This window comes from Pezoporus flaviventris, unplaced genomic scaffold (assembly GCF_033815535.1).
Source record: "Pezoporus flaviventris isolate CSIRO_AGI_PZ_B2104156 unplaced genomic scaffold, CSIRO_AGI_Pfla_v1 ptg000131l, whole genome shotgun sequence".
NCBI classification, from domain to species: domain Eukaryota; kingdom Metazoa; phylum Chordata; class Aves; order Psittaciformes; family Psittacidae; genus Pezoporus; species Pezoporus flaviventris.
Window position 1 is genome coordinate 2,643,046 of NW_026892679.1, and position 144,179 is coordinate 2,787,224.

Genomic DNA, 144,179 nt, shown 5'->3' on the forward strand with positions numbered 1-144,179 from the left:
CCATTTTCAGCATCAATAAAGTGAAAGTTGAAACAGAATACAAAGTCTGAATACCAAATTTCACTTCAAAACACATTGTCTCTTCCCATGCAGACTGGCTTTTCCTTGGGTTTGACTTCTTGTTTCACTCATAGTTGAGAAATTGGAAAAATAATGTTCTAAATACTTTTTTTTTCATTAAAAATGAACTGAACTACATCTTCAGTCAAGCAGTTGTTCCTTGCCATGGTCTAAACCTCTCATAGCACAGCTGAAATGTTCACCATGAAAGTTTTAAAGATGTCTTTTTCTGACTTGAAGTGCTCTCAGCTGCTGCAACTTGAGCTTGCCAAATACACTGCTACATCTGGCCCTCCAGTGTAAAAAATAGGGTTTGGGAGGAAAGCAAACCTGATGTGAAAATACGGTTCCCATCCTGTAGCACTAGCAGAACTCTACTTCCCTCTCAATACTGAAGGCTCAAGAAAGCATAGATGTTTGATAGAAAAACTCTGCAGAGGGATCTGGACAGACTGGATCTATGAGCCAAGGCCAATGTTATGAAGTTCAACAAGAGAAAGTGCCAGATCCTGCACTTGGGCCATAACAGATCCATGCAATGCTCCAGGCTTGGGGAAGAGTGTCTGGGAAACTGCTCAGCAGAAAAGAACCTAGGGGTGCTGATTGATGGAGCTGAACATGAGCCAGATTGTGCCCAGGCAGCCAAGATGGCCAGTGGCATCTTGGCCTGTATCAGCAACAGTGTGGCCAGCAGGACCAGGGCAGTGAGCATCCTCCTGTACTGGGCACTGGTGAGGTCACACATCAAATCCTGTGTTCAGTTCTGGGTCCCTCGCTACAAGAGAGACATTGAGGTGCTGGAGCGGGTCCAGAGAAGAGCAACAGAGCTGATGAAGAGCCTGGAGCAGAACTCTGATGGGGAACTGCTGAGGGACCTGGGGTTGGTTAGTCTGGAGAGAGAAGGCTCAGGGGGGACCTTATCGCTCTCTACAACTGCCTGAAATGAGAATGGAGCGAGGAGGTGGCTGGTCTCTTCTCCCAACAAGCAATAGTACAAGAGGAAACAGCCTCAAGCTGTGCCAGGGGAGGTTTATACTGCATATTAGGAAAAATTTCTTCTCCAAAAGGGTGGTCAGGCATTGGAACAGGCTGCTCAGGCCAGTGGTGGAATCACCGTCCCTGGAAGTGTTCACAAACTGTGTAGATGAGGACCTTAGTAACATGGTTTAGTGGTGGCCTTGGCAGTGCTGGAGCAATGGTTGGACTTGATGATCTTATAGGTCTTTTCCAACCTGGTCAATTCTATGATGCTATTATATGCTCCAGCCATTTCTCTTTCTCAGTTTTGCTTTCAGTACCTATCTCAGATCACCTCTAAAACCAGCAGAGACAGGCTTTAGCAGAGCTATCTGCAACAAGAAATATCCCAATGCAGTTTTAACCTTGCTTTTCCTGAAGAGAGGAGGAACAGCTGGAGAGGGAGAATTAAATATCTTGGTTGAGATTTTTTTAACTAGGTCTATTGATGCCTGCCACAAACCTCCTGGGGTCCAGCACACAGGACAATATTGTGCCAGCATTGTTCAGTAACCTTCATTCAAGCCCCATTTTCAAAGAAAGATTTATGCAGCCTCTATCATCCATGGTACTTCAGAAAGAAAACTAAATGAAGCCATTAAAATGAACTTAGTTGGGACAAAAAGTGGTGTAGTTTTGCACAGCTTTTCATTTAGAAGTTTTGCATCTGCCGAAGCATGTAGTCTGTGCCTCCACTGCTCTCAATGAAGGGTGAAAGCTTGCAGTAGAGCTAATCATTGTATCCCAGGATCAATGTATGAGAATTAGGTTGCTAACACACCTCCGTAACTTGAGTGATTTTTACCAGAACCATTCATGAGTGCTTGCTGATTTCTCTGTAACAGTCCTTTGTCTGCTTCTGTTAGTAAAAAAGCCAACACATCACCATGCAATGGTTGTAAAAAAAAGCTTTCACAGGGAAAACACTGTCAACATTTCCTATGAGTTGTATGGTTACTTCTCTTTCTTTTTCTTACATGTTGCTGGACATAGCAACTGCTGATTTGACCCTGAACAAATAAAACAAAGCTCAACTGTGTGCAACTTGCCACCAAAAGAGTTTCGTATGCCTCACAAAATCTGGATCCAAAGATATATTTGATATCATTGCAAATCAACTTTTTACACTTTTTAAGATCCGGACATATTCTCACGAAACCATAGTTAGAGGCCTGTGTTTCTTTCAAAGGAATGTTGTTGTGCTAATCCTAAGGAACACTAATTCCTAACAGCAAAACTTACTGAAAATTTAATAATCACCTGTAAATGTCAAGCCTCATCAAGTAACACCCATGTTTCTCCTTGATTCTTTTACCATTCTATTTGTATATCAGCATCCATACTTTGATTTTCAAGTGTAGCCTGGCAGAATTTCACAGGAATGCATTGCAAAAAAGGCGTATGAAATCACTAGTATTTTTATTGGCTGTGATTCCATTTTAGAAGAACATCATACTGTTTACCCCCATCATGCAGGAAAATGTAGCAGGCAAGTAACAAATGAAGTTTACATTCACAAAGCCACTAAATCATCTTGTAGTTGCTTGGAGAATACTGCATGCATCTGAAAGGAAGCTGGGGAGCGTTTCTACTAGAAAATGCATGGCTAAGTTGAATTTTGCTCTGTGTGTGTGAGAGAAAACAAGCAATTTTTTAATTACAGTAATGAAATCTTTTACTAACTCTGTACATGAAACAGTTATCTTGACAATATATATTCGGAATAGTTACAGACAGCTTTCAGATACATACAACATTATGCTGAGGTCACAACAGCTAACTTTTAACAATTCTTGTTCTAGCACAGTAAGCTTGCCAAAAGATGTATTCAGCAGCATTGGTATGGTCTTTCTTGACAGAGGACAGGGTCTGGGAGGAACCTAAGCCAACGTATAGTACTAGAAACATAGAGGAACTCCAAAGTGATTTAGCACATGATCTTATATTTTGTTTTATTTATTTTAAACACAAGATTAGCATTGATAATTAATATTGCAGTCTGATTTTGTATGGCTTTCTCTAAATACAAATGTGAGTTCACAAGGTCAAGGGTAAACTAAACCCTCCAAATGTGGAGGCCCTTTGAATTGTTTTCCCTTTAATAAGTAAGGTCTTGGAACTGTGAAGGAAATGGCTGCAGTGTCTAGCCACCAACCTTTCTGTGTAAATAAAAACTAGTTAAAAAAAATGAAAGACCTCTTTTACCTGAGATTGAACAGACCAGTGATGCAAATAAAGCAATGGCATGGAAATACAAAGAGATATTCAGAATCCAGACAATGAACCATTCTTGTCTTTGGTCTCATTTAAGTACTTCAACACCTGCTTGAGTGCTGAGGGGGAAAGGGTCTGAGACAATGCTTCTCACATTCATACATGAGCCAAAGGTGTCTGTGTCCCATGTTGCCAGTTCAGAGTGGGAAGGGAAATGGATGGGCAGAAGGGAAGGGAGAGTGCCTGCTCTCCAGTCTGTTCAGCATGGCTGAGGCACTTCAGGGACAATGGAGTGACTTGAGGAGAGGTCCACAACTCATACAAGGTGCCAAAAATTATGTGAGGCAAACCCAAGAAAAACCTGCCCGGTACCTGCAGTAGATCTCCCGTCATGTTTCTTTGTTGAAAAAAAAAGGACAATTAAAATAGGAACTACCAACTCAGGCCTGGCTGAGATCTCTGCTGGAGGAAGCGCTGGTGTGGACAGCTGAGGTACAGAAGTGATTACACGACCGGACTGGGAGGCTCCCACAATAGAAAAGACTCATCAAACATTTAGTAAACCACCTTCCCTTTCTCTGCTGCTCTCTGACCCCAAGATTGAAGCCTAACAAACTCAGTACAGAGATCTTACGGCCCTCTTCAGAGTTTGGACCCAGATGTTCATACAGCTCAGGAGTTCAGTTCACTAAAGGAGTATTTCTAATGCTACATGCCCAGGGACAGCATTACCTGCTTACAAACACTTAGATCAGTCATGCAATGGCAGAGCTGCTGAGGCAGTTAGAAAACATAATACCAAACACACTTCCTTTCCCTCTTTTCCCCTTTTCTTCTCCCTTTTCCTCCTCTTCCACACATACGTGCACACACATGCACATCCAGCTGCCAGAGACTGTGAAGATAAGCAGTTGGGAGAGCCATTCAGCAAGGAGTACAACAGGAAGAAAATTCTGATTCTACATCAAGAAGAGTATTTGGTTGAATGAGGAAGTGAGTCCATGATAGGGCCTAAGGAAAGATCAACAAGCAAGTGGTAGAGAAAGGCCAAAACAAAGCTGAATGAGCTCATCCTCCTGGTTGGTTTATTTGCAGAGTTCTCCAGCACAAGGCTAAAGGAAGATATGAACGGATGTGTTCTTTTTAGCATGGGCACATTTCTGCTAGTTCTACTTATGCAAAGGATGCAGGACACAGATATTAGACAGAGCATTTTTAAAATATTGATGTCTGTATCTCAGTGTGATCTAGATTTCACTGCCAATGAGTTGCCAGAGCAAAGAGCTATCCTCTGACTTTTGGCTTTCAGGGGTGTTGGATTTTGTTCCCTCTGTGGCAGAACACCAAAACCAGCTGCTGCCTTTGTGACAAATGGTGAGTTTTCAATTCTGTCAGGTTGACTTAAATAAGTTTAAATTACTAGCTGCTGAATTTTCATGGGGTGAGTAGGACACTCCCCCTAGAAATAGTAAATTGCACAACATAGTTATGCTACACCCAAGCATGGATTCAGAGATAAAGAGTGCTCTGGGCTATTAAAGTCTTGAAGGGGGTGAGACATTCACCTTGCTTTAAATGAAAGTTAGGAAAAATACCTTACTGACATTATCTGAAAGAGTAAAACCTGTCTTCTTTTTCCTCTGGGAAGCCCTTGGCAGCTGGTACTTGAATGAACACACCTTGTTTGTAGACATAGCCTGAAATAAATTGCATCTTCCATCAGCTGGTTCTGATTTGTAGATCAGTCAAACTTCCTCAACCTTTACCTTGCATTTGGTAGAAACTTACAGTTGAAATAATTTGTGAAGAAGCAATGGATAAGAATTGGGTAAGGAGGGCAAAATAAATACATTTTTTCTGTTTCATTATATTTTTTCTCTTTTATGAGAGATACTGCTAAAAGGCACAGAGTTCACAAGCTCACTGCCTTAACCATGGTGCAGATTTGTTCTGCTTACCTGACAAGATGATAAATATCTTTAAAAAATTCTTGTTCAGGGAAGTACTGAGATATTTGCCTAAACTCTCTTCCACTGAACAAGTGCATCAAGGAAATTCCATTGAAGTAAAATGATTAATTTAGGTATGTAATGAAGTATCTGAGATTGCTTTCATTTTTGCTGCCAAATGTCTTCCATATACTTAGGAAACTTCTCTGTTCCTATGACAGGGGTGAACAATGGTGGTTCTACCAGACTAAATCATGATTTTCCTACAGGACTGTAAGACTAAGATGGCATGATGCTCTCACATCAGCAACTACAGAGACCTAGACAAACACAAGAACTCCAGGATGGGCTCTTCAAATGACAAGCCAGATACCTGATCATGAGGGTCTGTGTTCAAAATCAGATTGTCTGTGTATGTAAGTCTGTGTATATACCAGCAAATCAACATCTGCAGTAGAAGTTGGCTTATCTTATGCAGTTACTCAATGTGTACAGACCTGTATTGAGGAGCCCTCCGTATCTGTGTCTGGGAAAGGCAGCAAAGATAATGGTGAGAGAGACGTTTCCTCCCACCCTACTGGAATCAAGGGATGCCACACACAGCGACAATATTAATTAGCTTCTGCACAGCGCTGGAGAAGCATCTTGACTTTATGCCTTTACAGTAGGTAGAGACTGAAACCTACATTACACAGCTGGAGCAGCTGTGTGGGACAGGAAAATAAGTGACCTCCCCAAGGCAACGCAGTAATTTAGCATGACTCATAGCAGGCATACCCAGGATTTCTGGATCTCTAGGGCCATGTATGGCTAGCATTCAGGCCACCACACTCTCCCACACACTGCAGGAAAGGGTGGACAGGACATAAACACAACAATACACTGAAATTCAAATGTCCATCCTGCAAACACTGCTGGGAATGGGACAGCTGAGTATGGCACTGGGCAGAAGGAGGGTTAGTTAATCAGAGTGACCTGTGTACTTGGTCATTGGCTTCAAAGGGGTTGGGGAGGTCCTCTATCAGAGCACCGTGAACTCGCCTGTGGTTTCAGCTCTCTGTATGGCAACTGTCTGACCAAATCTGCCTTTTCAAGTTAAGTGTATGGCTAATTCCCAAATTAACATGACTCTTGCTTAGATTCTGAGGCATCTAACAAACCAGCATCTGAGGGCAGATGACTCACTTCTTCCGCAGTTCTGAGTGATGTCAGCTGTGTAAGTCATGCCTGATTTACCTTTCAAATGATCTCTTATTTATGCCAGTGATGGAATTAAAACAGGAAAGCTCTGCCCCTGGGAGAACAGTGATATCCTTTCCAAGGGCAGACGTGCTCAACATCAAATGGCTACTGTGAGCCAATCAACAAGAAATAATGGCTAGTAATTATTATCAAAAATAATAAAAAGAGAAAGAAAATTAAAGAAGCCACTGTTCACGTTTAGTGAACAATCCTTCCTGCTTTGGATGGAAATGCACATAAGGTTGTTCCTTTTATATGCTTAATGTACAGTTGCCTTAACATACATAGTACTATGGCTTATAATAAAAGTTGTGTAGTTTGCAGCTTTTTTATTTTTACATCCATTCAGAGGCATCTACTGGATGTGACTATATACCAAAAAGAAACGGATGAGCAAAGGGCAAGAGGCAGTCAGAAGGGAATGGGAAGCAAAGGGAAACCCAGTGAGCAGTAAGGGGCAGAGGTGGGGCTGCATGATGGATGGAAGGTTGTAAATCCCCATTGGGCAAAAGAAAAATTCTTTGCAGTACTGTTTATGCCCATCTAACAGTCTGCATCTACTACTTCTTGAACATGTCTTGCAGGGGCCCTGGTAGGTATTTGATGACTGTGTCTAGAATGCTTTCTTCTTCCTCCTCCTCTTCATCCCCACAGCCAGGAGGGATAGCCTTCTTTGGGCGTGTCAGACTCCCTTCAGCATTAGCTTCCAGTGCAGCCTGAGCCTCTGCTTCCTTTTCTTCCTTCTTCTTTATCCCATACTGCAGGAGAGAGAGAACACATTGTCAGTCACCTGCCGAACTGGATGGCTGATGAAACCAGCCATCACACGCAGTGCTTCATATTCTGCAGTATGAGCATCACTGTTCTTATCTGCTTTTTCACAAAGACACCCAAATTACACCTCCTAACAACTCTCCCACTAAGTGCAGCCATGTGGATGGACAGATCTCACAAGACAAGGAGGTGCAATAGCCATAAACTAAAACACAAGAGTTTTCAACTCCACATGAGGAAGTACTTCTTTACGTTGAGGGTGGCAGAGCACTGGAACAGGCTTCCCAGGGGGGTTGTGGAATCTCCCTCTCTGGAGACATTCCAAACCCACCATGGATACGTTCCTATGTAACCTGCTTTAGGTGGCCCTGCCTTGGCAGGGGATTGAACTACTTGATTGCCAGTGGTCCGTTCCAACTCTAACAATCCTTTGATTCTGTGACAAGACAGTCAGATGCTCAAACCACTCAAAAACAAGCATGGAAGAGAATTTGGGACTACAAGGAAAAGACATTAAAAGTGGGACAGAAAGACCTAGTGAAAATAAACCTTCATGAGAAACTCTGTATTTTCCCACTGAACTCTGCACTTCTGGGGCTAAAGCTTACTCACATACAAGAGAAATATCATTAAGCCTATGAGTAGAATAGATGTCTCAGAGTAGAATAGATACCTGAAATTTGCTACTCCCATTAAGAATTAAAGGTGTGCTATTAAGACTTCATATGACTAATTAGAATCTCTTTTTTATGATTTAATAGAGAACTAAGTATATGCCTGAGTAAATCAGATTAGGGAGAGAAGTGCTGTAGTATCTCAGCTCCCACAGTCATTAGGACTTTCTTTAAAACTTCTAGTTTGAAGGGATGCCAAGGGAAACTATTTCTGCAGTATCAACCCTCAACACTCTCAGCTTTCATGCATTTTGGTGATTCACAGGTTTTGAAGCTCTTTCCATAAGTGTTTTCACAGAAATTTTGGAGGTTATGGTGATACACGATTAGAAATAAATTAACCAATTCAAGCTGTCCCATGCAAATCTACAGAAACAAGGATACCTGCAAGCTACCCTCTTTATTATAGAATCATAGAATGGTTTGAGTTGGAAGGGCCCTGTAAAGGTCATCTAGTCCAACCCTTCCATAGTGAGCAGGGACATCTTCAATTAGATCAGGTTGCTCAGAGACTTGCTCTGTTTATTCAGATCAATTTAAATTTCTCAGACTTTTTCTGACTATAAATATAAGTTACACTTTCATAGTTTCTTTTGTCATTGATACAGTCTCAGATGTCCCGCTTCTCAGTGCCCAGCTGTGCTTCAAAAAGTCCATTGGCATGTTGCAAGGATTTTGGTCCCCAAGCTCCCAGGTTGCCAGGAACATTCTTCTTCTCAGTCATTTCCCCTTCTAACCAGATGTTTTTACGGCTGCTGACTCTTGCCTGCTCAATAATTTCACAAGCACCTGAAAGATTCCTTAAAACCATTTCACTTCAGCTACATTATAGAGGCATTTGACCTTTGTAAAGGAAGAGGAAAGGCTGTAGCAGCTATCAGCTTCAAAATTATTGCTCTGTAGAAGCTATTCCTTTACAGATGCCTAAATTTTAGTTAAAGTGCCAAATGGAATTAAGGTTTGTCTCAGTACATCAGAACCATAAGGTAACTAACTTAAACCCAGGCAAAGAACAGCAAAATATTTTACATGAATAAGCTTGAAAAGGACTTTTAAATGAAAATTAGATGTTATTTAAAAAAAAATCAAAGAATCATGTTGGTACAAAATACTCAGTATTTTCTCGTATCAATACTGTGGTTCTGCTGAATAGAAATGAAGTAGATGCTCTTTTCATTATTTTATCTTGTAATTTTTTTCCATTAAGTGTAGACCAAATTGTTTACAAGTAAAGCAAAAAATTCATTGCTGCTGTCATGATTTGCTCATTTCAAAGGGCTCTTGGTTTTGGCAAGAAAATCCTTCATTTTTGAACAAAGCCAATATTTTTGCTTTGTTTCTTCACTGTCATCAAGATTTAGGACAACATCCTGCAAGGTTGAAACCAGTAACTTCAAAACCACCTAGTTCTCTAAATCAGTTCTTCTAAAGAATGTTCATTAAGGACATTTGTTTTATGATTTTTATACCTAGTGGATGCTGGTCACATACACATTTCGTGGGAGAGATGTTCAAGACAAACGAGGTCTCCACATCTGAGGCAAAGGAAGCATTTGATCAACTTATAGTTGCAGGGCTGAACAGGAAAAAGAAGATCCAGCATAGTAACAATAACCACTGCATGGGGAATGACATACACCACGAGGCTGTGTACAGTCTATATATAACAGGCTAGCTAATGCTCACTCTCCCTCTCAAGTCACAGGTAGACCCCTCTAGGTGATTTCCAGTGTAACTTTTCTACAGACTTTACCTTCCTTTGCCACCTAGAGGACAATAGAGGAGACAACACAAATCATAGTAACACACGTGTCCCGTGCATGCTTTCAGATCCTCCATCTCAAGACAATAGTGGGTTGATCCTCTCTGTCAAGAGCTTGTTGAACAAAGATCTAGACCACAGGAAAGTATGGAACAAAACCAACCACTCAGGTGCTACTATGTGCTAGGATAGAGGGAAGATCAAAGATTATATGGAGGAAGTAGCACAGTACTTGTCAGCCTGGTTCCTATCCATAGCAATTGCTACAACATGTAATAATAAGCCATTTCTGCCTAGTACATATGTAACACCCAAATACAGATTTATTTCGGACAAACGTAGTCTTCTCTTGGAGAAAGATGGCATTGTATCAAAAGCAATTTTTATAAGAAAAGATCAGTTCATTGTTATAATTTAAGGTTGGTGGCATTTTCTAATGTTTAGATTAGTCAAAATGTAATGCTTGATGATTCATAGGTGAATAAAATGGAATTATTCAGGTTTGAAATTGTTTCAGAGGAAATCAAATTATAACAAGGGAAGTTAATATGAGCAAAATTTTAAAAAAGCACCTGGAGTCTTCACTTGAAATCTGTAAAATGAAGTAAAAAAATAATTCCTAAAAATATAAAAATGACCTTTTTCATGCTCTGGCTTTCCTGAGGATGGTAAATATTGCACTATATATATAAAAAAAAAAAAATTAGGGATGACAACAATTTCATTATTTTTTTTCAAAGTCCAACCCTACAAAATTTAATATCAGAGGCTTTATTTATACCATTATCTGCTTGGCCTTCACTCATGTCACCATACAATTGTGGAAATTATGGACCTAAACCAGCAAGATGCTGAAACATTTTAAGTATGTAAACTGCATTGCTGCTTTTAAAGTTATTACTATGCTGTCACATAAAATTGTTTTCACTGGGTTGTATGTTGGTGAAATACTGGCAGGCTGGAATCCTCAGTCATCAGGTGGAAAGAACAGGGAAAAATACCATGGTGCTCAGTTTATCCCACATTCACTCAGTGGATGCCAGGAAAAGACTACAGTAACAATCAACTTTGTTGCCATTTCTTTCCTTGCCTATTCTTTCTGCTTTCCACAAGTCAAAGTAAGTGCATGAACTAGAAACATGTTGGAAATCTGATGTGACTCTAATGGCAGAAAGTATGTTAAGGAATAGGGGGACTGTTCAGCCAAGATGGACCTGCAGCTAAAATGTCAATCCACCCAAAGGTAGTTACCATTTTTTATGACAAACTAATCATTGTTTATTAAAAATTAACATATCTATCTAGCAAAAATCTGGCTTTCCAGGAAGACAGCTAGAATCGAGCTTAAATGAGTAGTTTATTTGGATCAGATTTTGAACTGACCCTCTAGGAACAATAAGAGAAGCTAAGGAAATACAGGAGTTTTTGTGGGGGATAGAGAGACTGCATCATGGGACCAGCAGAACCTTAGCAGTGAAGAGGATTCTGGAGTCTGAGAATAGGCAGCTGCCAAGATGAACACCTTTCCCATTGAGATGCCAGGCAGTATGACCCTACAGGGACTCTTATACTCTGAATAGGTATTCAAAAGACCAACAGAGTGCTCTTGCTGACCTTAGCAGTTTGAGTTATCCATAACACAATAACCATAACATTATGCTACTAATATTTACCATGATTGTATGCTGCAAGATTATTGTAGTTACTACGGTTAATTTAGTTAATCGCGTAACTGTATCTGCTGTTGTTATGGTTGAATTACCATATTTTACAGCCTCTATAAACTATTAAATATCATTGTGTATATACTTCATATAGTCACAGAATATCACTGGATATTCTCACTGGATGCTTTTCTTTCCTCTTAATACATGGATAAAAAGGAAATGAGGACTAGTGGTTTTGGTACTACATATCTGTCCTGCAACCTAGACTTGAAGTGTCAGCTACTGGGAATGTGAAGAAGATAAACAAAGATGAGTTTAATTCCTTGGAGCAGAAAAATGAATTGTGTTCCTTTGACTGGCTTCACATGTACACAAGTCTAATTGGTCTTCAGTCTGCATCACAAGAAATAACACTGCACATCAACCAGCATTGAATTTTGGTTTCTTGGAATAATAGAAAATAAAGTGGCTTGGGTTGGAAGGGACATTAAAGCTCATCCAGTTCCAAAACCCTGCCACAGGCAATGACACCTTCCACTAGATCAGGTTGCTCTAAGCTCCGTCCAACCTGGCCTTGAACAGTGTCAGGGATGGGGCAGCCACAGCTTCTCTGGGCAACCTGTGCCACCACCTCATCACCCTCATAGGGAAGACTGCTTCCTAAGAGCTCATCTAAATCTCCCCTCTGTCAGGTTAAAGCCGTTCCCCCTTGTCCTTTCCCTATAGGCCCTTGTCAAAAGCCACTCCCCAGGTTTCTTGTCGGCCTCCTTGAAGTATTGGAAGACTAATGTCTCCCTGGAGCCTTCTCTTCTCCAGGCTGAACAAGCCCAGCTCTCTCAGCCTGTCCTTTGTTTCTGGTACTGGTTACATTTCTCTTCAGGGAATTTTCCTCCTCAGTGGTTTTGCATATCTGCAGGTGGTACTGCATCCATGTCTGAACAGATGTGGCAGATACAGCCATCTCTGGAATTATTATTTTATATAGCAGATGAGCTTTTAAAAGCTACTGAGAGATTTCAGTGTTTCTTCCTTATCTTGCTTCATATACAGATTACAGAAAACCTTGTCTTTCCATACACAGCCCTGCCTATTAAGTTTCATTTACATTCAAACCCGCAATACAATAGAAAAAGAACCAAATTATTAACCAGACTTGAAAGGATATGGTTAGAGAAGACACAGAGCAATTTTCCCACCCTTCCACCTCAAGGGCTAACTTGACCCGAACCAGTCCTCTTCCTAGAGACCTCAGCTGATGAAGAACTCTTATCTGCAACTTAACTACTCTTTACAATTAAAATATTTCTCCTTATGTCTAACTTGATTATTTCTGAAATTTTTTTTTAAATGAAAAAAAAATCTGGAAAAAAAAAAGGCACAGCTACTGCAAAAAGATTTATCTCTTATCTGCCCTTTTGGGCTTCATTTATTGTATCTGCTAAGTTGTATTTTTTTCTTTTATTCCCAAGGAGAGCACCAGCCCAATTAAAATCTTCCCACCATTGCCTAATGGCACCTTCTGCTAGGACTATATATTGGAAAGAAACAAACTGAGAGGAATGGGTAAGGTTTAGCACTGACCTTTCTCTCCACAACTGTACAGAAAACTACTCTTTCTGTAATACATCCTGAAGTCTTTCTACATGATTTCTTTGGTCTCTGAGTGAACAGGCTGCTGAGTACACCTTTGGCTTTAAGTTTCAAGTGAAGATGAGGCAATGTTCAGTCAAAGTCTTCAGAAAGTATCTGTCATTTTGTTGGTCTGATTTTGTCTTTTTACTGGTGCTGCAGTATTGCTTACAGATGTTACTGTTATAAGTGTGCTGCTGTGTGTTTATGTGACAACATAAACAGCATATTTTCCTTCCCGTATGTCTATTCCCTCCAAGCCCCTGAGCTGGTGATGCTGCAGAATGACAGAAGGGTTTTCCTACAGGGGATGGTAATACTGGGCACTCTGTTCTCAGCACACAGACCTGCTTCTACATGAGTCTGGCCCAGAAATGTGCATTGCTTCTTCTTCCACCTCATCATTAGGGATTTCCTGAGTTCATTTGTGCATGAACATCAGCTCTTTTTTGTTAGTATGTTTGTTTTTGTTGCCCATGTTGGATGAGTCTTGAAGCAACATGGTCTAATGGAAGGTGTCCCTGCATGTGGCAGGGGTTTGGAACAAACACAAACCATTCTATGATCCTACAATTCTATGATTCCTGTGGGAATACCCATTGACCCCAGAATCCAAGAGTAGTGCTGCCCAAATCAATAGGCACGGAAGTCGTTTTAATGTTGCCCCACAACTGACACAGAGGAATGTAAAGCAGTGGTTTCCTGAGTAGGTCTGATACGTACTCAACAAGCCTTGATACTTTACTTCGATTAGCAGCAACATCACATCTGCCCAATGCTTACCATTTGTGTAACTGTAAGTGAAAAACAGAGGTACATCTTGTTCCTGGTTGCAGAGGACACTGAATTTACTGCTGGTTCAGATCAAAGGGAATCTTTCCATTAGTCTCGATGGAGGTGAGACCAGACATACATGGTTAGAGAGATGGGAGCCATGTTTTGGCTTGATCCACTATTATTGCTGACTCTTCCGAAACAAACTGGCCATTGTGCTCCCCACTCAACCAACTGAACTATGTGAGGTTTTCATAGTCAAAATGCTCTTTCCCATCACTGCCTTCAGGCTGTGTGAACTAGTTTGTGAACTACAGTTTCAGAAGAAATTTACTCCTCTTTGGGAAGAAAGGGTCTATAAGAAAGGACAGGCATAGGTATCACGTATGTTTTTCAGAATACTCAGCAGGTGACATGATTTCCTTCTCTCTGTGTTTGCAAATACGTTTCTTTTCTTCCTCTTGTGTATGCAGCATCCATATTAAAATGATGTCTTACTGCATAACGGTCAGCCTTAGTGAGAGGCAATGAGGTTCAGAGAGTTTCAGGAGTGGAGTTAATTAAATTGCTGTTGAATAGCAAAGACTTCCATCTTGTAATCAGAGAAGAAATCTCCAGAGTAAGCAGAGAATATCTGATTCATGAAGAAAAACACAGGATCAGAGGCTTCAAAATATTGATTCTAGGTATCTGGAGGTTTGGCTGAAATCACCACTGACTTACGACTACAGGGCACAAAGTAAGTACTGTATGTGTTGTACTCCTAAGCCTATTAGGTCCTTCAGAAAATCTCTCCCTCAGAACCTGACTTGCAGCTTCAATTAGAAAAATCTGTGTCAATTCTATTCTTCAAAGCAGATGAGACATGATAAGAAGAAAGTTGCGTATTTCAGAGTAAGAATTCAAGTTTAATTTCTTATATGTTACAGTGGATATTGAGTTTTGCTCCATGACCACCAGGATGGGGTCAAGCTGCAGAAGGCTCCCATGAGAACAGGGCATCTTTCAGTTATGCGGAGCAGGTGTGCTCCTAGCCCAAGTGGGTTATGATTTCTTGTGTTTCCAACATTTGCATTTTGAATTTTACAAGGAAAACTTCCCAGAAGCCAGTGGCAGGGACTTTGGATATAGACAAATACAGTCACTTGTGTAAGTTTAAAAGGATTTATGTTACAGCTAAGTATCTGACAGCATAAATAAATCCACAGGATGTATCTGTGTTTATGTGTGCACTTTTCAAGATCAGAACATGGAGTACAAGCTGCTCCTCCTCTTTCCTGCTTCCTGCAATGTTTTTCTTTGACAAATGAAAGCCTTCCTATTTCTACAAGGCTGGTAAAATTAATTCCCTGGTGTGTTGCAATAATTTAGATCAGGTATAACCATTTTCCATAACCTCTGTTTACCATACGTGAAAGGATTTTGGTGTTTTGTTTTTTTTTCCCTATTTTTTAAATTTTATATTATTTTATTTTATTGTGAAAGCTGTAGTCCAGTCAGTGTAGGTCCAGACTTGTGTTTTACAAGAATTTAATACAAGTGGATGAGGAGTGACTCACCGCAGGATGAGTAGTCAGCTTTGTCTTACAGTGCAAAGCATGCTGAAGACTCAGACAACTGCCAAATGAAACAGTGTTTGCCCTTCCAGGGGAATAGGGAACTTGGTTACTGCTCCTGAGGATTAGAAATTGTTATCAACCTGCATTGCTATGTTTGTGCTTGCAAGGGCTCATCATTTCATTGTCTTAAAGATCACAAGCACTTTGACAGACTGGAAGTTGAAGCCAGATGAAATTCAAAGGCTGAACCCTAAAAGGCTGATTCATTGCAGTAGATGATATCTCAGTAGATAAACTACATGATCTCTCTGCATTTGATCCCTTTGCAATTCTATGGAAGACCACTAACACAGATTAAAAAAAAAATATTCTATGTGTCATTTTTGTTTCTGGCATGTTGCATAAATTTCCCTGTGCACCTGACGGCTCTTGCTATTATGACCTCTAGGTTGTCCTTGGCATTTTGTAGTACACTAAAAAATGCTCTTGAATATAGATATGCACCTGTTTTTTTTTTTCACCAGCTTTTTGTGTGAGCTGTATGGGAGAAAATTAATTTCTTCTCGGTGGACAGAGAACTCGTGTCTAAGATTTACCTTTCCGAAGGGTCTGCACTGACTGAATCTGCTCTGAAGGAACCATTGCTTATAGTGATGCCACACAAATTAACAAGTTGCTTCCATGCAATTCTCATGAGGTTATTCTGTCCTCAGTACCTGCCCTGGATTGATTGATAGAATAAGTTTGACAGGACATGAATCTCCATAAAACTTTTCAGTAAGAATTCTTTTCGTTCTGTAACTTATACCAATGTTTTCAATGTTGACTTTGCTGACAGCATAAGATAATGTAATTGGTAGTAGTAATGCATCTGGAAAGATTAGTTAGGTGATTATCTTCAGTCCTTGCTGTGAGACCATTTAATTTTTGTCATCAGCTCTTTGGGGATTCTTCTGGGTGAAATAAATCCTACCACGTCCCACTGTGGCTAGGATCTAATTAGCACACACACCCTGACAATACATCTGTGGAGACCCAGGCATTGCCACAAGCTCAGAGACAAGACTCAGTAAAATCAAAAGTAGCTAATCAATTAGTTTCAAACCTTTGACACACACCTCATTCTGAAGTACAAAAGTACTTCTCAATCCCATTAGCTGGCCACAGAGGGGAGAACTCTGACATCAAAATGATTTAAAAATGGGGAGAACACTTCTGACATCCAAAAAGAGCAGGTAAGAAGGCATAAATATTTATTCACATGCTGTAGTCCTTAGCAGGGACATGAAAAAAATGAAGGGCAAGTTACTTACCTCTCTCTAGCCGATTTTGATCTGGCACGCACACCAGCCTCTTTTTGTAATTTTAGGTAGTTTTCTTACTGCACAATAGGCTGTGGAAGTCATGTTTGTAGTGAATGAAAGTTGGTAAGGGAGAATATCTGGTGCATCTCACCTATCCAGTTGAATAGCATTAATGATGTTACAGAGCTAGAAGGCCATACTCAGGCTTTGTAGTGCTGCAAGGCCCTGTTGCTATCACCAGTTTGGAGAGCTGCTGTCACCTGCGAACAGCCACTGCATAATAAAGCTCCCACCGTTGCAACAGCCTGCAAACAGCTTGGATGGGTAACTCAAAACCTGCACCAGAGATGAGTCGCATGTTTCATGGTTCACATTTCTTCCAGGTGGAATCACCTGCTGAACTTTTCTCATCCCTTCGGTTGACTGGCCATGGTTATGGTCAGAGAACAGATGTTTAGCATCATCAGTAATACTGACTGATCCCAAATCTTGCTTGGCAGATGCTGAAGTGTGTGATTGTGTTCTGGTACTTGTGCTTGACCCGATATGCTTTGAGGGTGGAAATCCTTCATCTGCAGGATTTCTGCCAAAGAAGCTTGCAGAGTGTGGGAGAATAGGAATTTTGCAAACATTGGCAAAAACTTGTTTGCAGATTTTTAAGATGTGCACAAGCTTTTAATTCTGGAGTTCTCTCAAGGATATTGGGAAAGGCGGTTTGCATGTTTTGCTGACAGAAGATTTCCCTCTCATTTATATATTCATACATTCGGGCATCCCTACTGGCAAGAGCTTGCCTGTCACTTTCTCAACATGGCAGGTTCCTCAGCCCCAGTTCCTGTTCTAGTTTTACTTGGTTCTCTCCCCAGAGATAACCCATCCCTACCACAGGTGTATCAGGAGGAAAAAGCAGAAGCCTTAGAGACACACAGTCTCTAATTGTCTGAAGACAGAACAGCTCACTGACAGCATTATCATCACTGGCTTCAACAGCACGCACTTGCTCTCTAGATTACCCATCAATATTCCATTACACACATGCTTCCCAGTGCAGCACAGCAAGCCTGAAGACACTGTATAATTGTTCAGTAATGTTGCATGGAAATGTTATTTGCCTGGCTGTTTAGACTTGTGTTTAGAAAATTACTTTTCTGGGATGTTAACTTCATCAACCTTTATTAGAGCAGGTCTGGGTTTCCCAAGAGGAAAGACAGCAATACTGCAGACAATGAAGAACACAGGAAGCAGAAAGTCGCTTTGTTTTAATGAACTTATTTAGAAGACAGTAACAATATTTTTCCCACTTTGTCCTGTGGCTTTTCCTGCAGGGATATTGTCTGGAAAGTATTTGAAGCAAAAAAATGAAAAACTTCAGACCCTAGAGAAATTGCCTTCTGCACTCTGCTTTGTAGCTTCAAGGAGAGACATGGACTGCAAACTGGTAGTTGGTTTAAGACCATGGTTAAGAAGGACCAAGACGATTATGTAGCATGATGCCCTCTTATTTCTGGATCTCCTTCCCACAAAGGCTTTGCAATGAATCTGGTAATAGAAGAGGTTCCCTATAAGCACCTTGCTCAGTTTGATAGCTGGAAGCTAACCATCTATTCTGAGCTCTTCTAGTCAGTGACATACACTGTGGGCAGCATTACATTCTGCACTAAGACAGGCACCTAGGACATCATAATATGAGGTATGCATTTCTCCCTATTGAGTATGAAGGATGAAATGAGCGTCAGCTCAGGGGAAGACAAATGAACTGTTTGATAGCTAAAGCTTAAAAAAGCAAAAGCACTTCACGTACCTGGTTATCCCTAAAATCATAGCAAATATTCCCAGGGCTCCCTCCTCAGATTAGTTTATTTTCCTCTCACTCTGAATTATGTACGTTGTACATTGAGGAGTTCTTAATTTTTTATTTTTAAATAGATACTTAATTACTCATTCCCATTATGATGGATTCATTAAAAGTAGAAAGCAACAAGGCTCCTCTTCCTTTTTGTCCCTCTCTTTCTCTCAACCTCCCTTCCCTTAAGCATAATGAATTCCTTTGGCAGAAATGAAAGCAGCCTGGGAATGCCTTCAGGTTCTGCTAATGACAGCTGGCAAGAGCTGTGAGATTCTCTGTAGTATGACCCACCTAGTTCCACTGTATATATGTCACACACTACCATTTCACAGCTAACAGCTAGCGCAAAGGAAAAGAGCCTTTTAAAATTAAGGTGGAACTTCCTTAATTTAGTACCTGATTGAATATACTTCTTGGTGTATTCACACATGGATTCAATTTAGATGTAGCTTCAGGATAGTCTTCCTGGAATTCTCATTTCCTTACAACAAAAGTTGTTTTGCATGCCAGATCTTAACGCTTTTCAAATGTGGACCCTTTCCCTCTGAGGAGAGAGGCAATAGAAAGAGAGATGAAGGGAAGAAAGGGGAGGGGATCAGGAAGGAAGGAAGAAAGGGAAGAAAGGAAAGTGAGAGAAGAAGTAAAAGAGGGAGTGAAGCAAAACAACAGAAGCACAGAGCAAAATGAGTAGCAAAACTGTAATACCGTGTTAGATCAAGGGTCCAGTTAGCTGGCCAGAAGTTGCTGCTTTGAGAAGGATTGTAAGAATGAGGGCAATATTAAGTGATCCTCTGACATCAACTGCTTTCAACCATGAGCAGTTTAGTGACATCATGAAACCAGGCTTGCATTTGGGCTGTCATATTTAGGTCTTCCCCATGTATAGATGTAATAATTCTTCTTTTTTAATCCTGTTAGGTTTTTGCATTTCCAATTCTGTTGAAAGTCTCCAGACATGATGACTGAAAATGGATGCAACCTGCACATGGAACACTGCAACACACCCCAAATTGTCACAAGATTTTCCTAAATGTACGTAAAACCCTACACTACTATTCTTCCTCTGATGACCAACCTGGGTGACTTGTCAAATCCCACCTTACCAAGCGTCTCTGAGAATTTGTTGAGGTGGATGCAACTGTCATACATTTTCTGAGCTTCCATGTTGCAGCATCATACAGCCTTTCAATCACAGCTCAAGGCTAAACTACAGTACTAAGATTAAATTCTAGAGAGCATGGAAGAGAGAGTGAGTGCTGTGGGTATATGTGGCCATTCTTTAGTCTGAAAAAGCACTTGTGACTAAAAAAGATATTCACCCAAATGATGCACATTTAGATACTCTGCTAATTGTTCATTATATAAAGACTTATGCATATAGCTAAATCTACAGCCACATGGAAATCAGATGTTGTTGTGGTTTAAACCCAGTCAGCAAATCAGAACCATGCAGCCTCTCTCTCACTCCCCCCCCCCCATTTCCTCCCCCCACTCCTGGAGGCATGGGGAGGAGAATTGAAAGAATGTGACTCCTACGGGTTGAGATAAGAACAGTCCAGTAACTAAGGTATAACACAAACCACTACTGCTGCCACCAATAATAGTAACGATAAGGGAAATAACAAGGGAAGAGAATACAATTGCTCACCACCCGCCAACCGATACCTAGCCCGACCCAAGCAGTGGTCTAGCTCTTCCAGGTAACTGCCCTCAGTCTATGTAGTGGGCATGATGTGCTGTGGTATGGAATACCTCTTTGGCTAGTTTGGGTTAGGTGTCCTGTCTTTGCTTCTTTCTGGCTTCCCCTCCTCCCTGGCAGAACATGAGACTCAGAAAGTCCTTGGTCAGATTAAACATTACTTAGCAGCAGCTAAAAACATGGGTGTTACCAGTGCTGCTCCCAGGCCGAAAGTCAAAACCACAGCACTGCACCAGCTGCTAAGAAGGAGAAAAATGACTGCTACTGCTGAAACCAGGACAGATGTCTACCTTTATGAGGACTCAGCAAAGACATTTGAGGCCTGGAGGACATGCCTGATAAGTGGCTCCTCTCATTCAAAGCTGTAGTGCAGAGTTGGGACAGCATATGCCCAAAGGAGCATTTTGAGCATGATCTTCCCATTCTATGTGGTTTTAACTTTCAAGGCTTTTAAAAAAATTAAAAGGTACTCTTCAGTATTTACTGAAACCAGTTATTTACAATAGCTCGTTTGGCTTCTGTGTCTCTTCTGTAAGCAAAACTGAAATGTGCTGTGAATACTTTTTCAGTGTGTGGATGTCATAATTACTGGTAATTTACAATTGGCAAACAAAACCTCAGAAGTGTGGTTTTGTTAGGTTTTGTAAGTGTATAATTAGAGAATACAAAAAAATGGATCTCAATAGTTCATGAAATACATACCAAATAAACAAAATATATCCTACATTTTACCATGTTAGTCTTTATGATTGAGTTAAACATTGTTGACCCTACTTACACTGGTCTGAAGATACAAGTCAGAGCTGACTTTCTAATTTTCCATTCTATTAATGCACTGGAGGTACTGATTTCTAATTGCTATAATTACTCCTTTGTGAGTTAACCGCGTCCATACCCTTTACCAATTTACATTTTATAAATCATAAATGCACTTGGGACATATTTTATTTATTACTTGGGGTCCTCTGATCATAATATGCATTTAATATAATATTTCTTAATATAAGATATTGTGTTTTCAACTGCGATTTCAAGCTAACTTTACGCTCCTAAAAAGATCAATCCATTCCAATTAACAGTAAGAAAAGTCTCTCAATGATTTCTCTGTGGAGGGAATCAGTCTTATTTCTTCTCCTCATCTCTATTAAATTAAATAAATTTTACAAATATTGTTCTGCTGGTCACTTCAGAGCATTTGCACAAGCGAGTCTGTTCTGCCTAGTCTGCCTGGGTCTAAAGTACACATGCTCTGCTTTTCTCCATATTGCATGTATAGTGTCCCAATCAGATTCCTTTTCTTCTTACAGTATTGGAAATCAGTGAGATTACTTTCTCATGCTGAAAAGCCATGCGGTTAAAAAATACAGGAATTCAAAGAACGTGGATTTTTTTCAGATTTGCCATTAAATTTCTGTGTCATCCTGATTGTCTCTTAACCCATTTTTCCTCCTTGTTCTTTGTCTCTTCTTTGCCCTTTATGACTACCTATTCAGACCTTCTCTTGCACCACAGAAGTCAGTGGTAGTTTTGCTATTGGCTTTAAAAAAAAATCCTCTAGTTTCATTGTTGTTTTGGAAGAAACTCTCCATGTTTGATTTTTTTTTTCTCCATCATTGAAATGTCTCTTTATTAATAATAATAATAAAGAGCTAAGCTACCTGAAAATGAGTTCCAAACAGAAGCTGAGTACATCTGTTTTACTAAAGTTATGACATTTCATTTACACCAGTTTTTCTGCTCACTCTCAACAAGTCATTATTTCAAGAGCTATTTCAATATTAAAGAGAAAATTTCCTGAGATTAGGCTGTTTCATCAGGCCAGAAACATTTGATTCTTGTGTAAGGAGATGAAACCTCTTTCAAATTGATGTGTTTTCTTCAAAGGTCTTCAACACTTTTTCAGCAACATTTTCTTCTCTGACAATCAGTTGATGGGACTTGCAGAACTATCCACAGCACACACTCTCACTTAACAACGACTTTGCTTCAGGTCCCTAATGCTCCATTGATCAAAACTAAGATACACTTTGGGCAGTGAGCATAAATTTGTCTAAAATTCTTCCTGCATCTATGTGTTCCTCTGGGAGAAGGGTATCATTTGGTCCAGGGTGGTTGCAAGTTTTTACTCCTCTCCTTCCCCTCCATCCTGCCAGGAAGGGGGAAAGAAAGAAACCTGAAAACCTTTCAGATTTTATATACCTTAGTGTTTCAATTCTGGCAGCATCAAATGCTTAGGGATGGCTAAGTAAAGTGGAGTCGTCATTAAGCAGAGCTGTGCTCCTATCCTAACACCATTCAAAGCACAGTTAAGTGTTCCATTCTTGTCTTTAGTTGTCTGAGAGAATGCAAAACAATTTCCAACTGCAGGGAACATTTTCATCATCAAATGCCTTTTTCCCCTTTATGTTAATTTTTACATTATTTATGTTTCTAATGAGGTTCAACAATGGTTCTGAGTAAAGCTGTAATTTTTGAAAGGACTGGATTTGCTTGTATTTTCAGCACTGAACCACATGCTTGATGCCTGAAATGAACATTCCTCCCCACAGCATTGCTATTGAAACATGACAATTCAGGTGATTTTTTCATGACATGCTATTTCTTGCTCTTAATCTGGCCTGCAGAAAAGGTAATAGATTTTCTGTTCTTTCTATACATATCTGTCTTTGTCATCTTAATAAAAATATTCTCTAGGTCTAGGGCCAGCGACTAATCATTCAGGAGACTTAGAAGTTACCTATTTGACAAGGATTCTGTTTGCAAAACCTTAATCCATTTATACACATATTTATGGCTAGCAATTCAGAAACGATGTCATGTCAAGCCTAAGAATGTCCTGTTACAATATGAACCAAACTTCTAACTGTATGCAAGAATCAGTTCAAGTTTACTGGTATTACCTTACCTGTTTTTCTTTTCTGATGTGTGCTCCTAACTGCCCTGATCTGTAGTATCCACACCAGTCATCAAAGTTGTCTCTTTTCACATCAGAGGTGTTATCTAATATCATCTTTAGCTGTAAATGATGTTTTAAAATTTTCATCTCATATGCATTTTTTGTGTCTCTTGTACACAGAAAAAAAACAGTGTCATTAACAGTTGTACAGAATTCATATAATAGAAGATCAGTGCTGTTGGAAAAATTATTTCTTGATGCATATTTGGTGCCCAGAGAAGTTCTGGTTGCCCCATCCCTGGCAGTATCCAAGGCCAGGCTGGACGGGGCTTGGAGCAAGCTGGTCGAGTGGAAGGTGTTCTGGCCCATGGCAGAGGGGTTGGAACTGGATGAGCTTTAAGGTTCCTTCTCACTCAAACCACTCTGAGAGTCTATGATTCTATAATTTTATTGCCTTTAATCCTGCCAGTTCTGAAGTTCCACTTCTGCTCTTTTTTCTTTCTTTATAAATTCTGGTGTTTTTACCACCTTGATTGTATTATTCTTCCACATTTTCTTCATTCCAGTGTGTTTTCTATTTTTAATTCTGACTTTTACTATCTCCAAGACTGTCAAGGTGTTTTGTACAATACGGGCATTCACAGGGTAAAACTTCTTCAGCAGTTTCAGATTATTATGTTTTCCTGTTTAAATATGATCTTCTAGCTCATCTAGCCCATTACTGTTTTGAGATTTCTAAAGCCACTCATCAGAAATAACAAATAGTGGTTATCTTTTTTAAATGTACTTTTGCAAACATATTCATGCCATGATCAGTTGCATCTGAAAATCATCTACCCGTAAGGACTGAGATTGATATCTACTTATCTGTCAAGACAAGGCCTAATATAAAACTTCTCTGTGAAAGCAATACCTCTTGAGCTAGGAAAAATATTTCCAGGGAACCCTTCCCTACTGGCAGGAGCTATGCAACAAAATCCATTTGAGTAGAAGTGTCCCATAAAAGAGATTTTTTTCTACACTTTCTAGGTAAGTATTTTATATTGTTGAAGAGCTGGCTGAGCAGTTCTGTCTTGTAAAATACATAGCAATAGGAGATACCAATTTACAGCCCATCTTGTATTGGAAGCATGAAAGTACTGGTTTAGAAGCATTTGAGATCTTTTGCCTCAGAGCTGACTCAGAAAGCACAAACAACTTGCCACATCCAAGGAGGTGTCTGGAATTCCACACATGGTGTCAAGGAAGGGCTGACCAGGGTTTAACCTTACAGACTCTCTACCCACTAGTAGAAAAATGGACTCATAGAATCACAGAATCAACTGGGTTGGAAAAAAACGATAAAATCATCCAGTCCAACCATTGCTCTAGCACTGCCAAGTCTACCACTAAACCACGTCACTGAAGGCATCTACAGAGTTTGTGAACACTTCCATGGACTGGAAGAAGCCTGTTCCAATGCCTGACCATCCTTTCAGAGAAGAAATTGTTCCTAATATCCAGTATAAACCTCCCCTGGCACAGCTTGAGGCTGTTTCCTCTTGTACTATTGCTTGTTCCTTGGGAGAAGAGACCAGCCACCTCCTTGCTCCATCCTCCCTTCTCCTTTTCTGGACCCGCTCCAGCACCTCAATGTCTCTCTTGTAGTGAGAGGCCTAGAACTGAACAGAGGACTCCAGGTGCAGCCTCACCAGTGCCCAGTACAGGAGGATGCTCACTGCCCTGGTCCTGCTGGCCACGCTATTGCTGATACAGGCCAAGATGCCATTGGCCATCTTGGCTGCCTGGGCACAATCTGGCTCATGTTCAGCTCCATCAATCAGCACCCCCAGGTTCTTTTCTGCTGAGCAGTTTTCCAGACACTCTTCCCCAAGTCTGGAGCATTGCATGGGTTTGCTATGGCCCAAGTGCAGGGTCTGGCTCTTTGTCTTGTTGAACCTCATAGCATTGGCCCTGGCTTATAGATCCAGTCTGTGCAGATCCCTTTGCAGAGCCTTCTGACTTCACACGATCAACACTCTGCCCACCTTGGCATAATCCACAAATTTATTGAGGGTGCCCTCGACCCCCTCAGCCAGGTTGTCAGTAAAGATCTGGAAGATCTTAAACAACATTGGCCCCAGTACCAAGCCCTGGGGGTCACTGCTAGTGACCAGCTGACAACTAGATGTGATACCATTCACCATTACCCTTTGGGGTCGGCCATCCCGAGAACATTTCTGTCCCTAGACTGTCTGGACCACAGGCACAGCAAGGCAGTGGTGTGTTGTCCAAGCTGCTTCCTGGTGCCAGAGCATGGTGGACATATGTGTGTACAGAGCCCCGGGCACTGGCCAAGCAGGGTGGACATATTCTGGCTAATCGAGGACAAAGGTTTTTGGCAGAGCATTGGTTTGTATGCAGAGGGCAAAGCAGAGCCAGGAGCTACCCTCAAGCAGCCAGGAGACTGCACAGTCATGGGAAAAGCTCATGCTCCTAACTTTACATGGAGTAAAGGAGACCATAATATCATGGTGTGGAGCACAGCTATAGCATGCTTTACATCTCAGGTTGTAAGGCTGAGATGTATCACCAAAGCCTCTGTTGTATTAAAGCTACCAATAGCATTCCACTCCTGCAGACCACTCCTGTCACACAAGCCTGCTGTCCAGAATGACGCCAAGGACTAGGAGTGACCGGCAGCTGCACAACTTGCAAAGATGTACTACCATTTGTCCACACATTAAAGTTCTTTTTTTTTTTTACGGACAGAATGCTTTTAAATCCTCTCTTTTGCATTTTGGTCCTTTAATTTGCATCAGTTAATGACATGAATTAAGCAAAGTTTAAGCTATGACTAAATGACTAAGAGTCAAAGAACAGAGGAAATACTGTCAACTCCATATATGGTAAATATTTCTAACAATGTAAGATGATACTGTATACAGTATCAGTTTCTGACATCTTCTCATCATTTGACGTTCAGTTATATTGTTTCAAGGAAGAGAAAATACCTACAGGATATGTGAAAAGCAGTCATGGAGCAGAGAGGCTGATACGTACTATCAGATAAACCAGAAACAACCATCCCATGAACACATACACAAACAAGTTTAACTATCTACACAGAAAACATTGCAAAGCTTCCTCCTTGTGCAATATCCATGGCAAATCCCCCCCTGCTTTTCATTAAAAATGATTCCATTGGTTGAGAACAAAGAATCAGAGCACACTAGCTCTTACAGAAGCAAAGGAAAAGAGAAAACCAGCCTTTAGTCAAAAAGATGGAAAATGTTGTGATTAGCATAACAATATCATTGTTCCTGTACTTATCTGTAAATCTGCATTTAAACAAGTTAAATACTGTAGGACATTTCTCTGCAGTTTAAGAGTTCTAAATAAAATTGTCAGGTACTTTAATTTGTAGCTAATGTTTTGTGGCTTGTATTTTGTTTTGTTTTGTTTTGTTGGGGTTTTGTTTTTTTTTTTTTAAGTGGAAAAAAGTCCATGCATGTATTATCTTGTTTAAGTTATAACTAGCAACCTACTGTGACTTTTAATTAATTTAGTTTCTGGTTTTTATTTTTTTGCTCTGAGGGTGGGAGGCAGAAGGTTGTACAGAATCCAAATTCAAAAAGGGGCATAGACTCAAAAGAAGCTTGTACCTGTTCTTGTTGCTGCTCTGTGATGGTCTTTACAGTGGGGTGGCTCCTTAAATGAATAGTGTGCAAGAAGAGATACAAAGCACGTCAAATTTGAGTTCTGCTGTCATCATTAGGATAGCAATCTACAGCAGAATCATTAACAACGCTTCTCTGTCACAGGGTACTTTTCTCTTGGCCGTGGTATCATCTTCCTAAAATGTTCTGCCTGGCTAAGGATCCAGACAAGGACCTGCAGGATCATAAACCAATTTTTCAAGCAGGATGGAGGAAATCACCCAGCAGCCTGTGACCCAGGCCCTGCCACATGCCTACATACCTGACAGGCCTTTTATTTTGACACTCACTGAACCTGTCAAACAAGGTTGAGTGCTAAATCTCTCAGAAAATGAAATCTTAAAATAGGAACCATGCACACCTCTCAGGAGAAGGACACTCCAGAGGAGTTCTGAGCCAGTCAGATTCCTGTCCTTTCCCTCACCATGTCAGATGCCCTGCAGGAGCAGTGGCATCCCTATCTTTGGTCATAGGCTGGAAGTTTTTTCAGTTGAGATTCTCCCACTATATATCCAAAGTGAGTCCTGAAGCACCCCCTACCTCCCTCCACCTCCAAACACACACCTGTGCCGCATATGGCACCACAGAATCAGCTTAAACCCCTTGCTCAGCACCCAGTCTGGATGACAGAAGAGTGACCTTTCATGTAAAAGCAGACCAGTGTTTTTCTGTTTGTTTTTGTTTGTAGATCACCCTTCCTTAGAAAATCTCTTAGAGGAGGAACACGTTCTTTCACCATACATTGAAATTTAACAGCACATTATAGAATCATAGAATTACAGACTGGTTTAAGTCAGAAGGGACCTTAAAAGTCATCTAGTTCAAGTCCCCTGGAACAGCAGGGACAGCTTCCACTAGACCAGGTTCAAGACCCATCCAACCTGTCCTTGAACACTGACAGGGATGGAGCATTCACACTTCCCTGAGCAACTTGTTTCAGCGCCTCATCACCCTCACAGCAAATTATTTTCTTTTGCAACAGCCTGTAAGAAACAATGAGGCTGTAAGAACACAGCCTCATCCTTCCCCTACACTGAAAACCATTGGTTTGGGGATCAGATGATCTCTTTTCAAATGCCTTTAGAGACATAAGTCCACAGCATTGTCACTGTCCAAAGTGGACTTCCTCAGCAAGAATTTGATGTAAAGCTTCCCATGTGGCTCTTAGTTTGATCTGTGATCCTCAGTTCCTCCTCTGGAATCTGCTTCCTTTCTCAAGACATGGGAGAAAGAGAGCAAAAAAGAGCAAAACCATGCATCAAGACCGAGACTGTTCCAAGAGCTTATACAGGTTATTGTCTCTTCTGTCAGAGGAGACAGCATAGTTAGGAGTCAGAGCTGGCTCTTTAAATTAGAAAAGACAGACTTGCAAAGGCTGGAAGACTACCTGGCACATGTATAGAAGGCATTGTTGTTTTACTTCCTGACTTAAAAAGCACTGTCACACTTTCAGGAGTTAACTAAATTAAGCCTGCTTCTGTTAAACATCACCAGACTGACAGGGCTTTGTGTAAAGTCAAGAAACTGTTCTCTCAGATTTCCAGAAGGATCTGCATTGTGTCCAAAGCTTTCTGGAGATCTGAGCATGCCACAAAAAACATTTTTCTATGTTTCTGCTTTAAATCTTCTCATTCATCTCCCCTGTCAGAGATGGCCAGGAGCAAAAAGACTGTGGAGAAGAGCTGTAGTAGTAGCAATGAGGTGTGGATGGAGAATATCTTAGAAGTTTTGCTCTCCTAAAACTCAACTCCAGATCAGAATTCAAGCCACAGATTTGAATTCCATCTAGAGCTAAAACCCCCAATGCTATATGAAACTAACTAAAAGTGGGCAGGGACAGAATAATCTTCCTTCTCATTTGTTGACTGCAGAAAGTGGAGGTACTGTCCACCCCAGCAAAGGCAGTTTACTAGCTTCTTCCCCACTAAATCAACCTAGTACCTGCTGCAAATGACAGTGCATGGAAATCTGTTATGACAACATCAGAGCAAAGAAAACAGGAAGAAAGCAAGTGAAAATTTTCTAGCCTGTAGCTGGACTAAGCACACAGACATGTTGAAGCTGATCCTCTGCAATACGGTTCTGCCACTCCTACCTTTGCTGGACAGGTTTACAGCTTAAACTGGCAGGTTTTACCTACAACACCTTCAGTGGTATAAACCAATCATCTGCAAAAAGAAAAGAATGTTTTTAGCACTACCCACCTGTCAGCCACCAGGGATTTGTGAGAAATACCAAAACATCACAAAAACTTGTCACTTACTAGAAGTGGGCCATGCAAACCCTCCACTCTTTTCCCAGCTTAACTGTAAGCAACAAGCATCCATGGGGAATAGGGACACACAGGAGAAAAAGCCACACAGCTACCACAAGCAAAGCACACCCCAAACGTCATCACCCTGTCCAATGCATGAAGTCAGATCTGGCCTCTTATGAGCTCTTCTTTCAGCCAGCTGGGGTGACTAATTCTCCCTGACAGTCTTAAATCCCAGCTGATGAAACTAAAAGCAATGTCAGAACAGATGCAGAGCTTTGTAGTGAGACTGACACAAAGTCACATCTTGCTTTAAGGAAACAGCAGCATTTCAAAGGCTGAGCCTGGCTCTGATGACTTGCAGCAGGAAAGAATGATGAGCTGAGCCATGAAGACACCAGGCTGCATTCTTAAGCAGGCTCCACTGGTCTCCCTAATTGCTGGTGAGTTATCTGATCATCCAATATTCAGATTACAAACTGCCAATATAAAAGATACAATGTGGCTAATGCCTGATTTTAAGTAGTAATGGGGGCTATTTGGCTGCAGCAAAAAAGGAACAGACCTTCAAATCCTGTTTGGTGACCTTCACAGTCCTTGAATTAGTTTAACATAAAAAAGAAGCAACAACTGTACAAGCTCTCCCCCATGTTTGTGATTTTTAATCTAGGGGAAAAAGAAATTGTTAGATGACAAAATAGTGAAACTGTACTTATTACAGGCAATAGTACTTCTTCCTTTAGTCTAATGGCGCTGCATTTTGGGGCTGACACAAGCAGCATGATTCAGGACAGAACTGTCTACCTTGAAAGATGAGGTGAATCGAGAGATTTAGAGATAATGTGTTGGAAAAAAACTCAGAGGTCCTTCAGCCACTTGGCCAAATTTTATACCATCCTGACTGAGGGTTTTTTCCAACAAGGAAATAATACTTTATTCCTCAAAACAGCAGAGCAGCAAATAAGCTCCTCTGCTACTCAATGCAAAGAGAGGCGTTCATGTCTTTGTTGGGATTTAGCCTGGTTTTGCCTCTACTACTAGTTTGGTTTTGCCTCTACTACTAGTTTGGTTTTGCCTCTACTACTTAAAGTAATTCCAGAGGGAAGGGTGTTGGAATGGTAGCCACTTCTGGAGACAAATAGCAATGGGAATGCTGTTCATACAGGCTCTGGGATGTTCTTAGCTTCTAAGTCCTAAACTTCTGTTATGGACTGCTCCCTGTGGAGGTTTTTGGGAGAAACCCCATTTACACAAAGATTAGATTATCCCTAGGCCTCCAGCTAAGGAAATCAATTTCTCACTCAACCATTGCATGATCTAGGGCAAACTGCTCAATTTCTCCACCTGTAAATCACAAGCATTAATGCCAAATAATAATGAAAATAATTAATGAAAATAATAATGTAATAATAATGAAAACATTAATTAAATTATATATTCAACATAGAATTTATTATCATAGAATTCTAGAATGGATTGGGTTGGAAAGGACCTTAAAGCTCATCTAGTTCCAAACCCCTGCCTCAGGCAGGGATACCTTCCAGTAGACCAGGTTGCTCCAAGCCCTGTCCTGACCCTGAGCACTGACAGGGATGGGGCAGCCACCAACTTCTTTGGGTAGCTTCTTCCATAAGGTCTCTCATGGACTTCCTCTAGCTGTGGACTACTTACGGTGACAAGTGAATGCGCACTGACATCAAAACTGGAATGAAGTAAGGCTTTGTCTGTGATGCAGACATTACCTTTGCATTAATATTCTCCTACATGCAATGAAAAAAAAAAAGTCTGAATAAATAAAATCTATTCAGACTTTCTCAACATACATTTCTCTGTGTGTACATGCTTGTTTCCATATAGTAATGGTGTTCTGTAGCAATAAAGCAGTGATACCTAGATGACATATTCTTGCTCTGCAACGTAGTCAGACTATCCTAGCTCTGAAAAAAAAAAGGATAGCTTCAGAAACAGCAAAATACAAACAAAACAGATAGACAGAGGGGAAGGGAGGATGCACTGTGTGATCAGACAATAAATTACAAATAGCTGTTGCCTTCTCACCTTTCTTGTCCTCTGGGTGGTAACATAAATAAGTAACTGATGGGGTGAGAGAGGGCTGTCCTGAAGAGTTCCTTATTATGAGACTAGAATAATAAGTCAATTAAAATTGTTGCATATTAGCTTCCAAACAGACCTTCTGGCAACGTGGCACTCTGGTCTGAGGGCCAGAAGTGCAACTTGGTCTGCGAGGTGGTAGAACAGCACCAGCAATGTCTGGTTATTCAGACACAGATTCTCAATTGCAGTGGTACTGGAAGAGAACAGTGAAATGAAAAAAAGAGCATTTGTTAGCGTTCACATTTCTTGTCTTTCCAAGTAGGTGAGACAAATGCTGGGAGTTCTGATAAATCACAGCCAGGAAGGCAGAAGACACTATTCAGATGTCCTTCATAGCTGAACTCCAGCACTAATCTGTGTGTTATTTGCTTCTATTTGTTTTGCATCCAGTGCTGAGTGGGTGAATCTGCTCAGCACCATGACAGCAATGTACACAAGTTTTGCCAGCCAGCTCAGCAGGACAAAAATTATTGAAGTGAGGATTTCAGCTGAATGACTCTACAAGGTGCCCTAGCCAGTGCATAAGAGTAATAAATTCTGCACTTGAGGAGACATTTCAGTAACTCCAGAAGCATCACCCAGTGGGATCTCGTTAGTGAGTATCCAAAGTGACATCTACTGGTATAGACCTGGATTAGCGTGAAACATAGGAACAAAGTTAGAGCAAGGCAGAGCTGCAGAAAGAAGCTGACTAATGAGCCCCAAAAGGTATTAGTGGGGAAATCAGAAGCTGGAAACTGATCCTGCTGAGTTCTGCTAAATAATTGAACTTTTAACTATCATGAAGCAGATGAAAAAGATGTCAGCTTGCTTCTGAGCTCCAGTGGTTTGGTAATGGTGCCTCCCTTTTCTAAATTTGAAAATGACTGAAAGCTACAGAGCAGAAAGGATTCCACACAACTTGTCCCATCGGGGAAGTTCCATTAGTTTAATGTTAAGAAATAAGACCTGGCACACATATACTTTCATTAGACCATCTAGAGAATTCTGTACATGTAGGTGGGTGGATTCACAAAGACCAAGATGTGTTGCATATCCTGGGATTTCCGAGAGAATATAAAGATGAAACTACAGGGGTTAGGTAGAAACAGATTCCCTAAAATCACTCTGAAGATGACTGGGGCTAGGTATGGCTTTGGAGGTCCTTAGCAGGTACATCGATCCCTGTTTCATGCTGAAAAGCGCACCTGAGAAGGCACCGTTCTCTCTCTAAACTCTCAAGAGACACTGCTGAGCTTAGGCATACCCATGTAGCTTTGCTAACCTTTGCCTTTCTAGTTGTGCTTCCTTTTACTGGAGGGGACCAGTTTGTTCACCTCTTTACAAAAGACAGTCACTGCTTCACAGACAAGGGGACTTTTTTGATATACAAAGCAAAAAATTATATATGGCTGGAATTTTCAAAGGTTGTAAGTGTTAGAGAAATGGGTGATTTAGTAAAACCTCAAAGTGCTGTAGTCCAGAAACAAGTTTGATGCTAAAGAACTGTCCTCTAAACTATCAAGAAAACTGTTCTAGAAATTCAAGAATCCAGATGAAAGGCAACACAGGCCAGTCCAGACATCCTTGCATACAACTGGTTTGGGGAACAAGTTCCGGCAAAAGGTCAGAAGTCTAGTCCAGGTCAAATCACTTTATACCCTTGAATGTCCCCACATACCAGCATGATAATGATCTGTTGCTATGGTGCTCTTCAAGCACCCTGCAAATGTCCTTTCCTTCTTCCAACTCTGATTGGGCTTAGAATCATAGAATCATACAATGGTTTGGGTTGGAAAGGACCTTAAATCAACTACTTCCACCCCTCCTGCCACAGGCAGGAACACCTTCCACTAGACCATGTTGCTCTAAGCCACATCCAAACTGGCCTTGAACACTGCCAGGGATGGAGCATTTACAACTTCCTTGCGCAACACATTCCAGTGCCTCACCACCCTGACAGTAAAGAGCTTCTTCCATACATGTAACCTAAATCTCCCCTGTTTAAGTTTAAACCCATTATCCCTTGTCCTACCGCTACAATCCCTGCAGGCTTGTAGGCCCTCTTCAGATCCTGGAAGGCTTCTGTGAGATCTTCACGCAGTCTTCTCTTCTCCAGGCTGAACAGCCCCAATTTTCTCAGCCTGTCTTCATATGAGAGGTGTTCGAGTCCCCTGATCATTCTCATTACCCTCTTCTGGACTTGGTGCAACAATTACTCCAGGTTCCACTGCCCTCAATAACCAGTGAATCAATTGTGTCTGGAGCACAGTAAACACCACAAGACAGTGCCTTTGCAGCATTCTTCACCCAGAACAGACTATGATTTAATTGCTACAAAGAGTGTATTTTTCTCTGTGTCATCATCACTGATATCATGACTGCTCACACCTACTTCCTAGCCCACTTCTTGGAAGGCACAATATAATCTCCATCTTGCAAAGCATCACACCAGGAAGGTCATAGCCAGGCCTAATGCTTTCTAATAGCCAGAAGGCCTGTGACCCAGCTGTAAACACTCCTTGTTCTACAGCACAAATTGTTTCTTTACTGAAAAAAAACAAAGAAAGTATTTAAGGCGGTTTTTTTCTCTTTTTTTTTTTTTTAATCCTGAATTTCCCAAAGACACTGTGGAAGCAGAAGAGTATGTTAATTAATACCTCTCCATCTGTGCCATGCATACATTTTAACCCCTGAAAATCCATTTTAAGGTCCACACACTGAACAGTAGCCAGAGGTCCATTATAGTACAAGTGCTAAATAAAAATTCACATCACTGGTTTATTATCAATGATTAAAAAGGGAAGAGACCAGACAGAATGTTTCTGCTCACTGAGATATGAATCCTGTCATTTGAATTACAGAACATGATTTGTTGCTGAGGAAAATCTTTTGTTTTGACATGCAAAGAATACAAATACAATTTTTGCACTTTTTTTCAGTTGCTGGTAAGCCTCCAGTAAAAAAGTACTCTATATATTTCTTCCTCACAAGGAAGGCTGCACATTCAAAATTACATTTTCAGGCAGTGAAAATTTATTCCTTTTTACAGGAGTTTTTAAAGCCCTTCGTAATATCTGCATCTGAAGTTAGACACAAATGAAACATCCCATAGATGCAGTAACACCAAAGAGTTTTGCTAACAGTGTGAAGCTGTTTTTACATCAACAAAGTTTTACCAAAGTTAAGTTTGCACTCCTGAGCTTGGAGCTTAGTTCCAAAGATCTGATATTGCTGTGGAAGAGAGTCAATTCACATTCTGGTATTTTTCCTGCCCTAAGACAGGATTTTCACAGCTATGCACGAATTATATATAAAAATATGCAAATGATATATGAACAGTAAATAATTAATTCATATTGCATGTTGATTATCTCACATAAGGATCTAGGACTACAGCTATAAATCCTGATTGCTTTCTTGTCTGAGTGGTTTAGTGCCAAAAGTGAGTTCAGCCATCAGATTTAAAAAAAGAAAAAAAAAAAAGTATGAAAAAAAGTTATGAAAACATTTTCCCACTGGGAAAAGCACAGGTTTAACCTAGGACAACTCCCAGTGCCAGCAATCCAAATGCTCTCACTTTTCTAGAAGTAAATTCCAGTAACACCTACTTTAAACAGTGAAAGACCTGGAAATTACATGTCTTAAATACCTATAAAGAACTGAATAGCTTTCATAGTTTTCCTGGAAAATTCCAGATGTTTCAGAGACTCTTACTGCACAACCATATTTGAAAGCTTTTAAAGGCCCCATAAGAAAAATGGGAAAGAATAATGGCACACACCCAGAGGCAGAAGGACTCACACTTTAAGAGAACAAGGACTGCACATTCTCCCGCAGTGTGATATGCTGCATGCATGAACAAATATCAAACACCAGACTTCACCATTTCCTTATTGCCAGCAAAGGGATAAGGAAGTCCTGAGCATCTCTTACTATGCCATACAGGCTCACTGATGCAACAAGATGTTAACATTTTTCTGTCCCCAAGGCTTCAGTCACATAATGACCCTTCTGCTTTTATACTTTGTAAACAGGAGAAAATCAACAAAACCCTTTGTACCCCACCAAGATAAATCTCACAAGAAACCATGCTTAGGATGAGCTCATCAGCTATGTTAAATGAAAGCATTTCAATAATAGCAACAAAGAATTAATTTCTCAAATGAGGGAATTCATTATTTTACCATCAGAATTTTGATACTGCATAATAAATGAGCTTGAGAACAACATTTTAAGGCATGGCAGAGATGAAATACCAAATATCTGCTTATTAAGGAAACAGTCGACCTCCTTTTGTGCAATGGGAGAGCTGAGGTTCCTGGAAGCATAAACGTATGACCACTTAAGCACTGTGCCTTTACACAGCACACAACAGTGTCAGTTACAAATGTAGAAACAACCTTAATTTTTCCAGGACCTGGATTTTCCATCTGACACCTTTCCATACTTCTCATGCAGATTTCATGCTCAACTTGGTGGGCAGAAATCCTTATTAGTAGAACTAAACTTTTGCTTTATTCCTCACAGCACATAAGGCTGGTCAAAGACACGATGGGCCAGAGACGCTTTCCTCTATTACTTTGAGAACTGAGTATGAAGCATCTACTGAAGCAGTTCATGCTCCATCTCAAGTATGGCCTAAATCCAAACCTGAATTCTGTCTTGAAGCCAAGCCATTTGGACAGAGAGAGGACCATGCTAACACCCTTTTTGGTTGAAACCCACCTTTGTCAAGATAGATAGCCTTGAGCTCTTGCTGCTTTTCAGCCTAGGCTCAGCAATGCTGACTCTCTGAAGCATGTGTAAGATTTGCAAGAAGCCAAACTACAGGCATTGTTTCACTAGCAGCCAAGATGCGTAGAGTTACAGAGCATGTACTAAGGTTCTTTTAGGCCTTGGGTCTGTCAAAGTGATGGAAAAAATCATGTAAATAAGTAATTATGGATCATTACATGAAGGAAGCAGTTAGCTTTTGCTGCTGAGGTGTGCAGCTATATAACACAAACAAGGTCATCTGTTTGTAGAAGGCAGTATTTCCCCTAGGAGCACTGGAGACTGCACTGATGGTTGCTCTATATGTCGAGCTGATGGTATTAGCAAGGTAACAGACATTAGCTATCCACAGCCTCACCACCAGGGTGCTAGCAACAAGACCTGACCTACCAGACAGAGGGGCACTGAAGGATTCTTGGCAGGAGTGCTGAGATTCCAAGCCCAGATCAGCTCAGAAAGCAAGCTGCATATATGCATCTGGAGGTAGAAAGAAGCTGGAGTACACACCAGTTATGTTCTTTATATACTTTCAGTCCATTTTCAGTATCAGATGCTGGACTTTATTATTGGGTAGGAGCAGGTCCAGATATCAGATATTTCAAAGTGTCGTGTCCAAATGTCATCCTTAAAAATTCATTTACAAATGAAAATGTTGTTTACTTTTAATAGAGGAAAAAAAAAAAAAAGAAACATTGTTGTATAATTCATAGAATCACAGAATCAACCAGGTTGGAAAAGGCCTTTAAGATGACCATGTCTAACCGTTGCTCCAGCACTGCCAAGGCCACCACTAAACCATGTCACTAAGGGCTCATCTACACAGTGTGTGAACACTTCCAGGGACTGTGATTCCATCACTGCCCTGGGCAGCCTGTTTCAATGGCTGACCACCCTTCTGGGGAAGAAATTGTCCCTAATATCCAGTCTAAACCTCCCTGGCACAGCTTGTAGCCATTTCCTCTCATCACTTCCTCCTTGGGAGAAGAGACCAACCAGCTCCTGGCTCCATCCTCTTTCCAGGTAGTTGTAGAGAGCGATAAGGTCCCTCCTGAGCCTTCTCTTCTCCAGACTAAACAACCCTAGTTAAATTCATTCTACCCTTTTGCAAAGTAATTTCTGTGCCCAGCTGCCATGCTGGGCTAGGGAAATACTTATCTCTATTTAACACACTGGATTTAAAACCTGAAGTTAGCACATGCTAACTATGTACACGCATACCAGACAGAATCTCTTTTTCAGTTTTCTCCTTCCCTATATTTCTATTTTTACAGGAGTTGGTGAAGAAATTAAGGTAATCTTTAAATAGACAAGTAATGAAGGAAATAATTTAGCCCTTTTTTGCTATTATTTCAACATTTGTTTCACATTTCTAGCCACCAGTACTTGGAGACAGAGTCTTGTGTATCTTCAAATCCACCTTTTTGTCAGGACAAAGTAATTGCCTTCTTTCACAGATCTCTCAAAATCAAAAAAAAAAAAAAATCTTTAAAACCCAATACAGCTCCTTTCTATGGCTTTATCTATCTTTTCTAATTCTGAAGAAACCAACTTCATCTTTCAAATGCATGCTACCTGGGATTATCCCCAAGAGAAAAGAACCATGGGAGACTAAGCAGTGTTTTTGCAATGCATGTCACTCCCCAAAACAGGAATTCCTGTTGATAATCTCAAAGATCACCCGCCACATCACTAGAAAAGTTTTCAACGCCTGTTCCAATCCAGAGATTTCAATGAGGTGAAATAACATTGCTCCAAGTATCCCTGTTTATCCTCTCTTCAGAGCCAACCAGTTGCCATATGGCTCAGGAGTCAATCCATTTGAACATCCATAAATCCATGGGTCCAGATGGGATGCACCCGCGGGTGCTGAGGGAAGTGGCGGAAGTCATTGCTAGACCACTCTCCATCATCTTTACCAAGTCTTGGGAAACGGGAGAGGTGCCTGAGGACTGGAGGAAAGCAAATGTCACTCCAGTCTTCAAAAAGGGCAAGAAGGAGGACCCGGGTAACTATAGACCGGTCAGCCTCACCTCCATCCCTGGGAAAGTGATGGAACACCTTATCCTTGGTGCCATCTTAAGGCATATCAAGGATAAGAGGGTTATGAGGGGCAGTCAACATGGCTTCACCAAGGGGAAATCATGTTTGACCAATCTCTTAGCCTTTTATGAGGAAATAACACGGTGGATGGATGATGGCAGAGCGGTGGATGTGGTCTACCTTGACTTCAGCAAAGCATTTGACACAGTCTCCCACAGCATCCTCACGGCTAAAATGAGGAAGTGTGGACTGGATGATCAGGTAGTGAGGTGGACTGCGAACTGGCTGAAGGAGAGAAGCCAGAGAGTTGTAGTCTATGGGGCGGAGTCTAGTTGGAGGCCTGTAACTAGTGGAGTGCCTCAAGGGTCAGTACTGGGACCGGTATTATTTAATATATTCATCAACGATTTAGATGAGGGAATTGAGTGTACTACCAGCAAGTTTGCTGATGACACTAAGCTGGGAGGAGTGGCTGACACGCCAGAAGGCTGTGCTGCCATCCAGCGAGACCTGGACAGGCTGGAGAGTTGGGCAGGGAATAACTTGATGGAATATAACAAGGGAAAGTGTAGAGTCCTGCATCTGGGCAGAAACAACCCCAGGTTCCAGTATAGGTTGGGAAACGACCTGTTAGAGAGCAGTGTAGGGGAGAGGGACCTGGGGGTCCTAGTGGACGACAGGATGACCATGAGCCAACACTGTGCCCTTGTGGCTAAGAAGGCCAATGGCATCCTGGGATGTATTAGAAGGGGGGTGGTTAGTAGGTCGAGAGAGGTCCTCCTTCCCCTCTACTCTGCCCTGGTGAGACCCCATCTGGAATATTGTGTCCAGTTCTGGGCCCCTCAGTTCAAGAAGGACAGGGAGCTGCTGGAGAGGGTCCAGCGCAGGGCAACTAAGATGATTAAGGGAGTGGAGCATCTCCCTTATGAGGAAAGACTGAGGGAGCTGGGTCTCTATAGTTTGGAGAAGAGGAGACTGAGGGGTGACCTTATAAGTGTCTATAAATATATAAAGGGGGAGCGTCACGAGGATGGAGCCAGGCTCTACTCAGTGGCAAACAATGATAGGACAAGGGGTAATGGGTACAAACTGGAACACAAGAGGTTCCGCTTAAACTTGAGAAGAAACTTCTTCTCAGTGAGGGTGACGGAACACTGGAACAGGCTGCCCAGGGAGGTTGTGGAGTCTCCTTCCCTGGAGACATTCAAAACCCGCCTGGACACATTCCTGTGTAACATTATCTAGGTGTTCCTGCTCCGGCAGGGGGATTGGACTAGGTGATCTTTCGAGGTCCCTTCCAATCTCTAGCATACTGTGATACTGTGATATGAATACCTTTCTCTGGCAGTGTCATACTTAGATAATTCCCTGTAAGTACTTTTTGGTTTTTTTAGAACTGTAATCCAGAATTTCTTTATTTGCTGAACAACTCTTAATTTCTTTTTACAAGATGCACTATGCCATCACAACAAGTCATCCTTGACCTTTCTTTCCTCATGAATCATAAAGATTGTGTCAGAAGTTTGACCCAGTGCAGACACAGTTTTGTTTGTGGACAGCCTCCCTCAGCCCTTTAATGAGACTTTGAAGCTTTCTCCCAGACATTTTCTTAGGGCACTGTAAGCTGTGCAGTGGTAGGCCCTGCACAGGGAACATCTCTTATACTGACCAGGACTTCCTCATTCTATCTACAGATATTTCCTATTGTTCTTTTTCATATGGCACAAGTCAACACACAGGCATTCATCATCAGAAACCTTTCCTTCAAACATTACCCACATTTCTTTCAAAGTTATCTGAGCTCCACGACCTCTTCTTATAAAACCATATTATTATACAAAGACAATTTTGACTCTGTCTTGAGGATGAGGCAGCAAAGCTGCCTTCTCCCTCCACACACCAATCACTAAAAGCTTATGTATGATAACAGTGGGGTCAGCCACCTTAAATCTAGCTAATTTCTCTGGTAAAGGTTTGTTTTCTACATTTCAATCTCTCTCAGTCCTCACATTTTTTCATTTCCTTCTCACACCAAATAGTGTCATTACAAGAACATCATCAACTCAAGCAGAAGAGAGTGCTTGCCAGTGTTAAGTCCCTCAGATAAGCAAAACTTTCTTTCAGATGAATCAATTCCCAGTGAGTAGTGGAAGCCTAGATATGAAAACTAGAGCAGATTTGTCACCTGTCAACACAAGAAAGCCTTGGAAACAATACAAAAGATACTTGGACTGTATCTCTCAGAAACACACTGAATTAAGACCCTTCTTATACACCAGAAATGTAAGCTTGGAAAGCATCCTGAAAAGGAAAGAGAAGCTTCTAACATTTAAAATAATGTGAGCATTTAATAGATTATGAAAAATAGTAATAATTTTTCTCCCCTCATCATCAACTATTTCAACTTTACAAGGTTTTTCTGTACGGGAGATGTGTTTAAACCTCCCATACAGAAGGGACAGAGCTCGAGGGACAGTGCACATGATTAGAAAGTTCAGTATGGTGAAGAAATTACCTGGCTCTATGGAGCCAGGGAACTGGTCTCAATTCAGCTGTAAAGCTGAAACCTGTAGTTCTCCACTGATCATTATGAGATGCCCAGTGTGTGCTGAAAGCCAGATCCCTTACCTTGTCTCGAATCCCTTGTCTCATAACTTCTCTTTCAGCCTCCATCTTGGCATATTTGGCTTTTCTCTCTTCCTCTTGTTGCCTAAGAGCTTCCTGTCGTTCCTCTTCTTTCTTGGCAGCATCTGGGTCTTTCTCCTCATCACCACCCAGCATCTTCCCCATGTCTTTGGTAGCCCCTAGAGAAAGCACAAGACAAAGTCAGCCCTGTAAGCATGTGGGAAAACCACCATGATTCCAGCTCTTTCCTTCCCCACAGCCAGGACCTCTTTCTGCTGGAAATGCTTTTTCTTCTACTGTGAGGGAGGCACACTCCACACAGAAACAGGGGATAGCTAGTGCACCCAGTCTGACCAGGTGGGTTACCTGGCACTGGTGTCAGAAGCAGGGCTGCAAGAGAAAGACACTGCGTCTGTAGTCCTGAATGAAAGCAGCATAATTTGTTTCCAGTCCCGAAATGGTTAAGCTGCCATCCACATGATGTTTTCACTCCATCAGCTCAGCCATAAATTCTTAGAATGGTTAGGGATGGAAAGGACCTTAAGGTCATCTAGTTACAGCCCCTCTGCCATGGGCAGGGACACCCTACGCTAGAACATAAGGCCCAAGACTCCATCCAGCCTGGCCTTGAACACTGCCAGGGATAGAGCATTTACCACTTTTTGCACAACCTGTAAGGGTGCCTCACCACCCTCACAGTAAAGAACTTCTTCCTTGTGTCTAACCTGAATTCAAGTGGCTGAAGGTTGATTTTGGAAGATCTTTAATGCAACAGAGAGCTGACACATTCAGAAAGGAGTAACACCATGGCTAGGAAAGGAATTTGAAATCTCAGTTGCAGGGATGAGTAATCACAGTCTTAATTGCTGCCAGAAATTACACATACTATGACAAGTAAGAGCACACAGTATTACCAGGTTCCTATCACAGACCAGAAAGAAACAGCAGCTCTGCATGTCTTTTATTGACCCTTGGACACCAATGCCTCTAATGCTTAGTGTGCAGGTAGAATCCTGGCTCTGCCTTGTGCTCTTTTTACCCCTGCATACGCATTGGTCTCAAATTTTCAGTCGCTATATGCTTCTGAGCCAGCTCTTTGTTATCATGCAAAGCCCTTGCACATCCATTCAAATTGAGATGCGTCCTGCATGCACCTGTCCCCACATGGCTGCATAAATCCAGCTACCCTGTATTTCAGAGGCATTTTTGTTGGCAAATGACTGGCAAAATTCCAGCTGGGGAGGAAAGATGGTGCTGGCAAAAAAGGGAAGGGCATTTACCATCATACTTCACCATCAGGGCACCAGAAGGCTGCAGCAGGACCAAGCTTCGTTATAGGATGAAGTGAAGACACATATCCTTTGGGAGTCATGTACCTTGCTCTAGAGCAGGTACACACCCTGAATCACTTACTAAAGAAGTACCTTCACCCTGAAAGAACACTGGCTGGTTGTATATTTAACATCTCCTACTTTGTTTAAGGCAAAGTTATTGGGCCTTTTCAAAGGCTTAGCCTGGAAGGAGATACTGTGAAAGTCCTTTCAAATCCTTGCTAGTTGGCACCACTGGAGGTTAAATAAAGTGAAGAGGTTTTCACAACCCCTTATCCCTCCCTTATAAATTACCTTTTCATTGTCCCAACAGTGCCAGAGGACTGCTCTTGCTCTTGCATTCCACATCAGTTCTCCGGAAAAACATCTGCAACAGGATGATCCTCCTGAATTGCTCCAGAGATGACAGTTACCAAGTTAACTACTAACTCTAAAAACCATCAAGGAATTCCTTGGGAGGTGAGCAGATACTGTAACTTTACCCTTGCACATTTCTTTTCCAGATCACATGTGGTGAGACACAGGCAGAAGTTGCCCAGAGAAGCTGCGGCTGCCCTATCCCTGGCAGTGCTCAAGGCCAGGCTGGACGGGGCTTGAAGCAACCTGATATAGTGGAAGATATCCTTGCCTGCGGCAGGTGGCTTGAACTGGATGAGCTTTAAGGTCCCTTCCAACACAAACCACTCTGATTCTATGTTTTTCCAGACCCCTAAATTGAAAGCAGCCCTGAACCAAAAGCAACCGTACAACCCCCCTGTCGTGGTTTAAAACCAGGCAGAGGGCTCCTTCACTCACTCCCCCCCTTCTTTCCCTCCCCCTACTCCCGGAGGGATGGAGAGGAGAACCAGAAAGAATGCAACTCCCATGGGTTGAGATAAGAACAGTTTAGTAACTAAGGTATAACACAAATCACTACTGCTGCCACCAATAATAATAATGATAAAGGAAATAACAAGGCAAGAGAATACATCACCTCACCACCAGCCGACCAATAACTCGCCCCCCCAGCCCAACCAAGAACTGACCCATACCTCCTCCAACCCTGCAGACTCCCAGCCCTTCCAGCTAACTCCCAGTTACATCCTGGGCATGACGTGCTGTGGTATGGAATACCTCTTTGGTCAGTTTGGGTCAGGTGTCCTGTCTCTGCTTTCTCCCGGCTTCCCCTCCTCCCTGGCAGAGCATGAGGCTCACAAAGTCCTTGGCCAAACCAAAACATCATTGTTATCAGCTCTGTTTCCAGGCCGAAAGTCAAAACACTGCACTGCACCAGCTACCAAGAAAGAGAAAAATGACTGCTACTGCTGAACCCAGGACACCCCCCAAAAGTGACAGAGAAATGGCCCCTTTACTTCTCCCATACCAGAACATGGAGAAACTGGTTATTTTAAACATGATAAGATCTGGTTGCATAGACTTTTTTTATTCCCAGGTGGTAAATAATAACAATAAAGATGACCATCTTCATTCAGCTAGCTAACCACAAACATTTTGACACTTCCATTCTATTGGGAAAACTGGATAAATAGATGAAGACACCGATGGACCACAAATGATCTCCAACTGGAATATTCATGGCCACTGTCACCCTTCCAACCCAAAGCCTTCTATGATTCTACGAATCAGATCTTGTCCAAGCATTTTTGTCCAAACCCCTTTGAGGTTATGGAGATGCTTTCAAACTCTTCCCCCTGACTACTGTGACATAAACTTTGTCATCATCACAACCAAAATTTACACAAGTAGGTGAAATTCTTTTAAACAAAATGCAAACTGGACCTCTGTTCTACTGCTCTTAAAACATTGCACTCTTATTTCCAGTCTTCCTTCAGTAGTCAGTACATCTGCTGATTACCCCTGAATGAGCTATACTGGCTGAGAAAGCAGTTTTTACCATCAGGATGAAATTCAGTTCCCAACAGAGATGACACAAGCAGTGTGAGTGTAGCTTCTTCCAGGCATTAAATCTAGACAAGAAATATCAGGCTCCCAAACTTGTTATGTTTGGACAGCAATCCTGTTTTGATATGCTTCCTTCACCCTTACGGAAGAAAGAGGTGTTTCCAGTGCATCAGTAACCTCCTCTGCAGCTAAGATGAGGTGATAAATGATCACTAAACGGCATTTTATGAAGAAGCTAGTTCAGTCTGAAATAAAATGGAAAGTAAGGAGAAGGTATTCTACAGTCAAGACCTAACCTACTGATATCTAGAAGTTGTTCAGACTTTTTTCAGTACTAGTGCAACACACTTCCATTCCACAACGTCTTGCAAATTTAATTGATTCATCCATGAGTTTTTCTGACTCCCCAAAATGAAACAGCCCCGAACTTAGTACCGATAGCTCATACAACCATAAGGATGACAAGGGAGACAGAGAATCCCCTGTACAAGACTCCAGAGTAATCTGAGACCCCTCCCTAGAGTACTGCATCCAGCTCTGGAGTCTTCAGTACAGAAAAGACATGGACCTGTTGGAGAGGGACCAGAGGATGGCCACAAAAACAATCAGAGAGGTGGAGCACCTTTGCTATGAGGAAAGGCTGAGAAGGTTGTTCAGCCTGAAGAAGACTCCAGTTAGACCTTCTTGTGGCCTTTCAGTTCTTAAAAGGGGTCTGCAAGAAAAACGGGGAAAGACTTTTTTAGCAGGGTCTGTTGCTTCAGAATGAGGGGTGAGGGTTTTAAACTAAAAGAGTGAGATTCAGGCTGGATGTGAGGAAAGATTTCTTTACAGTGAGGGTGGTAAAACACTGGCACAGTTTGCCCAGAGAGATGGTGGATGCACCACCCCTGGGGACATTCAAGGACAGTCTGGATGTGATTCTGGGCAACCTGATCTAGTTGAAGATGTCTGTGCTAATTGCAGGGGGGTTGAACTAGATGACCTTTGAACGTCCCTTATGGGGACTTATGTATATTGTGAGCTTTTCAAACATCTCCTTTCTTCAGTCTTTCCATCTGTAAAGCAGCCCTGAATCTAGATGCTAGTCTCTCTTGAAGACTTTTTGTTCTGCAGAGGTGCATAATCTAAGGCAGTTCTGATTTCTTACTTTTTTTGAGTCAGCTTCCACCAGACAACGCTTGTCTCAGTGCAGAGTCTGGCAGAATCCAATGGAAAGTTATCAGAATTGAGATGAGCAAAAGATGCCCATGGCAAGGGGGTTGGAACTAGATGATCTTAAGGTCCTTTCCAACCCTAACTATTCTATGATTCTATGTTACAAAAACCATGACCCAAAATATCTCTATTCGGGCTAGGGGTAGTTCAATAATCCTTAATTGCATAGACAAAATTTTTTCTGGTCAAGGATGAGAACAAAACAACCTATCCACAAAGAAGCAGTACATACTGTCAACCGGTCAGAATAAAGCCTTTGACTATTCCACACCATTTGGGCAGCCTGGTCTTTCTGTTCCATTGTAAAAGGGAAGACAGAGAGGGACCTGGCCATAGGGCACCAGGCCATCATGTTTTGGAACAAAAATTTCTTCAATTCAATACAATAAGTCAATAGCCTGGAAAGATTTTGTTGTCTGTGCCCACACTAACCTGATGCTCTTTGTGACTAAAAAATGTAGCCCTACATCTGTTCTTCATTCGTTTACAACTGGAACAAACAATGCTTTTAGGAGTATTTTGGAAACCAAAGAGTACAGCTCCATGCTTGCTATAGAAAGCAATTTTACAACAAATATATGCACATTTCTTCAGCAATAAGAATGAAGCCGCCTCTGCTATCTGCCTCCTACTCCTTCAACTGGGGAAAAAAAAGTGCAGGGTCTTTTCCTTCTGCAGTTTTATTAGCAAACAGGTTACTATTTTTCATCAAAAAAGCAAAAGCTACACCATTTATTGCAGCTGAAATAAAGACCCCTGACTTCCTCCTGTTAAAGTTTTAAACATTTACTAAAAATGTAACTGCCCTTCAGAAAGCTTTGCATGATAATCCAAAGTGATACTTGCATGAACAAAATACAGTGTTCATACATTAGTACTGAACAGCTCCAAAAGAATCATAACAATTTATTAATTAACTATAACTAATACACCTACTGAAATGCATTAGTGATTCATCTTTCATAAACAAAGAACTGATGCCAAGTTCACTTGAGGAGCTCACTTGAGAAAACATAATATCTTTGAAATGCTGTTTCTCTGGTCTTTTTGGTACCGTGGGGATCTCTGATGAGGATCATTAACATTGTATTAAACAAAGAAATTCTTAATGAAATTCAAAGCTCAAAGAACTTAATGGAACTCTACTGCTGTTTACTTTTCCAGATCCACTCAACACAAGTGTATTACACACTGGACAAGGGGAGTGTTTCTATGCATTTCTGCTCCTGGGCCAAACTATGGTTTTAGGATTATGTCCAAGTCAGTGAGATGCCTATCTATTTCAGCATTAAGTTTTCTGATACATCAGAAAAATGTTATTTGAAGGATCCCAGTGAAGTCCATCTGAACACATCAAGTGGTGAGCCACGGATCATGAGGATTGTGCAAGTTACGTAGCTGCAGAACACAAATGGGCATGAGAAAGGGATAGAAAAGGAGCACTCAAAGAATCAGTTTACATTGTTTACAAATTAACGATATTGAAAAAAGCTGCACAGGAATGTATGGATTTGGTTTTTTTTGTGACGTTGTTTCCTCACACAAATTGGTTAGATTATCTTCCAAACACATAAGAATGCAAGACTAGTCTGGTCTACCCCTTGCTCCAAGGATTAGCCTTATGCTGCTCCTGCCAGCCCTTGGTCTCACCTTCTATCAAAGTATTGCAGAGTTGAAGGCAAAACAGCAAATAAGGCTGTGGTCAACAGCTAGCTGGCCACTGTAGTGCTCATTACACTGCAATACAGACTTGGTCTGCTTTTGGTCTTTTCATTTTTCCTCCATGTCCATTTTCCAGGTTGATGGTCAGCTTACTATTTTCTCAGCATCGGTATTACTCAACCTACCCAGCAGGAAAGACTAAGGTCTGAGGATACCCAGCACCTACAACGGCTTTACTGAAACTTGTCCCATGTAACAAACATGGCACTAAAACAAACATACAAAGGTAATAGTGAGAAGTTATTCACAGAATCAGAAATGTGATAAGATACTAGATGATTATTTCAGTGATCAAGACATGAGGGTGATCATCAGAATGGTAACTGTTGCTCAGCTTTCCTTATTTCACATCCTGGAACTGTCTACACCACCTCGGTCTGTGTTCATGGCGTAATGTGAAAAAAACTCTTAGGCCTTGTCATTCCCTGCTCTTTCTTCAGAAAAGTGTGCTGAACAACAAGCATTTGCTTCACTGTCTGTAGTTAGACAGATAATCTTTTCTTTTGCTGTCCCTGGGGTCCTTTGCTTCAGCCATCCCCCCTCCCCAGACTCAGGTTTATCTGTTTCTGGTATTTTACTTCAGTCTCTCCCCTTCTGGAACAAGATAAACAAACTGCATTTTCAGAAGTCTTCTTATTGGGAAATAAACTAGTAAGTTAAGCAAACTCTGTGTAAAGGTACTTGAAATATTTAAGGCTATTTGGAGGTATTTGGAACTCCAGCTTTTTGGAGACAAATGCCTCTTCTCACCACTACAGTAGTGTTTCATTTCCTTTACACACCACAATGCAAACTTTAAAGGCCAGTGTTGAAGAGCCTTTTTAAACTTGGCATAAACCCAAGTGGAATCAAATACAGCTTTCTAGGAATGTTTTTTTCTGAGGTAGCAATAGGTTCTAACATGTGCAAGAGCAATGTTTCACTCCACAGATAGGTATTGAAGCCTAAAACTGAATGAGGTAGATAGGCATGTTAACAGAATGTAATGATTTTCCTATTTCACAAGCTGTTGGGGAATCTTCTTTGGCAGATGAAAGAAAATATTCTTTTTAGAGCAAGACTCTGCCAGACACGTCAGCATAATTTCTAAACAAAAATGTTTGTCTCTGCTTTTTCTCTGCGAAATCCCGTCACTGCATAGGGACAGTTTCTCTCCAACTGTGATGAGCAGTACAGTACTTGCACAAAAAGCAGCATCTAATCTCAAAGGCACTTGTGCATCTGTACAACAAATGGATCAGTCTCTCTTCTGTTTTCTCTTTCTATCTTATAATTACCAGTTCAAGTATTTAAGAGAATTCTCTAGCCAGTATATGATTTATTCTGCTTTACCTGCAACAGTGAAGTTGCCTATGCCATGTATGTAGAGAAATCAGGTGACATTCTTCCTACCAGATCTCAGACCCACAGTAACACTGCCCTGGACATATGAGCTTTCTCTTATTTTTCATGGAATCATAGAATTATTTAGGTCAGAATAGGCCTTTCAGATCATCAAGTCCAACCTTTACCCCAGGACTGCCAAGGTTGTTACTAAACCATGTCACTAAGGGCCTCATCTACACATTTTTTAAATACCTTCTGTGGCACAGTTTGAGGCTGTTTCCTCTTGCTCTGTCACTTGTTCCTTGGGAGAACAGACCAGCCACCTCCTGGCTCCATTCTCCTTTCAGGTTGTTGTAGAGAGCGATGAAGCCCCACGTGAGCCTCCAGCATAACATGCCAGGTTCCTCAGCCATTCCTTATCACACTTGTGCTCCAGGCCCTTCACCAGCTCTATTGCCCTTCTCTGGACCCGCTCCAGCACCTCAATGTCTCTCTTGCAGTGAGGGGCACAGAAATGAGCACAGGGTTTGAGGTGCAGCATCACCATTGCCCAGTACAGGGGGATGTTCACTGCCCTGGCCCTCCTGGCCACACTGTTGCTGATACAGGCCAGGATGCTGTTGGCATTCTTGGCTGCCTGGGCACAATCTGGCTCATGTTCAGTTTCATCAATCAGCACCCCCAGGTCCTTTTCCACCAAGCAGCCACAGACATTTACTGCAAATTCTGTGGCCGTTCAGGTATCATTGCGTAATGAAGTCTCTGCAGAAGATAAGTCAGGTTTGCACCCTTCATCTGTCTAGGGCACAGTGGTTGAATATCCTCTTAGTGCTGGGTGCTGAAGTCTGATAACTATTTTTGTTTCCAGGTTTTTCCTTTTTCCTCTTGCTGCCTTTTAGCAGGATCTAGCTGGCAGAAGTTAGGTAAAAGGAGGCTGAGGAACCTGTCTGGTGTGTGTATTTTAGTTTTGGGAAAAAAGATACCTCCTCCTGTCCCTTCCTTCTGCAGCTGCAGGACATTGATGGCTCCTAACCTGGTGCTCTTCAGCAGTGGACAGAGACAAAATGTGGGATGGGGAAAGGAGAATCATAGAATCATAGAATGGTTAGGGTTGGAAAGAACCTGAAGATCATCTAGTTCCGACCCCCTGCCATGGGCAAGAACACCTCACACTAAACCATCTCACCCAAGGCTCTGTCCAGCCTGGCCCTGAACACCACTAGGGATGGAGCATACACAACTTCCCTGGGCAACCCATTCCAGTGCCTCACCACCCTAACAGGAAAGAACTTCTTCCTTATATCCAATCTAAACTTCCCCTGTTTAAGTTTGAACCCATTACCCCTTGTCCTACCACTACAGTCCCTAATGAAGAGTCCCTCCACAGTACCCTTATAGGCCCCCTTCAGATACTGGAAAGCTGCTATGAGGTCTCCAAGCAGTCTTCTCTTCTCCAGGCTGAGCAGCACCAACTTTCTCAGCCTATCTTCACACGGGAGGTGCTCCAGTCCCCCTGATCATCCTCATGGCCCTCCTCTGGACTTGTTCCAACAGTTCCATGTCCTTTTTATGTTGAGGACACCAGAACTGCACACAATACTCCAAGAGAGCAGAGTAGAGGGGCAGGATCACCTCCTTCGACCTGCTGTTCATGCTCCTTTTGATGCAGCCCAGGATATGGTTGGCTTTCTGGGCTGCGAGCGCACACTGAGGCCGGCTCATGTCTCATCAACCAGTATCCCCAAGTCCTTCTCTGCAGGGCTGCTCTGGATCTCTTCTCTGCCCAAGCTGTAGCTGTGCCTGGGATTGCTCTGACCCAGGTGTAGGACTTTGCACTTGTCATGGTTAAACTTCATGAGGCTGGCATCAGCCTACCTCACAAGCTCGTCGATGTCCCTCTGGATCCCATCCCTTCCCTCCAGCATATCAACCAAACCACACAGCTTGGTGTCTCTCCAATTTAGAGACAAGGATGTCATGCAGGACAGTGTCAAACGCTTTGCACAAGTCCAGGTAGGTAACGTCAATTGCTCTACCCCTGTCCATCAGTTCTGTAGCCCCATCATAGAAGGCCACCAAATTGGTCAGGCAGGATTTCCCCTTACTGAAGCCATGCTGGCTGTCACCAACCACCTTGTTTTTCATGTGCCTTAGCATGCTTTCCAGGAGAATCTGCTCCAAGATTTTGCCAGGCACAGAGGTGAGACTGACTGGTCTGTAATTCCCTGGGTCATCCATTTTCCCCTTCTTGAAAATGCGGATTATATTTCCCTTTTTCCAGTCATTGAGAACTTTACCTGACTGCCATGATTTCTCAAATATGATGGCCATTGGCTTTGCAACTTCATTCGCCAGCTCCTTCAGGACCCGTGGATGGATTTCATCAGGTCCCATGGACTTGTGCACGTTCAGGTTCTTAAGATGGTCTCGAACCAGATCCTCTACTACAGTGGGCCCATTCTCACAGTCCCTGGGTCTGCCTTCCAAGACTTGGGTGGTGTGGTCAGAGTATTTGCCAGTGAAGAGCAAGGCAAAGAAGTCATTAAAAACCTCAGCCTTCTCCAAGTCCAGGGTAGCCAGTTCTCCTGATAGCTTCCAGAGAGGGCCTACGTTATCCCTAGTCTGTCTTTTATTTGCAATGTATTCAACGTATTTCAGTGTTGCTTGTGGGAATGTCTGTAGGAGTAAAAGCCTACCTTTTACCTTTGGAGAGGTCTGAACCAGTGAGGTGATGAACTCAGTTTGTTGGGGACAGTGTGTCCCCAACCCAAGATATCTTACTGGGACAGGCTGGCCCGCTGGCCCTGATCACATTGAGCTTTGCATGTACATCATGAGATATTCCCTCTCATGAGAAAGTTGGAATTGCAGGTGTGCTACTTAAATACATATGTACACTGAAGTAAAGCCTGAAATATAAATTATCTTTGAAGTACTGCAGAAAAACATAATTCTTTGAGCTGCTTTTATGGCCTTCAATGGGGCCTGCTTAGGTGAGCTCATGACTTTTCTAGACAGCCTGTTTGCAAACAAGAGTAGTACTTTTACCAGTGACTGAAGTAATAATGAGCCTTTCCTAAGGGTCTTTTGTGTCTAAAAAGGCAATGGTAGAAGTGCTCCAGTGTGGTTTGTGATATAGAATGATGCACTCAGATGAAAAGTAAACCAGTCTCCTGCAGAATGTGAGATGTGTGTATGTGGAACTGAGACATTTTTAACCTTTCAAAACCAAGCTGCAGCACACTGTGAAAAGACAAATGTATTTGCCACAGGTTTTTTTCTGCTGCAAAACTTTCCCCCAGGTCAGAGGTAGATGATAACCCTCTTGCAGCTTCTGTCTTCCCACATTTGTGTTGTACATTTGTCTCAATCATCTCACCATGTACCACCATCTTGTGCTTCCTGACATGAAATGGTGTCATCCTGTGCATCATGGCTGTTTGGTATGCAACACACTTAATGTATCAGAAAATACTTGTTTGTGCTGCCTTGTAGGCTTAATGAGAAGTCACAGAGCAGAAAGGGAATGAATGAAATTTCATCAGGGGATATAAACTATTTCAACTAGGAAGTATGCTTATTTTTTACAACAGAGGATGTTTGGAAGCTCATGAATCACCTGGAGTGAAGATTTCACTGCACAGAGATTTTAAGTATATTAAATCAAAAGTGTACAGCACAATAAGAAGTAAGAAGAACACCAGCTCTCATGCATAAAAATTGCATACTGCTGTCAGGCAATTTGGTCAAACCAACCCCACGCAATGCTACAAGCTTGGGGAAGAGTGGCTGGAAGGCTGCCCAGAGGAAAAGGACCTGCTGTTGTTTGACAATAGTTGAATATGAGCCAGGAGTATGCCCAGACAGCCAAGAAAGCCAACAGCATCCTGGCCTGTATCAGAAACAGTGTGGCCAGCAGGGCGGGAGCTGTGATCATCCCCCTGTACTGCCAAGTCCTACAGTTTGTGAACACTTCAAGGGACGCTGATTTCACCATTGCCCTGGGCAGCCTGTTCCAATGCCTGACCACTCTTTCAGGAAAGAAGTTGTTCTTAATAACCAGTCTAAACCTCCCCTGATGCAGATTAAGGCCGCTTCCTTTCATCGTACCACTTGCTCCTTGGGAGAAGAGACCAGCCACCTCCTGGCTCCATCCTCCTTTCAGGCAGTTGTAGAGAGCGATAAGGTCCCCCCTGAGCCTCCTCTTCTCCAAACTAAACACCCCCAGTTCCCTCACATGCTCCTCATAAGAGCACATTATTACTGATAAAAGCCAGGATGTGCTGGGAGAATGGCTGGACTTCATGGTCTTAAAGGTCTTTTCCAATCTAATTGACACCCTTGTGTCCTGCTTATTGGCAGGAAGACATAATGCTGCATGAAGGCACTGGGACTGGCCATGAGCTAAACCATCACTGAAACACGACATCCTCCCACACCAAATTTCTAAACAGACTGCAGTCAAATCAACAGTCATTACAAGCCTTTCCCATGCAGTTGAGTTATTCTGACGAAATATCATCATGAGCCTCTACATAGCAGCAAGGGGTGTAGCAGTTGTAATATATTCTACCTGGTGAAATCACTAACTTATCAGAAAAGGTAGGAACTCCTTAGACATAACTAATGCACCTTCACTTATTTTCTTAATATATATCAAGAAATGTGGATGCTTGCTAACAGCAGCATAGCAATACACTGGAGCTGTGATGCTTCTTGGTAGCTACAGTGGTATCACTGGGGTGGTACCTAGCAGACAGATAAAAATGTTATTTGGAATAGGCTGTTACTCAAATTAGGTGCTTGTAAACCTCATCTTATTGCATACAATCAAGTTCTGCTTGATTTGAAATGTATTTTCTCCCAGTGATTTGTCATGTTTTCTCAAGCCTGAGGGTCAATTGGCAGGCTGAGCAGTTGAGGAGATGAATTTTCATGAGAAGCTGTGGAACTTCCATCATCAAGAAATAACAGTGATTGCAGACACACCATGCCCAGAAATAAACTCTTTAAATCTGGGTTGCTCCCAGCAGTTTCTTCATAGAGGCGCAGACAGAAACATAATATATACACTTTCACACACACAATATTGTATGTGTTGGTCAGACTAGATTTCTCTCCTCTCTGCAACTTGAGCTATTTGAGTTCTTTGTGGGAGTTTAATCTAGGATGGGACACTGATGAAACATAAATAAAACCCCAAATAGACAAATCTATCTGGAAAATTAAATTCAGACAGTAAAAGGCAAACTGCACCTCTACGAGTTTCAGAACAGAAGCTATCAAAAACTTCCCTCAATTAAATAAAAAAATAAAAAAGTACTTCACAGATGTGACTTCTGAAATCATCCATGTCATAACCCCAGCAGCCTTATTAACAACATTTGAGGTGACCAGATTCTTTTTCAATGCCTTAAAAGTTTCTTTGACAAAAGGAGTTGTATGGTATGTTTCATAATTCCTTGCAGAGCGCTGCCAAAACTGGTTCAGAGTCAGCCAATTGTCTACACACATCTCTCTGCAGCACAGGAACAGTGTAATTTGCAATTCCTTTTGCATGGAGATGTGAATGAGGAGTTCCAGGCTGCAAGGGCTTCCTTGGTAACACAAAGGCAGATGAGCTTAAGTTTATACAGGGGGAGTTCAGGTTAGATATAAAGAAGAAGTTCTTTACTGTCAGGGTGGTGAGGCACTGGAATGGGTTGCCCAAAGAAGTGGTAAAAGCCCCATCCCTGACAGTGTTCAAAGCCAGACTGGACAAAGTCTTGAGCAACATGCTCTAGTGTGAGGCATACTTGGCCATGCAAGAGGGTCAGAACTAAGTGATCTTAAGGTCCTTTCCAATCCAAACCATTCTGTGATTCTGTGATTCTGTGTTTTTTTGACTTCACATGAGATGTGCTTCAAAGCCCTGCACTGAATGACTTTCTCAGCAAGAAATCTCTGTGTTAGCTGCTGCAGACTTCAGCCATTCCCTCCTCTGGGGTCACTTGTTGAGGCAGTCCTGCCTGCATCCCTCCATCAGTCATGCCTGGTCTGACTCCTCCCTGTTGTTCATTCCTGAGCTTGCCTATCACCATGGCTTGAGGGAGCTACCTCCATGCTATCGTTGAGCTAGTCATAGAATCAGAATAGCATGAGTTGGAAGGGACCTTAGAGCTTATATAGTCCAATACTCCTCTAACAAGCAGAGACATCTTCAGCTAGGTCAGGTTCACAGAATTACAGGATCACAGAATCACAGATTTTTTAGGTTGCCCAGAGCCCCATCCAGACTGGCCTTGAATGTCTCCAGGGATGATGCATCCACCACCTCTCTGGGCAACCCATTCCAGTATTTTACCACCTTCATTGTAAAACTTACTTCCTCACATTGACCCTGAATCTCACTCTTTCAGTTTAAAACCTTCACCCTTCATTGTGTCGCAACAGGCCCTGCTAAAAAGTCATTCCCCATCTTTCTTACAGACCCCTTGTAAGAACTGAAAGGCCACAGGAAGGTCTACCTGGAGTTTTCTACAGGCTGAACCTTCTCAGCCTTTCCTCATAGCAGAGGTGCTCCATCTCTCTGATTGTTTTTGTGGCCATCCTCTGGACCCTCTCCAAAAGATCTATGTCTTTCCTGGCAAAGAAGCCCTGCAGATGCTCCCGGCCCATTTTCAGCTCTTGCTTCCCACTGTCTCTGATTCACACAGAAGTTACACAGCATGAATGGTCTCCTCTCTACCCCCATACACTCAACTTGTAGCGCTTCCACTGGAGGAAGAGTAAAACTTTAGGGCAATTATTTCCTGGAAGGAGTTGACAATGTGCTGCTACCTGTAGGCAAGCTTGGAATCATAGAAAGACTTGGGTTGGAAAGGACCTTAGGATTATGCAGTTGCAACCTCATGCCACAGGCAGGGACAACTTCCACTAAACCAGGTTGCTCCAAGCCCCATCCAACCCAGCCTAGAACACAGAATGCATCACAGGATATTCCAATCTGCTGAAATAGATGTGAAATGGATAAACCAGGTCATGAAAGAACTAGCACATTCTCCCCAGTGTTTTTTAAATACTGTTGCTTGCACAGTGGCTGTGGTCTTGTTGCGACTATGGAACCTCACAAGAAGGTTTCCTGGCTTTTTCAAGGATTCCATGCAGGTCACAAAATGGACTATTTCCAGAAAGCTGCAAAACCAAAAAGATCCCCCAAAAAAGTAGAGAGGAAGCAATACTGGAGCAGTCGGACCCTGCTGAGTTCAAAGCCTACAAGAGATCTGAGAAGCCAAAATTTTGTCATAGGAAACAAAGACTGAAGTTTTTGTTAGCCTGAGACATATGGCTTTATTTGTAGAAGAGTAATGAAAAAAACTCACAGTGGCATGGCAGTTATTAACATATTGCATTGTTTCATATTCTAACAGTCTTTAAGTGCAAATGGAAGGCTGAAAATACATTTACAGAAACTAGAGAATAAAAAAATAAACTAAGATAAATAATTGTCTTAATGTCTGACTTGAACAGAAGTTCTCTGAGCTGTTGCTCATGTTTGAAGTCTGATAACTGCGTAAGATGTGAGAGGTTATTTTCAGAACTGTCATTGTTGGGTTATTCTGTAATGATTGTATCTCACCTAGAAACATTAAAATCCGGCAAGAAGTAGACTCAGTATGAAATGTTTGATATGCAAGTCCTTTGAAGTCTGTATCCATAGAAGAGGGACCTGAAGAAGTTGTCTTCACAAGCATGTAGCTGGAGAGTGCCAGAATCTGGACCCCTATGACTCCTTATTCCGTAAATGCAGCTCTTGTATTTGGCCTGGCTATTGTATCTTGTCAAATGCACCACACTCTGGTTTAGCCTTTAATCTTGATTAACACAACTCTGAATTCCACTATCTTCCCTTCTGCCAAGGTGGCTTACCCTTTTGTCACTGTCTGCTTTTCAATAATCCCATCACACACAGTCTGTGACTCAGAACTTTGAATATCTCAAAAAAAAAAAACCCAACAAAAAACTTTGCAATTTTTTCCTAATAGACTGTGAGCAGTAAATCTATTCTGACATCCAGAACACCATCTCTCAGGACTAAGAACATCCCAAGGTAAATCTATATTTCCTTCAAATATCTGGAAGAAGAGAAAATATCTTCTACTCCAAACCAATGAAGGTAGCATTTTTGTTGCACATGTTCTTACCCTGAAGGTAGGTGCTCTCTTTCACCCCAACATTTGTTATTCTGGGTCCTGCAGACCTCAGTGGGTAACCCTCAAAACTCTTTTTATATTGACAGAAATCAATTTGTAAGACAGTTCCTAAGGCAGGTTTTATCATTTTCTGACAAATACAAGGACAGTCTAGCTATCCGACACTACTGAAGTCCGTATTCTAGGCTGTTCTGCAGATGCCAAGGTGAAGCCCTCTCTTTTTTTAAAAGCAAAAGTCATCAATGTAGCTTAAGTGAGAAAGAACCATACACCTGAAGCACGATGCAAAGCTTGGCCACACTCTAACCCAATACCAAAGACAGCAATTTCCTGTCAACCAGCGCGAAAAAGTTAAGGAAAATACAGTAGCACTATTACTGTATTCAAAAGAACTTCCATTTATAAATTAATCTAAATATTTACCTCATCTGAAAGCAAAAACGGGAATTTCCTTCCTGTGAGGCAGAACATCAAAGGACTCAGTGAACTACCCCAAGTCAAGACCATCAGGATGAGAGGCCATACCTGCTGCCCAGCCTTTCTTTAACTGCTGCGGTCTTCCATCAGGACCAGGCTGCATAAACCTCTATCATATAGCATTGACAGGCTGCATAAACCTGAATCATATAAAATCCTGACTCTTGATGCATCAGTCTGAAGAGAACCCACACACGTGGAGTTTTGTTCTTGGTGCCTTTTTTCATATAGAATCATAGAATAGAGTCATAGAATAGTTAAGGTTGGAAAGGACCTTAAGATCATCTAGTTCCAACCCCCTGCCATGGGAAGGGACACCTCACGCGAAACTGTGTCACCCGTTTCCATCCAATCTGGCTTTGAACACTTCCAGGGATGTAGCATTCACAACTTCGCTAGGCAACCCATTCCAGTGCCTCACCAGCCTTACAGTAAAGAACTTCCTCCTTATATCTAACCTAAATTTCCCTTGTTTAAGTTTGAACCCATTACCCCTTGTCCTATCACTACAGTCCCTAATGAAGAGTCCCTCCACAGTACCCTTATAGGGCCCCTTCAGATACTGGAAGGCTGCTATGAGGTCTCCAAGCAGTCTTCTCTTCTCCAGGCTGAAGAGCACCAACTTTCTCAGCCTATCTTCATACAGGAGGTGCTCCAGTCCCCTTATCATTCTCGTGGACCTCCTCTGGACTTGTTCCAACAGTTCCATGTCCTTTTTATGTTGAGGACACCAGAACTGCACACTACTCCAGGTGAGGTCTCACGAGAGCAGAGTAGAGGGGCAGGATCACCTCCTTCGACCTGCTGGTCACGCTCCTTTTGATGCAGACCAGGATATGGTTGGCTTTCTGGGCTGCAAGTGCACACTGAAGCTGGTTCATGTTCATTTTCTCATTGACCAGCACCCCCAAGTCCTTCTCTGCAGGGCTGCTCTGAATCTCTTCTCCACCCAACCTTTAGCTGTGAGCCTGCTACCTCTTGCATATCCTGATGTCTTTTTCAGTATTCATCTTAGTAAGACCTTCACAACCCTTCTAAAACATGCAGATCCCAGGTCAAATGTTCTTAAAACAAGGAAGGTAAAATTTCTTGCAAAATTTTATATTAATTTACTTCAGGAGGCAAAAGGCGTAGGTGCTGTTAAACACCAAGGAACTAAAGACCTCTTGCAAGTCGCCTTGTAGTCTTGGTTGTCCAAAATGTGGTGGTTCTATTTTCAGTCCTTCATCAGTACTAATTTCTTTTACTCTTCTTAATATATAGGCCATGCCTGCTATTGACCCATGCATTTCTCAGCATGACATTGAGTTACCCGAGTCTATAGAATTACTCAGAAAAGCTCAAGGGATAAGACGATAATTGGGCAAGAAAAATAATTTATGTTACTTCTAGAGTTTTGTTTTGGTTTTTTTTTTTTTTTTTTTACTTGCAGGAGAATCAAAAGAAAATGGAAAGATATGAAACACTTTGTACCAGAAGAAAATATTTTTTGAAACTTTTCTACAGAAGATTTTTATTGCCATTGCCAGATTTGAGATTTCACATCCTTATTTATGGATGAATGATGAAGAAAGTGAGATTTTAATGTCTCACAGCTCTTGATAAACTTCAACTTGCAGAAATATTACATAAATGAAAGAGCCTACAATGTAATCCTAAAGCAAAACACACTTTTATAAATGCTTTTCTAGTGAAAAAGACAAGGATACAGTCATGTAAGGCTGTTGCTCTTACTCCCTGAAATAATTTGGACTTACATGGGAACAGCTTGCTTACCTACATTGCTCCATTCACCCTTCATTCATTACTTGTATGATTATTACCTTCTCTTGCACTCCAGTGCAAATAGTGGTCAGGATTGCTCAGACACCAACTATATCTCATGGAAAGAGTTTTTTCTTTGATGACTTCATCTGTTGTTGTAGGCTTATTACAGCTATTCTCCAGAGGCACTTTGTTCCTTTTGCTGTCCTGCATATTGAAGTGTATAGCAGGAAGGTACCCTCAAATACCTCAACCACAAATCTTTCTTTAAGAGCCACAGCCACAGCAGCTGCCTTACCTGAGCAACAGAAAAGTCAGGGTTTGAAAGGGTCTCTGATGGAAGAGTCATGGCCAAAAGCTTGATTACTGCACTGTGGTGTCCAAGGAGTATAGCATACAGTTATAGCATATTTGCTGTTACATATCCTAGCAGCAAATAGTGCACAATCAACAGCATCCTTCTCTTCCTGAAGCATTTTAAGGTGGGGAAGGGTGGTATCCCTCTTAGCTGTGATGAAAGGACCACATATTCATTTGGTGTATAAAATGACTGCTTCGCAATCTGAGATTTCAACATCATGCTAAAAAACTGCATTTGTCTCTTGTGATTTCTATGCAGGCACAGTCTTTTGGAACCTTGTATTCACAGATCAGCAACTGAACTATTACCAGACTGATTGTTTCATATTAGAAGTGTGCAATATTCAATGGCTTGTCACGTAGCTTAATCCTACCATGGAAGCATTACAATGAGATCTCTTACCTAGAGGAAAGATGCCTGGTAAATTCTCTTTTTCCTTTTTTATCCCCCAGCACATCCCTTCTGAACTACACTGAATGCATTAGACTAAATACGTCATTACTGCAAAATGGAACCAGAAATAGTGTGATCCAAACTTAAGAATGGAGCAACTGGAAGATAACATGAGACTTTGGCAATATCTGACTTTGAACAGGTAATTCTGTATCTCTGAGTTTGACCCTGATGATCCTGTCTCTTATCCTGTAGACTCAGGAAGAATCCACACATAGCTCATTAGCTACACTGACCTCTCTTTGCTTTGAACCTGAGCACTGAAGTATTTGCAGTAGGTAGGAAGAAGGAATACTGTTGTCAGATATCAGGCCAGTATTTTTGGTGCCAGCAGAGATCCTGTATGTGCCTAGATGTGTGCTCATAATAGTGGCTGATGCATGTGGACGAACCAAGTTGGGAGATATCCGAGGGAGGTCCTTCACCAAACTCCTTCCCAGCTCATTGTGATGTTAGCAGTGCTGAATCCACACAGCTCCCAGTCAGTTGGGAACCCTCTGGCTACCCAAACTATTAAAGAGAGAGCATGAAAACTCCTAAGAGCATCTCAATACAACCGTGGCTATCTACAAAAGGTCATAAGTATGCAGGACCAGACAGTTTACTGTAGTTTAGAAGAGTTATCTTTCCCTATCCCAGGCAAAGAGAGAAAATAACTGGCTTTTACTACTTGCTTTCCATGGTAGAATGTGGAATTAGCATGTCATATAAAGTCCTTACCCCTGGAGGGAGAAGTGCTATTACACCACTTTGCCATTGCCCATGGCCACAAACCTTGAGACCTAAGGAAACTCAAAGACCAAATATAAACCTTTCAGTATCAAAAAGAAAACATGATACATCTAGACCCCAACCCCTCAGGATTCAAAGGAATTAAGCTGATACTGGAGAAAGAGATTGTTCATAACGCCACTGTTACAAAAACAGTAAAGATTCTTCTGCAGTGCAATCCAGTGCTGACAAGCACACACATGCTATGGGGGAATAAATTCAGTCTTCTGTACAATTAGTACTTGCTCTAGAATCAACAGCCACTGGAGCAAGGCTGACATTTCCAAACCCAACTATTCTATGATTCTATGTTTCTATGACAGCATGAACAGCATACTTTCAAGGCTACAGCTTGCTTGCTATTACAGACATAATCCAATGTGTGGCCTGCGATACTTGGCCTGTTCTTCCTGACCCTGTAGTGATACACAAGAGACCATGTGCAGTGGAAAGGAAGGACAGGCACATTAAAAGCTTTATATAGACAAACAAGCACTGCTCATTTCAATAGCCAATTTAATATATTTAGGATCTTCATCTACAACCCAGAACTGCAGGAATAAGGAAGGGCATCAGAATGACAGTTTCAGCACTGAGATGCTTAGCAAATGCAGTCCAGAAAAATTAGTAGGAGGGACTGTTATTTTCAATCCATCTGTAACTTCAACTGCAACTGGATTCAGTCTCAGTTTTGCAGACAGATGGGCTGCAATACTGAGAAGCTGCACATTTTTTCCTGTGAAAAGTTGCAAGCTCACCATTTACGCATGGGGGAAAAAGGATTAAAAAAAAAAAAGAAAAGATATAAAGAGAATATATTCTCAGCTACAGGAAGTTAATATCCTTTAAAATAAGTCAAAAGAAACTTGCTGATCAAAGGTTAGAAGGATCTTCTAGTAGTAAAACAAAGTTTATCAATGTTCACTATTGGAAAATTCTGAAGTGGTAACCTGGGAGAGGCACAGTGCATTTTGTGGTGTGTGTTTATCCAGTCCGCATCTGTCACAAATAGGAGTAGGTTCACAAAAATGTGTAATTTAAACTCTTGTTTGCTCTGCAGTAAAGGTCTGTGCAGCTTGTCAAGATAAGTAAGATTACATTAAAGCAGGTCATTGAGGATGATGGGTGTGGGACACCTTTGGCCCAAGCAACTATTAATAGAGTGGAACTTTCCAGCCATGGAAGAAGAATACACATTGCTGGAGCTCTATAGAATTGGGAAAGACTTGGAGAAAGAATGACTCTTCACTGTATATTTAAATATAAGAGTTAAGCAGGAACTAAGGAGGAAGCAAATTTCAAAGAGTTAGTCTGAGGAAAACTTCAGAGAAACAGAAGATTTTGGTTATCTATAAAGCAAGTAACTGATCTGTGAGAATCCTTGCCACAGGATATTGCAAATCCTATCAATTTCCATGGTGCGGAGAGGAGAATAGAAGAGATCAAGAAGAAAAAGAGGGCTGCCAAATATGAAGAAACTACTTTCTGTTCAAGAAGTTCCATAACCACCAGTGTTGGAGGCTTGGAAAATGTTTGGGGAACAATGATTCCAAACTTCCTCTGTTCTTATAGTCTTCATGACCAGCAGCAGGAGGGTGGAGAAATTAAGTGACCTGTGCTCTTATCGTGTTGGACTGCTGATCCAGCAGTGCATGTTGTTGAGCCTAGATTATGATTAAAGTAAAACTGGAGTTTATAACCATAGATTTTCATTTTTCACATTAGATGGGAGGCAAGTGAATGAGTTGAATTGATGCCTTTGTGGAAAAGTCCTTAAAAAAAAAAAGAAAAGAAAATGTAACTTTACAAATTTTATTACTATTTCTGGAAGTGAGGCACATCATCTTCTTTGATATCCCATTGAGACATAATTTCCTTTGCTGCTATTTATTTCACACAGTGAAAGCAGCATGTGAATATACGTGTGTATATTTTAAAACATTACTACATTGTGAGGATAATTTCTTTGGTATCTGGAATTTTAAAAAGGCTGTTACCATTAGAAGATTTAGACACACCAAATCTGTTCCACCAGCAAGATCCTTTAGTAAGTAAAGTGAGGTTTCATTAAATATAACATACTAAATCATGCACTTACTTCCATTCCTTTACTAGCTGGGAAAGAATTCCTTCAGGTCACAGGGCTGGACTCTCCCAAGGGAAGGATGTCTGAGCTCATGGTAACATCACTTTCACAGATGAACTGAGTGTTGAGACAAGAGTCTCTTACTAGAATTGGAACTAGTCCTCCTTGCACCCCAAATAACCTTACTCCCACTGGAAAGATTGTGCAGGAAACAACTGTAAACCAACACCAAGGATGCAATGTAAGGAAGAGGTATTGACAGCCTGATGTTGCATAACTCAGATGAGCCTTATCTTTTCAGCATGGTGAGAATAATCTTCCAGCTTTCTTTTTTTCTCTTTCAGGTAAATGAAGAGCATATGTGGATGACTAAGTAGAGAAATGGGTTGCAAACCATGTAATAGTCACGTAACTATTAGTGAAGAAGAAAACAGAGCTGGACCAAAAAGAATATCATCCTGTAACAGGTGAAGCATGTCTAAGTATTGATTCATGAGATTAACATGACACAGCATACTGCTCAAGATCAACAGCTCTTTGGTTACACACGTTCAAATTAAGCATATTTCTCCTAGTAATTTAAGGGTACAAGCAACATATTCACTCATGGAAGGTATTTGGGAGATAGTATCTCCAAAGCAAAACAGAAACATTTTGTAAGTTCACATAATTTTGTTTTGCTTTGGGAATTAACACATTGTCTTTCTCTGCTATATGAGGAATGTGCATGTCAGACTAGGAGCTTTGAAATGAATACATCAGCTAGATATCCCAATACACTTAAGGCTTTTGGAGTTCAGTACACAGACTAGCACTGCACTTTAGTGCAAAACTGAAGGTCACAATAAAAATTAAGATGCCATCAGACTTTGCAGTAGGACAAGCTTGCATCATTCCAAGCCCATCATTAAATGCTTGCTTTATTTGTAGAGGCTTTATACTTGAACAGAAAAAAGAGAATTTGCTTATTCATCGCAACTTTGCTGTTATGCAAAAATGTAAATTTATTCTCTTTAATCTCAAGAAGTCCAGAAGTTTGAAAAAGTTCCTTTAAAAAGAATTATTTTCATAATGTAAGCCTACTGTTTTGATAAGCTCCACTTTACTTCATCAGTATTTTTCCATTAGTAGTTGTCAAACTTCAGCTGTGAGGGTTCATCTGATTCATCGCATTCATGTGATGTGCAATGTGCTGTCTACATGAAATTGAAATATAACAAACAATAATCCTCCATCTCCCCATCTGCCCAGTGACAGAATCACAGGGCACCCCACTGGGCATGCTTTGTCAAACACTGACACAAGTACTTTTCATTTGAATTGCAGATTTTCTGGAGCTATTTGTCTAATACAATTCCTCTTCAAAGAGGTGTTCACAGCTAGTGGACTCTTCCTTGGAGAGAGAAGAAGGGAAATACATATACTCAGGAATTTTATATTTTATTTAGGCATCTGCCTAAGTCCCAGGTTCTGTATGCGTGCATGTACTTGACACTTGACTCTGATCATGCTGTTGTACTGAATATTGAGATACATGGATGCAGAAGAACTTGTCATGACAGAGCCTGGTACCTGGAATCTTCGTTCTGTTCTGGGTGCAAGTAAAGAGACTAAAAATTTCTGCTGTTATTTATCAGATTATGCACACAGGCTGAAATTCCTCTTTCAAACACAGAGTTTGATTGTTTCTGTCCTCGCACTTCATTCCTTTTACTTTGTCCCCACCCTTCCCTGTGCAAGTCTTTGCAGGGCTTCTCTGAAAATGGATGACAGAAGGAATGGCAGTGTTGAGGACTGCCCTCCACCTACCATGCCAGGAAGCATGGCTTGCACTATTTGCTTTATATCATGTGAGGCTGAACATAAAACCAGACCATTTTTCAAATGCCTTTCTAGAGAATCCCATACCCAGTCAGCCTCTGGTGTCTTTCCAAAAACCTCTTTGCTGGGTACAGACAATATACATATTGCTAGGACTATGTTCAGCCGTTCATTCCCATTCCTTCTTTTTCCTACCAGAAATTATCTTCCTAAACTCTTCAATTCCAGCCATGTGGCTATGATCCAAGGTAAATCTATGAAACCAAACTGGCCAATTTAATTAATCTTGGAGGCTTCAAGTGTCCCTGAAGCAGTCCCAGCAACACTTTTCTAAGCCTTCAATATATTCAGATGTCAAAGGAAACTCACCATGAAACAGACACTAAGATAAAGATGTTTCCAATCCACTTGATCCCAGGTCAGGATAAGGCCAAATTAAAAGAGTATAAAGCACTTTTATACAAAGCCTGATTGTTTTTCAGGTCATAATAATTGGTTATGATGATTATGATGAGAATGATGTAATTATACTGATATCCTCCCATACTCCTTGATCAGTTCTTATTTAACACCACATTGCTGAGGATACTAGGACTATACAAAATAAAGTTGCCTAATTATAGAGTTTGAACTACCTTTATTGCACAGTCCACAATAATAACGGACTTTAGCCTAGTATTAGGTGACTATTCTCAAGAACGGTTAGTCATTAATACAGTAACTTCCTGTTGCTCCTGGCACTACAACAGCACTAACGGCACAAAAGGATGTGAGATTATTCCAGAAGACTGCTCTTGTATTACACAAAGGAACATCCCGTCCTCTTGTCAATAAACCACAGACCATTCCTGTACACTCTCCTCAGCTCCACCTAAATCATTAAGGACTATCAGGCAAATATTATTCACTAGCTGTGTCCTTATCACTGCGAGGCAAGCCAAGGAGAAAATGTGATCTGCTCCAGCATGGAGATATTAACAACGCAGTGTATAAACCTGTCTGTGCAATGGTGTGGTTTGTCAAGATGTTCTCTCACAGGAGACCTCTGTTTAGGGAAACAATGCAGGGAACAGACATCAGAAGGACAGTCTTGGAAGAAGCAATGCAGCTAGTAAACCCATGCAGTGGGAATTCAGGCTGGTGAAAGCTTGAATTAGGCTGAAGCAAAAGTTGTACCTAAAAAAGAGACATGTGCTGACTTTAGTGCATGGTAGAGCAGGCTGCATCTGTGAGCACTTTTAAAAGCATAGACTTCCTAATCACAGGAAGCCTGGTGCTTATGGTATCTTATCAGCTGAATGAAATTCTGGGGGGAAACAAAAACCCTTGAAATACTAGAACATGTTGATAAGGTCTCCCCAGCGTCTTATTTTATGAAGACTGAAGAAACCCAGTTCTCTCAGCCATTCCTCATATGGCAGGCTTCCCGGTCCTCAGATCATCTTTGTGGCCCTTTGCTGGACACTCTTTAGCCTGCCCACATCTTTTTTTTACATAGAACCATAAAATTATTTAGGTTGGAAAAGACCTTTAAGATCAAGTCCAACCATGAATATAACACTGACAAGGCCACCATTAAAACATGCTACTGAGTATCATACCTACACATTTTTTAAATACCACCAGGGATGGTGATTCTACCACTTCCTTGGGCAGCCTGTTCCAATGCCTGACCACCCTTTCAGGAAAGAAGTTGCTCCTAATATCTAGGCTAAACCTCCCCTGGCACAGCTTGTAGCCATTTCCTCTTGTTCTATCACTTGTTCCTTGGGAGAAGACACCAGCCACCTCCTGTCTCCTTCCTCCTTTCAGGCAGTTGTAGAGAGCAATAAGGTCCCCTCTGAGCCTTCTCTTCTCCAGACTAAATACCTCAGGTCCCTCAGCAGTTCCCCATCAGAGTTCTGCTCCAGGCCCTTCACTAGCTCTGTTGCCCTTCTCTGGACCTGCTCCAGCACCTCAATGTCTCTCCTGTAGTGAGGGACCCAGAACTGAACACAGGATTCAAGGTCCAGCCCCACCAGTGCCCAGTACAGAGGGATGATCGCTGCCCTGGCCCTGCTGGCCACACTATTGCTGATACAGGCCAGGATGCCACTGGCCTTCTTGGCTGCCTGGGCACAATCTGGCTCATGTTCAGCTCCATCAGTCAGCATCCCCAAGTTCTTTTCTGCTGAGCAGCTTTCCAGCCAGTTTTACCCAAGCCTGGAGAGTTGCATGGGGTTGCTATGGTGCAGTGCAGGATCTGGCACTTTGCCTTATTGAACCTCAAAGCATTGGCCTTGGCCCATAGGTCCAGCCTGTCCAGATCCCTCTGAGGAACTTTTCTGTCCTCAAGCAGAACAGCTTGAGGATGTCTTGTTTGCTGCTGAAAAAATACACAAAGCCTTGAACATTTGGGCTTGACATACGAGCTCTTTTTGTCATTCCCTGACGCATCTCAAACTGTATTTGTTCTTACTGAATTCAGCAAAAATCACAACTTCCCTTATTGCCCAAACTGTGTAATGAATAAATGCCCCTGATATGCACCAGCTCTTCAGTTTTACTAAATAAGTGTCATGTCTGGATCATTTTATTTAGCTGACAAGCTCCATCAGGCATTCCACTGACCCCCCTGCATTGTCAGCTTTCTTCTTCACCTTCTGTTATACGAGTTTTAATTTTTCTTGTGCATGATAAAACATGAACAAGGTCTCAGAAAGACTTGACAGAAGGTTTATTTACAGTGTAGGTAAAACTTGTATGCAGCCATCAGAGAAATCTACTCTGAATAGTAATCTGATGTTGCTAGAAACTAATTTATTGGGACTTCTACTTACATGTTACATTCAAAAATCCATGCAATGAACTTGTCAGCATTTATTACTGTGATTTAACTGTTGGAATAGTTCTAAACATCATCCTCTTGTGGGTTTCAGGCTGTATTCAAGGCATCAAACAATGAACTACTGTGGCTTGGTGTAGCCAGGTCTACCACCAGCAGGGCTGTAGCTCACAATGTGTAATGGTGCAGCTTCTTTTTACATAGTCCCTGGCTTCTAGCAATATTTCTAGTCTTTCTTGAATACTCCTTTGGATACTTTCAAAAATAGCAGCCAACAATGCTGGTCTGAGTTTAATGTTGATTGTGATGTATATCCAGGATGAGTAAGGAAAGGAGATCCTTTCTTACTTCCTTGTAAGTGCTCTTCCATCTTACTGCTAGCTCAAATCAGAGGAAGCGCTAATATTTGCTGTGATACTGGTCAAGAACATATTTCCACTGTAATGTTGCAAAGAGCTGAGCAAGGAGGTAGAAAAGGAATACTTACCTGCTGTCTTATTCTGAGCATGCTGAAAATACAGCCTAACTTTAAATGAGATTTGTGGAAGTCTGGGCAGAATTTTTTTGCTCCCCCTTCAAGCCACAAGCAGGACCTTCGCTACAGTTCTACACTTGCAAAGAATTCTAGGCCTGATTAAATAGTCATTATTAAGTACATGGTCCATCCTGAACCATCTCCAGAGAGTGATCATTTTGCTGCTTTTCCCAAACCTCTAATCAGACATTGAGAGACACAGATCAGGTCCCGCTTCTTTTGTAGGCTCGGAGAACACACCAATAGCAAGCTGAGCACATGAACATGGACACAAAATCTTGGCCTTCTATTACGGTCTCCACTATACACCAGCCTTGCAAACTGCACAGACTTTCCAGGTCTCCTGGTTTTGGCTGGGATGGAGTTAATTTTCTTCCTAGTAGCTGGTACAGTACCATATAGCAAAACGCATTGTAAGCCCATGGTTTCTGTTTAAAAGGACATTCAAAGCCTGACCTAGGACTCAGCTTTAGTCCATTCAGTATGCTGTTTATTGACATCCTAATGGATTCAAAGGCAGCACGCAGTGCTTACCTTTCACATCTTCCAGTACCCAAGGTATCATGTCAACAATACTGAAATTCTGTCTAGTATGTCATCCCATTTCTAGTAGGAAATGACTTAATATGACATGATATACTTTTAAGAAAAGGTGTATTGAATGGTATTAATTAGTTCACACACACTGAAGTATGCATCTACCTTCCTTGTGTCAGATGTTTTATTTTTTGAACATACAGAGAAAATTGGGTCACCCCCTTTCCCTTTCAACATTTCATTGTTGGAGTAACACCAGTTTTCTTCTGGACTTCCTGCAGTATTCAAAAAACTTACTGGGAAAACATAATCTTACTTTTCCAGAGAGTTCCCTGGGCAGAAATTTTAAAATTTTGCAAAAACTCTCACCCTTTTGTGATGGAAATATTTCACCAGTTTTATACCTTATGGCTGGACCATAGTAGAAATACCTATTGATTGTATCCTTTCTTTTGCAGACACTGCAAGCTCATCTGTCATTAAAGAAACCACATTTGGCCTCCTGTTAATTCTTCACAACTCCATGGCACTCTGAGTAGAATTTCCTCTTCTACTCATCTTGCTCCATTTTGCTTATACACCACATAATTCACCCAAATTTATCCCCAGACAAATATTGCATTGAAGGATTTTACTTAAGCATACTTAGAGCACACACACACCATTTTTTTTTAAATAAGGTGAATGATGATCAGCCTGGAAATGTAAACCTGACAATAAGAGGAGTACTTGTTTTCCAGGATAAAATATTTGCTGAACTGCTTTGCACGACTGTTTTACAGTTTTATCATTACTTACTTAGTTATTTGTGCAGGGTCCACTTTAAAATGCACACATATTATCACTTTTCCATTACTAACAAGGACTGGTTTTATTGAAACAGAAAACAAAGTGGCAAGATCTATCACCTTCATATTTGACAGCTGATTCTGATGTCAGACAGGAACAGTTCTTATTTTAACCACTGGAAAGAATTGTCTGCTAGTATGGTTAACAGTCCTACAAAATGCAGCTCTCTGGGTGGGATATTTCACCCACAACTTCCTTCAGGTTAATGGAAGTTGAAAATTTCAAGTGCAACATCTTTAAAGGGGAATTAAGCTACTCTGGACTCCAAATGACTCTGGAACAGGCGTGTCCAACTGAGTTGTTCTTGAAAAGGAACATGCAGGTTAATCTTAAGAGAAGATGTATTTGATGCATTTGGTTTTGATGATTTGTAGAGTTTGCTTTGAGATAAGTCACCTGAATGCTAACACCTACTGAAAATGTCAGTGGAGCTGCAAAACCCCAGTCTAAACATTCAGAAGTGAAAGCACAACAGTTCTAAGCAATGTCAGGAGCTGGTAGAAAAAAGTTTCTGGTCTTACAAATGCAGGCCTAGGACTGGCCTAAAAGTATAAGGCTATGTTAAGTCTGCTCTACAGAAATGCTTTATCACAGACTGATAGCATATGTCCACCTGAACATTTAAATCAATAAGAGCTTGCCCCTAGAAGAGTAAGGTGGGCCGTTACAGTCCCTGCCCCTATTGTGACATCCTTGGAGATAAACTAACAGAAAGCCTTTTGTGTGATCTTTTGGAATTAGACAAGGACCATCACAATACATTGAAGATAGAAGAACAAGACGTGGGGCTGGGTAAAAAGGGATGGCAAGGACAGGTGCAAATGAAGCCTGCAGGAGTGATGTAAAATGTGCATTGAAGCAGTGCCAGACCTTGCTGTTTGAAAATGATTTTCCACCTTCTTTTTCCTGCATATATAGTTACAGAATCAGAGTCACAGATCTGTTTGGATTAGAAGAGACCTCAAAACCCATTCAGTTCCAACCCCATGTCATGGCACATCTTCCACTAAACCAGGTTGCTCCAAGCCCCATCTGAACTAGCCATGAACACTGCCAGGGATGGGGCAACCACAGCTTCTCTGGGCAACCTGCGACAGCACCTCACCACCCTCACAGGGGAGAACTTCATAAGATCTTATCTCATTCTGCCCTCTGTCAGGTTAAAGCCTGAGATAAACAAGAGGAAAAAAAAGGCAGCAGGCATCTGGCATCAAAGTAGGATTTTGGGGACAAGGGCTTTGGTAGTAATTCCAGGACCAGCTTTCTTATGGACACACCCTGCTCAGATTAATCTCTGATCTGTCCTCCTTCTTGTTATACTCCCATTGTGCAGTCTGGTAAAGCTCAGATCTGGATCAGTAGTTCAGGGAATTAGGTCTGAAGCACTTAAAGCATTAGTCTAGCATCTTTTGGGTGTGGATACAGACTGTTGTGCTGAACATTTGGAAGCTCTGGAGAGGATAAAGCTGCATGGATGGATAGACTCACACAGGCTTCAAAGATATCTGGATGGGCTCCCAGAACTGCTTCAATTGCACTATTTCTCATCTATATCCCAGCTCAACTGTTTTTCTTCACACATTTCAAGAACAGAGACAGGCTGTGATTTCACAGTCAGTATTCAGCAGAAGACATTAGCAGAAAATCTCATCATGTCCCAGAACTTTTTAAGGGCACTAGGGCGTCTGGAAAGCCCAGTTAAAGACTGATAACTCCAATTTGTAAGTTCCAGCATCCAGCCTCTGGCTGATCAGACCATCAAGATTTTTCAGTTGCTACTGATAAACCTCTGCAGTCTTTTGGCTTTCTGCTGCCTTTTGAAAAATGAATCTTTCTCAAAACATAAATCCAAATCTGTCTCTGCCTTCCTTACCTGGTAACACATTAATGGCAAATTGTAGACATTTCTTCTTAGACAATCCCATTTTACTTACTCTCCATCCTGCATTCAAAGTCATCATGTCAATCCTGCAGGGCTGAAAAAATATCCTCCAAAGGAGAATTTAAGCTTCTACCTCCTGCTTTTGTGGCTAATAAACCACCCAAGAGTTATCCCAGCTTCTGTTTTGTCTCCACCAGAATGAAATGGCACCATTTTCAAGCTACACTCTAGTCTAATGTAAGGACTTCTCCTCCATACGACCTGACCAGAAATCCTAGGGTTTGTGGGAAGAGTTTATCAGGCCAACCACATCTCCCATCCTTACACATTCAGCCTTCTGCACAGGCTGCTTCTCAGCCAGGTATAACCCATGCAAAAGTCCTTCTGAGACCTGACAGTACAGAATCTAGAGATCTACAGATCTGACAGTACAGATCTACTGCCAAGGGACATGGCCAATGCAAAAATCTCTGGCCTCTGCAAACTCCCTCAAAATAACAATATTTCAATCAGTGTTCTTTAACAAAATACGCACAAACCAGATGGTTTATTTATCCTAAGGCTTTTTTTCACGCATCTTCAAGAGATTGCTTGCTGCAACAGCATTACTTTCTGGAGGAATCATGAGAAGCAGTCAAAATCCAGTACATATTGAGTAAAAAAAATCTGGAATAGTTGGAGCATTGTCAAACTTTTCTGAAAGACATTCCTTGGAAGGGCTGGATGGGACATCTTCATCTCCTTGGGAAATACACATTATAGTAACACTGTATTACCTATATTTTTCTTGATTTTTGAGTTTGCTTCCTTGGAAGATTATATAAATGCCACCACACTGTGGTATAATAAATATGCCATACCAACCCTCCCACTAACAGGGGGACATGCACAGTTTCAGGCCTGTTTTCCAGTTGCAAACAGAGGAGATGGAGCAGGACAGCTTGAAAGCTTTTGACATGTTATGTAAAAAGCAGAAGATAAGGCAAGACTGACGAACTGAAATTATCACCCACAGGGACAGATATGATGACATTCCCTATCCCAAGAGACAGTGATCAGAAGGTCTGTCAGCATTTCTTTAGCAACCAATGCTAGGCAGTATAGGAAAGGGGAAAGAAAACTGTGGAGTGGGAGTAAATAGGATAAGATGGGTAGCTGGGATGCTGTTAAAAAGATAGTGCCCAAGGCGGTGAACTGAGGGGGTTACCAGGGGGCAGAGATAGGTTCGCTATGAAATGCAACAAAACCCTGAGCTCTTAGGAGATGAGGCTTTATTCTGATGGTTTCCCCATCTTGATCATCATATGCACTGAAAAGACACTGGACTTTGCATATTGTTTAACTAGTTTTGCAATCCCTTCAGAATGACTAACAGGTCTTGGGATTGTTACTGGTTCTCTTGAAGTGAGCAGAGGCCCCCCGGACCTGCAAGGAATGCTCAATTCTAGCATTTCAGAACTTTTTGAGGTAGGGGTGACTCAGTCCATGGAGTAAAGTCTTTTCAACATCCAGCCTTCAGCATTTTGTAAGTGTAAGAAAAGAAAAGAAAATCACTGAAGATTAATTGAAGTCAATTATTTCCTCCATCACCTTTACGTCACACTTAAGTTAGGGATATTTTTTTATTACGGCAAGTAAATTAATTACTGAAATAAATTACATTCTCCTTTTTTTTTTCCCAAAGAGATGATACAGGTGACCAAGATTCCCTGCCTCTGTGCCAGTGTGGTTATCTTTTAATTTCTGCTATAGCAAAGAGCTAGGGCATAACATAAACCTGAATAGAAGCCAAAGTGGTAGGAAAGTTTTCCAGGTCCATCTCCAGTAAAGGGTTTAGAGTCCAACTCACTCCCTCTCAGATCTCATGGGGACATGAAATATACTTCAAGATGCAAGTAGTTTCATATCTATTGCTTTCCCCAGGGCCCGCTGCTGACTCATGTCCCTTGCAACTGGCTCAGATAGCAAAGTGCTGAGGCTGTATCATGTTATATCACCTAAACTTAACAATGACACAATTGAGCTGTATTGCTTTAATACACAGAGACCTTGTTTTGAACCATTTTACTTTCATTAGCAAGTATTTCCTAGGAATGTCAAGGAATTATGTGCTAGGTAATAAATTCCTGTCTGGGAATAAGGAAATGTGAAATCTATCCAGCAATGGAGCCAGGAAATATTTCCACTCTCCTCACAATCAGCTGAGCTATGCACCTGGTGCTGACTTCTCTCTCTACCACAGAAGCAACTATGGTAGGAGCCAAGCTGGACTCCTACTTTCACGTCATGAAAGCTTGCCAAACTTCACTGGATAACCTTGGCCATGCATCTATGAACTGGGTACTCAAGAGCCTTGGAGATGACATGCCACATCAATTCACAGAGCATTGCAACCATTCCAGAAGAATAGCAGTCTACTGGGGAAAAAAAAACCAACAACGATATGACCTCTTCCTCAAAAACCAAAGCCACTCTTTAAACAAGTTTAAAGATAACAGAAGCCAGGACTCAGGCTAATTGAGTGTGAGAGTTCTTTCATTCACAGGACTCTTAAAGAAATGTTTAGAAGTAATTTTTACAGTCGTCATACATCCATACTCCTTACATCCATGACCCATGTTATCATATTAAAAAAGGATCAGGGGGAAGAAACTGAATATATTTTGAACACACCAGGTGAAAATACACCGTCCAAACTGCAAAGTGAGGACAGAAAATACATCTGAAGGAGCAAATTAATGGCAAACATACAACTGGAAAAAAAGAAGTACTAGAATTCCCAAAGAACATGTTAATTATTACTAATAAAGTAATTAACATTTTTTTTAAACTCTGAAAAATGAAATTGGCTATGCAAGTTCTAATTAATACTGTTATAATTTATTGCAACCTAAAATGAGAAATCTTTGCTCCTCATTAAAAAAATAATTCAGTAGAATTTTATCAGGGAGAAACAACCATGGGAAACAGGGCTGGAAAGATCCCAAGAAAATCACGTTGTCCAGCCTCCTGCTACAACTGTTTCTGCATCAATTTATCTAATGGGTTATTTCCTCACCTGTTGCTGATCCTTCAAAGGAAGAAGCCCACTCCCAAGAAGGAATCTAGCCTTTCTCTGCCAGGTATCTGGACCCTGACCACTAGTTTTCTTTTCCAAGTGAGTATAAACCAGTACCTTGTGTAGAGCAGTGTGAGCTTGCAGCCCAGAACCCCACCATGTGCTGGGCTGCATCCCCAGAGCATGAGCAGCAGGTCAAGGGAGGGGATTCTGCCCTTCTGCTGTGCCCTGGGGAGAATCCCCCCTGCAGTCCTGTGTCCGGCTCTGGGGCAACAACACAGGAGGGACGTGGAGCTGTTGGAGCAAGTCCAGAGGAGGCCATGGAGATGCTGCGAGAGGTGGAGCAACTCTGCTCTGGAGACAGGCTGAGAGAGCTGGGCTGGTTCAGCCTGGAGAAGAGAAGGCTCCTTAAGGGGAGACCTTACAGCAGCTCCAGTGCCTAAAGGGGCTACAAGAAACCTGAAGAAGGGCTTTTGACAAGGGGCTGTAGGGACAGGACAAGGGGGAATGGCTTTAACCTGACAGATTTATATTAGACATTAGGGTTCAAGGCCAGGTTGGACAGGGCTTTGAGGAGCAACCTGATCTAGTGGAAGATGCCCCTGCCCACGGCAGGGGTTTGGAACTCGATGAGCTTTAAGGTCCCTTCCAACCCAAACCACTCTGTGATTCTCTTATTTGTCATTACAACATGCCTAGAGAACAGTTTCTGTCTTCTTCAAAGAGTATGTATATATGTATGTACATATATGATATTCCAAACCTGATTGTGCAGTCTTGGGCAGATCTCAAGAGGTGCCTTCAATTACAGCTTCTAAGAGTGGTCCTCCTAAGTGCAGGAATTAAGACTGAAACCAGCAGGCACTACCCTCAGGTAATAGCTTGGTCTAAGACATAGTACTGTACTTTTCTGGGACTGAAAGAAGCTACTGAAGACTTCATTATTCTTCATTCTGTAACACTCATGATAAATCCTGTCAGACAGATCTGTCTCTTTTTATTTACAGGCACCTCATCCAGGAATCAGCTTCAGTACAAGATATTGTGATTTTAGCAAAAGCTGAGCTCTAAAAGGCAACCATTACCTCCATGTCCGCTTTGTGCAGCAAGGGACTGAGCTGTCATTGCAATGACATCCCACCTCACGATGAACATAACAAATGACCCAAATGACAACTGTGCTTAGAGCTGAGAAGTCAAGATCCACAGATAAATGAAGAGTCACAAAGCCTTTTCCTGCGTGCTAAAGAAATTCTGGACTGCTAGTTGTCTCATAAATGCTGTTTTGCTGTGTGCTTGCAATAACAGCTAAAGTTTCCAAGCCATCAATTATACAAGTGAATTCCAGGAGCACTTTATGGCAGATTTCTCCCTCCTATTCCTACTTTACTCCTTGTCTTCTTGTAAGATATTTTTCCCTCACCACAGTGAATTATGGGCAAGTTCACTGTCTAATTATCAGAAAGGGATTTTAATTTGTTGCATGTGCAAGATTTCCTCTGGGATAACACATGTAAAGCTGCAGTTTGGGATAATTAGTGTGTTACGGCTTCCTTGGTTTCCTTGTAGTGTGCAAGGAAACCATGAAAAAATGGATAATTATGTTTCCTCAAATCCTTTTCATGATCCCACTTACTCTTGCTGAATATCAAATTTAACTCATGTTTTGTTTCCCTTGCACCCTGGTAACTGAATTGTAATTTGGCACTTCTGTATCTGATCAAGACATCCTATCAGATGTGCTACAGCACCATGTCTTGTCTTTTTTCTTCTCCACCAAAACTACTTAGCTGAGAGGAATAGGTAAAATAACACTGTCAATAGCATCATCTGCCAGAACTCATATGCACAGGCAAAATATTAAGGCAAAAGCTGGAGCCCGTCTTCTTCTAGAGAACCAGAAGCCACATCAGTATTATTCTCCATGGAAATCAATTTTTGGCTGTGACATGCATACTTATAAAAATAAACCTTTAGTCAGGACACTGTGGCCTGTGGAACGTGTCATCAATGGGATTTTATCCAGGGGAGGACATCAACTGGAAAGGCACAGCCAACACTGACCCCTTGAGACTCTGTTTGACAGGGACAAGTATGAGCTACAGACTGATTTGTAGGCAAACATTATCTGTGCTTAGCCCAGAGAAGGATGCTAGCACCTTTAACGAAATACATTTCACCTTGCAGCACCTTCTGCATGGAACACTTGCCTCACATGTGGCAAATTCAGGTCTATGAAATTCATTTACATTGAAATATTTCTGCTCCTAACAGCAGGATGTACTACCATCCTGGGAAACCCTTTCTAGTATGCCGTGGCTAGAGGAAGACAACAGAAGCCAGTTCTACAACCTTTACAAAATAGAGACTCCTAATTAAATTAAAAAAAAAGAAAGAAAAAAAGAAAAAGAAAGAAAAAAGAAAGAAAAAGCACATATGCATTGTACTTATGGACAGTTTCCATTTTTAATGTCAGAAGTATCTTATAGATAATATCAGGAAAAAAATCCAATGCTTGGCATGTCCCGAGCCACATTCTTATACCAAATGTTCTACTGAGTTGGAGGAGAGAGGAAGTCTGAATTTCCAACCCATGGAAGAGTTTAGTGGCTTAAGTTATGAGTTCACAAACTAGACAGTCTCTTGGAACTTCTTTATGTCTTATGGTCACTCACATTCAGAATTGATATTTATGCATAGCTATGGGGTTTAGCAACTGCGGTAGCGGATTGTGACTAAACCTAAACTAGCAAAGGTGGGAATTATGTGACATCATCCTCTTGTTCTAAGAGCAGAGGTCCAGATACTTCTCAGCTACTACATTTACCATTGCAGTCATTCAGCTGAGAAACTATGAACGGTCTAGAGTTTCAGCTCTCAGGCAAGTTAACACACAGTTTCTTTGCAACTGTCCATTTTCTGATCTGCTGTAAATGCTTTCCTTCCTAGGCCTCAAAATTCATTCATCCATCTTTGTCAGCACAAGAGATGATATTTTTTCTCCATTTTTTTCATTGATGCTAATTTCCTCAGACTAACTTAAAAACTGTAAGTAACAACAACAAAACCAACAGTAATAACAACAGCAGTAATAGTCTAAAATGAAGAAGATGGAACACTCCAAAAAAGATGGAGATAATTGTGTACATTTAGGACTGTCATCTGGGCTCCTAGCTCAAGCCAGGCTTACACTTATATGAAATCAGGTGATCCTACCTAAGTAAGTCATGGAAAGAATATACAAGTGAGCCTGAATCTAATTATTCCATATGCATCCTTTTTGCTGCAAGCTTAGCAGTATCACAAAATCTTCTTTCTAATTTTTGGGCTGCTGCTCTTAATTCTTCATACTACCAGCAGACCATGAACAATTGATGAGCGATGGAGTTTTCGGAAGTGTTCATTCACCATTATTCTACTTCATTTTTCTTACATCATCTTACACATTTAGGTCACGCAGCATTTTCTATCACTCCTTAACTGACCTACTGTTGTGGGTTAAGCCACCTTAGTGTGTTATCAGAACTATTCTCAGACTAAAGTTGAAAACACAGCACTGCAACAGCTACCACGAAGGAGAAAAATGACTGCTACTGCTGAACCCAGGACACCTACTGAGTATTAGAAACACTTTTGCAAAAGCCAAAACATTGATTGCAGATAGACAAATATCAATTTCATTTGTTTGTGAAGGCTGAGCTTGCTCTTGTATAGCAAAAAACCTGTGCAGATGTTGTACTGTTGACTGACCAAATTCAGTTGCCTCTCAGAATCAGAGCTAATGTTTTCAAGAGTCCCTTTATTACAAGACACCTTCAAGAGTTTTTGCAATTCTGCTTCAACAGCACAGCAAAATTACTCTCTTCCTTTCACAAGTATTCTCAGACTACTAGAAGACAGTGTAGAGGTTTTGAGTGAGGATGTAAGAATGTGTAGTGAGAGGACAACGGGGAATGGCTTTAACCTGACTGGGGAAAGATTGAGATGAGATCTTGGGCAGAAGTTCTTCCCTGTGAGGGTGGTGAGGCCCTGGCACAGGTTGCCCAAAGAAGCTGTGGCTGCCCCATCCCTGGCACTGTTCAAGGCCAGGTTGGACAGGGCTTGGAGCAACCTGGTCTTGTGGAAAGGTGTCCCTGCCCATGGCAGGGGGTTGGAACTTGATGAGCTTTAAGATCTCTTCCAACTCAAACCAGTCTGGGATTCTGGGATTCTATGTGATTACCACTTTTGATTATGCCACCATCTTCACCACCAAGTTCTTGATTGCTTGAGATTTGCAATGGGAAACATGCGTCTCAGTAGAATTCCTTTACGTGTGGGACTATGGGAAACAACAGACCTCCTCCCTGTCTGAAAACACATTGCATTTCCCTTGTCCCATGAACTTAAATTCCAGAAAATCAGCTGAGAGAGAAAATGAAGGTATGAGGAACAGGATTCAAAGCTGGATTTTTCATGCAACCAATAGTAGGCTGGTGGAACACCTGCACAAAGTCCTGTGGATAATAGAAGATATCCACAGCACTCCATCTGAAGACACAAAATATTCCACAGATTCAAGGATAGGCTGGACAAGATCACAATGGATAATTCCATTTAGTATCATTAAATGCAGAGAAAAAACTTATAGCCCAGAAAGCCCCCAGAATGAAAACATAGAATAAGAATGATGAAAGAATATTAGGGGAAGTTATTATCTTGGCATGTGCATACACTTTGCTGAAGTATCTAAGTTTTTTCAGTACTAGAGACAGGATGCAGAAAGAGGCAGACCACTTCTGTGATCCAGTGTAAACCTGCCTTCCTGCACATATTTCTGGCACACTGGATCCCAGAACAGTAAAAAGGCCCTACTGTGAACAGATGATGTGAGATGGTGGTGAAACAAACAGTGTGAGCTGCTCACACCACACATAAGGTCACAGAGGTCTCTGTTTCTTTGCTAAGACTTTTCAGAAATTAAAAAAAAACCCAAAAACACACTAACCTCAGTGGTGCAGGATGTAGGCAGAAATCTGCCCACCTCTTTGAAGAAAAGGACAGCCAAAGCCAGCATCTAAATGACAGTAGGCAACAGCTTTTTGGTAAGATTTGCTAATTATGTATCCTAGTTACACAAATGGACAGCCAATGTGTTGCAAATTCCCCATTCCAGCAAAAGATCTTTTAATTCCACTTTTCAAGTGAGTGATTTCCAAGAAATATGCAAGCGATTTCAGTGCTGACAGCAATGAGGCCCCTTACCTTTAAAATGAGCATGATTTATACCAATTTTATGCTGACAGACCTCACCCATCATTATCACAAGGGAGAATATATGTTAAATTCTTTATTCACCCCAAACTGTACATCACCCAGGCTTTCTATTCAAAGGCTTTGAGCCTTTGATTTGGACCTAAAGAAGCAAAAGGCACAGACTGCTCCACATAACATCTTTCACAGCCTTTTAAACTCCCATTGTTTTCAACAGCTTATAAAATACCAGGATTTTGCTTGTTTTGAATGACAAATCCAGTTCAATACAAAATGCAGGTTTCAGTGTGGAGATCAAGTTTTACAAGGCTGGAGAATAACATATTTCTGTCTCTGCTCAAATCCCATTACAATTCTTTTTTTTACATAAACACTCCCTTGCTCTAAATTAAAGAATCCTCATGATTATTAAATATGCACAGAAGTAACTTTTGGATTTGAAAGACACATCTACTGGAGGCTGGGCAATGTTCTGGATGGATCCCCACTACACTTACCTAGTTGCTGTCTTCCCAATGCACCTACTGTTGGAGCCAACACAGAGCTACATGATCCTTTCATTTGATCTGCCAAAGTCCTGCCATGTAATATCCTTTTGAACTGACTATTAACAATGGTGAAACTGATTCTGAATAGCTCTGGTGTAGCCACTGTTCAAAAGGAATAGTTAACAGCATGAGGGAGTACAATAGGAATTCAGTTGTGAGGGAATTTCAGTGTTGGCAGGCACAAAGATGATGCTAGGAACTAACAGGAGCTGAGGCACAGGAACAGACTTTGCAGTATCAAAGTCTGTCTGCCTGCTGTTTATTCCAGCTGGATTTACAGTAAAGATTTTCAGTTTACATGGTTGCAACTTAGTTTCAAAGATCCAGGCTAATCCCACTGCATATTGAGCAGCATTGAGTGTCTTCACAAGGTGGTATCTTTCTTGCTTAGCACTTTTTTTTCAGTGCTTATTGGAATCCCCTCTCTGTTCATTCTGGGTTTATTCATAACAAATTCTTTCCTATAGGCCTGCTATGCCAAATACTAAAAATTACTCTCCCTCACTGCAAGGCAGAAATCCTGTCCCTGTGTAATTATGCTGTCTTCACATTTCTAACCTAGAGTACAGAGAAGACACGAACAAGTTGTGACCCTTCATCATTTTCAGGAATCTTCTTCCACATATACCAGTCAGCTTGCATCACCAGTAAGTGTGTGAAGCTGCTACTTCAGAAAACTACAGGTAAAAGCCGAGTTCTTACATCCTGTGAACTAGCCTGCAGTTCTGTGAAGTCAACATCAATAGAGAATATGCCCTGGTGGTTAGAAATCTGCAATCTATTTTGGTATATGTCAGAAGAAGTGCAGGATGGATAGGCTACATGCACAGTGAAAGTCAAAATTGTAGTTCACCCTCAGAAATTCTGTCTTCAGATGTGTGTCCTTGTTGCACACTTTGGGATGGTTCTGACTGATTAGTAACATAATTAGTATTTGACCAAGAAGCTATGTATATCTTTCCTGGAGAAGTCTTTCTAAGCATTAACAGTAAAGATATTTGCACCCTTTTTATTACCCTCCACTTTTTTCTTCATTTTAACCCTTTCCAACTTTCCAACTACATTTTGGATGCTGCTTGCTCACACATACATATTTGTTCTTCAGTGCTCTAAGTTTCCACATGAGAGCTGGTCCCTTTCTCAATTCCATAGCAAGCTGTCATAGGAGTCCCTGCTATGGGTCACGTGAGGTGAGGTTCTGCTGCATCTCACATGAAAACAAATTTCACAGTAAGAGAATACAACACACACATTTTGGTTAACACAGGAAACACAGGATCCTGCAAATGCCACAGAACTCAGTGTAGTGTTTGCTACAGCATATGATGTATTGTACTTGCAAGGACTTGATAGCATACTGTCAGATTCAAGTTGGCATTGATTATGGCAGTCATGGAACATTTTCAATGTTACTTTGCTGAGCATTAAAAACATGTCAAAAAAAAAAAAAATCTGAGCCCTACATCACAGGTACATGAGTGTAACCCACATCTTCATGAATGGTCAGCATGGAGAGGTCAAGTCACTGCAGTGCAAATTGAATTAAATTTATAGTACAGCTAAAATTTCCCTCAAAAGCCTGAAAAAAAGAGCTGCTAATGGCACTTTAAGAGCAGGATGTCTGCTTTGTATGTTATGCTATTGTAAGTGAAGCTAGAGATAGTAAACCAGAGAAACGATCAGACCCGAGCCACAGGTGGAAGGTGTGGGTCAGATAAGCAGCCACAACAGCTGGTGTGGGGCCATGGGAAACAACCATGTGTCCCCATTGACCCTGGATAAATGAAGGCTGTTTGCAGTACTGCCAGTGAGTACCAGAGCATAAGCTATGTAGTGACCTGTCTTGGGTTCAGCTGTAGCAGTCATTTTTCTCCTCAGTAGCTGGTGCAGTGCTGTGGTTTTGACTTTAGCCTGAAAACAATGCTGATAACACCGATGTTTTTAGTTGTTGCTAAGTAATGTTTACTCTTATCAAGGACTTTCTCAGTCTCATGCTCTGCCAGTGAGGGGGGAAGCTGGGAGGACACCTGACCCAAACTAGCCAAAGAGGTATTCCATACCACAGCACGTCATGCCCAGTATATAAACTGGAGGGAGTTACCCAGAAGGCCCAGATTGTTGTTTGGGTCAGGCTGGGTATCTGACAGCAGGTGATGAGCAATTGTATTCTCTCCCTTTGTTATTTTCCTTATTATTATTATTATTGGTGGTAGCAGTAGTGATTTGTGTTATACCTCAGTTACTGGACTGATCTTATCTCAACCTGTGGGAGTTACATTCTTCTGATTCTCCTCCCCATCCCTCCAGGAGTGGGGGGATGAAGAAGCAGAGGGACTGGGCAAGTGGCTGCATGGTTCTGAGTTACTGGCTGGGCTTAAACCATGACATGACTTCAGGGCTGAGGTTTGCCAAGCCTTCTTTATTTGAACTGATCTTGACCCTCCTGGAGTTACAGCTGCACTTCATTTAGTTCTAACAGCAGTTTTCCTAATGGCCAGGTGGCTCTAGCTGATTTTTCTTACTCTTGCTTATTTCCCCACAGTAAAATCATGTTTTCTAAGAAGGCAGTAGAAGCAGGCAGTCATTTTGTGTAGTTGTATCTATGATTCTAGGATAATTTGGTATAGTTTAGAAGAAAACAGACAGGAGGGGCCTAGAGAAATGGAGACACAGGATGTTGTAGAGAAGAGTTAATGAAAGCAGTCATAAAGGTGACTAAGTAAACCAACTGACAAAGCTGTGTATCTTATGGGTGCCTCCAAGACCACCCCACCCCAAGCCTCCCTAATGAGCTCAGGGCTCTGGTGAACTCAGCAGGAGTCTGAGGTATTCCTGATGAACTCAGTAAGAGCCCAGAATATCCCCAATAAGCTGCCCAGCAGCCAAAACATACTTGACAAGGTACCACTGGTGCCAACTGTGGTGACAAAGAAAGCTGGGAATCATGTTCTATGCCCACTTAAGTGTTTACACCAAAATCATATAAAAATTAAGTGGCTATTTACCCAAGATTAGTTTTGCTGTTGGTGCTTCCCTAGATGACACCTCCAGACCAGACCCTCACTGGGGATGCCCATATGACTCCAAACTTTGTGACACGGATCATTTATGAATATACACTTTTCCATCCCACACTGATGAGAATGATTTGGTGAGTGTTGTAAGGCCTCTCATAACATATATAGGTGAGCATAAAGGTAAATGATCATAACTATACACTTCATAGCATCATAGAATGGTTAGGGTTGGAAAAGACCTTAAGATCATCTAGTTGCAACCCCCTGTCATGGGCAGGGACACCTCACACTAGACCATGTCGCCCAAGGCTCTGTCCAACCTGGCCTTGAGCACTGCCAAGGATGGAGCATTTACCACTTCTTTGGGTAACATGTTCCAGTGCCCCACCACCCTCACAGTAAAGAACTTCTTCCTTATATCTAACCTTCCTTTGTAATAACAACAAGTTGCCCAAAGACGCTGTGGATGCCTCATCATTAGAAGTGAACATGAGATGAAAGATGAGATGCAGGTTAAGACTGGAGAAACTGCAACTCACTAATAGTTACTTAAAGAAATGCAAACTTGGAGATGGGCAAAAGCAGTTGTAGAGATAACAGAACAAAGAACACACATGTATAGTATTATACATAGTTTATCTGAATGTAGATTGAAAAAAAGAGCAAGGTGTAAAGATGTGCTAGAGAAAGTATAAAAATGACCCCAACTGAATCCTTGAGTGAGGAAGAATTCATTAACATCACCATCATGTTTCTCCTAATAAAGAACTCTCAATACTGATGACTCTCTTGATCAGATTGAAGCTATTCTCCTTAAGACCTCAAGAAACAGTGGAACAGCAAGCATGTTATCACAGAATGAGGTAGGAAGATAAATACTAGAACATGCGTATGATAATTTTAACTGTATTGTTATTACAACTGAGGGTTTTTTAATAGCAGTATTTACTTTGGGTTTTCTTTTGCCATAAGAACTAAATCTGAACTAATAATACATCTTTAGTTAGACAGTTAAGTAAGTTTTTGATTATACTAATACATTCTTGGCTTTTCGTATGTAACATGTGTTTCCCTTGTGCCCACAACAAGATTTTGATATTAACAGAAGTGCATGCTGGCTTTCCACTAAAGCTACAAAACAGCACATTAGACAAGAGACAAGTGCTCATTTCTAGTTTTTCTTCACTGAGTGCTTTCACCAGGAGGACAAACATGAACCAGTACTAAGTAGACTTCTCACACCACAGGGTCACGGAACCACTTAGATGGGAAGGCACATTGAAAGCTCTCTCATTCAACCTCTCTTTAAAACATATTTGCTCAATGTGAGTTTCTAGCCAGAGAAATTTCAGAATATCTCCATTCTTGTTTCCTTCCTTCACATGATGTTTCCATTTCCTTCACCACTTTTTTTTTGCTTGCTGCTGAGTCTTCTCTCCTATCACAGAGACACTATCTCAGGTGCCTTGGTGACTGAGTTAATTTTTCAAAGGCTAATACTGGGGATGAAGATAGGAGCAGAAGAAATCATCTTCCATGACAGTATTCAGTCCCATAGAACTCTACACATACAACAGGACGGGTGAGCACTGGGGACAAAGCTGGTTCTTAGTCAGGATGGCAAATTCACCCTACCTACATCCCAGTGACTGGGGTTTACCTCTGAGCCTTAGCTCTTTCTTCTGTGAAAGCAGTAAACACCTTCCCCAGCTTGGAAAACACCTTGCAGTCTAGTGAGTTCTAAGGAAGAAGCATCCATTGTTATTACTGAAGACATGCCCTAGCGCCTGCAGGGGTGGGTATCACCTCTTTGACTGTCAATGGTACAAGGAATTTAGCTGCTTTCCGAACAAATGGTTAATTTTGCTGCTACTAATCAAATGAGCAGAAAACCAGTGGCTATTCAGGCCCAGGAGAATGGAGAGTCTTCAGACATTGCAATTACAGGGTATCATAAGTTCCCCTAAAATGCAAATGGAAATACAAGTGTCTCTGTGAGCTAATGAGCCCCTAAGCCTCAATTCCAACTAGCAGCTACTTATCGCAGTTTTAAATCTGCTGTGCAAAAGAGCCCAGAAACACAGCTGCATCTGAAGCATTACTGGAGATGGAGAACTGATGCAAAGAGAGAGGGAACATGGCCTAGAAGAGTGCCTGGAAAATTTTCTAACTGTACACTCTTTAAATGGGCTAAAGAGCAAATATTTAAAAAAAAGGGGAGAACAGGGCTTTCTGCTGCCAAGAATAAATGGCAGTGGCTGCAAGAAACAGGGTTTAAAGGCTGTCCTATAAAGGGAGGTAGCAACTGATGGTTGTAACCTGGGTCTCCTCACGAGTCTCAACACATCATGGTTCTCACCAGTTTTCTTGCCAGCTGAATATAGCCCTGCATTCATGTTCAGATTTCTGTCGTGCACAGATCTCAGTTGAGGCTAAGACAAGGGAAAAGTGGCTACAAAAGCCTGACAAGTTCCAATTTCTTGCGTACAAAAAATGGTAGAGCCCCAGCCTAGCAAAGGAGCCACACGTATGCTTAAATTTTAGTCCATGTCTTTTACCTTACTGATGACCATGGTGAACTTTTGAAACATTTCTTTCATCTAGGGACTTTGTTAGAGTCTGATGGACCACAATTTAAAGTATTTCCAGGTTAAAGCCACAGATCATCAGCTGGCATCACAGGAACCCCAGTGATCTTCATTCTCTCATGTGAAACATAAGAGTTACTCAGTTATTCAGCTTGCGGAGAAAGTCATGCCTTAACAACAAGTTAAAACTTAGACTGTTAAGGCAAGAACCAACTGTTAAGGCAAGAATCATCACAACCGCTAAAAGCTGATGCTTGTCCCTCTCCCCTTCCCATTTCAGTCTGTGGGCAAGGCTGATAGACATTGACTTACAAACAGACAGAGAGACCGGGGGAACAGTTAGAGCACCAAAATAGCTCCTTGTAGTGTTATTTGCGCTTACTGCCAAAAAAAAAAAAAAAAAATAATCAAAAACCCAGCTTCAAATATGAAAGTTAAAAGAGAGAAGACCACTAACAGAGAGTAATTTGGATGCTCTTGAAGTCAACTTTTGCTGAGTGCCACGCCTCAAGTGTGACTACCACTGCAAATAGGACAATCTAATTAATCCTTTAGTCACATTCTGTTTCTTCCATTTGTGAACACCAACAACCAACTTTCCAGTTACCCAATTTTGAAAGGACAGAACAGGTTCACTTATTTTGTCAACTCAGCGCACTGTTCTCCGGTACAGAAAGAACTCTTATCCCACCACCATGTAGCCAACACACACACAAGGGGACACTACATTGGCCACAACTGCTGAAAAATCACTCCTAACATGAAAAAAAAAAAAGAAAAAAAAAAAAGAAGCAATTAAATACCAAAGCTTCTAGAAGAAAGCTCAAACATAGTCCCAGATCATCACACACCTGATGTGCTTAGATGTTTCTGCATAATACCAGACAGAATTAAGAAGAGCTGCCTGCCTCTTTAGGCTGGAAACTTGATGTGGTGTCACACTGGTGGGCATGTTCAAAATGAATGTGCCACTTACAAATTAATGCCAGTTACTTCTACTCAGGTGAAGTGCAACTGTGATGAACTGAAAGAAAGAAAGGCAACATGTCTGATTCACAGCAGCTTTGGGCAACTGTTCAAGGGACAGACTCCCAGCACACACCCCTCATCTCTTTTTTCAGTTCCTGTAAACTATATTTCTCTTCTTGAGAACATGGCATCTCAGCTACTTTCTGCCATATCCTCACCTTTCATCTTCATTATGCTGACACTGTGCAAGTTCAGCCCCTTGTTCATTCTGACAGGGGTTCTGCATTTATCTCAGAAACATAACTGATGATCCAGTCTGGAAGAACAAACGAAAACCAGGACTATTACCATTGTTGCTCCCACAGACCAGCTACAGGAACATCCATCATGTGCTTGCCTTGTCATATATGTTCCTTTGCATTCACATGCCTAACAGGACTAAAAGAAGTGTACCATTTTCTCATTTTCAGTCCTGCCCTGGGGCAGGTTTCTAATTGTGCTGCACTGTTTCCTTGTGTGGCCACACTCTTAATGGGAAGGTGCAAGTAGCCAAAAAGGGCAGTGTGGATAGTGAAAACATAAATCATAGAATCATAGAATAGTTAGGGTTGGAAAGGACCTGAAGACACTCACACTAAACCATCTCACCCAAGGCTCTGTCCAACCTGGCCTTGAACACCACCAGGGATGGAGCATTCACAACCTCCCTGGGCAACCCGTTCCAGTGCCTCGCCACGCTAACAGGAAAGAATTTCTTCCTTATATCCAATCTAAACTTCCCCTGCTTAAGTTTTAACCCATTACCCCTTGTCCTATCACTACAGAACCTAATGAAGAGTCCCTTCCCAGTATCCCTATAGGCCCCCTTCAGATACTGGAAGGCTGCTATGAGGTCTCCACGCAGTCTTCTCTTCTCCAGGCTGAACAGCCCCAACTTTCTCAGCCTGTCTTCATACAGGAGGTGCTCCGGTCCCCTGATCATCCTCATGGCCCTCCTCTGGACTTGTTCCAACAGTTCCATGTCCTTTTTATGTTGAGGACACCAGAACTGCCACAGTACTCCAAGTGAGGTCTCACGAGAGCAGAGTAGAGGGGCAGGATCCCCTCCTTCGACCTGCTGGTCAAGCTCCTTTTGATGCAGACCAGGATACGGTTGGCTTTCTGGGCTGTGAATGCACACTGCTGGCTCATGTTCATTTTCTTATGACCAAATAGACTCATACAAACCATATCCTGGAACTACTTTCTATTTAACAGCTCCAATCCTACTTTCAGTTTAACAGCTTCAGTAATAACGTGTGGACCTCTTGGACACACCATGGAGCAAAAGTCTGCTGTCTCCCTGTACTTTCAGTTTCTCACTGATTTGCCCAGATGATGTGGCTCTGGATGACAATTCCCACAAGAGACTCTGGAGGGAATTTGTGTGGTATCTGGCTTCCAGGTTTGGAAGTGAAAACTGTGTGAAAAGGTCTTTTCCTTCCAGTTCACCTACCTCAACTTCAGATTTCTCCTCCAATACAGAAACACTCCACGCACTGTTTCAGAAAACTCTTCTGCTTGTTGCTACGATCTTTCCAGGTGACTGGTATACATAAGCAGCACTGAAAAAGTTAAGGGAGACAGTGCATATAGAAATGGCTTATGCTGGTTATGTCTTCCTTTCCATCAAAATACAACGCAGTGTCACTGAAATATATGACACTACATGCACATTGCCTCTTGCATAGTGAATTAAGGCTCAGATGCCTCCTGCTCTAAATACTACACTTTATGAACACAGCATTCCTTTGAGAGGACTTCCATACTGATAGAAGGCTTCCTCTTTTTTTCCCCAAGAAAAGAGGACCAACATACATCAAACCAGACTGAGGATCACACAGAGAGAGGTAATAGCAACAATACCAATGTGCAGTAACCTGTTCCTTGCTCCTATTAAGAAGGTAATATATTAGAAGACATAACAGAAATAAAACTTGGATGAGTGTAACACCTACCACAAACCTTCTAGATACTTTACCAGCAAGATTATGTAAATTCTAGAAGATTAGGGGCATATCTCAGTTCCAGGATACTCACAGATCCAAATTCTGCTGTTAGAATACCTCCTTATTCCTCTCAAACCCTTCTCTCATCTCTCAGCACCTCTCCTTGTTCCATTTGTCTACCAAGTTTAACAGGGGCAGACAAAGGAACAGAAGAGTAAACAGTTGCAATGAAGCTATAAAGCTGACTTCTGGTTAGCAGACATGAAAGCAAGTACAGACCTTCTTTTTGTAAACATTTCTAGCTAATCTAAATTGGGTCTGTAGCTGTGACAATTCAGAACCTTCTCTCAAGAAGACAATCCTAATGCGATCCATCTCACTTGATATGGGCATCCAGTAGATATGGTTAAGAAACATTGCCTGTGCTCTCTCCATTCTCCTGAAGGGAAACCAGTGTCTCCTGGGAGGTCCCTTAGAAGATCACTTCATGTTAACTCTTTGAGGGGACCTAAGAATCTGGTGATTAGCTGTGCTAGTTGTATTCATCAGTATGTTTGTAGAAGCAACAATAAAGAGGCTCCTGGAGACCACTGGTATTGCTTTGTTAAGTCTGGAAGCTGATGCATAATTGATTTGCTGTCAGGTTGGAATGATGTGCTGCAGGGAGAGTGTTCTGAAAGGTCTATCCCTCATTTTAATTAATCATTTGAATGACAGCATGGACACTCACTCCATTGCTGCAGTAGTGTAGGTGTAAACTGAGTAAAGTAAGGAAGTTTGACATGCATGGCTTGTTACAAGACAGAGTACCTTGCATTACCCAGGAAAAAAAAAAACAAAACGTAGCTTTCAAGCACACCAGCCTTCCTACAGTTCTTTATCTGGATGCTGGAGTGTTAGTAGGGCAAAATTAGCATTAGCAGTGCGCTTAAATAATGGCATAAAACAGGATGGGTGCAAAGCTAAAGCTGTATACCGAAAGAGGAATATTCAAGTGCACAAGTATGCTTCCTGCAAGGGAGTGTGGATTCACCAGCAGTTCTGTCAAAAAGGAGATGACACTGATATAAACTATTGTCATAGCTAAGGCATTGAAGACACAAGAAAAATAAGACTAGATTAGGCTTTGTCCTGCCTCTGCAATTATACAAGATAAAGACGAGATAGAAATCAATGCAGTGTGCCAGGAAATAGCTCATATTTTAGATGAAAAAGAAGAGCTACTAAATACAGCTCTGCCTCATCCTGACATTATGTGAGTATATCAGGCACCAAATCATCCTGATCTGAGAGATTGTGTTCTGCTGAAAATGCTTAAACAACCTTCACTCTGTTCCTTTCACTGGTGGCCAGAATATAACCCAGTGCTGTATTTCATCTTTCTCTAGCAAGGAACTACCACAGATCCTGCGAAGGACTTCATTATCACCTTTTAGGCCAGAGAAGGAACACACGTTTACTCATAGGAAGAAGTTGTAAATGTTCCCCAGAGGTGCTGAGATCTGCTTAAGGAAAAAAACATTTTTAAAATGTTACATAATGAAACAGTCTGTATTTAAGATTAGTTGTGTTACTTCCCATTGTCAAGCTGGTCCATCTATCAGTGTCTTAATGAGCTTGTTCAGGAGCTTCAGTGCTTAAGCTGGAAAGTTACACAGATGAGTCTGTCACAGGTTAATTAAGCTGAAGTTTAGTTTAACGATAAACAGATTTTATGGCAAATACTTTCTCTCTCCAAAACCAGTTCAACTCTCTAGATCCTTTGATGTCATGGTGGCTGACTGGTTTTGCAACATACAGCCTCTGTGCTTCTGTTTATCTGTCTGACACAGATCACGCAACAGTGAAACCACACCACCATTGTTTTTTGCATAGACCATCACAACTGAAGTCTAGCCTACTTCTGCCATGCCACTGCACTGGAAAACTAAAGGCTGTGCCCCAAAATGCAGTAAACAGCGTCTGTCCAATTGGTTTCGTCTCATACATTTGTGGCTACAGGCAAAATCTTGGAAGAAAAGCATGCTGGGTTCAGGCACACACTCTTCACTCATCAAATGACTAAATATAACCATACTGATACACATAAAGGTTGCTACAGGTATAAGCCAGACTGAGCTGGTTAAAAAACAGAGGCCTGCTGACAGTGTTGAGAAATTGTCTAACAATTAACAGCCATTTGGGACCAGAGGTCAATGACATGCCATAAATGAGAGCTAAAGGCTTAGTAGCTCTGCTTCTGACAATGGAATAAGGTGATGGTGGACAGAGAGGAAAAAGCTCTCTGCTCACAGCTTCTGTTCCCAAAGATGCCTCAGAGGTCCGGAATATGTTATGAAACAGATGGGACTTCCCATGTTACTTGTGAAAAATTACATACCCCAACAGACCAGGAAAAGATAGGCAATTTTGCCTTATTTACCAAATTGGCATGAGCTCATGGACACAGAGACAGCCAAAAGTCAGCAAATTCCCTGAGTGCCTTATTACAAGTGTTGTGCTTTCTACCCTTGAGCAACAAAGAATGCAAGGTTAGGCCAGCTTCTCTGAGGAGAAATTATGCCAGTACTCCTCTCTCCTCCCACTGCCCCAGTGTGTGCTCCCTGCAATTTTTTTTGAGGGCATGGGAGTGGATTTGAGCGAGATAAAAAAAAAAAAAACACAAACAAAAACAACCAAACAAATCAAGAAACCTTGATCTGTCCAATACAACTGATTTCTTATTTTTCAAATAACAGTTACGGCCAGCTTTAGTACATGTCTTAATGAAGACTGACTCATGAGTTGGCTCTCTTATAAAGGCTTTGTAGTTAAAGAGAATGGAAATAAGAACCTTGTTAAAATGAAAGCTCTGTTGAGGGTTTTGTATTTCAAGCCAGTTACCTCTTACCACTTTCTCTATTTGGTTCTCTAATTAAAAGGTTGGCAAACATGAACAGTGCGCATTTGCCAAGACATAAGGAACCTCAAGTCTCTCTGCTTAAACCCTGAACTGAATTTAACTCCCCAAGACTGTCAGTGATACGATCAAGGCAAGTCTCTGATTCCCTGGTACAAACTTGCACATGGAATGAAAATTATGGGGAATGGTGGATAACAGGGATTTACTCTGAGCCTACTCTCTACAATAAATACAGTCAAGGAAGGGTTCATACATGCTCATAGTCAATGCCCTGTACAACAATCGTACTCTGCAGTTACTGTGTGCACACAACAGTGGGAGGGACAGAGAGATCACCTTTTCAGCAAGGTGAGTATAGCAAAGCCAGTCTGGTGATTTTTCTGTGTGGCAATGAACATATCTAACAAATACAGGGAAAATGTCCTCTCAGCATATTATGGCTCTTCAAAAGGTGTAATGGGCTTTCTGGGAGAAGAGATCTGCTGGAATTGAGGTTGTGGGCAGGGTCCATCAGCTGTGGTCCATGGTGTAGTAAATCCAGCAGCAGTAGAGGTTACCCTGTTACCGTATGAACAAGGTTCCTGTGCTTTCTGATGGAAGCTCCGAAACATGCCCCACACATAAAGGACATCATTCTCTCCCCATTCTAAGTAGGATGTGCAGTCAGGGCTTATTCAGGCTGGAGAAGAGAAGGCTCCAGGGAGAGTTTAAAGCAGTCCCCAGTGCCTAAAGAAGCCAACAGTCTGGAGAGGAGCTTTTGAGAAAGGCCTGTAGGGGCAGGACAAAGGCTTTAACCTGACAGAGGGGAGACTGAGATGAGCTCTTAGGCAGAAGGTCTTCCCTTTGAGGGTGGTGAGGCCCTGGCACAGGTTGCCCAGAGAAGCTGTGGCTGCCCCATCCATGGCGGTGTTCAAGGCCAGTTTGGATGGGGCTTGGGGAAATTTGGTCTAGTGGAAGGTGTCCCTGCCCATGACAGGGGATGGGCCTTAAGGTCCCTTCCAACCCAACCCACTCCGTGATCTATTGTTTCTATCAAAGGTCACCATGCTTTTTTGCTAAAGCCAAGGCAAGGTCTTTCTCAGGGAAACCTGCACATACATGGCCCCAGTACAAGTTACTACAATTCCACAGTGAATCCAATTCATCACAAAATTACCACATCATCATGAGCAAAGACAGGACTAAAGCTCACTGGATGAATGCCTCTTATACCATTAACCCCTACATGCTCCACTGGCAGTTCACACCAGCTCTTTCAGCAGCACTATGGACATATTAGCCACATAATCCAGACTGCTGAGCTGTGTAAAATTCACAGGGTATCATTTATTTGTCTTCATCAATTGTTGCTAGGTCTAAGCAGCAGCAAGTACCAGAATCTACTCACATTGTTACAGGGAAGAAGTTGCAGCAGTCCAAAGAAGGGAACAAGTTTATTGTCAGAAAACTGGAGTTCTGAGCCCTCAGACAAGATTGGTTGTTCCATTTTCTCCTTCCCACTACCGTCCTCATAAGAGAACACCAGGAAGAACAGGCCCTAATAAGTGGCTTTAGTGCCATCTTAGCGATAATATCCTGACAGGAGGGTTCATGAAATGAGTTAAAAAAGAGTAGACTGTAAGATACACCAGTGTTCATGTCTATGTAAGTTAGCTATTGTCCTAGGTTCAGCAGTAGCAGTCATGTTTCTCCTCCTTGGTAGCTGGTGCAGTGCAGTGTTTTGACTTTCAGCTCGGGAACAGAGCTGATAGCGATGTTTTTGGTTTGGCCAAGGACTTTGTGAGCCTCATGCTCTGCCAGGGAGGAGGGGAAGCCAGGAGGAAGCAGAGACAGGACACCTGACCCAAACTGACCAAAGAGGTATTCCATACCACAGCACGTCATGCCCAGGGATGTAACTGGGAGTTAGCCGGGAGGGCTGGGAGATGGCAGGGTTGGAGGAGGTATTGGTCAGAGCTTGGTCGGGCTTGGGGGGCGAGTTATTGGTCAGCTGGTGGTGAGGTGTTGTATTCTCTTCCCTTGTTATTTCCTTTATCATTATTATTATTGGTGGTAGCAGTAGTGATTTGTGTTATACCTTAGTTACTAAAGTGTTCTTATCTCAACCCGTGGGAGTTGCATTCTTTTCGATTCTCCTCTCTGTCCCTCCGGGAGCAGGGGGAGGGCAAGAAAAGGGGGGGAAGTGAGCGAACGAATTACCTGACTGGGTTTAAACCACGACAGCTATCGAGAAAGTGCAGAAAATTAATCATGAAATTCAAAATAAAAGCACCTAAGAGAATGTATAAGTGTACCACAAATGCTTTCAAATTTCAAATGGATCTCAGACCGTTTGAAATCAATGTGGCCTTCCCCTTGATGACAGTCATCTTTAATGCAAGTCATCTTTTAGGGCTTTCAAGGCCTTCAAATTACATGACTGGCTTTTATCATCTGTGGTATCACTGATTAATCTTTCCCAATGGAGGAAAAATTCCCTACAAAGACAAAGAGCACTTTATTTTTACTAACTGTTTGAAGATAGAAGAGTGTGATCTTTCTCTTTTGCTCTAAGTGAGACGCACTTGGAGGATACCTGGCTCTTCTCATAAGTGATGAACTCAGCCACCAGCTTCATATAGTATCTCACAGAATATTTGCATATTTCTTCCTTACTAGCCCACTACTCCCTGATACCAGGAAGTTCAGCATAAACACAGGAAGGAGGATTTTCCCAGGCCCTTCTCCCTTAGCTCTTCCCAGATTCCCTAGGAACTTCTTTAAGCTCCAAAGTATCAAAGGCAGATTTTGACACAGGTAGATGCTTCTTTCATGTGTTGTTGAAGTCAAATGAGAACCCAGTCAGGAAAGGAGATTGTCTGCCTCACTGCATAGAACAGACTTTGCAGCTCTGAAACCACTTTCAGAACCTGAAGTAGTAAGTGAGCAGCAAGACAGTACACTAGAGCTCAGCTTGGGCAATGGGACTTTCCAGAACAGGAATGGGCAGGCTTCCTCTATTCTGTCATTAGGAAATATATTCACAGCATCAGCTTTCCACACTGTCAGGGACAGAAATAAGAGCAGGATGAATGTGAAGGTGGCAGTGCTGTGAAGGCTGCTCAGCTGCAGGTGATGCAATGACATGGCCAGAAGCCTTGCTAAACATCCAGCCCAAAGAGACAGAAGGTACTCCTCCTACCACTTGGAGTCCATGCATAAATCTGGTGCTGGGTTCCATCCACAGCTTCATCCCTGCTGCAGATACCTACCCAGAAATATATAGGTGGGAGTACAGTTTGACTGCACATGTCTTCAGGCAGGGATTAAGAGCTCTCATTGGATCCTTTTCCTCCTTGAACTTGGTGGGAAGAGGAATTTTACTTTTCAGGTTGTCCTGTACTGAACACATTTGCTTTTCTTCTGCTCTCTGAGGTTTAAATGAGAGGAGAAAACAGAGAAGGAAACAAATACAACACTGAGCTGATGCTCAGTTTTCATTAAATACAGCATTCTTTAGCATGGACCACATGTTACCTGGCTGTCATGTCCTTAACGTAAAGGATAATTCTATTAGGAAAGAATGTTTAGGATGGGTAGTTTTCAGCTGGATCTTGGTCATGTCCTCCTCAGACTTTATCTGGATGACTTATTTGTCCTCCTAATGCCTCTGATGATTTATTAGAGAATTTGCAGGCACACCAAAATTATAAATAATACACAAGTGTAAACATGTTTTATGTATTTACTTCAAAAAAGTATCAGCCTCACATTGTCACTGCATTTGCTGAATTTGAGCTTATTTTGGATTTAAAGCTTATTTCAAATCTCTTATTTGAAATTAGACCATTACCTTTTTTTTTTTAATTACCACGAAATGCGCAACTTTTCACTATATCATTTTTGCATTCCCTGCTGCTAGCAAAGGCTATTGTGAGATATCTGTCCCCCAAAACTACTAAAACTAATGCTTGTCACTTAATTTCCAGGTAACCAACAAGGCAAAAAAAAAGAAAAAAAAAGAAAAGAAAAAATTACTTTATAAGTTCCAGTCTCTTTACATCTGCTTTATTCCCAACCGTAACACAACCTATTATAATTGAGTTGCAGTTTAATCAACTAAGTGGGCCACCCTGTGAGGAAAAGGGGAAAAAAAAAAAAAGGAGAAAGAGAAAAAAGAAGACAGAATCTAGGTCACTCTGTTCTTAAGACAGCAAAATAGATAATTGCTTCACTCCAAATCATCCATGCTGCACTTGGGGTATGTTTGAGATCTTATGTAAGTAACACCGTCTCTGGCTAGCCTGTCCCCTAATAATGAGCCACAAATACCTTTTCTATGCACATTCAGCAGTGCTAGGCTGACCCATCCTTTTCACACTGCGTAGAAACACAAAATATTCCAACCCATGAGATTTTGCAGGGATTTTTGTGAGGTTTTAAGGAGAAAAGGAAGAAAAACCCTGTGATGATTTTACTCTCATCTACAAGAAATTAGTAGAAATGCTGCCTTCAGCTGCTGTAGACAGACAGATCTCTGTCAAAAAAAAAAGATAAAAACATTCTTAGAGCAGCTGAAATTTGTGAATTACATTATGCTGTATCACAGCAGTGCCTGTGAGGTCTCAGGACCCTGTTGTGCAGAATCAAGCCCTGGGTTTCACTGGTCATGCAGAGCTTGTCTCTGTTGGGCTAGATTAGTTCAATTGCTGGCTTTTAATTTCTAAGCACATAAAAAAGACCTAGTCTTTTACAGGACATAGCAAAATACATGCTAAACTAAGCCCTAGATAAATATCAGACAAATAACAACTTAAAAATCAGCAATTAGACAGCATGTCTACAAGTGAGATAAAAAATAATGGGTGCTCTTAACTCAGGGTGGCCAATTCACAATAGTTAGCTGGAGTTTTAACAGCGTTGAAGCTGACATACCCTGCACTGATAGGATTCAAGGTGTGAAGGAGAGTTAAAACTGTAGCAGCTCTGTCTTCACTGTCGCTGGTGTGGAAGCAGAACCTCTTGTCTGCAGTCATGATTGAGATGATGGGGTTTGCTCACCTATTTTAAACACCTGCTAGTGCAGCAGCTAGCATAGCAAGAACACACGTTTAGTGCCCTTGAAGAATTGAACTGAGGTCCAGGAGGAAGCAGTACTACCTGAAAAGTTTACCAGATAGCAGTTAAAAAGCAAAACCACAAGTCCCAGTTGAAAGTGTCATCCAGGAGGCAAGTCACTGTCTCCATGTCAGGAGACCTCAAGACACATAACTAGAAAAGGGAAATTTCAGTGGCATCTCTGCTTCGTCACACAGCCAGATGCAGTCAGCAGAATGGAATGGCACCTTCCTCTTCTCTTCCAGAAGCCAACACTTTGCTATGGCAATGACCTGATATTCTACTGTCTGCCTATATGCCCTGGCTGAAGGTTTCCTTTGGGTAGGTACTCCTGGAGTAATTCAGTAGTTTTAAGGAGACTTGGGTGGAAAGTTATAAGCCTCACAATATTACAGGAGGCATTTGACCCCAGGGGATTTAGTACTGCATATAAAACATGCCTCTTTTCATGGGCGTTAAGCCAGCATAATGCATCCTCCTGAAGTGCCTACCTAGGTAGAGATTTAAGCCACTGGAATGTGATCCTAAATCCAGGTTATGGCCAAGGTAGATAGGAGGAGCATAAAGTGAGGAATGTAAGCTGAGTCTAATAGTCTGCCGTCAGAAGTAAAATAGTAAATATTTGGTACTGAGGAAGACAGAATAGCTTGTTCTCTGACAACTGTTGAATATTGTAAACTGTGGGTAAACTGTGTAAACTGTTCCACATAAACTGTGGATAGCATTTACAATGGAGGGAAATTCTTCCCTGTGAGGATGGCGAGGCCCTGGCACAGCTTGTGGAAGTCTAGTAGAAGGTGTCCCTGCACATGGCAGGGATTTGGAACAGGATGAGATTTAAGATTCCTTCCAACCCAAACCATTACATGATTACAGGATTCCATGACAACTTCATGCAGAGGGGCACATTGCTGCTTCCCATTCAGCTGGGTCAGACCCCTGGATCCCATCAGAGACTATCACATATTGTAATAACATCACAACTAAATGTAAAAACCAAACCCCTTTTAAAGATAGCTTTGTTATTAGGACAGTCTTTCAACTGTCAAAGACATTGTCTTCTTTCTATAGGGGTGCTCAGGATACAGAGTTATTTCCTGCCTCACTGTCCCTGTATCTCTTGGTATGCACAATTACACTGATTATTTGAAACCTACATGAGACCTCACTTCCATTTCTCCCAGATTCCCCCAGCACCTCTCTCCTTTTCCACGTGTCAGAAACTCTCTTCTAATTCCTGACTCTAGTATGTTCACGGCCAATTTATTCACGTTATCCTTTTACCAATATTGTCCTTTGCCGTAAGTAGGTCTTCCTTTACTGCAGTGTTTACCTCTCTCGTGTTTAGAAAGAGCAGTTGTTTCCCTTCTTAAATTTTTCCTCAGCATTTTAATGTATCTCCATATAATTACAAATTTCCTCTTTTATGCTCCTTTTCATCTGTCACAGTGCAGCTGGGCTGACATGGAACAGGAAATGCAGATATCTAAACTGTAAGAAAAATAGGGAGGAGAAACTTATAATTGTCACAAGTGTTTTAAATATAGATAATCATCATCATCATCATAAATAATAAAAGGCAGATTTGTCTATTTCTGACAGAGACTATGTTTTTTCTAAATACTCTCCCAAGCAGTTTTATTACTAGCTGGAGCCGTCCACAAGAGCAGCTATGCTGGTATGATGGCAGTTGCCAAAACTTCTGAATATTTTTTCCTTCTCCTCCATTTTTTGATTGTTTGTATTTGTTTGTTTGCAGGTTTTTAAATAAAATTTATTTTACTTAATTAAAAAATACATCTGGAGGAAACTACAAAGAGAAATAGATTCATTCACAAAGAACAAAACATTTACCCAGTAAGAGCAACCCAGTCTATAAGGGGAAAATAGCATCCATACACTTAACGCCAGCAAAATACTAAGTGGCTGTCAAAGATTAAAAATGCATCTGTTTGGATATGATGTCTTAGTCTCATGAAATCATTCATGTTTACGAGGAGTCTCTTCCTGATTGCTGAGAAAATACAAACTGTGTATTTAAAATCTTTTCACAGGAAAAAACAAAAAACAAAAAAACAACAACAAAACCAACCAACAAAACCCTCATGGTTTAGTAAAACCTTTCCAAAGATGTCTTGCAAAATAAAATTTTAATTGTGTCTTTTCAAGGATCTCCACAGACACATATACTAAGAACAGGGACTTGAACAGAGATCAGGCGGTCCCCCACAGTTTCTGCCCCTTCAGGGGACATGCAGAAAGTCTCACACCACATAGAATCATAGAATCCCAAATTGGTTTGGGTTGGAAGGGACCTTAAAGCTCATCCAGTTCCAACCCCTGCCACAGGCATGGACAACTTCCACTAGACCAGGTTGCTCCAAGCCCCTGTGTCCAACCTGGCCTTGAACACTGCCAGGAATGGGGCAACCACAGTTTCTCTGGGCAACGTGTGCCAGGGCCTCACCACCCTCACAGGGAAGAACTTTTATATCTAACCTAAATCTCCCCTGTTTAAACTTGAACCCATTACTCTTAGTCCTATCACTACAGTCCCTGATAAAGAGTATCTTGCATAACATGGTGGGAAGGAGGCAGAATAAACAAGAAAATTTCACTCCCAATAGCAGGCCAAGGACAAACTTTCAAGTCCATTAAGTATGCATGTTCAGCTCTGCCAAGCACCAAGAAGCAGAAGAAGGAGCGACTGAAGCAAAAGGAAAAGCTATTCCCTTCCAATTAAGAGAAGGACACTGTTCAGGTTCCTGTGGGTCACATTTGGCCCTGTCAGGCTTTGCTTTCTGTGGAAGGGGACTGGGAAAAACACAATCTAACCTAGAGACTAAGTGACATTTCCAAGCACACCCAGGGTTCAGCAGCTGGGACAAACATCTCCCACTCAATTACCTTAAACACAAGGTTCAAATTTCTTTTCAGCTGGTCAACGTTGCCTGTGCTCACCAGCAAAATGAGAAGAGGTGGATCCAGAGACACAGAGACATGGCAGTTCAGCTAACCTAAACATCGACACACATGGCTTTGCCATCCCTATTCCTTTAATAGATGTCTGCCTTCACTTTCATTCCTCCTATTATCTCAGGAGACAGCTCCACCATTCCATGCTTGGGTTTCTTTGTTTCTTTCCCGATTTCCCACAGAAGATAATTATGAAGCATTCGAATCCTGCATTCCTGTTGATGTTTCATGTTTGACATTCATTCAAGGTCAGTATCACTGCAAATGAGCCACAAGACTCAAACCATGCTGCAAAAACACAAGTAATTGCTGAGCAGCTTTGTTCTTGTAGGCAATGGTAAATTCAAATTTTAAAAAAGATGCACATCAAAGTCATCAGATTAAATTTAGTGTTTGCATTACTGCATTTCTGCAGTAACAGCATCTACCCAATTTGGAATCAGCTCATTTAAAACTGCAGGGAGGGAGAAGGAGGGGGGATCAGTTCTCTAATTGGACAGTGTTATTATCAATTTGTCCCTAGTAGAGAGACACAATTTGATGAATTATTTTGTTTCTGGTATGCACTGTGATTTATACCAGTGATAGGAATATCACTAGTAACCTTGGCCATGTCTGTAATTGCAGTGATCACCATTTAGCAAACCATATGCTTACCTGATCAGCAACTTGTGGAAATTCTCAGCCGCCTTGGCAAAGCTCTACATCCTGAGATATGTACCCTAACCTGAACCCATCAAAGAGAGAAACAGAACTGACTGTATCCAAGCTCTTGCTATCAAGCCATAGGTGAGAAAATAAGACAGCCACAAACATAGTTCTCAAACACATTACTTAGCAAAATTTCAAGGTTCTGTGGAGCCTTGAGCAAGCATTTGATTTCAGCACATGGAATGAGTATACAAAGGCAGTGCAGAGTTGCAGTCTCCTAAAAAGGAGTGTCCAAGGTTAAGCAGAGTGCTGCCTGCCCCACCACTGAAAGAGGAGATTCAGAGAACTTGGAAGAGCCTCATTATGGTGCATCTGCAGCTGTATGAAGTGGGAGTAGAAATTCTGAAGCTTTGAGAGACTCATGTCCCATAGTCACCACTTTCTGAACCATTTCGCCTCTCCAAGGGCCTGAGAAATGGTGAATTCCCATTATTGAGAACACTAGAACCTGTATCTGTCTCTGAGTCTCATCACGAACCTCTACTCCCTCTCTTTCCTCTCTGAGCATTATCATATAATGTTCTAAGAAGGGACCATGATGCTCAAACTGAAAAGAATTTGCATATAGGCAAATATATTGCTCTGATAGGGAGCAAGCCAGTGCCAACACATTAAAGATCTGTCCCTGTCTTTCTTCCAGCCTTTCATCCTTACTGCCATTCCTTTTCCAGGTCTCCTTAACAATTTGGTGACCTTCAAAAACTGCTGAAGAGCTTTTCATCTCCATGCAACTGCCATAGATTTCTTACTGCAATTTCCCATGCAAAAGTCTTATTGCTAGAATTGAACTCTATGCTATTGGCCTTGGGGATGCTTCAGAATGAAAGAAAGATTCTTGTCTTCCATCAAGACAGGGTGCCTGTCTTCCCTTAAGCATTTGCAGCGATTAGTTAGCCCTTTTAGAGCCCTGTATTACTGTAGTGCTAACAAACATAAACAGCCCATACACTTTCAACTTCACCCAGCAAGATTTCTAAACCTTGTAGCCTCATGGATTTGATTTCACCATCTTAGTTTCACTTCTAATCAAAGCACAATGCCCTGCCATGTACATCGGCATTCATATACACCAGCCTTCTCTGATGGCCGTCCCTTTGCCAGCACACAAGCGAGTAGGCCTCCACAACTAACAGCCTAACAATAGTCTGAACTTCTTTCTCCCTAAGGACCAACACAAAGGCAAGCCAGTAGCTTGTATTTTCAGAGTCCCATTTCACCAGAGAGGTCTGAATAACTATAATGCATCATGTATTAGACTCCTGACTAGCTCCAAATCTGAGGCTGCAGATAGGGTTTACCTATGCAAAGTGGCCAAAACTTCAGCACTGACAAACTCTGTGCCAAAAGTATACAGCTGGGAAAGAAACCACTGCTTTTCTCTGCCCCCATGAGAACCAGCTTCAATCATGGAAGATGCAAAAAGAGAAAAGCCAGAAAGATTCAGCTGTACAGCAACAGATGTTAAAATGAAAAGTGTCAGAACTTCCTTTGAAATGAACAGAGAATCAAAGAGAAGCATCTTTTGTTCTGCCATGAAGAAATACTAGATAAACTCCATAATGCACCATAGTGCATATGAAACTTCCTTTTTTCTCCCGCTCTCCCCTCTCTGAGAGAGAAAATTTCCTGCTTATCCTTGTAACTGCACTCCAAGCAGGCTCTTGTCAAGCAGATGCTCAGCAGGAGAAATCTTAATTAAGCTCTTTGTGCCATACTTCTACTATCAGCAGGCTGAAGGTTGCTTATTTCATCCAGGAATACTAAATAAGCACACTCTGATCTCAGTGCCTGCTTACAAATAAGACAAGCATAAGTAAGATCCCAGCATACACAAGTGAGACCATCAATATGATTATAACAGCAACAGTCCCAATGGAGGCAAGCAAAAATAAAAGGAAAGTTTCTCAAGAAAGGCACAGGAAGAAAGGGCCTAGCCAGTTTTCCTCCTTTTGAGTTGGATCCTAGGTGAAAAAATCGTACGAGTGTCCCTGTAGCTGTTTCATCAGTATCATCTCCACAGTTGGTGACTTGTTTCCTTGAAAGACATCTTGCTTTTTGGTGTCAATGGGAATCCCTGAATAACTAAGCCCTACAGATTGCTATGGAGGATCTGGCATCAAATAAATTAACAGGGAAGATCCAAGGCTGGTATAGATTAATCAGCCTTTAACAGCTAAGTGCATCTATGTTTTGTTTTTCTGGAAGCACTGAGTCACCTACATGGGATTTTGTTTTCTATCCTTTCCTCTGTCACAGACATCATGATTGCACTCAACTTAATCCAATTTCTTAAAGAAAATTTCTTTGCCAGCAATACACATTAGGAAGAAAAAGGCTTATAAAACCATTCCTTGTGAAAAATGTATCTATCAGATATCTACCTCTTCATAATGTTGTTAAAATACATACACTCTAAGCACTGAAGAAGACCCAGAAGATGTTAGATCAACAACACAACCATACTACAAACCAGGGCTGCAGAATTCATATTTTACTCACTTTAGAACTTAATAGTATAAGATAATACAGTTCCTATATATGTGTGGTATATATGTAATATAATATATTCCACATAACATAGTGGAAGGGACCTTAAACCATCATCTAGTCCAGCTGACTTCTTTAGAGATGACCAAAAGTTAAAGCATGTCATGAAGGGCATTGTCCAAGTCCTTCTTCAACACTGACAGGCTTGGGGCATCCACCACCTCCCACAGACATTTCCAGGGATGGGGCATCCACAACTGCCCTGGGCAACCTGTTTCAGTGTCTCTAGTGTTTGACCACCCATACAGTAAAGAAATATTTCGTAATGTCAAATCTGAACCTCCTGTGATGCAGCTTTAAACCATTCCCACATATCCAGTCACCAGGACGAAGGGATGAAATCCTCAGCCTCCACTTCACCTCCTCAGGCAGCTTTAGAGAGCAATAAGGACACCTCTTAGCCTGCTTTTCTCCAAACTACACAAACCTATAGTCATAGAATCATAAAATCACAGACTCACAGAATCACAGAGTGGTTTGGGTTGGAAGGGACCTTAAAGCTCATCCAGTCCCACCCCCTGCCACAGGAAGGAACACCTTCCACTAGACCAGGTTGCTCCAAGCCCTGTCCAGCCTGGCCTTGAACATTGCCAGGAATGGGGCAGCCACAGCTTCTCTGGGCAACGTGTGCCAGGGCCTCACCACCCTTGCAGGGAAGAACTTCTGCCTAAGGTGTCATCTCAATCTCCCCTCTGGCAGTTTAAAGCCATTTCCCTTGTCCTGTCCCTACAGGCCCTTGTCAAAAGCCCCTCTCCAGATTTTTTTCTGACCCCTTTAGGCACTGGAAGATGCTCCAAAGTCTCCCTGGAGCCTTCTCTTCTCCAGGCTCTCATCCTGTCTCCACAGCAGAGGTGCTCCAGCCCTTGAAGCATCCTCATAGCATCTTCTGGACTATGAGTCCTCAGCTGCTCTGCACAGGATATGCTCTCCAGCCCTTTCACCATTTTTGTTGCCCTCCCTGCACCCAATCAAATACCTTAACATCATGCCTAAATTGTGGGGCCTAGAGCTGCATGCAATACAGGCAGAAGTTATCTGAGAACAAAAGTAGATGGGCCACCCACATTTACCACTTTGAATATGGGCTGGAGAACTCCTGTCTCATCTCAGCTTCTTCAGCCTATGTGATATGGAAGCACCTGACTGCAAAAAGAAAGACCTCATCTATCACAGGTTTCAAGGACTATAGGCAATAGAGACCCCAGAAGTAAACATCATCACTGCATGTTGGCACTATAATTTGCCATTCTGCATTACAGTTTCAGTCCTGCTCCAGAACTTCATACATTAACATCAGCAGTGGCACACACTCTAGATGATGCATGAGGTCCCAGAACAGGAAAGAGGCTCAGCCGAGAACTGCACGTGAGAAACAAGAGGCTGAGTTGGAAGAGGAGAAGAAACCGCTGTGTTTGTTTCACTGTCTGTTCCACCCTAGGCACATCTATATTGCCTCTGACTGCACTCAATCTCACTGACTTCTCTAGTGAAAATCAAGGACTTCATCCTGACATCACAAGAAACTGAAGTAAGGCAAATGTAGCAGCAAAATACACACTTCACAAACCACAGAGAAGTCCACTGCTAAGATGTACAGCTTCCATTCAGGCTTAGATGGCACTCACACGTAGTCACACATTCATTAACGTAAGCTTAGCACAGGGGCTGTTTTTTCAGAGCTTATGAACAGTGACTTCAAGCCCATCATCTTCAGGAAGGTTTAGATCCCTGCCTATCTTAGGGAACAAAGGCACTTTAGACTTTCTTTGGACTGTACTTTGTGGTATACCTAGCTGAATCAAAGCTGCCAGTAAGGAACATGAAGTAGGCAGTCCCCCTTGCTGACAACTTCCAGATGGCAATATGGTTTTGCATTTGTCTTCTGCCTGCAGTATTTTAACAATTATTATGAACCAAACCAAATCTCCACTGAATCCTCACAGATAAAGAAGTGAATGCTAAGCTGTAGTCTTCACTCGAAGCTGCAGCCAATAAAACAGAAATTTATACCTGCAATATAAACCAGTGAATATCTATCCAGAAAAATCAAATGAAGCCTCCCTCCTGGTGGAGCTTGCATTGCACAATGAGTTCAAGGAGTATGGGTAGTATGAACAAGAATTGTAGACAGTACCATTCATCTGCATTATTGTATATGAAATGAGTTACCTGATTTATCCACAGGCTGCCATTAGGAAAAGTCACTAATTAAGGCAGACATCACAGCTAGACACGTCTCCTATCCATGTCAATAAAAGGAGCACATTAAAAGCCCCCTGCGCAGCATCATATAATAGAGTTAGAGCTATTGTGTGTTCTGTATATCCATATCTTCACAGAATGGCATTCACAGTGCTAGATTCTGCCCTAAGAAATCTCTCCCTCTTCAACCACATCATGATCCCACCTCAGATAAATCCTACTCACCTCCCCTTTCCTCTCTTTCCATTTGAAAATGACTAGAGACCCTTGTCCCTCAAGTCTCCCAGTTATAGGATGGCAGCTAGCAGAGCTTCATGAATTTTACTGTCTTCTACTTTGGTCCCTTTTCCCTATTTGTCCAAGTCACTAGTGACAGAAGTGAGACAATGCAGTATGACATGGGAGTATAACACAGCTGTTAACGCAACCTTTGCTTTCACAAAAATCTATAAAGAAATAAACAATTCCCAGTGAAAAACACTATGGCTGAATTCCTCCAGGTCCTCCACTACCAGTTTTTTCCTGAAAAGATAGACACCTTGGTCATTATGAGAGTGCTTCAGAAGTCTGCTCTGGCTTGGTAAAGAGCAATCCTAATGTAAAACACAATCATTAAATCACTCTGATTGTCTTCATTTAGTGAACTGTCGCAGGAACAGTAAAGTGACTGATCACCCTTCCTGCATACCTATGTCAGTGTCTGCTGGTGTGACAGGATCAGTTACAAAATACCCCTTTGCTGTCCCTGTTACTTTTGCGCAAGAAGAAGCCACAATTGTAAGCCTCTGGGTTTCTTCTTGCTATTTTCTTCTTGTTGTCCTACACAGCTAATAAGCATCATGACTGCATTGTATCTCTGTAGCTTCTGACATTGTCAGACAATAAATGAGGTGACTTTCAAATAGGGTATTGAAAATGCCTAAGAAGAACAAAACAAGCCATGGAAGCAAATTGGCCAAATGAGCTCATATTTTGCACAGCTTTTCCTCAGCCAGTCTCCACTGCTAATGATAGGGACAAGGATTTTGCCTTGAAGGGGACAGGGATTTGCAAAGACACATTTCAAATGGTCAATCGCCATGCAGATTCTGCTGCCAATATGAGTAGCAAAATCCCAGTGCAGCAGTATAGCAGAGTACAGCCTTCCACTGCACAGAAACAGATGCCCTTTAATAACAAGTCAGGGCAAGGACACATTCTTCTTTCACAACACAGTAACCTGCAAAACTGATTTCACAAAATGCAAATTTTCCAGTCATACAGACTTCCAAGCCAAGCAACTCTATACAACATAACTGCCTATCCTTGCTTCCTAACTTAGCTCACTTACCTTTCAAGACACATCACTGACTTCTTCTCTGACTGGCAAAACTCCAAGAAAAACCAAATCTGATATCCTTGTCTCTAATGGCACAGGGCAACATCCTCAAGGATAGCTTCAAAGACAACAGGAGAACTCCCACGGAAATGTTCTACTAATGAGTGAGGAGGTGGGAAAGCAATGAAGTTTTCCTCCCAGGACATACTCTAACTAAACTCTAGTATGGCAAAATCTGGTCCCAAAGTCCAAATATACTTCAGAGCCCTGTACGGTCCTGTCCATCAGGAAAGCAGAAAAACACACAACCTGCAAGCAGCTCTCAGATCCAGGCTCTGAGCTACCATAAGCTCTGGTCTAGGCCCCACTTTGGTGCTGGATGCTGGGAAGAGAAAATATCATGACCATAATGATTACACAAGGAAGTCCACTGGCTTTTGTTGTGGCTGAGATAGTGAAAGGGTTAAGCTATCATAGCTGAAGGTGATCTCCAAGTGATATCTATAGCAAGTCTGATTCTCTGTAAACTGGACCTCACTGACAAAATTGCAGTATTTTTTGTTTCTTCCAGGGTAGCCAGAAGAGATTCTGAGAATTGAAAAAGAACTTTCACACCATTCAAAAAATCTCAGGCAGGCAGCAAAATGAATTTGGAGATGTTCTGGGAAAAGCCTCATGAAACTGAAGTCAAAAAAACCACAAAATCCAAGGGAAGATCTTGCTAGAAGTGTGAATAATGAAAAAGCCCACTAGAAGATCACACCATGTATCCTAGCCGAAGCAAGCCTGTTACCCACCAGAGGTTTGGTGCTTTGCTCAGTTTGAGCATCTCCCTGTGGATGTCAGAACCAGCAAACAAAAGGGTTCTGGCCCCATAATTAAGGAAACTGCAACCTTTAGCCCTTATCTTACTGTGCCAGTGCAGCCAGCTTGGGCTTTAGCTCCAGTGGGAAACAAGTGTCCAAAACTAGCTTTGCTTTCCATGTTCTGTTTGCCCTGGGAGACGTTGGTTTTCCTCTTAGAAATTATTTCTAATTTAAAAACAGGTCTCTGCTTAATGAATGAGCATTTCCTGGTTTTTACCACTCTGCAGAGACTTCTCGTTTATTAAGTAGGCAAGTTCCTGACACATTAAGTCACCGGCAGAAGAGCTGGTGCTCTGGACAACATCTTGACAGACATCAGGAACTCAAACTTTGCCTTCTCCTTTTATGATGCCAATCCTGACTCTGGCATGCAACATTATGTTAGAATGAATGTCTGTCCAGGGTGGATGTTATAAGCATGGGCAGGCACTGCCTCCAGCTCAGGTTAGAAATTAAGCTGCACAGAAAAGCATACACCTCAGCCATTACTGCTCTGCTGCAGCCATCCTCCCCTGACTTTAACTGCAGTCTCTAAGCAGTTATTTCCCTTGGTGGATTAACAGATCTTCAGCTGCAGTGGCTGTATCTCCAGTTTGCAGGTACAGGTGGTCATTTCTGTGCAAGCAGTAGTAAACAGTGCAAAATCTACTCTTCCCAAAACTACTTCCCCTTCAAAACAGGTTCTGGAGAGTAATGAAATGTAACACTGCTACCATACAAACTGCTATCTTTCCACATATATATCTCCATATCTAGCTATTTTGCACACTCAAATTAGACCTTTTCTTCTCCAGTAGAATCTTCCCATTCAAAACACCCTAGATAAAACTTGGGTTGCTTGTTCTAGTCTTAACTGTGAGAATATTGCTCTCTTGGTGTTAAAAACAACAGCAAAACCAAAACAAACAAAAAAACCCTCAAACAGTTCATTTGCTTTCAAGGATCAAAATCTTGCTCCCATCCCATGGGAGAGAGCCCTGCAGTAAATGCTGAAGCTGCATATGACATCAATAGAGTAACATTATGCACAAAGTACTCTCACACTTCCATGACTCTACAGTTTCTCCAAAGGAAAATCAATGAAAATCAATGAAAAACTCACACATGAGGTACAGTACAAAAAAGAATGATCAGATCAACCTCAGTGACTTCCTCTGAGGCCAAATATTCCAGTTCCCAACAGCAGCCATCATTCAGCATCATCATCACAGTGACAGCATTGCTTGGACTGAATGTTCAGGCCAAGCAGCACAGAAAGGCAATGTTAACTGTGGCAGAACAAAACAATCTCATCCCCAAATACTTCTGCATTGTTTTCAGTTTCCCCATACACATACACCATTGCCTTTTCTATTTCCCACCATTAGGTTAAAACAGTTAATCACACATGGAAGGAAATATGTCAAAAATATATTTGGGGTTAGACCAAAATCCATGTATGGTGCATATGTGGGGGATATTTTATTAATATTTAATCACTGCATATTGCAGTGACTGTCTTATTAAAAATAAATCTCCAAACACTAGGTACAAACATTTCTGCACTGACTGTTTTTTTGGTCGAGGTCTGGGGGGGAGAGGATAAAGAGAAGGCTTATGCACATGGACAAAATGCTACCCTTTGGGTTTACCCTAGCTAAAACTTCCTGCAGCCTTTGTAATACCCACCTCAGCAGTATGACATGAAGAAAGGCAAGACCTCTGCACTATGGAGCAAGTGAAGTGCCAGATAGGGCATGACCCAGGCCCTGCGCACCTTGTGGTGGAGATCTCTCCCCTGACATGGCACTTTGGTGTCTGCTTGTTGCTGCCCTCTCATGCCCAGATCCTTCAGACACTTGGCTCTGGGATCATGACTCCGTGAGAGGCATGTGTTTCCAAACAGCTCTTCCAGCTGCAGACCCTTATAGAGATTCACAGGAACCCTCTCTTGCCAAGATGCAAAGGGAAGGGGATGGAAGGATGGGAGGCCCCTTTTGTGCCAACTGCACTTACCTCCTAGAGCTTGTTTCATGACGAAGTCCATGACGATGGCTTAACGGTGCTGCCCACCTTCACACCTCAGATGCACAGGGATCAGGAGTCCTGAAGGGCACCCTGCAGAGAAGCACAACTGTAAGAGCAATGGTTTCTCTAGGAGGAGAAAACGCTGATGCCTGGTCTTTCTCAGCCTCAGTCTCACTTTTCTCCCCTTGTCTGGGTGCAGGCAAGTTTCTAACCTGCCATACCTGCAGACCTTGGGTTTGCAGGACAAGGCACTGGGGGAGCAAAGCTGGATGATCAGGAAAGGGGGAGGAGGAGGAGGGAAGGGAACACGGGACTGATCCTGGAGGAGCCGTGTGATGCTCCTCAGGGCTTTCCTCCTGCAGGAGGGGAGGAAGGCGTTAAACCTCTGAACTTCCTCGTTTTCCCCGTCTGCTTGTCGTCTTCTCGGTTTTCCGAGGGCGATCTCGGGAGCCGCAGCTCCGCCGAGGACCGCCGAGGGGGCATTTGAAGGTGAAGCATCCGCGAGTGCCGGCGGGAGAGGCGGGATAGAGATAACGGATGCGGGGAAGGATCCTGCACCTTGATCCCTCAGAAGCCTCTCCCCGGCTCAACGCCAGCGAGGGCTTCACCTCCTCGGGAACACCCGGGACGGCTCAAGGTTGACAAGGCTGGGAGCGGTGCGCTCGGTTCGGTGGCTGCTCCCCCCCCGGCACAGGCACCACGGGGCCCGCCAGCTCCGGGGACAATGACAAGAAGGGCTTCCCCGTCCCTGCGTGCCCGCTGCCGCTCCGCACACCAGCAAGGCACGGTATTGTACGGTACAACACAGCACGGTCCATCCCGCCCCGGCGCCGGTACCTCGCTCGGCGGGCGAGTGATGTGCTGAGCTGGGAAGAGCTTTCCTTAGCTGGGATGAGCTGAGATGAGCCGGGCCGGGCCGATGTCAGGTCCCTGCGGCAGCTCCGCTCCGGTCCTATCGGCTCCCGTGCGCTCAAGGGAAGTGCCGGGGAAGTTGCGTGTTCGGGGATGAGAAGGCAGCGCGAAGGAGTCCAGAGCTGCTCCCTACTTTTTCCCCCGCGCCCCTCTTTTTATCACAGGACTTCCGGACCATCCCACCAACACGATCCCTCCTTCCTCCTCCCCTCGTTGCGGGAGCCGGGCTCCATCCCTCCCCCTGCCCCCGGCTCCCCCGCCCCTTGCTTCGGCGCTCCCCAGCCCTTCGGGGGGTGCGTATGATCTCATGCACACACACCCCAGCCCCATCCCGGCTTTTTGCAGAATCCCCAGCTTTTCTCGCCCCTTGCCGGCAGGGAAGGAAGGGAGGTTGTGAGCGAGCTGATGCTTTCTGCAATCGCGTCCTTGCATTTAGTAGGAGTCACTGTGTGTGTACAGCAGGGGACATCTCTGCAAATACGGATTCCTGTAAAAGGGAGAGGGTGGGAGAGCGGGCCCGCATCCTCTGCTCTGGGTCTTTCCCGGAGATCCCCTTCCTTCTAATCCCCGAGGTCTTAGAAGGAGTTGGAGAGGCAAGAAAGAAGATGGGAAGGGAGCAGAGCCTCCTCCTCTTCCCTCTTCCTTCGCTTGGATTTCACCGAGCTCAGATCAGTTCTCTCGCTATCCAGCGACGTTTCCAGCCCAGGAGGAGGCTGAGGAAAGCAGGGCGGGGGGGGGGGGGGGGGGGAGGGGTGTTTGGAGGTGATCGGGTCCCCCTCCCTGCAGTTTGCTGCAGCGATACATAGAGTCATAAAATCAACTAGGTTGGAAAAGACCTTTAAGATCATCCATGGTTCATCCCGAATTCTGGACAGCATCTGAAGGGGATGCGCGTGCTGCGAGCGCTACTTGTCGAATCAGAGCCATACGCTCTACCTTTACGATGCCACAGCCGGCCTGGGGCTCTGCTGCTGCCCACCCCGGTATCGGCAGCGGGAGAGCTGGAACAGCAGTCCCCGAAGCGACTGGAATGGGAATGAAGGGGGGCGGCGGGGCTCAGGGGTGCGGGTCCAGGGGCATGGCAGAACGGTTCCTCGCGGAGCAGAGCTGTCAGGCACCGGCGCTCTGCAGTCTGCAGAGCTCTCGGGGACAGATGCGGGAGGGCTCCTGTGCTCAGGATAATGCCCGCCCCCAGCTTGGTTCGGTCTCTCTGCCCCAAGCCTGTCAGTGTTGAAGAGGCATTTGGGCAATGCCCTTAACAACATGCTTTAACTTTCAGTCAGCCCTGAACTGGTCAGGCAGCTGGACTAGGTGATCACTGGAGGTCCTTTCCAACTGAACGATTGTATTTTATATTTTATAATCCTTATATTCTATTCTACATTCTTCATTCTTCTATTCTTTTTATTAATTCTGATCTGTCCTATCCTATCCTATCCTGCCCTGTCTCTATCTCTGTCTCCTCTATCTCTATCTATCTCTATCATCTCTATATCTCTGTCTCTATCATCTCTATCTCTACCTCTCTTCACCTCTATCCCTATCTCTGTCTCTGTCTCTATCTCTGTTTCTCTCTGTATCTCTCTATCTCTTTTTCTATCTCTATTCTCTTTATCTCTATCTCATCTACTCTATATTCTATTCTACACCCTATTCACCAAGAGGGTGTAGGGAACCTGCTTTTTTTAAGCCCTATCTCACCCCCTATATTTCCAGTCCAAAGGGCATATCTTTTTGATGCTCTCTTTCCCATACACACTGTTAGCAGTGTGTCACTGTAGATGGCTATGCCCAAGAAATAAACCTGGGAGCCTGACAGAGTTGTGTGCCCACGTTCCTGTGCAATTAACACAGCATTTTCAAGCCTGTGTTGCCTGCCTCCCCGCAAAAACCCACCCCATGCCCCTCACACCCTCCCCCACATCCTACCCCCCCCCCCCCCCCCATGTTCCTATATAATTCTGGGTGGGGCTTACAGTTTGGCTCTGTCATACATCACCGCACATTCTTCCCTCATCATGTGAATACTCTTGGAAAAGAAGACAATGGGCTCGCCACAAGTTACTTAACCTCCTCATACACACCTCCCTCTTATATGCTGGAGTCTGAGAATGAACAATTCAAATTCCCTGAAACAAAAGGATCAGAGAAGTGGGGGATAATAGTTAAAACACCTCATTGCCTAAACTTGGTTTCTCCCTGCCAGAGCATGCTACACCAAAAAACTCCTGTAGCAACCAGGTTCAGCACAGACAAGTAGGGCTGCTGAGAAATGGTATCTTTCCTATCCATAGGCTCCTGACAAGCTTTGCAACAGCAAATGTCCTCCCTTGTGTGAAGAGAATAAAGTGGTGTCATCCACAGAGGCCTTCAAAGCCATGCAAAACAATAAGCATATCAAGGAGAAGGCCCTGAGAGGTCTTTGAGCTTCTCATTGACCTGTTTAGAGCTGCTGGACTGTCCCCAGAACCAGGTGACACTTCAAAGGTCATGTGCTCATGCTTTTGCCCCAAAACTGCTTCCATTTTTTCCAGATTATGCAGCTGCCATAGAAAATCAAGACACATGAATCTGTGAAACATGACCACACCACCAACTATTTCACAGCTCCCACTTCTTCAAGGAGAACAAGGCACAGGATCACCAAGCCACAAAGCTCAATGAGATACTCCTAGTCCCAAATTAAGCATCTCTTGCCTGTCTCAAGTGCCAGCTTCCAAGCAGCTCCCACAGGATGTGCGTTCAAAGGTGAAAATGCAAATGCTTGTGAGCCTGATTTGGGTACCTTCTATCCAGGTGGCACCCTGACTTATCAGTCAGAAAAGATCCCATCAATACCCTCATCAACACACAGGGTTCAGGCACAAGGACAAGAAAATAGGTGGTCAAACAGAGGTGATGTAGTCTATAGATGTGTCTAATAACGGTCTCAGAATGTCTTCTGCAGAAGGCTTTTACCTTGGAAATGGAACAGAGGAGTTCTGACACAACCTGTCCTCAATTTTCTGAGAAAACCAGCAAGACAGATGGACTCATTGGGATCTGTTGTGTGATTTAACCAAGATACATGACATGACTTCTGCTACAAGAGAAATAACAGCTTGCCCAGCCATAGCCATGATACGAGCAATGCCCCACGGATCTTCACTCTGATGCCATATAACAAAATATTATGTCCAGAATACGTTATTAATATTAATCTGGCAGTCATAAATAGTGTTTTCTCATCAGAGCAAGGAATGGAGACTGGTTTCTCAAATGGGATCTATCTCAGCACCATGGGCACATGCTGATACCACCACTAGCACCTCCAAATCTTCTCAAAATACTAAAGCCAGCTCTCCATCTGGTTTGCACTGTATGACTGAGATATACCTCCTCCTGACTGTGGGAACAGTCTTCTTTACAGTACCAGGACAACAGGAATCCACTCTGCAACCTTGCTTGGCGCAAATGAAGAGTATGGAAAACTCAGAGCTGAGAAAGATCTCCACGGAGCTTTGTCTACAGAACTCAGACTCCTTGGCCATCAGCTGGGTGTCTGTGCGCTTACTGATGTCTGTGTAAAAAAGTGGTGTAAGACAATAATCAGTTTTGGTCATATTTTCAATTAAAAAAATGAATATTCAATTCTCCAAAAGAAGGAAAAGAATCTGTTTCCAAGAAATGAAGACAAAAAATAAAAATTTATATGAGTCAAGATGTTTTATTGCAGCCTCTTTAAATGCAATGTTTGATTATTCAATTCCATATGGTGTTTGACTGCTAAACTGAAATCAGTGCCAAGTTGCCATATAAAAATATTACTAATAAGAAAGTAGGCTTGGAAAAGTGAGGCTTGGAAAGGACCTTAAGGTCATCCAGTTCCAATCCCCCTGTGATGGGCAGGGGTGCCTCACACTAGACCATGTCACCCAAGGCTCTCTCCAGCCTGGCTTTGAATAAGATAATTAGCTTCTAATCAAAACAGCTACTGAGACAGAGGAATCGGACAGTTGCTAAAGGCAGTTTGTGGACAGCAGTTTCAGTCCCCCCAGCAGTTTAGTTCACTCAGCACAAACCTACTTCATGTTTTTGTTTGCTGTTTAGCTGTCAATTCTGGCTTTCAAAAGATTTCAGAATCCTAGACGTTTTGTCTCTTCAAAAGTATTGCTTTGTTTCTTGCTATTCCACTCAGCTTATAGCAGTCCTGAAGTAAGCTCTTTATTTTCCAACAAAATAGAAAAAATACATACATATTCCCTCAAAGAAGTGCATGTTTCTCATTTGTCAAAACTGTGAAAGGATTTTTAAACCGCTTCTGCTAGATATGAAGAAAAAGCCACTTCAGATTTCTCGAAGATGTCCTTTCTAGGTGAGCATTTGCTGCAGGTATCACACAAATGAACAAATTTTAGCTGTCTCTTCTTTTAAAACCTGAAGCAAATATTTGTTGATGACCCTGTCTCCATGACATGCAGAAACAGGCATGCATATTGTATCTTCTTTATTTGCGGGCATGGGTGTCCAAGCTTTCTTTATGAACAAGCTGCTTGGTAGGCTGCCATTTGCAGCTTCTAGCTCCTAAGGTGGCTTTTTTTTTTGTTTGTACTCTCCCTTTTCTACTCTCCTTGTCCTTGTAGCTCTAGCCCTGTCTCTGTTTCCTGTTCTCCAAACAAGCTCTTGCCTTGTCAGAGTCCCATCTCAGCAGGGCTCTGATTCCCGCAGACGGGCATGATGGGGTGAAGATCTTGTAGCTTTTTGTCTCCAGGATTTACTGGTCCACATTAAAAGGCTTCTTTGGGAGACATAAGTTGTCCACAAAGCTGGAAATTCATCTTTATCACTCAGGTGATCAAATCATGATGTCTTTATCAAAAACATATCAAGCTTTTGTTGTCGGACTACTTTTTCAAGTATTTTTGACTGGATTCTTTCCACTGGTAAATAATACTTGTCCAAATCAGTGAATTCTCTGAAAATGTCTCAGTTTACATAGAAGTTTAAAGACAAACAAGACAAAGAAAGTATTTCTACTTTCCTGTATTTGATGCTGTGGAGACATTCTGTTTTCATATGGCAAAAGCACTGTACCTTGGTGATGACTAATTCATTTTGCCTTGAATTTTCTCTTCTAGCAACGCATGTCTGCATCAACACTAAACACATAATCCTGTCAGAGCACCTCTCTTTTTTTCAGATTTTCCATATCACGGAGAGGGGAAAAGAGGTCACATTTTTTGTCTTTGTTGCAATTTACAGTGGAAACAAAATTTAAAGGCTCAAATTTCTCAATTTTCCTAGTTAGTTGTGTACCTCACCTTCTTTTATTACTCTGCTTCTTGGCAAAGAAAAGGAGCAGAGGGAAACAGCATACTCAGCTGTGTAGGTGTATGAGTAGTATACTACTGTGTCCTATAGCTCTTTTCCTGTGTAAAAGGAGTAGCCCTGGGTTCTGAACTCAGCTTGGAAGGGAGCTATTCACATCAATAGGCATGATTTCCCATTCACAACAACAAATCTAATTGTTTATTATTTTTAATTTTTCATTAGGCATGAAGTAAATGTGTGCATATCTTTTTAGATACTTCAGGCACCTGTAGAGCACTTACTCTTAGGTATGTTGTATGGTGCTGGTAAATTAAGCTGTTACAGTATTATGCTCTTTACACTCAGATGTCTCTAAAGAGACCATAATACTTAGACACAAACCAACAGTTCATACCTTCCTATTTTAGTCTGAACTTGCTCCCTATTGCCTCACTTTGTTAAGAAAACTAAACATATGATGAAGTAATTTTCTAGGTAGAAAGTATTTGCTGAATCAGGATGAGGGAAATAGCAGTACCTGGAAATAGCAAGTCTATGTAATACAGAAAATACAGACATAAATCCCTCCTTAGAATGAGTACTTTTTCCCTAGTGGCACTGTAAAAATGTAACTTGTAATGTCATATAAATGAATAAATATGTCCAACAAACTCATTCCATGTTTTTACTAGCATGGCATTTCTTGCACTGGTCCAATCAGTGTCAGAGTATCCAAGGACATCCACTACTATTCCTTTTTCCATTTCACCTTTGTCTGAAAGCATCCACATGTGCACAAATCAGTGCAAGTGGAGCTAAAATATTACATCTGATCTCAATTCTTCTCTTACTAGCATATTTCCTACACCACATCTATTAGGCCTATAACATAATCCCACTGTCTTCTTGGATTGTAGCAACTAGTAAATCAGACCTCCAGGGATTTACTCTGATCATGTAATAAAATTTATAGCTATAATAGGCAAAAAAAAAAAAAAAAAGCTAGCCTTTTTATTCTTCCCATTTCCACATCCACCCCATGCCCAGCGAATGCAAGTGAATCTTTTAGCAAAAAAGGAAAAGTTACCTACACTATACAATGTTAGCGTCCATGGAACACATCAGCTACGACACTATTAAACAGTCACAAAATGGATGGCTTATTACTGGCCAGCAGAAGCGACACTCCAGTAGTCATAACAATGGTCTTAAATCTGAATGAGTTGAATATTAGACAAGAATGGCCAAAGCACAGATTCGAATTTAAGCTAAACCACAAGAGAAGGAATTTGACTTAAAGCATCTCCTTAAGCTACACTGAAATAACTGAACTTAAGCAGATACTTCCATTAGTGCACATGTGTAAGTGCTTTTTTCATCTACACTGAAACAACTCAAATGATGAGTTTCCCTGAATACAAATGATGTGATTTGGAAACATGATTTAACTCTTACACAAGGTCTTCCTGTATGATGTTTTTTTTGCTAAAATCAATTACAGATTAAATGAAAAAAATCACTGTGTTTATTGAATCTTCAGGAGATGCAGGTAGAAAGAGAAGAATGTCCTCTGTTGAGAGTCAAAGCATTTCAGGATTCAATAACCTAAATGCCTAATCAGTAATGTGCTTGAATTTGGGTGAAATACAAGCATTGTTCCATACACTTGCCTGCCTTTTAATTTCACATTGCTTGCCACTAATTAGTTACACGCCATTTCTCATCTAATCCTCTTTTGTAAAATTTAATCTTCAAACGATAACATTTATCAAACTCACAAAGCCAGCTGATGCACATCAAGCAAAGCAGATAATTATTCAAGCAAATAAAGATGAATGCCTGTCTGCAAGCTCCCCCTCACTGTGTCAGTTACAGATTAGCAAAGAGATAATTTCCCCAGGTTTCTGGAACTAACTACCATGCAGGGGCAGGGCAGGAGGAGCTTGAGTTGAGGAGGCCTGGCTGATGTTCCATTCATTCATGCTTGGCCCACACACGACTGAGAAATGTATGTTTGAAGCAAGCTTAAGCAACCACACACAAAATTTTGTTTTCTTATTCTAATTGTGCCGTTTCTCATCCAGGTTTCCAAGTTGGCTGGGAATGGTGGTGAATTTCCTGCTGGGGCTTCCTCTACAAATTAATCATGGCAGTCAGGTGAAGTTCCTGATGACTGGAAAAGGGGAAATACAACCCCCATTTTCAAGAAGAAAACCTGTTTCAGTGCCTCACCATCCTCACAGAAAAGGAATTTCCTCCTTATAACTAACCTGAACTTCCCCTGTTTAAGTTTGAACCCATTACTACTTGTCCTGTTGCTACAGTCCCTGATGAAGAGTCCCTTTCCAGCATCCTTGTAGGCCTCCTTTAGATACTGGAAGGCTGATAAGAGGTTTCTACACAGCCTTATCTTCTCCAGAAGTATAACTTACAATATATTAGCTTGCTAGTGTGTTGATTTTGTTTTCTCCTTCATTCTGAAATGTTGGGGGTCTCAACTGACGCATTTTTTCTGCATTCCAGCTTTACCTTGGAGCTACCTCTGTGACACAATGACTTTATAAACCAAATTCAAATGCATGTCTGCACATTTGTGTTTTCTGAGGTTTGCCTTCTGCTCTATGTGATATGACACTGCATTGACACTAGAAAATTAAACAGAAACTAGAAATTTTACTGTGATACGCTTTAGAAGTCTGTTTCTTGTTACCACACGGATTTCAAATTGACCCACTCATTTATTGAAAATTCATGGAACATGTATTCCTTTCACTGCTGGGCCATGAAGCCATTCTCAATACACGGAGTATGAAGGTAAGAAAAACAAGAAAGGCATCAGCTTTCTACAGGAGCAGAATTAGACCACAAGTTTCCAAAAATGAATGTACAGTGAACTCCGACTCCTAATGTGAATCAAGAGCTCTAGTATTAACATTGTATCATAACACAAATATCATAGCATCATAGAATCATAGAATAGTTAGGGTTGGAAAGGACCTCAGGATCATCAAGTTCCAACACCCCTGCCATGGGCAGGGACACCTCACACTAAACCATCTCACCCAAGGCTTCATCCAACATGGCCTTGAACACCACCAGGGATGGAGCATTCACAGCTTCCTTGGGCAGCCCATTCCAGTGCCTCACCACCCTAGCAGGAAAGAACTTTGTCCTTATATCCAATCTAAACTTCTCCTGTTTAAGTTTTAAACCTTTACCTCTTCTCCTATCACTACAGTCACCAGTGAAGAGTCCCTCCCCAGAATCCCTATAGCCCCCCTTCAGATACTGGAAGGCTGCTATGAGGTCTCCACGCAGCCTTCTCTTCTCCAGGCTGAACAGCCCCAACTTTCTCAGCCTATCTTCATACGGAAGGTGCTCCAGTCCTCTGATCATCCTCGTGACCCTTCTCTGGACTTGTTCCAACAGTTCCATGCCCTTTTTATGTTGAGAACACCAGAACTGCACACAATACTCCAGGTGAGGTCTCACAAGAGCAGAGTAGAGGGGCAGGATCACCTCCTTCTACCTGCTGGTCACGCTCCTCTTGATGCAGCCAAGGATACAATTGGCTTTCTGGGCTGCAAGTGCACACTGCCGGCCCATGTTCATTTTCTCATAGACCAGCACCCCCAAGTCCTTCTCTGCAGGGCTGCTCTGGATCTCTTCTCCACCCACCCTGTAGCTGTGCCTGGGATTGCTCTGACCCAGGTGTAGGACCTTGCACTTGTCATGGTTAAACTTCATGAGGCTGGCATCAGCCCACCTCACAAGCATGTTGAGGTCCCTCTGGATGGCATTCCTTCCCTCCAGCGTATCAACCAAACCACACAGCTTGGTGTCATCAGCAAACTTGCTGAGAGCACACTCAATCCCAGTGTCCATGTCAGCGACAAAGATGTTGAATAAGACCAGTCCCACCACCGACCCCTGAGGGACACCACTCGTTACTGGTCTCCACCTGGACATTGAGCTGTTGACCACAACTCTTTGCGTGTGGCCATCCAGCCAGTTCTTTATCCACTGACTGGTCCATCCATCAAATTGATGTCTCTCCAATTTATAGATAAGAATGTCATGGGGGACAGTGTTGAACACTTTACACAAGTCCATGCAGATGACATCAACTGCTCTACCCCTGTCTATCAGTTCCGTCGCCCCATCATAGAAGGCCACCAAATTGGTCAGGCAGGATTTCCCCTTAGTGAAGCCATGATGGCTGTCACCAAGCACCTTGTTGTTTTTCATGTGCCTTAGCATGCCTTCCAGGAGAATCTGCTCCAAGATTTTGCCAGGCACAGAGGAGAGACTGACTGGTCTGTAATTCCCTGGGTCATTTGTTTTCCCCTTCTTGAAAATGGGGGTTAGATTTCCCTTTTTCCAGTCATCGGGAACTTCACCTGACTGCCATGATTTTTCAAATATGATGGCCAACGGCTTAGCAATTTCATTCATCAGCTCCTTCAGGACCTGCGGATGGATCTCATCAGGACCCACGGACTTGTGTATGTTCATGTTTTTAAGATGGTCTCAAACCAGATCCTCTCCTACAGTGGGCCCAAGGTCTTCATTCTCACAGTCCCTGTGTCTACCTTCCAAGACTTGTGTGGTGCAGTCAGAGCCTTTGCCAGTGAAGACCAACGCAAAGAAGTCATTCAGAGTCTTAGCCTTCTCCATAGGCCAGTTCTCTCGATAGCTTCCTGAGGGGGCCTACGTTCTCCCTAGTCTGTTTTTTATTCACTATGTACCTATAGAATCCCTCACTGTTATCTTTCACATCCCCAGCCAAGTTTAATTCTAACTGAGCCTTAGCTGTCCTAACCTGGTCCCTAGCTTCCTGGACAACATCCCTGTATTCTTCCCAGGCCGCCTGTCCTTGTTTCTACCTTTTATAAGCCTCTTTTTTCATTTGAATTTTCCTCAGGAGCTCCTTATCCATCCAAGGAGGTCTCCTGGCCTTCCTGCTGCACTTCCTTCTAGTTGGGGTGCAACACTTCTGAGCTTGTAGCAGGTGATCCTTGAATATCAACCAACAGTCTTGGGCCCCCCTGCCCTCTAGGGCTATATCCCATGGAACCTTCCTAAGCAGGTTCCTGAAGAGGCCAAAGTCAGCTCTCTTGAAGTCCAGGGCAGTGAGCTTGCTGCACGCTCTTCTTACTGGCCTGAGGATCTTGAATTCAACCATCTCGTGATCACTCCACCCAAGGCTGCCCTGGAGCATCACATTTCCAACGAGCCCTTCCCTGTTGGTGAGCACGAGGTCAAGAATGGCACCTCTCCTTGTCAGCTCCTCTATCACTTGCAGAAGGAAGTTGTCTTCCACACAATTGAGGAACCTCCTGGATTGCTTGTGCCAGGCCGTACCATCACTCCAACAGATATCAGGGTAGTTGAAGTCCCCCATGAAGACAGGGACCTGTGTGTGTGAGGCTTTTGCTATCTGTCTATAGAGTGCTTCATCCACAGAGTCCTCTTGATCAGGTGGTCTGTAACAGATCCCCACAGTAATGTCTCCCATAGCTGTTTTCCCTTTAACCCTGACCCACAGACTTTGTTAACTGTCCCCAGACAGAGTTCCGTACTCTCCAGCCTATCCCTAATATAAAGGGCAACTCCCCCTCCCCACCTGCTGGGCCTGTCTTTTCTAAAGAACTGAGCTGCCAGCTCCTGGGCAAGTCCTGTCGAGGACCTGAGGCTCCGTAGGTGGCTCTCGCAGGTCTGAGTTGAGGCTCCTGGATGCTGATCTCCTCCCTGCTCTGGTGTTGAAGGTGTCCTAAAAACATGGATGTCTTATGTTCATCAGCAAAGTCAAATGGAAGAAGGCTTGTGATAGCTACTAAAGGAGGTCATGAAAGGAAGTTTGACCCATGAGAATCATGTTTCCAGAGGAAAATTTATTCTAACTCACCTCAGTGATGGCGGCAGGAGCAATAGAAAAGGCAGACCTACAAGCACAAGGCCAAGTTTCCCTGCAACTTCCTTTTCAGTTCCAAATAATAAGTGAGATTTACAATGTCACAGCTCTAGACAAGGTGGCAGTCCTGTAGGATCCCCTTGGGAGTTTGTTTATACACAGCAGATACCAAAATACTGATCATCCATGGATGGAGTCTTCTTCATGTAGACAGACTTAGAAGAACAAGTGTGATTCCACTGCCTAGTGGCCAGACCAGAGCTAGACACTGGATTTTAGCTTATGTCCCAAGAGAACTCTTCTCTAGACTAAATCATATTAATTTACTGTCTAGCACAACTGATGTGGCTAGATGTGTCTTGCTGCCAAATCAGAAGTGTACAAATACCCAAGGAAGACCACTGGTCCCTAAGAAGCTGATCACACTTTCTGGGACCATGCATAGCAGGATGCTGAAAAAGTCCGTATTTGCTAAGTTAGCTAGCAGTGGGGTGGGTTTAATTTGCAGATCAGAACTAGTTCCTTCTTAGGTAGCTTCATATTTACAGAAGCTTAGAATTTTTCTAGTCAAAAGAAGAAAAATAATTATTTTCTGTACTATCAGTGTCTTACAAAGTGAGTAGGTTGGAAAATTCACAGCTAATAGGCATGTTCTTTTTACCTTGCTGGGTATTTAATTCCTTCCCTTCTCCACAGGTCAGACTATGAATGTATAGACACCCCAACGACTGTAAGGAAGTCTTCAGGGGAAGAAAGACTTCACAAGATTTCATGGAGAATAAGTCTTCTGTGATGATGAGTAATTGTATGTAGGGTATACAGGTACACAGGGTAAATCTTGCCAGAGTCCTGTAAGATCCTGTCACATTGTTTAGATTTTTATCTGTCAAATTATATTACATGAGGTAACCTAGCTCCTGACATCAGACCTCACAGCACACCCTGAAAAGTGCAGGCTCTCTGCCCCTGTGATCCTGATAGGCATCTGTCCTGGGTTCAGCAGTAGCAGTCATGTTTTTTCCTTTGTGTTGGCTGGTGCAGTGCTGTGTTTTGACTTCTAGTTTTGAGAACAGCGTTGGTGAAGCCGATGTTGTCGGTTGTTGCTAAGTGATGTTTACCCTGACCAAGGACTCTGTGAGGCTCATGCTCTGCCAGGGAGGAGGGGAGGCTGTGGGGAAGCGGAGACGGGGCGCCTGACCCGGGCTGGCCGGGGAGGTATTCCATACCACAGCACGTCATGTCCGGGGTGGGGGGTAACTGGGAGTTACCCGGAAGGACAGGGGCTTCCGGGTGGAACTCGTTTTCTTGGCCGGTGGTATCGTATTCTCTTCCCTTGTTATTTTCCCTTATCATTGTTTTAGCTGATAGTAGCGGTGGTGATTTGTTGCTGGACTGTTCTTGTCTCAACCCGTAGGAGTTGCACTCTCTCGATCCTCCTCCCCGTTCCTCCGGGAGCGGGGAAGGGGAGAGCCCCGGTGCAGGGAGGGGGGGAGACGAACACGGACCTTGATTGTTGTCAGCTTGGCACCACTCACTGGGAGTGAGTGAACAAATTACCTGACTGGGTTTAAACCACGACAGTTCTTTTTGGCGCCCAACGTGGGGCCAAAAAGGGGTTGAGATAAGAACAGATCTGACTGGATTGATAGTCACTCGTCACAATGCTGATTTATTGGCTCTCAAGGTTTTTCCTCTTGATCTCACAGTTTCAGTATACCATATCTTACGTCCATCCGGTATTGGCTGTATTAGTGTTTTTCAAGTGTGGGGCTTGGGCTAAGGTTTTTATCCCATTGTACTTTATGGTAATGACTTGTAATACAATAGAATCATTGATCATGAAACTGATCTGGCTTATGTTCCCAGTGTGGTCACCACCTTTATACTTTGGGAGGTATATGATGGAGGTGCTTAGCAATTACACATCTTTTTTCTCCTTCTCAGGTGCTCAACCTGTGAAGGAGACATCCTTTTACCCTCCTAGTCGTCCCCCCAGACCATTTACATTTGAGAGTTTCGAATTTTTTAAATGGCCTTTTAATGCTCTTGAGACTTGTTTGCTGATGGTGATGGGAATCACCATGCTAACACGCATACAGAGTGTGTTTTGCCCACTACTGATTTCAAGAGTTAAGCAGATTCAGGTTTGGGTCTTGTCTGGGGTCAAACGACGATGTAGGAGGACCGAGAGATTTTCCCAGAGGCTGGACAGCCATGAGTGGCAGGGTGTGTGGGATAGTATGGGCAAGTATCTAGGTCAGTGGGCCCCCCCAGTATTTTGGAATTTCACTACCGAACAACTGCAAAATCCAGAAGAATTAGTAAAACACTTAAATGAGGTGTGTGGTCATTCTGGCCATACCAGAGATGGACAAATCACGGCAACGTGCTGGGGCTTGGCCTATGCTTACAGGGCCTTGTTCAACACTATCCAGCACCTTCAAAAGGAAAAGAATGTCGGCGGATTTGAGGGCAAAGTGACAGTCGCTACTCAAACTTTGGCTGCAATGAACTGCGCAGCTACCCCAGTGGCAAGTACAGCAGCTGCTCAAACTTCAACTGCAACAGACAGCGCGGTTACCCCAGCTCCAAGCACGGTAGCTACACCACCCCCAGCAACAAGTACAGTCGCTACTCAAACCACAGTGATAATCACTGCAGCCAAACCAGAGGACCAATTCGTACCAATATCAGTTGCCCCTGTACGCAAGAGAACAAGCAAAAAGGAGGCAAAAAGGGTGAAGCGAGATGAAGAACCAATGAATTCACCACCCCTTTTGCAAGAGAGAAAAAGTCCCTCAGCCTTTGGAGGAGGCTCTTGGCAGCTGTGAAAGAAAGGTTTCCGTACAAGGACGATGTTAAGAGTCGTTCGGCCAAGTGGACTACTATAGACAAAGGCATCCAGTCTCTGAGGGAATCGGCCATCGTAGAGATGATCTATCACATCAAGCCGAATAACGGGGATACACCTATAGATCCAGATGAAGTTGAATGTACACGACCCATGTGGCGAAAGCTTACACGGAATGCACCGTCATCATATGCCCATTCATTGGCAACAGTGACCTGGAATGACATAGTACCACTAACAGTGGATGAAATGGTTCATAAACTCCGAGAGTTCGAAGACAATCTCACTCCTTCCATCATCTCAGCTGTGAAAAAACTGTCCCAGGACCTCGACAAATTGAGGGACGATGTATCTGATTTATCCAGCTCCTCACGTGTACCAACACGCGTCTCAGCTATTAACAAAAGACGTCCTATTGTTCAAGAGAGGAGATACAGAAGGTATACGCCACGGGGTACCCTATGGTTTTACCTGCTGGATCACGGAGAAGACATGACAAAGTGGGATGGAAAACCTACTTCAGCTTTGGAGGAACGGGTGAGTGAACTGAAGAGGGGAGCAAGGGCCAAGACTGATCGTCCCATGAGAGCTACGGCTTCAGTTTCTGGTGAGCAGTTTCCCAGATGGAGTGGAAGAGCTGATTTTACTCCAGCTCCTGTGATAACGAAGAATAATCCCTTTCAACACGACTTAAGTGTCCAATGCTGTGACGACCATTAGAGGGGCCCTGCCTCCAGCCAGGTGGAGGTAGGGGACAATCGGATTTACTGGACTGTGTGGATCAGATGGCCTGGCACATCAGTCCCACAGAAGTATAAGGCTCTAGTAGATACCGGTGCACAGTGTACCCTGATGCCATCAAGCTGTCAAGGGGTGGAACCCATCTATATTTCTGGAGTAACAGGAGGATCCCAAGAGTTGACTGTGCTGGAGGCTGAAATCAGCCTGACTGGGAGGGAATGGCAAAAGCACCCTATTGTGACTGGTCCAGAGGCTCCATGCATCCTCGGCATAGACTACCTCAAGAGAGGGTACTTCAAAGACCCAAAAGGGTACCGGTGGGCTTTTGGTATTGCTGCTTTGGAGACTGAGGAAATTGAGCAGCTGTCCACCTTGCCTGGTCTCTCAGAAGATCCCTCTGCTGTGGGGTTGCTGAAAGTTGAAGAACAACAAGTGCCAATTGCGACCACAACAGTGCACCGGCGGCAATATCGCACCAACCGAGACTCCCTGATTCCCATCCATCAGCTGATCCGTAGACTGGAGAGTCAGGGGGTGATCAGCAGGACCCGCTCACCCTTCAATAGCCCCATATGGCCAGTGCGAAAGTCTAATGGAGAATGGAGACTAACAGTAGACTATCGTGGCCTGAATGAAGTCACACCACCATTGAGTGCTGCCGTACCGGACATGCTAGAACTTCAGTATGAACTAGAGTCAAAAGCAGCCAAGTGGTATGCCACGATTGATATTGCCAATGCATTTTTCTCCATTCCTTTGGCAGCAGAGTGCAGGCCACAGTTTGCTTTTACTTGGAGGGGTGTCCAGTTCACTTGGAACCGACTGCCCCAGGGGTGGAAACACAGCCCTACCATTTGCCATGGACTGATCCAGACTGCACTGGAACAGGGGCAAGCTCCAGAACACCTGCAATACATTGATGACATTATTGTGTGGGGCGATACAGCGGAAGAAGTCTTTGAGAAAGGGAGGAAAATAATCCAAATCCTGCTGAAAGCCGGTTTTGCCATAAAACGGAGTAAGGTCAAGGGACCTGCACAGGAGATTCAATTTTTGGGAATAAAATGGCAAGATGGACGTAGACAGATCCCCACAGATGTGATCAACAGGATAACAGCAATGTCTCCACCAACTAATAAGAAAGAAACTCAAGCTTTCTTGGGTGCAGTGGGGTTCTGGAGAATGCACATCCCAAATTACAGTTCGATTGTAAGCCCTCTCTATCATGTGACCCGGAAGAAGAATGATTTTAAATGGGGCCCTGAGCAGCAACAAGCCTTTGAGCAAATTAAACGCGAGATAGTTCATGCAGTAGCCCTTGGACCAGTCCGAACCGGACCAGATGTAAAAAATGTGCTGTACACTGCAGCTGGGGAGAACGGTCCTACCTGGAGCCTCTGGCAGAAAGCTCCAGGGGAGACTCGAGGTCGACCCCTCGGCTTTTGGAGTCGGGGATATAAAGGATCTGAGGCCAGCTATACCCCAACTGAGAAAGAGATACTGGCAGCCTATGAAGGGGTTCGAGCTGCTTCGGAAGTGATTGGCACTGAAGCACAGCTCCTCCTGGCACCCCGGCTGCCCGTGCTGGGCTGGATGTTCAAAGGCAGGGTCTCCTCTACACATCATGCAACTGATGCTACATGGAGTAAATGGGCTGCACTAATTACACAACGAACTCGAATAGGAAATCCCAGTCGTCCAGGCATTCTAGAAGTCATCATGGACTGGCCAGAGGGCAAAGATTTCGGAATGTCACCAGAGGAGGAGGTGGTGCGTGCTGAAGAGGCCCCACCATATAATAAACTGTCAGAAAGTGAAAAGCAGTATGCCTTGTTTACTGATGGCTCTTGCCGTATTGTGGGAAAGCATCGGAGATGGAAGGCAGCTGTATGGAGTCCTGGACGACAAGTTGCAGAAACTGCTGAAGGAGAGGGTGAATCGAGTCAATTTGCCGAGGTGAAAGCCATCCAGCTGGCCCTGGACATTGCTGAACGAGAAAAGTGGCCAGTACTTTATCTCTATACTGACTCATGGATGGTGGCAAATGCCCTGTGGGGGTGGTTGAAGCAATGGAAGCAGAGCAACTGGCAACGCAGAGGTAAACCCATCTGGGCTGCTGCACTGTGGAAAGATATTGCTGCCCGGGTGCAGAACCTGGTGGTGAAGGTACGTCATGTAGATGCCCATGTACCCAAGAGTCGGGCCACTGAGGAACACCAGAACAACCAACAAGTGGATAAAGCGGCTAAGATTGAAGTGGCTCAGATGGACTTAGATTGGCAACATAAAGGTGAATTATTTTTGGCCCGGTGGGCCCATGACACTTCAGGCCATCAGGGCAGAGATGCAACATATAGATGGGCCCGTGACCGAGGGGTGGACTTAACAATGGACACTATTGCCCAGGTTATTCATGAGTGTGAAACATGTGCTGCAATTAAAGAAGCCAAGCGGTTAAAGCCTCTTTGGTATGGAGGACGATGGTTGAAGTATAAATATGGGGAGGCCTGGCAGATTGACTATATCACACTGCCACCAACCCGCCAAGGCAAGCGCCATGTGCTTACCATGGTGGAAGCAACCACCGGGTGGCTGGAAACATACGCTGTGCCCCATGCCACTGCCCGGAACACCATCCTGGGCCTTGAGAAACAGATTTTGTGGCGACACGGCACCCCAGAGAGAATTGAGTCAGACAATGGGACTCATTTCCGGAATAACCTTATAGATATTTGGGCCAAAGAGCATGGCATTGAGTGGGTATATCACATCCCCTACCATGCACCAGCCTCTGGGAAAATCGAACGGTACAATGGGCTGTTAAAAACTACACTGAGAGCGATGGGTGGGGGAACTTTCAAGCATTGGGATACACATTTACCAAAGGCCACCTGGTTGGTCAACACCAGAGGATCTGCCAACAGGGCTGGCCCAGCCCAGTCAGAACTTTTACATATTGTAGAGGGGGACAAAGTTCCCGTGGTGCATATGAAGAATTTGCTGGGGAAGACAGTCTGGGTTATTCCTGCTTCAGGTAAAGGCAAACCCACTCGTGGGATTGCTTTTGCTCAGGGACCTGGATATACTTGGTGGGTAATGCGGGAAGATGGGGAAGTCCGATGTATACCTCAAGGGGATTTGATTTTAGGGGAAAACAGCCAGTGAACTCAATTGTATGCTGTTGCCTGCTGTGTAATGCTTTTATAGCCCATCAACTAGATGTCTCCAGGTCACCAGCGACTGGCCCTGACTTCCCTCCAGCCATCATCCCAACAGAGAATGAACTTGGAACACCATGGACCGAATGGACTCGGCAGCATTATAGGGATTGGTCCATGCACTAAGAAAATGATTTTTTTTCCTCTTGGTCTGTATGTATATGGATGTATATATGTGGGAGAGCGATGGTGTATTGAAAATGTGGGATCTGAGCACGACGTGAATGGTATGGAATAAGGGGTGGATAATGTCCTGGGTTCAGCAGTAGCAGTCATGTTTTTTCCTTTGTGTTGGCTGGTGCAGTGCTGTGTTTTGACTTCTAGTTTTGAGAACAGCGTTGGTGAAGCCGATGTTGTCGGTTGTTGCTAAGTGATGTTTACCCTGACCAAGGACTCTGTGAGGCTCATGCTCTGCCAGGGAGGAGGGGAGGCTGTGGGGAAGCGGAGACGGGGCGCCTGACCCGGGCTGGCCGGGGAGGTATTCCATACCACAGCACGTCATGCCCGGGGTGGGGGGTAACTGGGAGTTACCCGGAAGGACAGGGGCTTCCGGGTGGAACTCGTTTTCTTGGCCGGTGGTATCGTATTCTCTTCCCTTGTTATTTTCCCTTATCATTGTTTTAGCTGATAGTAGCGGTGGTGATTTGTTGCTGGACTGTTCTTGTCTCAACCCGTAGGAGTTGCACTCTCTCGATCCTCCTCCCCGTTCCTCCGGGAGCGGGGAAGGGGAGAGCCCCGGTGCAGGGAGGGGGGGAGACGAACACGGACCTTGATTGTTGTCAGCTTGGCACCACTCACTGGGAGTGAGTGAACAAATTACCTGACTGGGTTTAAACCACGACAGCATCCTACGTTTGTGGAGGTGAAAAACATTGACTGACATCAGTGGTGGAACACTGGAAATCATTGGGCGAAATCATTGGGCAGAATCAGTTGATGCCAGTGAACCCAAAGGAGATCCCAGGGACATTATAATGGAGTAGAGTGGGAGATTAGTCAACTGTGCTGAAAAGTGTAGTGCTCTTTCTGCATTTTGATCACAGACCAAGTCTTCTGTATTTCCCAATGCACGATTTTACTGTCACTTCCTTATCTCACTTTTAATAGATCTATACAGGCCTAGTGAGGGAGGAAAATTAAAAAACAGGTACAAGGGTTACAGAGTTAGAGGGCCCACTTTCTCCAGGAAATAACTGCTGTACAGGACTATTTCCACAGTATTTCTAGGTCTGTTCTTATGACCATTTTGCATGCCCTACTATGCACTTATCCGCAGGCTGTCTGTATCTCCTCAGAAATTTTCTGTAGATAAGCTGGATAAGCTGAAGCATAGTGAAAAAAAAAAAAACAAAACATAGCTAGTTTCTTCATGCTCATCTTCTGGCTTAATTTTCTCTGCATGTTGATTTGGGAGAAAGTTATTCACATAAGGTCTGAAGGAGAGAGACTCTGAGTCTGATGGGTCTGGTGATTTGGTGATACGGGGAAGTAAAATGCCGAGACTGAAGAAGGATGCTGAGAAATGTACTCAATTATTTTCTAACATATGCACTTAGCCCAATCCCAGCTGGGGAGATACCTTGGTGTTACTGAGGGAATTATTCTGACCTGTTGAGAGAGGTAAAATCTTTAATAAGGATGCTGAACTGGCTCAACAGGCAGGAGGTAAAAATAAACACCTGGCTAGAAAATGGTCCAAATTGGGAATAAATGCAAGGGATGAGCCATTTGTCAGACAAGGCTCTAGAATTCAGTAGAAGCTATTAAGAGAATGAGGGGTGAACTGGACTAAAGTACAAGAATGTAGACCTGATAAGCACCCTAGTGATTTCTGGGGGTGGCTCTAAGAAGCTTTGCTAAAACACAGAGGAATGACACTGCAGAATTTTAATGATGTACTCACAACTAGGGATCAGGCAACCCCTGATACAGAATCTGAATCACAGACTGGTTTGGCTTGCAAAAGACCTTAAAGCTCATCTAGTTTCAACTCCTTGCCATGGGCAGGGACACCCTTCATTAGACCAGGTTGCTCCAAGCCCCATCCAGCCTGGCCTTGAACACTGCCAGGGATGGGACAGCCACAGCTTCTCTGAGCAACCTGGGCCAGGGCCTCACCACCCTCACAGGGAGGAACTTCTTCCTAATGTCTAATTTAAATCTCCCCTGTATAAATTTGAACCCATTCTCCCTTGTCCTATCACTACAGTCCCTGATGAAGAGTTCCTCTTCTGCATCCTTGTAGGCCCTCTTCAGATTCTGGAAGGCTGGGTGGCAGGTAGAGAATTTGCAGAAGGTTTTGAGTGGTGTTGTATTTGTATATGACGGATGTGAAGAAAGAGAAAGGCAAAAAGCTAAGCGAATTAAAGAAAGGAAGAAACCAAAAGAACAGGAGACAAATTTAGTGGTTGTGGCTTTAGCAAAGAACTTACATGTAAAAGACTGGGGCTGGGAAACGAAGACAGCAGGTACAACATCTGAACTAAGACCAGGGAAAAGGGAAAGAGAAGTGGAAGGAATGCTGGAGGAGGGTGGTATTATTGTGGGAATTTAGGACATATACAGTGGGAATATCCACTCCAGCCATGGAAAAGGACAGAAGGAAAAAATTACCACGGCAGAGAACTGCCCCAGGAAGACTCACAGTCACAATGACTAGAAGATAAGGACTCTGCAGATTTGGGTGGGGTCTAGGTTAGAGGTTTTTAATATGTGGGTAACTCAACTGGACCAGTAGGGATATAATGTAGGTGAAGTTAGAGGGAATGAAACAGAATTATTGGTAGATACAGGAACCATGTTATTCCTTTCAACTTTTACACTGAGATAGTCCAGGACCACAGACAGAATTTTAATACATGGAGTTATAGGACAACAAGAGTGGAATTTGTATAAGCCCTGGTTAGTAACAATAGGAAATGAGTACATGGAGCAATTTTTATTAGCAGAGTACCCCCTGGCATGTCTGCTAGGGGGAGATCTCTTGAAGTTTCTGGATGTAGAATTACATTTGTCACCTGAAGGGAGAGACTTAATAATTATGGGGATGAGTGTGATTACCAAAAGCTTACAAAATGAGCCATAAATACCAGAAGTATTGAAATGAGTACTATCAAAGCTGTGCAGTAAATTACAACTCATGTGGGATTACTAACTCATAAACATAAAAACAAAGGCAGAAACCCCCCTCTGGCCATAAAACAGTATCCTATTCCTCAAGAAGCTGAGAAGAGCATTCAAAAGCAAACAGACCAGTATTTAGCCCAAAGGATTTTGAAAGAGTGTGTGTTGCTCTGTAATACTCTTAAACTCCCTGAAAAGAAGAATAGATTAGATGAAGATGGGGACCCAGAATACTGTTTTGTACAAGATCTGCAGGTAATTATCATGCAGTGGATCCTCATCCAGTGGCGCCCAATCCCTCTACCATACTTCTACAGATACCCCATTGACAAGATATTTTACTGCTATTGATCTAACTGCTGCATTTTTAGTATCCCTTTAGATGAGGATTGACAACTTCTGTTTGCCTTTGTGTGGAAAGGACAACAATTAACCTGGGCACGTCTCCCACAAGGGTTTGCAGGGTCTCCTACATTTTTTTCATGAATACTGAGAAATGATTTGAAAGACATAAAACTACTGTGTGAATCAGCTCTTGCACAATATGTAGCTGATTTGTTAATAGCAAATAAAGATGAGGACACCTGTATAAAAGGTACTATACATCTATGTACTGCCTTGGTATATCACGTCTCTCTGTACAAACTCCAGCTGTGTAAGAAGGAAGTTAAATACATAGGGTTTATCCTAAGGGAAGTGCAGTGAGTAACAGACCCAGAAAGAATAGAAAATACAATAAAGCTTCTGCATCCAATTACAAAGAAACAGTTGTGAGTGTTCCTTGGAGCTGTGGGACTTTGGATTCCTGTGTTAGGAGAAATCACAAAACCTCTGACAGAAGCAACAAGAAATGAGGAAGTGGAAACTATTGCATGGTGTCCAGGAAGGGAACAAGCTTCTAAAACTATAAAAGGAGCTTTGGCATCAGCTCCCACTCTTGGCCTCTCAGATTATACAAAGCCTTTCAACTTAGATGTGCATGAATGAAAAAGAATAGCCACTGGAGTGACAACACAGAAATTAGGACAGCACTAGGGACTGATTGCATACTACTCCATGGAACTAGATCTGGTTGCAAGAGCACCAGCCTGTATTAAACCAGTTGCAGCAGCCACAATATTAGAAAAATGCCATCCCTTCACTCTAGGACACCCCGTAACACTTTACATCCCACATGAGTTGGAAATACTGTTAAACCAGTATGCAACCCAAGCATTATCACTGCAATGGGCATACAGATATGAACTGATCCTTCCAATGGCAGATAATGTAATTTTGAAAAGACGCAATACCTTGAACCCAGCAACTCTGATGCCTTTGTTTGATGATGGGCAAGGGTTGAGTCAGACAGAGGTGTTCATTTTACAGCAAATATAATCAATCAACTATATAAAGAAATACAAATAGAGAAAAATTTACACACCACGTATCATCCACAGTGTTCAGGACAGATGACAATGGATGCTTTCATTGCCCTCTCAATGAGTTTTCATTGCATCTTGTAGGTTTGTTTTGGTAGGTTTTTGGACAAATCAGGGTTTGGATAGGCCTTTCACACATTTCTGCTGATGGTGGTAGCCTCCTCATCTTCTGATTTGTCCTTCTTCTGCACTAGCTCATAGACAAACTACAGGACACTAAAAAAGTCCAGACTTTGGATAAACATGACTTAGCAAAAACTAAAACATCACTTTGTTAACAGCATTGTTCTCACACTAAAGACAAAACACTGCACTGTATCAGCTTCCAGGACAATTACTAAGAAAACTAACTCATTCCTAGGTGGAAGTCCACAGCTTATGGCCTAAAGCTTCAGCAAATACAGCTATTTATGCTAAGAAAGTAAAGATATGCAAGCAGCATACTAAACCACACAGTACTATAACTCTAAGTGACTCAAACTATTTAGAACTTGCTCATTTAAGCTAAATAACTAGTATCTCTTAACAGTCCTCCCTTTGTTTTTATTCAGCACTCCTACTAATATGCTGGACAAAATCTTCCAAATCATGTGATCATTTTCCATAATTTCACATACAAGGTGACTATCAGTAACAGGTACAACATGACCACCCTTAACACTCATTCTTTTTAATGTTATACTTGGCTATGGTGTAGTAGTCACTAGAGTTGGCAGTGTCAGAAGTAGTGGAATATCCCACTTGACTCTTTGCCACTGTTCAGGATTCTGTCTTCAATCTGCTGGTTTGGCTATCCACAACTCTCTCTACTTGAGAATTGGGTATCCAAGTTTCTTTTCCTAAAAACTTAACAGCAAAATAAGAACACAGTAAACCAGTACATGGCATCTACCATTTAGGTTCCAATTTTTATTTTTGGAAAAACACTTTCATTAAGACTTTGTCTCCTGGCTGTATAACACGTACCTGCACTTCAGGCAGTGTGTTATGGCACCATTGGGCATACCTTCTTTTATCTTTAAACCCTTTTTGCATATATAAAATGTACTGGGTCAACCATTCATCTCCATTCAATAGGCTAGTCTTATCTGGAATATATGTCCCTGGTATAGCTGGGTGCCTCCCAGAGAGAGTCTCTGCTGGTGTTAGCCCTATGGGTTGTCATGGAGCATTTTGAACACTCCATTGGACTAAGTTTAGTGCTTCTGGCCATTTTAATCTAGTGCGCACATACTTTTGCTATGCCATACATAACTGATCTTAGTCAAAGCACCTGGGCAGACTCATCTTGGTGCTAGTGACTGTATGTGAAAGTGTAAGTGCATAGCTTTATCCCACTGGGAGACCATTTAAAATAAAATTCCCTCCCCCTTCCCTAAGGGATTGCACAGTTTTGTTACATTTATCTCCTACAGTATATATTAATGGAAAAGTACAGAATAATATGGTGTAGACTTCCCGAAGACACAAGGAGAAGATTAGTGGGATATGTCAAGTCTCTCTGGGACAGGAAAACAGCAGAAATGTCATGATTAATTGGTAACCAGTTCCCTCCTTGGCACCCTGCATAGGATAGAACTTTGTACTTAGCAGACAAATAAGTTTGGAAAACTTCATTACAGCTCTGGGACTGAATTATTTTCAGGCTAAAATGAAATGGGTATTCAGCAGGTGAAGGTCAAGCTTTCACAATTGTAGATCAAGCAGAGGGGATGGAGAAATCCATCTATTCAATTCACAAATCTCAGATGAAAATTCAAGTCATGGTGGTATATTTAGCTGGATAAAAAGGGCACTCCCTGTGATGCACCTGAGAGATCTTCTGATTTCATTGAAGCTGCAGCTTAAAATATCACAGTAGGTAGAAAACAAAATCAATGAAGCTACATTTACCAAGCAAATACTAATGAGAGCTTGACTCCAAACAAAAGCAGCTTGTAAGAACAGTGCTAACCCCCAGCCCTAGAAAACAGCATTGAAACAAAAGTCACAGTATGATATTATTTTCCATGAGAGTTTCAACAGAAAGACTTTCTTGCTTTAATTTGGATGTGCTTTTTTCTGTCAAGTTTTCATTCTCATTGTTTTTGCTCAAGTTTTCTAAGATCTCCAGGAATGCTAAACTAAAAAATAAACAAACAAACCAAATACCTACAAACACACACCACACCCCTCCCCCCAACTCCTGTATTTCAAAACATGTTTTTGATCAAGAATAGTGGTAATTTGATTTCTGAAAACCATTTTTGGTATTTAAAATAAAAATCACCTTCATGCATTTCTATCAAAACCACCTGAAAACCAAAGACTTCAGCATAAAAGGTTACAGAGAAAACCTGATGGTTTAAAAAGTTATTACTCATTTCTGTTTCCAATTTCTAGAAGAAAAGTATTTTCAACCACAAGAGAAAGTTTACTTCACAAAATGTTCCTCTTAATTGTACAAGGGGTTACTTTGATCACAAAGAAGTCTAAAATGCCTTTGTTTTTGTAAAGGGTTTCCATGGAGAAAAAGGTAAGAGTTAGGTATTTTATTTTTTTTTTTTTTTTTCCCCTAGGAAACATTACTAAAATACAATGCTAGGATCCTTTTTTAAACTTCTAAGACCAGATTACCTTTTAGAGAGGTAAAAAGGATAGGAACACAGTGTTCTTCCTTTTAAAATAAAGGTTTCCAGAGTGAAGACACGGACACTGTCAGAAACTCAATTCTCATCAGACTTCAGGGGAGATAAAAATGTTTTCTACCAGTTCAACAGTAAGAGAGGACCTGAGATTTAACTGGAAAGTAGTTCTGCCTTCTGACAGGGTATTTAAACATTGCTTGAATCTTATTGGAAATTCCAAAATTGAGGGGCTTAATAGCTAAACAATCTTTTCCACATTATTGCCAAACTGTATGAAGAGCTGTGATTGAGTTATTGCTTGATGACACTATAATTTCTTATGGCCCCCATTTTAGGCTGATTACTTGCATTGCTTAATTACAAGGTACATCACTGCTTGAACTGATTTACTGGTTTGATTATTGCATCATGTGATTGCCTGGTTCACAAAAGCAATTAAGATCAGAGAAAATCAGTACCAGAAGCTTGGAGGGTTGAACTCCTGCAGCGAGAAAACTGTTTCTTCCCATGTCAGTTTTGGGTGTTGCGGATTTTTTTCACCCTTTTAATTTTTAAGTCAAGTCTTGTGTTTCTTAGGAAAGACAAGTAGGTGACAGCACATTTGTCATTAGCTCTGTATTGATTGTGTGAGCTCAAGTCTTATGATGAGTAAAGCAGCATAGGTGAAACATAATCTCAGCTGCCAGCTGAAATCAGGCAGGTGTGACTTACTTGTCAGTGTACCAAGAATGGGGGATGGGAGGGTGTGTGTGTGGCAGCCCTTACAGACTGTCAATTTATCACCCTTCCTCACAAGAATTTGCAGTGATAATCTTACCTGCGCATTCCTACTCCTAGACAAGAAGAAATAATGTATAAAAGTGCAATTATCACAAAACTTCCAAATTCCCATGACTTTTTTTGTTGAAAAATTGCCATCCTACATGCACACTCAACTTCCTACAGGAACCATTCTCCTTTTCTTCTTCCCTTTGAAAAGTTATTCAATATCTCAGGAAAGGAGCTGTTGTGAACCTTTTTTTTTTAATAGGAAAAAAAGTCATACAATCATAGAATCATAGAATAGTTAGGGTTGGAAAGGGCTTTAAGATCACCTAGTTCCAACCCCCCTGTCATGGGCAGGGAAAAGAAACCAAGAAAGATGAAAGTTTTACGGGGGGATTCAGCTAAATTTTCTTTTGCCCCACATATTTACCATGAAAAATTGCCTTCCCCCCTCCCTCCAAGTAAAAGTAGGCCAAAGGTAGAGAGGAGTCTTCCTGTATCCCTTTTGGGGGGGATTTGAAGGAAGGTGGGAGCATAGTTTATAGCTTGGAAACAATTTGGCCTAAGAACACTGAAGGTGAAGTTACGACTAAGGCCAACTGTGGCGTTGCACACATTGGTTGTGGTGGCTAGATTTCTGCATTGTCACATCAAAGGTTAAATCTAACCTTAGGACAAGATCCTGAGCTTATCAGGGATGGAAACCACAGCAGACGAAAGAAGGAATGAATCACTGAACCCTTTGATGTCACTGAAATGGAAATATATTAAATTACCTATAGTAGTATTCCTCAAGAAACTGCCTGTCTCTCATATCCAGGGCTTGACAGCAGCATTTCAACCAGGATTCACAACTGTGGCAGCCAGGGAGGAACACCAAAAACCCCACAATGCCAGTGGACAGGGGAATAGAGATTCAAACAATATATGCTACAAGCAGAGCCTTGTTTAACGAATCCCACTTTCAATCTGCCATCCATCCAAAAAGTGGTGGGTAGCATGTTCTCCAGATGGATTATTTCTGCAGAGGTACATCTTTGAATATTTGTTGTATAAGATAGAGCTAGCAACTACCCTGTTTTCCAGCTAGACTCTTAGTCCTAACTTTGTGGTAAGAGCACACCAGGCATCCAGAGGGAAGAAAGAGAAGTGCATTTATTGTCACAAATGATACTGTCCTTGGTAAACTAAGGAGACTTTGCTGCAAAACATACATCAAAATGTGTGCTAAAATTGTCAGTTAATGTTAAAAATAAGCACAGAGGCTGAGGGTGATGTTAAAGGAGAGGAGGCCTGTCCATACCTTCAAGAAAAAAAAACTTTCTTCCTTGGACTATTAATACCTGGACTGGGCTACAGAGATGCTGTGATGGCTGGAGTAGCTTTGCTCTGGAGACAGGCGAGAAAGCTGGGCTTGCTCAGCCTGGAGAAGAGAAGGCTCCAGGAGACCTTAGAGCAGCTGCCATAAAGGGGCTACAAGAAACCTTTTGAGGGGCTTTTGACAAGGGCCTGTAGGGACAGGACAAGGGGGAATGGCTTTAACCTGACAGAGGGGAGACTGAGATGAGATCTTAGGAAGCTCTTCCCTGTGAGGGTGGTGAGCCCCTGGCACTGGTTGCCCAGAGAAGCTGTGGCTGCTCCATCCCAGGGCAGTGTTTAAGGCCGGCTTTGGATGGGGCTTAATGCAATCAAACAGTGAACAGCTGGGATCACCATACATTAAAAACTGGGTGTTGTGGTGCTTTTACTTTGGCATTTACCTTTTGGTCAGCACACTCATATCTGGAGCATGTCCATATTTGCTCACCAGCACTTTTCAGACCCACCAGCATGTTGTTAACCCTGCTTCTTCCAGAAGCTCTTTGGTAGAAGACCATTCAACATGTGCTTGAGTATGATAGCATTTGACTAGCTCCATGCCACAAGGCATAGGGAGGAACCACCAAAACTCCAGGTGTGTTTTTTCTCTGTGTGGACATGTGTGAAAACTTCAACGCTATCCCACGTAACATCCCTGTCTCATCCTTGCAGAGTGACACAAATTTGATGGATAGACCACCTGGTGGATAAATATTTGGCTGGATGCCCACACACAGAGAGTTGCAGTCAATGGTTCAGCGTGCGCTGGAGACCAGTAACAAGTGGTGTCCCTCAGGGGCCAGTGTTGGGACTCATCCAGAGTACCTGCTTTGCCTCTTTTGCCTATAAACAACATCAAAATTCTTAGTCCAGAAGATGAAAATGATGATAGATATCCCATAGGCAGCCAACAGCTCTCCAGATCGGCCCTTTGGTCCCAGTAGGACCTAACTTACACACCTCCCATCCCAAAGAGTCTTGCACACAAGAGGCAGGAAACTAAGTGTATTGAAACACACTCCTCCACTGTCTCCAACTATGGATTGCATAAGAGTCCAGACTCCCTAAGGAACACAGCTTTCAAGATTGAACCAGCTTCTTCCCCTTCACTCAGTCTAAGCAACAGCCTCAGTGTAGGAGAGAAACTCCACTCTGACAGGCTGGACTCAAAGAAGCTTTTGGGCTAATTCATATTCACAGATAGATTTGAAAATCCCAAAGCAGTTCAAAAGGGAATTTCAAGTTGCTTTTCAGGGTCAGTTCCCATTGACTGACTGGCAAGGGCTGAAATTTCCTGCTGATGTCTTGTTTCTGTGCCTGGATAGCACTGAGACTGCAAGGTGCAGAGCAGCTCTATTAATTGTCACTTCGCTACCAGCTCAGAACTGTCCTTACTAAGAAAGCTTTCTGAGCAGAGCTAAATAAGGTTAGAGGAGACAAAGAATAGCCATGGTGCTGCAGAACTTGCTGACCCTCACCTTTTCCTCCAGCTGGTGATGAAAACAAATATGACCAGACACAGACTGCACATCAGAGGCACTGCAGCTAGTCAGCTCTCATTTGTGAGGTGAACTCACATTAACCTGGAATAATTATGTTGTTCCTCTTCTGAAACTGAAAGCAGCAAAACAAGAAGTTGGAAATTTTTAAATCTGGAAGTCAACAAAATGAATACATACTTGGGGTAGAGATCTTTTAAAAATTGTATTACATGCAAACTCCTCTAGAAGGCTATATGAATATCCCTAATATATATATACTAATATTTGTACTTATAATTCACTATGTAAATTAATTATATACTTACATATCTATTTATATATTTTCACAAATATTTTTAACTTCTTGAAAAGCAAATTACAAGCTTGGAAACCATCCTCAAAGGAGACCAAACATATCAACCAACATTCAGGTGAATCCAGCTAAAAAAATAAAAGGTGAATGATTTAATGTAAATTGACACTGGCTACAAATGTATTTCTGACTCAGAGCAGTTGAAATATCTAATTTCACCTCTCAAAGTACAATGTAAGAAAAGACATTTCTGTCTGCTGTGTTAACTGCTGTGAGTACTGCAGTGTCATAGATTATGTGTCCTGCTAAAACAGAATCCCCTTGTAGGATGTTCAATGTGAATCTGACTCTAAGCACACTTGCTTTTATCTTGTGAGTTTTATGTCCCTCTTCGTCAGTGTGTCAGGCTCTTTACTGACTTCACCTACATTTTTATGTGGGAATCACATGTGGAATTCACAGAAATGCAAAAGATTTTTGTACTGTGAATCACTACAATTATTTGTGTAGATGGGATTCCTGGTAGCAATTAGACTGAGATTGCAAATACAAAGCTGAGAGACTTCCATTGCCCTTGGGCAGCCAGAAAAATCCCATCTCAGATAACTCTCCCGTAAAAGGACAATGAACCAACCCTCTCAGACCAGAATGCTGACTTCTGTCAACAAAAGGACTCTATCTCACTGAAAGCTTTCCTATTAACTCCACTGGATGTTGGAGCAAACTATTAAAGTGATATTAGATTCAGTAAGTCACCAGTGTAAATAAGACCCTCTCCCTTTTACAGCATATTAAAAATTAGCTCATGCATTTCAGGAAAACAAAACTGCCTGGTCTCTTTCCTACTTCATGTTCTAGTTGATTGCTGGAAAGACTCCCCTGATGATACTATGTCTTTTGCATGCATCTGCAAACATGGGGTCTATGCCCTGCTTTGCCATAATATGTATGAAATCGTAAAAACACTTTGCTTATCCACTAACAAGACAATAACATTCTCTATCCTGCTTTACAGTCTGATTGCTTCATAAACCCTACCAGACTATTTGGTTTATGCAATTGTCCTCTGGAAGATCGGGGTAGGCCTCTTATGAGAAGGAAAAAAACTCCTGCTGTACTTGTACAGGATCCTGAAAATTAAGAGTTTACACAGGTTTGGTTTGGGGAATGTAGGAGCATCTGGAGAATTCTAAAAACACGTCTAATGGAACTTGGGCCAGCAGTGTATTTTCCACCAGAAAGTTTCTCTTAATGCCTTCTATAATTATCCTTCTCACTTTTTAAATCTATTTCTAGTTCTCCATCCCCACTGAAGATAAAGAATAGCTTAGTCCTTTACTTATTTCACTGTATATTTGATACCAAATTAAATTAGTATTTCACTAATATAGAGACTTAGACACAGACAGTGCTACAAGGATTCTTAAACTAGAATTTTACTGGGCATAGAGGCTATACAGATAGAGACTGTGTATAGAGGATATAGAGATTAAGGAAGGTATGCAACAAGAGAACCAGATGTCTTCTCTCAAACCAATGTAGGCTTTCCACTGTGTTGGTAAGGCCTGACAAATAGGTAAACGGCTGTGAAAGAAAACAGCTCAAGGAGCCTCTCAGGGTCATAAATTAGCCCAAACAAGATCATGTAGTTAATTGGAAACACTAAACACATTCCAGTGTCCTTAACTAATGGATTTCCATAGAAGGGTAAACTGAGTGGGGGTATTTCTCCCCAAACAAGCACTGCAACCCCCAGAGAAAACTCCTCCACAGCCTTATCTGCCCAAGTTACCATATGCAATGAGTAACAGGAATTGGGTGGGCATTTCACAGAATTATGATGAATGTGTATGTAATGAAGAAGATACGTGAGCTGTGAACTGTCTCTTCAATGTGTGTGACAAGCGGATCTAACCCCCATGCACCCGGTGCCATAATAAAGTCATGTCAGTTACAAACCCATCATTCTGGCTGGAGAGTTTATTTCCTGGAGTTTGGTGACAATACCACTACACTATAACCTCAAGAGGAGCAACCTCTGACTTCGGTGGCAGGATGTTCCCCATCCTTTGAAGAGTTACCTGAGACACAGATTATCCACATGAGGTGGACTCCTGAAGAAGTATTAATTGAAAGAAAAACCAGGAGAGAGTTTGTAAGCGTGAAAACTAGAGAACATGCAACACCACAAACATGATTTTAGAGCAAGATGACAGCAGAGAGTTTTGAAAATGGTGGGAGAGTTGCATGTGCCAAACTGCTGTTTGCCTGGTTTGGATGTCTGTATTTTGTCTGAGTTAACACCACTGAAAAGGCAATGTTCTCTGACTGCTCACACCTCAGACAAGTGAAAAAAATTGTCCTAGAAATAGCAAGGTCTCTCAGTGAATTCGGGGAAAAATGTGAAAACAGAAGTGCTAAGAAAGGAGATAGACACATCAGGTGAAATAATGCTGAAAGAAAAAATTCCATTGTATGTGTCATTGGTTGGTCATGTCATGTTGGGAGCATATGAGAGAAAGCTCAGGGAAAGTGGATTCTTCTATAATGTAAACCAGCCTTCCTATCCCCTGGACAGCTCTCCCTTTACAAGGTCTGACATACACAGCAGAAACCTTGCACAGACCCACATCACAGGCTTGATGAGAAGCATCCCTCCATAACCAGGACTTTCCCCAGGCCCTCAGGGCCCTGTCCATCTTTGTGCCAACACTCTCCACTTTGAGGTCAGTTGCAAGCCTCCAAATGAAGCTTGATTGTTTTATCCTTCTTCCCCAGTTAAGGTCAGTACTAGAGAAGGAGACTGTGGGAAGAAGGACAGTCACTGAGATTTGACAATGTTTGTTCGAAGATCAATTAGGTGATGGAAGAGAAAGAAATAATGGCATCTCCCTAGCCACCTGTAAAAAAGGTGAAGGTGAAATTAGAGAAAAACAGGACCAAGCACTCACTGCAGCTGAGAGCTAAAAAGAGAAGCAGAGTTGTTAGTCTGGAATGAGGGTAGATCTCTAATGCTCAGAAATGTAATGCTGTAAAACTCTGTAATTGGAAAGACAGGGTCATGATGAAGTAGACAATGATCCACCTATGCTAGAGGAGTCACCAAGGTCAGGTCAGCCTATTATCTGTATCATTACCTCTTTTATGAACAAAAATATATGTTATTGTCTTAAGTGACTCCATTCTGAGAAGACCAGAGTCTGATCTGTTGACCACAGCTGCCTTCCAGTTGGCTCCCGCCCTGGGAATCAAGCTAAATAAATTAGCAGGCAATTTCCTAGCCTTCTATGGTCCTCAGATTATTATCAGTTATTGCTCTGTCATATGGGTACCAACAAAGTCATAGTGAAAAGCCCACGGGCAATCAAAAGAGACTTCAGGTCCTTGTTGAGGTTGCAGAAGGGATTGGAAGTGCAGGCAGTATTGTTCTCTACCCTCCCAAGTTGTAGGAAATGACTTCAAAAGAAACAGGCAGACCCAGTTTATCAATGGCTCTGTGACTGGTAACACCAGCAGAATTCTGGGGTCTTGATCACAGGTCATCTATAGAACACCAAGCTTGCTGTGACTGACAGGATTCACATTTCTTAATGGAAGAAAAATATTTTTGCTCAGAAGTTAGCAGAGCTGATTGAAAGACCTTTAAACTAGGTTCAAAGGGGGAAAGGGATAAAAATCAGGCTTACTAGTGGTAAGCTATGGGATGTCATGACAGTGAGGGATGGAGTGCTGAGGGCTTTCACTCTGCTCCACAATGTACTAAGTACACTGGAGAACTTTTGAAACGTTTGTGCACTACTGCATGCAATACAAGGATTTTACAAGAGGAACTAGAAGATACATCATCACTCATATAAATGAGATGCGGTGTGAAGAGACCTGTGAATTGACTACTGTGATGAGCAGTTATGGGTTCTTCAGTAGAGATAGGCAGGGCAGGTGAAGTGAAGGGGTAGCACTGTATATAAAGGAGGGGATGGACTGGACAGCACTTGCAGTTGAGGATATCATTGAAAGCCTCTGAGTAAGAAATAGGGGAAAAAACAAATAAAGTGGAAGTTATTGCGAGAGTCTACTGCAGATCACCCAGGGGTGATGGTGACACTGTATGGTTATTCTAGAAACAATTCAGGGAAGTCTCTAGAACATTTACCCTTGTTCTTATGGGCAACTTCATCTTCCCAGATGCTAACTGGAACTAACATCTAACAGACACAAAATGGTGGAGTTATTTCCTGAATAATATTGACGATAGCATTTTGATTCAGGAACTAAGGGAGTTGACCAGGAAATATGCCATCCTAAATCTGGTTTTTGTAAATAGAGATGGTGTTTTGGATGATGTAGAGATCAGTGGCTGTTGGCCACAATGATGATTAAATGATTGAGTTTAAAGTCTTTGCTGGTATGAGAAAAACTATCAGCAGAGCTGCTACCTGGATTTTGGAAGAGCAGATTTTGGTCTGCTCAAGAAACTAGGTTGTGAGGTCCCCTGGGAATTTGCTTTCAAGGGTACTGCTTGTCACTTTTTAACAGCTATCTTTTAAGACACAGGAACAGGAAATTCCCATGTATAAAAGTCAAGCAGGGCAAAGGGGTAACTTCACTAAACAGGGAGCTCTTTCTGGATCTTGGAAGAAAGTTCTAAGTTCTCTTTCTGGAACTTAGAAGGGAAAAAAAAAAAAAGTTACTTTGAGAGATTTTGGAAATAAATTCAGGTTGCACAAGAGGACTACCGAGATGTTGTAGAGAGAAAATTCATCTTGCTGTCATCCAAGAACTTGCTGAAGGTGCACTCAGTCCCACTGTGTGTGTCATTAGGAAAGATACTGAACCATACCAGTCCCAGTAGAGACACCTGAGGCTCACTGCTTGTTACCGATCTCCATTTGGACACGGGAGAGTCATTCAGATGAGATGGCAGAGAGGTTTAAAATTCCTAAGTGCCACTTCTTTATATTTTCCTAAAAGTCATAGCTTTCAAACCATGGAACACGTGTGTGCATCTATCTGCAGGAAAGCAGATGAGCTCATGGTGGGAACATAGGAGAGCAAATTCTTGGCAACAGAAGAAATATATAAGGGAATTTTGCAATCTGTGACTTCCAGACTGATATGGCAAGGCAAGAGAGAGTGTTTGTACATGACTCTGTTGACTCTCTTCTGCATAGTCAGGCAAGGGAGGAATGCCAGGGAAAGAGTCAAACAACTAGACAGATAGAGACAGCTACATTTTGATTGAAGCATTTTGTTCAGAGATAAGAAAAATGAGAGGCCTTGGTCTCTAAATCTTCCCAAAGGCCCCAGATCCAAGGAAGCAGGAGCTAAGTACAGCACAAAGACTATAGCTAGCTGAGGAGAATGGAGCAAAGAGAGATTCAAGGAAGTATTTCTAAGGATTGCATACACTTACTTTTTACTGGTTCCTTTATCTGGGAGATTAGTGAAACATGAGGTAGCTAATGCATTCCCAAATCTTGAATCAGAATCCACTAAGTAGCTAAAAGATTGCCCCCA

The 144,179-nt window shown here is 42.4% G+C and overlaps 1 protein-coding gene across 1 annotated transcript; it reads right to left on the reverse strand.

Moving 5' to 3' along the window:
* Positions 1-2,477: 2,477 nt before the first annotated feature.
* Positions 2,478-108,785, reverse strand: LOC133282659 (complexin-1). The gene is made up of 3 exons (XM_061478779.1): positions 108,637-108,785; positions 40,557-40,732; positions 2,478-7,240 (listed from the first exon to the last, which is right to left on the reverse strand). Exons 1-3 carry the CDS (start codon positions 108,665-108,667, stop codon positions 7,043-7,045), a joined length of 405 nt encoding a protein of 134 aa, XP_061334763.1. The 5' UTR covers positions 108,668-108,785; the 3' UTR covers positions 2,478-7,042.
* Positions 108,786-144,179: the final 35,394 nt, after the last annotated feature.

Excerpts from the sequence above, each read along its gene's own strand:
- LOC133282659 (XM_061478779.1), bottom strand. The coding sequence starts at position 108,667 with ATGGACTTCGTCATGAAACAAGCTCTAGGAG. Across the intron at positions 40,733-108,636 it reads CATGAAACAAGCTCTAGGAG|GGGCTACCAAAGACATGGGG; the intron begins GTAAGTGCAGTT and ends TGCTTTCTCTAG. Across the intron at positions 7,241-40,556 it reads GACAAGGGATTCGAGACAAG|TATGGGATAAAGAAGAAGGA; the intron begins GTAAGGGATCTG and ends TCTCTCCTGCAG.